This window comes from Orbicella faveolata, unplaced genomic scaffold (genome assembly GCF_042242905.1).
Source record: "Orbicella faveolata isolate gen_17 unplaced genomic scaffold, um_ofav_v1 contig_13, whole genome shotgun sequence".
Taxonomy (NCBI): Eukaryota; Metazoa; Cnidaria; class Anthozoa; order Scleractinia; family Merulinidae; genus Orbicella; species Orbicella faveolata.
In genome coordinates, this window is record NW_028301540.1 from 27471459 (window position 1) to 27615637 (window position 144179).

Here is a 144179-nt window from a genome sequence, read left to right on the forward strand (position 1 = left end):
AGCAAAGCATTAGATCAAGTCTAACAATTAAAACAAGAAAATTAAAAATTTAGATGATAAAATGGTCAAATTCCTTGTCATGTATCGAGCGCGCGCTAAGTGACAAAATGAACAATGATAGGGCCTTGTGGATTTAACGATCTTTGACGTTCGGTGACCCCTATTTTTCTCTTGATGGATCATTTTCTCTACCAATTTTCTACATTTAGCGAAGAAATAAAGAAAATCTATCGATTAGAAGTTTGAATTTTTTGAACACGTTGAACACGCTAAGTACTAACGGTGCCGCGATATATCGATTTAAACTTTAGGATCTGCTTTTTATGTCGATAAACAGCTTATGTTGTTGTTTTACAAAATGATCATGTCAGGCCAAGATTTGGGGAAAAATAAATAAGCGCCCCACTGATTAAGCGTCCCCCTCGAATAAGCGTCCCCCTCGAATAAGCGCCCCCCATCTTCTCCTAAAGTTGAAATAAGCGCCCCGGGCGCTAATTCGAGGATTTACGGCATTCGTGTAAAAGGGTTCCCGATATTTCGTTTCGCGCTTCTTTGGTCCTTTGCCCCCGGCTGTCGTCGCAGTGACCTTATTCACTATTGAACAATTGGATTATGAGCTCGAGATTTCTATTTAAGAGCATAATAACAATAACAATATAACACTATTCAACAAATACTATTTAACTCGGACTGCGCCCTCGTCAACCAATCAAGAGCTCATAATCGTACTGTTTTAGTGTAAATCTACTACTAGTTCAAAACTTTATTTTAACCCTCTTCACCGATACTTCGAAAACGGAAAGAAATGGCTGCCATTTTGTTAACAACCGTACCGCTAAGTTACTCTACACCTTTAGAATAGATAGCGAGAAGAGAAGCCAATCAGAGAACGGCTTTCGTAATATAAGGCCAGTAGAGCTTATACTTATTTCTTTTATGATGCTTTGTCCCTTGCAACTGATTTTTCTTCTCTTCTGATCGTTATTGTTTCTTTGTATTGGGCGCCTCGTGTTATTAGCTTTTCCTAGACAGGGTTATTTCTGGTAATGGTTTTAAAAGAGGGAAAGAACCCTGCGTCGAGCAGACTCAATCTCGAACGCTAGTTTAAATGGCTTTGTGGTTTATGTGGCAAATCGGAAAAAAAAAAATTAAAAAGTTTTAGGGAGAGTTACTTAATTTCCGTATATTTCTGAGTGCTTTTTGCTTTAGATGGATTTGTTATTTGCGACCCATTCGGGACCATTCAGGACCAATTGGGACCATTCGAGACCATTCGGGATCATCATTCTACTCATTCGGTTTCGGCCACTTCTCCATAACTTATTCTAGTATAGGGCGTTTGAAAGTGAGGGTTCGCGACGGGAACAAACAGCTATTAAGACAAAAATCATAAGTGCCTGGTTTTCATTAATCTCATGTCATGATGTTTTTATTATAGTATTACAAATGTGTTTAAGGGGAATTACAAAGAGTTTTCTACCCAGTTTTATACCTTTAATTACATCTTTTAAATGTAATCCGGCTATTTCATAATACATAAAAATCTTAATATCCCGAGCTCGCCATGTAGAGAGCAAGAGATAGAGAAAAATAAAAGGTAGCGGCTTTTGAATTTTCAATATCAACATATATGAGTGAATTATACCTTAAAGATGATTTCAAGTATAGTTACTACCATACGGAAAATGATAAAAAAATGTATTAAATAATGGAAAAAATATTGAAAATAAATAAATGAATAAATAGAAAAAATAATATACGGTTTTGAGTTCACGATATAGTTTACGATATATACTTAAAAACTATCGGATGTTTCATACAAACCTACAAGATCAGGTAAAATATAAAACGTTCTCCGCTTAAAGGTATGATAAAAACACAAGCTCTCGACTTTCGGGCGGGCGAAACGACATAAAGGCGCTAAAAATTCTAAAAGATGGTGTTGTATTATTTTGTACGTGTTAAGTCATTCAGAGAATTAACATACAAATTCCAAACTGTAGTATATAAAAAAAAAACTATTAACTAGGACAATAATTACAACCAGCAAATGTAGGGGAAAAAATGTCTTGATCATCACCTTTTGTGTGAGGCTCCGTCGACACCACGCCGGAGGAATTTGAACCGACGCAGCTTCATTTCAACGGTTAGGCCTACTGTCCACGCTAATCCGTCACGAAAACCGAGCTTTTCGAAAATGCACTTCAAACTGGAGAAATTCGATAACGTGGCTTTGCGTGTGGAGAGAAAACATTTTGAAAACGGAGATTTTTTGAAAACGATGACATCACGTTATTCATGATATTTCTCTGTCCGAGGTTTACTCAACCACAAATCCAAAATGGCCGGTAATTGTTGCATTTTCAAATTCCTTTGGCGTAGTGTAAACGGAAAACATTTGATGCGTTTTCAGAGTGATAACTCCGTTTTAAAATTCCTTTGTCGTAGTGTGAACGGGGCTTAAAATAAAGGCCTGCCAGGAGGATACACAAGCACACTGATCCCTTGAGAATACTCATTTTTTCTTTGTTCCCTTTCAATTAGGGGTGGCGAATGGTCCTTCAAAAACCATGGGTCTGGTACACTTGTGCTTCTTCTTCCCTCCGCTGTCTGCCTCTCTCCAACAGGTTTTACACTTAAAGACAGTCGGTGTTGGTTTTATTTTTCAGTTGAAATGAATCCTTACTTTGAGATTTGGTTTTTCTAAAGGGCTGCGTAAGGGGTCATAAAATAGCTCTAAGACGGAGAAAGAAATTTTTTGCCAAATACTGCTAGCAGTACACCAAAACAAAACCAATGCACCTTATATCTCGGCTTTATTTTAAGGAAGGCGTGGCATTCTTGGATTTTACCTTGAAAATATTTGACCACTTTAAAATTCTGTCCCGACGCGCCGGAAAAGGGAAAATTTGATGATCGATTTAGACTTTTAAGTTGTTAGAAAATGGGAGGGGCACGCCTTTGGTAACTTGACTCAGGACTCACCTGAAATAAGGTAGCTGTGGCCTAAAATGTAGATGGCAAATGAAACACCTTTGAAGCTCATTCTGGCAGCTCTTTCAGTCTGGATTTCCCCAAAACAAGTAAAGAAACCATTTATCGGTTAAGTACTTTTATCGCGGTTCTATTCCGAAAGGAAAAGCATGGTTTGAAACATGAAATAAATCGTTTCATTTTGCGTAGAGAACAGGTCCCAGGAATACGGGTCAGTCAAGGGTTTAGCAAACAGTTATCTCACCATGTAGGTAAGGTTATTTCGAAATTCTACCCGTTTTATTCGTATTTATTTTGTGATTTTCGAGGTGCTCGGTTCTTTGAACGTGCTACTCGAAACAACTCGAAAACGTCATTTAAAACTAATTTTTTTTCCCTTTGTCTGACACATTCTGAAAGCCTGAAACATTCATTTGTTTTGAAAGGATGCGATTCTCCAAATTGCTCTTGGGAGATGGCGTTCTACTGATCACTTGACCATAAAAGATATCGAAGCTGCTTTGAACGCTTGCGTATCAGTCCGCGATTGGGAAGCGTTGACTGAATCGATCCAAATTCCTGAAGTGATAGTACCAATGGCTTATGCGAGGTTGACTGAGTTGACTCTCCAAGAACTCCAGGTAAGTTTTATAGTTATTTGCTTGTTATCATTGGCTTCACCAATTTACTCCATATAATACTGTTTCTTCTCTGATCTTTGATGTTTCTTTTCCTTTAGCCCTGCGAGAACCATGAATCCGTAGATGCGGCTGCAGAAGTCATGAATCACGTAGTTGATACGGTAAGTTCAATGTGTATTAGTATGTTTAAACTTTCTTCTGATACCTTTTACTCAGCCCAGCGTACTAATCTTTATAACTTTCTCTTATTCCCGTAGATTGAAAGAATAAGTGCGTTGGAAGAAACTGATGCTGCGGTGAATTTGAGTGACGATTTGGTAAGTTTATTTTGGGTTTGTTAAACATATTTTGTAGTCTGATAACTGGAAATGGACCGCGTGGCGCTACAAAATGTAAGTCACATTTATAATTTGCTCTGCCTTGCGGCTGAATTGTATTAAACTCGTCATTGTGATCTAAACAATTATGTGACAGCTATATGTTTGGAATACAACTTTGCTAACATTAAACTTATTTTCGTTCTTTTTTCCAGAGTAATAACAATTCACCGTTACTTCTGGAAACGGTAGATGAATTATTTGACGATGTAAGTTTTGTGTCATGATCGTTTGATTTGATGAACTAGTTTCGTTGCAAAATTACTGTTATTGTTGTGTCCTTTGTCCAGTAAACTTAACTGACTTCTCTGTACTTATTTTCAGTGGTATGGTGAAGTGGATCAAATACCATCTTGGAATCCCTCGGAAACCGTGAGTGAATTTGTTTGTTTCTAGCGCCTTTCGAGTTTGTTAAAAGTGGAATGGTATCTGCTGTTCAAAAACATAAGTCCTAACTGATATTCAGTTCTATTGATCAAGAGTGTTTCATTGTTGTTGTGATCACTAATTAATTTTTTTCTTGAGTGAGCGAAACGTGATTAAATTATTCATGATAGAAATTTCAATCAAAACAAATGCTACGTTGTTTTAACTTTCGTTCTGCCCGAATCAACAAGAGAGACTATTTGTTAGTAATTTTCCCTCGACTTTTACTTTAATAATAAGGTAAATAGTTAAGGTTTATACTAAGACTAGGTAATAATTAATTATAGGCTATTGAAACGGGTGACGGGCAACCACCAACCAAGAAACAGCGCAAAGAACATCGCTGCGACATCTGTGGGAAAGCGTTCGCTCGTCTCAATCATCTAATAACTCACCAACGTATGCATACCGGTGAGAAACCTTACGAGTGCCCGCGCTGCGATAAACGGTTTGCTGATAAGTCGGTACTCAATCGCCATCTCAAGGCACACGAGAAGCGAGCCACCGAGCGCACCTTCACTTGTGCCACGTGTAGCGAAACATTTCACCACCGCGCATCTTTTAACGCTCATATTCGCACCGCACATCAACCACAACCGGCTCCCATCAATAGAAAACGTCCTGCCACCACAGAAAAATCAAAAGACGCACCAGCTGTGAAACGAAGCAAGACATCTGCTGATCCTGCTACTCCACCAACAGCCCCTCAAACCTCAGCTGCTACTGCTGGTTCTATCTGGCAAGAAGATTCAGTCCTCATTCCTTCAAACCTCATTCCCAGTAGCGAAGAAAATATAGCAGGAACATACAGGCAACACTGGCCTCAGACCCGTACCCGGTTCAGCCGAGGTAACAGACTCCAAGACTGGTATAATTTCCGCCTATCGACGATCAGTCCTGTCAGCCTCAGAGAACAGCTGAGCCGCATTTTTGCTGACCAACCAACAGTCTTCAAAGTCAACTTCTCGTTTGGATTTATCCTCCGTAATACAGAGACTGGGGCCCTCCAGTATCATCATCCATCCGCCAACAACAACCTGGTGTTGGAACAACCGTTCCTGGTTTCCAATCAAGACGATTTAGAGCGCTTGTATGAAGAAATCAACAACATTGACTTTCTCGAGTGGGTTCGACAACAGCGCCCTAATAGTAAATGGATGGTGGATCTTGTGACCAATGTAACGTGGTTTGTTTGGAAGATCAGGGATCATCCAACTTGCCGAGGAAAATACTTGCCCGGGTACATCACCGAAAACCGGGGAGTCGATGCGTCGGATCGTAACATCCAAAGAGGTAAACCTTATGAAGATCATTTGTGTTTCTTCCGCTGTCTGGCTTTGCATAACGAATGCCACACGAAGAATTCAGAGAGAGATACCAAGTACTATTATGAGCAGTACCGAGAAGCAGGTCCATCCAAGAAGAAGTTTCGTGGGGTGAAGTTGAGTGAACTAGACAACCTGGAGCTGTTGTCCAAGGTCAATATCCAAGTATACAGTCTCGCCCCCACACAAACCCACAGTGAAGACGAAGACGATGAAGAAAACACTCCTGACATTGCCGCTACACTGATCCGCCGTTCACATTGCCACTACTCCAGCACACTCTACTTAAATTTATACGAAAACCATTTTTCGTACATTAAAGATCTCGCTCGTTACAGTAAATCCTTCTGCTGTTCACGATGCGGCAAGTACTGGAAAGGACATGTGACGTCATGAAAGGGTTCTTCCAAGAACTTGAGGAAGAAGGTATTATTGTCCCAGAAGAAGCACGCTATTTTCCTCACCGCGCTACCTTCGATTTTGAAAGTTACTTTGACAAGGAAAAAGCGGAAGAATTGGCGAACACAGACAAGTTAACCTGGCAATCGGCGCATGTTCCCCTCAGTGTGAGTGTGTGCAGTAACGTGCCTCAGTATCAAGAACCGAAATGTTTCGTGTCTAACGGTGATCCAGGCCAGTTTACTACAGAGTTTATCCAGTACTTGGTCTCCATCAGTACGAAAAGTTCTTCTCTGTTACGCGAACAGTACGCACCCGTGTTTGAAGCGCTTAATCATGCAGCTGTCCCTAGCCGTGGTGAGACAAATGAAGATCAACTAGCACAAATACTCGTAGACATCCATGAGGAAGGTCAGCAAGCCGAAGATGAAGATAGTGAAGAAGAAGATGAGAGCCGGGGAATTGATTTGATGGCGAGCGACGATGAGGAGGATGAGGAAGAGATTGAGTCTGAAAACGAAGAAGATCGTGCATTTCTCGACGATGAAGTGAGTGAAAACGATCCATCGTTGTATAGAAGATTGAACGTGGAGTTGGATACTGAAGGGAGACAAGAGAGAAGACGGAGACGTGAAGATATCGCAGAATGCGATTATATGTTGTTTGGTGAAGCACAAACCAGTGATAACAAAGTTCTTAACAAACTAGCTGAAAAACTGAACGCATACATACAAGAATTGACTGTCCTTGGCTTCAATTCCGGCAAGTACGATATCAACGCTGTGAAAGAATTTTTGTTCCCGTACCTCATTAAGACTAATGCCATCAAGTTCACTGTCAAGAGAAACAATAATCATATGTGTCTGAAGACATATTTCATCAACTCCTGGACATTTCTAACTATCTCGCTCCTGGGTTCAGCTATGACCAGTTCCTGAAAGCGTACGAAAGGGAGCAAACCAAAGGTTTCTTCCCTTACGAATGGATTGATGGGCTATGCAAGTTAGAGGAAACGTCACTACCCCCTCACCAAGCGTTCTATTTGAGTTTAAAGAACCAAAACATCTCAGAAGAAGAGTAACAGTACTGTCAGCAAGTGTGGGAGCAAAACGAAATGGTCACCTTTAAAGATTTTCTCGTCTGGTACAATAATCTGGATGTGGTTCCTTTTCTCGAGGAGGTGGAGAAAATGAGCGGATTTTGGCAAGAGCGAAACATTGATATGTTTCAAGATGGTATCTCAGTTCCTGGCCTCACCCTCAAGTACCTGTTCTCGTTCTTGGATGAGCAAACTTACTTCTGTCTCTTCGATCAAGCTAACAGTGACCTGTATCACTCGATCAAAGACAACAACACTGGAGGCCCTTCAATTATCTTCCATCGCCACCATGAAGTCGGCAAAACAAAAAATAAGGGAGTCTGAGAGAGGGCAGACTGCCAAGCTGTGTGAGAAAATAGTGGGATATGATGCCAATGCCTTGTACCTTTGGGCCATCATGCAAGATAAGCCCACCTGTAGCTATACAATGCGCCTAGCAGAGAACGAGTTCAAACCGAAAAGTTCCATAAAGATGGCGATCGAGTGGTTGGAATGGCTGGGTTACAAAGAGAGAATCCATATTCGTCACCAACTCAACAACACTGAAAAACGTATTGGTGATCGAAAACTCCCCGTGGACGGGTTCAACGCCCAGACACAAACGGTCTATCAGTTTCACGGTTGTTACTGGCACGGTCACGACTGCGAACTTACCCGTGGGAAAGAATTTAACGAAAAACGAAAGAAACCCATGGCAGAGCTGTTGGAAGAAACCAGGGCCACCACCGAGTACATTAGCAACAAAGGCTATAATGTGGTGAAAATGTACGAATGTGATTAGCGCCAGATGAAAAGAACCGATCGTGACTTGCAGCAATTCATTGCTACTGAAGTTAGACGAACTCTGGATAAGGTTAAGATCATGAGCCCAGAGCGAATTTTGAGCGAGGTGCGACATGAGCGTTTGTTTGGGTGTGTGGAGGTGGATATACGAGTGCCTGACCATCTGAAAGAGAAATTCAGCGAGATGTGTCCCATCTTTAAGAACACGAACATCAACCGCGACGATATTGGGGAATATATGAATGCTTATGCAGAAGAGCGCAACATCATGGCTCAACCGCGTCGCAGCTTGATCGGGAGTATGAAAGGCGAAAAGATTCTACTGGCCACGCCTTTGCTGAAATGGTACTTGGAGCATGGTTTGGAAGTGACCAAAGTACACCAAGTGGTTGAGTTTACCCCCAAGCCTTGTTTCAAACCGTTTGGAGATGCTGTGTCTGACGCGAGAAGGGCAGGTGATGTGGACCCCAGTAAAGCTATCATAGCGGATACGATGAAGTGGTGAGTTTTTGTTTCATTCTGGGTCATAGGGTAGGGGGATTGTATGTTTGTATAGATAATACTGATAAAAAAATCTTGTTTTGCTTTTAGGTGGGAAATTCATCTTATGGAAAAACGATTACCAACCAAATGAAGCACTTAAACGTCGAACATTGCAGTGATGCAGAGACCAGTCGTAAAGTCAACACTCCGCTGTTCCGTAAGCTGGATAATATCACTGCAGACACATATGAAGTAGAGTCCTGCAAGAAAAGTATTAAGTTAAATTTACCGATTCAAGTCGGTTTTTTTGTGTACCAATATGCCAAGTTGCGCATGCTACAATTTTATTACGATTTCCTTGACAAGTATCTCGATTGCGCTGATTTTCAAATGTGTGAAATGGATACCGATTCAGCGTATGTCGCCATTGCAGGGGATAGTGTGGAGTCTTTAGTCAAACTAGAGTTGCGCGAAGAATTTCAGCAAGATAAATGTAACTGGTTTCCCCGTACCGACACGCCTGCACACAAGGCTTATGATAAGCGAACTCCAGGTCTTTTCAAGGTTGAGTGGGAGGGACAAGGGATTATCGGTTTTTGCTCAAAAACCTATTACTGTTTTGGAGCGAAAGATAAGTATTCTTGTAAAGGGGTGAACAAGAGATGCAACGAGATTAACAAAGACAAGTATCTCAATGTGTTGCTCACCAAACAGAATAGCGCTGGCGTCAATCGTGGTTTTCGTGTTGTGAACAACTCCATGTATACCTATACTCAAGTTAAGGATGCGTTCTCGCATTTTTACCCCAAACGCAAAGTGTTGGAGGATGGCGTTAGCACGTTCCCGTTAGATATTTAAAGTTTTGTAAATCGTTTTTTTTTTCGTTTTTTGATAGATTGTAAATAGATTTGTATATAGTTTTTTCCTCGAAATAGTTTTCTCATAGAATTTTGCCGAAAGATTGTACATAGTTTGTAAACAAATACACTTTGGTATGCTAAACATGACTTGTTTTCTGTCAAGCCTCGCGCGCTAGCTCCACGCGAGTTTCCACGCCTGGAGAAGAAATACAGCTAAAAAAAAAATGGCCCTTGAGGCCCTTGTGGCCCTCTTGGCCCGATAAATGTCGTGTTATAAACTGTTTTGTTCAGTTGTAATCCAGCTTTCAAACCGTGAAGATGGTGCGACGAACGTGTAAGCATTGCCCAATTCCAGGGTGTGGGTCAAAATTTTTAGTTCGTTTGGCAAATCATTTAACTTAAGTACACGGGTTAACAGAGTTAAAACGCAACTATTGGTTACAATTTGCCAAGTTACAGAAAACCAATGTGCTTCGCGTATGTGACAAAGAGACCGAACCTAAAACGATTTTTCTATAAGTCTGAGAGCATGCCGTTCAATTCGTCAGTTGTTATCATGGATCCAAGATGGAAACATCCCTTCCCTGCTCTTGTGGCAGGACCGTCCTGTTGTGGGAAAAGTCAGTTTGTTAAACGTTTACTAGAATCGGGCGAAGACATGATTGAAGGCGCCCCAGAAAACATCATTTGGTGTTATGGCATTTACCAACCCGCTTACGACAAGATGTTGAAAAGTATTCCAAACATCTCGTTTGTGGAAGGCGTCCCTGGTGATTTAGAATCCATGATAAACCCCACCATTCGGAATTTAGTGATCATTGACGATTTGATGCAAGAACTCAGTAACGACTCGCGAATTACCAATCTCTTCACCAGAGGTTATCATCATCGTAATTTAAGTGTCATTTTCATTTTACAAAACATTTTTCATCGCGGAAAAGAACTAAGAGATATGAGTTTGAACTGTCATTACTTGGTGTTGTTCAAATCTCCGAGAGATAGCAGCCAAGTCAGTCACTTAGCGAAGCAGATTTTTCCCGGTTATACCAAATACTTGCAAGAATCTTTCCAAGATGCCACTAAAAGGCCTCATGGGTACTTGTTATGCGACCTTAAACCGGAAACGCCTACCGACTTACGGTTGAGGACCAACATTTTCCCCAGGGAGACCCAGTTTGCTTACGTCAAAAAGGTATAAAAAGGCTGTACCACAGCGTTAAACGTCAGTTTAGCATGGCTCAACCTCTGAGAAGGAACCACGATTTTCTCAAGCTCCTTGCCAAGTGTACTCCAGCTCAACGCAAAGCAATTTTAAAAGCAGCCGACGACGCTTTAATGAAAACCACTTGCGAGTGTGTCTTAAACGTACTAAAAGAGACGGTGCCTGTCAGTAAACCAGCCAAAAGGAAACTTTTAGCCCACAAGAAATCACTGATTGCTCTCGCTGAAAAAAGTACTCCGCTTAAAAAGAAAAAGAAAATCTTAGTGCAACAAGGAGGAAACTTTTTAAGTGTCTTGTTACCACCGGTGCTTCGTGTGTTGAGTTCGATTCTTGTCTAAAATGATTCATTCCAAGCATATGGTTCTTGTTCCCGAAAATAATATAGAGCGCTTGCAGAAACGTCAGCAGATATTAACACCACCTGTGACACAAACTCTGAAAAACTTGGATAGTGAGATGGGAGATATTTTATCTAGTAACCAATTAGACGATGAAGAGAAAGCAAAACTTTATAACCAAGTCTTGCAGCGCTATCTGCGTATTACGATCAGCGCAAAGGCCAACCACTTCACGTGAAGTTAACAACTCCCAAGCCTGTGGAAACGCTCAAACCAGAAGAGCGTGAAGAAAATAGTCAAGAATCCACGGAAGCAGAAACTATTCCGACTTCCGCAGTAGAACAGGAAGTAATGAAAAGTGTACCCAAGCTCTACAAGGCGGGGGCAAGGCAACTGTTGGATAAAATAAAAGAACATCGAGATGTGTTGAATTGGAACGAAAAAGGAGAACTGATGTATGAAAACAAACCCATTCCAGGGTCTCACGTGGTAGATTTAGTCAATGATATGCTTCGCCACCGAAAAGGATTTGAGCCAGTTGGATGGTCAGTATTCGCCTGGCGCGAATGAACGTCCCCGAAAACTTGGTGCGCAATCCCCAGAGGCAGAGTGCTATTTGAGAGTTTAAAGTAAGAGTGAGAGAAGAGACCCCCGAGAGTCCTTCCCGTTGGCTACCTACCCCACCCGTGACAGCATCTCCCATGAGAAAGAAAAGGCGAAGAGTTGAGAGTCCGCGCCCTCAAGTTGCTCGCTGGTTACGCTTATAAATCATGACAAGAGACATTTATTTTTTCCATTGTAATCCTTTTCTTTATTTTGATCACTCAATAAAATGGGTTGGAAAGAAAGTACGTGATATCATTACTGAGCGTTGTGTTGTGCTGTTGCACTTTGTTTCTTTACATCGGTGTGATATTTCGGGAGACTAAGACGACGGAAGTGTTTCTCAATAAACCGTTTTACAAGAAAATCATTTCTCCTTTTATTACTAGAAAAACGATGTACAATCGTGCTCATACTAACTTGTCTAGAGCGAAATAAGGCCAAGTACAAACAGTAATGACCGCAAACTTTCGAGTTTACGCTTTGCAATGTCACAGTATTAAAAATCCAACTGTTAGAATTATTGCGCAAAAAACCAGTAAACGTTCTTGAATAATTGCTCGGCGGCAACCCGTAAGACTCAAAAATTTCTCCCTCGTGGTCCTTGGTGAAATAAAATGCAATCCAGTGTGATCCAGGCTTGTAACTGATATCCACATTGGCGATGAACAGGGCTGGGTAAGACGAAACACTGGCTGGTAGTTTGTCTGAAGGGTAGATTCCTTGAAACACGCCTCTGGTATATTTATCCTTTCTCAAAATGAGCGTCAGCTGAATGGTGTCCATGTTAGTTTGTGTAGTCGTAGAGAACGTTTCGGTTGGCGTCGATGTCAATCACGTTTTGAAATTCCGCGTAGATGATGAGGTTGACTGTGTTGGCGAGTGCTTGTCCAAAATGAAGCTCAACACGAAGGTTGCCTTGTTTTATAAGCTCAGTGATCACCCGAGCAGTGGTCTGGAGACAAGTCGAAACAGAAAGCTGTGTAGCCAGAGCCATAATCGCTTCTGTTTATTTGGTTGCCTGCATCCAGGCAGAGCTTTCCAGTTCCAGAAAAAAGACTTTGAAATCCGGCTATAATATTTTGACCACCAGCTTCGCCAAACTTGAGAAACAAGGGTTTTCTAGGTATCTGTTCGCCATCGACGTACACACCCACTTGGTTACGGTTGTGATGCTTAAAGTTAAACGGGTTGGAGCCATTTGTACCGTTAAAAGCTTCGGTATCCACCAGTACTAATACCAGGCGCTTTGGAATGTGACCTAAGAAAAGGTTATCTGGCGTAAAGCTACTAAAACCACCAGGCATGGAGAGAGCTTTGCAATCAACTCGCCGGATATGGTACTTGGCAGTCGTTTGCATTAGTGCAGCCGCGTGTCCCAGAGTAACAGAAGAGGCCACTTTGACTTTGCGAACATGCAGGATTGCTTCTGTGATAAAGACCTTGAAAGTAGCTCCGGGGGTTGGCGAGACTAAGCAGAAAGAATTTTTAGCTCTATTAAGCTTGAGTCTTAGTAGATTAACCCCGTTCAAAATTAAACGGTCTTGGAACAAAATATCACTGTGGATGGGGCCCATCATATCCACCGTGTTGCTGATCTTTGTAAAAGCATAGGGAGCCTTTAAGCCTAGGTTTGCATCGTCGTCATCCGCCACAGGGTTCACGACATCCATCTTTCCAGGGGTATCTTTGTAAAACAGAGCCATAGTTGACTTGCTTTGGCGTCTTCTCCATAGTTAAGCAACGTTTCAATCATGGCACGATATGGGTAGGTATTGGTCGACGGGAAAATCAGTCGCTCGTTCAAGGAAACATCCACTTGTGAAAACAGGGAATGTAGAAATAGATTCACAGGGCCGACTTGCATGTTTGGGTCTAGGTTGTCACCGTTTGCTTTGGTGATCTTCGCTTTAACAAACAGCTGGGTTTTTGCCAAGTCCATATATTCTTCTCCAGTTCCAGAGACATTAAATTCTATTGGACCAGTGTCAGTGATGTTACTGAGGGGGTGGTACTCAATCCATTGCCCCTTGGTGATAGACGTTTGTGTAGCCGGAATGGTAAAGAGATCGAGTTCTGACTTCGTGCACTCTTGAGATTCGTGGTGAACAAAAGCCATTTTACTTCAAGAAGGAAAATTTCTCTTCGGGTTTCTTGTGCTGCGGAGATGTTTTCCGTTTCTTGCCTGGAGGCGAACTGTTTTCTCTTGGTTGAGGCTTTCTTTTTATGACTTTTTTACCAACACCTGACTGCGAAGAATTCTGGGAAGGTAGGCTCAGAGCTTGTTTAGCGCGCTTTTTTGTTGCTGTTTTAAGGTTTTCTCCAGCTAGCACATCTTGTGCAACACTAACACCCGTTTGAAGAGCTTTTTTACCAAGCATTTTAGCACCCTGTTGAAGGTGGGGCACCGCCCAACGGAAAAGACCTTTGAATATAGAACCTAATCCATAACTCCGCTGAAATCGACTACCGTGAAAAGCTGGTAAATTCCCACCTTTTTGCTTGGCTTGATCTAAATAATATTGTTCGTACGACTTGTGATTAGGGGTGTAAATTTTCTTCATCATTTTAAAAGTTCACGGGTCTGCTCTGTCGAAAATGAAGCGTAAGCAAACACTCTCCCAAACTTGAATGGTACAGTTTCTCCTGTGTCCCGCTTTATATTGACTTGGATACTTTCGCACTGCCTTCTGCTGACAGGTACGTATTGCGGGCGCACGAAGGATTTGCTGACACGTTGTCCATCCTTTTCTTCTACGGGGACGATTCGAAGCAAGGGAACAAGTGCGTCCCCGACATATTGTGGTTGAATAATATCACAATAAACGTAAAGATCGTGAAAGCCGTGATCTAAGTCCGCTTCTCTTTCGGCGGTAGAGGTTTTGGAAATAACTTCTTTTGGTGAGAATCCCAGCACGTATCCAATGTCACCAAAGAGGAGTTCAACGTTGTTTTGTAAGTAAACAGTGAGCTTTCTACTTAGCGTATCGTATGAAAATCTCACGTCATCAGTGAAACGCTTCTCATTGTCGACCAATTCTTTCATCTTTGAAAGGATTGCTTCGATGGAGGAATAATGACCCGGTGGAATAATTAGTACCTCCCATACCTCGGACAATTCTTGGTTTCGAAGGTAGAATCGATTCTGAAAATTTCCTTGTACATTATTCCAGCTGTGAGGATAATGAATTTCTGTTAAAGCGACTTCCCATTCCCCTGTCAATCTAACGGTTTGAGGTAGACATACCCGGTACTCTGTTAATGTGTTATTTGGAAACTTATCGAGACTACTATTACTAGGAAGATGTAGGTAAAACTGTGTTACCTTCATGATGTCCAATGAGCAAGTGAGATTATCTATAGTGGTACCCTTACTATATAAGAAACCACGCAACCAACCATTTTATCATTAGATTTTCTTTTATTAATCACATACAAAGAAGCCCACATTATAATTTTGAGATATTACTTTCAGCGACCCAGCTATAAACTTGTCTGGGTATCCTTTCCATTTTACAAGATATTCCACTACCCCTTTGCGTTTTCGCTTACGCAAAACCTTTACAACACGATAAACATCATCCTTCTTAATTACTTTTTGTAATTCTGCCTCATAAAATGTTCCATCCAAGATTTCCCCAGCACCATCTTTCAGTTTATAAACAGGCACTTAACGCGCAAATCGTTTGTGGATCGTGAACATTTCTTCAGTAAAGTTGGGAAGGTAAGACTTTTCAAAGAGTCTCTTAACCTTACTAATCCTAACGCGATCTCCCACTTGAAATTTAAATTGCACACGCTTGTCAACATCATCGCCGTACAAAGTCTCCCACACTTTAGCTTCACTGGCTTTAGTCACCTGAGTGAGTTTCATCTTGATGCTACGATGGTAGGTGTTATTATAAGATTTTACCAATTGGAGTACTACGTCAATATAGCTCAGAGTGTTTTTAGCTGCGAAGTACTTGTACATCTTGTTCTTAAATGTACGGTTGAAACGCTCCACCACGGACGCTTTGAGCCCAGAGTTGACGGTAAAAAAGTCAATGTTCTTGATGCGTTTGAAGCTTGTTTGGTTTACGACCAGAAGATAGAATCGTCTGAAAAGCTTTGACTAGTTCTTGACCTCGTTTTGTCTTTAAAGGCACCACCCAAGCCTACTTGCTAAAGATGTCTATACAGGTCAGTAAGTATTTATATCCCGTGTTGTATCGGCTTAAATTTTGAACATCGACCAGATCTGCTTGAAATTGTGCATCAATAGCAGGAACAATGACGCGACTTCTCTTGTAGTGTCTTCGCGCAGGTTTATGAAGCGTGTAAACATCTTGCTGACTCAACCAATCTTGAACTTGTTTCCGAGAAATCTTATTCTTTATGGTTGGCCATTCGTTTCAAAATTACGACAGGGTATACGCGGGTTTTTCTGCCGCGTATACTTGTTTACATACGTTACGTATGGGCTTTAAACTCATATATACGACTGTTTAGATCGCGTATATACGCATTTTTAAAGGGCCACACATTTGCGTAAATTTAAGCGCGGGGATATGCGAAATAAATGCCCAAGTATACGAGTCCTACAAGGACCCATATATACGCGTGCTAAAATGCGCGTATACGCGGGTCTCGTAAATTACGTTTTATATGCCAGCACGAAATGTGCCTTTTTAAGAGAATGGTTGTTCGTGTATGATAGCAATGAAAATTACTTTAACTAGGAATCGTCAATATGGCGGCAGTAGCGAAATGGCTTGTTTTGCTCTATCTGCTATTTAATGTTTGTTACTACAGCTCTCCAGTGGGTGAACTTCTAGAAACAGTTATGCGTGTTTTGAATGACTGTTCAAGATTTTATCCCCACGGTAATCGTAACATGGCAGAGAACTTGATCGTTCGTCGTGAAGTCGCTGTGGATTCTGTTCACCGTTTAGGACAGAGGTGCCCAAGCGAATGCTGAGAGAACAATGCCTCTCGAGTTGTTGGTAAGACAAAATCAATATTTACTACATAGATGGGAAATGTTTGCAGTTCAGTTTTGAACTTGAGTAATCTCAAACTACACAAAGCACAAGCAGTGGAAAACAGTTTTTTAGAGAAAATTTATGTTTGGGTTAACTTTTAATCCTGGGTTAGCGTTAACCGGCTTTCGAACAACCCGGCCCTGATGATTCGAGAAATAAGACTGACGTGGGTTTTCCAATTCTGGTATCAGTATCATGCTGGGTCATTTGCCAAGTAGAAACATCTATGTTCAGCGTCAGCGTGTAAGGGAAAGTTTTTTCGAACTGACCCAGCAGGGTCTGATTTGAGGTGGTTCAATACCATCACAAGGCGTCAGGGGACCTAATTCTCTCTGGCACATTATCAGTTGGAGGTTTGTAATACATGGTGGCTTTGACAGGGCTTTAGACTTAAAGTTGTGCAACAAAAAATTCTGCTGCTACTGGGCTCGCTCTGTTCTTAGCTGCTGTGCAAAGTTATAGATTGCCCTCTAGAGTGTGTTCAGACGAAGGGGATGAAAATTCAGAGGTAGGAAGAGCTATGCTATGGCACAGGGGATTTAATAGGGGAAGCAAAATTGCTGGGTTGTCTGTACACAACCAGTGAATTGAACGTCTCTGGAGAGAAGTCTTTATTGAAGTCGGTCAGTTCTACTACACTCTGTTCTACCAGATGGAAGAAAATGGCATCCTGGAATCGACCAGCATAATCGATCTGTTCTGTTTGTATTACATATTTCTTTCCAGAATTAACAACCAGTTAAACCTCCTAGTTGAGGCATGGAATAACCATGCTTTACGTACAACCAATATGGGTGAACGCAGTGATTTTACAAGATATATGTAATACTGGAAATACTAGCTGTCAAGGACACATTTGATGATAACACCCAACCAGATGAATTATCTGGTGAAGACCCAATATGACTTACACTAAAGTCACATTCTGTTTCCTAAAACTCCCCTTGAGGTATTGATATATCATAGGCTGGACGATCCACTTTTCCATTAGAAGCTGATGCAGTTGGCAAAGCCCAAATGGGAGTACACTGAGGTGCATGAAACTGCTCTTAATGCAAACATTTTCCATCTAAGTAGCAAATATTGCATTTGTCTCACCAGCGATTCTAGAGGCCGTATCCTCTCAGCATTCGCCATGGTACCTCTGTCCAATGAGTCAACTAACGGATTAGCCTGCGTAGCTTGGCGGTTTGGCAATTTTTTAAGCAATTTGAGCGCGAGTGCACAATGCGACAAAGCTGTGAAAACGAGCAGGAATCCCCCAGGCTCCTCGTGGCTACGCCGCATTTGGCGCTCGTTATCGCGGCTTCGCCGCTTTCTTAGCGTTCAAATTGCCTAAAAACCGCCAAGCTACGCAGGCCACTAAACGATGTACAGAGTAATCCATAGCAACTTCTCGACGATTAGCGTTAGGATAAAATCTTGAACAGTCATTCAAAACACGCACAACTGTTTCTAGAAGTTCACTCACTGGAGAGCTGCAGTAACAAACATTAAATAGCAGATAGAGCAAGACAAGGCATTTTACCACTGCCGCCATATTGACGGTTCCTAGTTAAAGTAATTTTCATTGCTATCATACATGAACAACCATTCTCTTAAAAGGCACATTTCGTGCTGGCATATAAAACGTAATTTACGAGACCCGCGTATACGCGCATTTTAGCACGCGTATATATGGGTCCTTGTAGGTAAAGTCTGCATACGAGCCAAGTGGCCCATCAGGCCGGAGCTTATCCCGGCACCCATTTATAAACCTGGGTGGAGAGAGGCACTGTGAGAGTAAAGTGTCTTGCCCAAGAACACAACACAATGTCCCCGGCCAGGGCTCGAACCCGGACCGCTCGATCCGGAGACGAGCGCACTAACCATGAGGCCACCGCGCCTCCCTTGGGTCCTTGTAGGACGCGTATATTTGGGCATTTATTTGGCATATCCCCGCGCTTGAATTTACGCAAATGTGTGGCCCTTAAAAACGCGAATATACGAGATCTAAATGGTCGTATATATGAGTTTAAAGCCCATACGTAACGTATGTAAACAAGTATACGCGGCAGAAAAACCCGCGTATACCCTGTCGTAATTTTGAAACGAATGGCCAACCATAATTCTTTCCTTTTCCTTTGACCGCTCGGTACACAGCATCTAAACCACCGAAACTTGCGGTTGACTTGGGTCGAGATAACTGCTGGACAGTGTTTTCTCCATCGCAAAATTCGGAGTTTTGAACAAGCACTTGACCCCCGCAGCAAGCTAATACGCAGCGAATGCGGTTGAAAATACGCTCTAATGCCAAAGTGGGTGACGACGGCCAGCAACCCATTACAAGTGACTACTGCGAAGGTCGACACTTGACTGACTTTTCTTCCTACTGAGCATTCTTATATATCTATTCTTGCATTTGGATAAGAGTGGGAACGAGTAAATCAAATAGCTGTTCCCATTCCTCGTCAGTCAGTCCCAGTTGCTCGACAAAATTAAAAAACACTAAGAATCTCACCCAGTGAACTTTTGTAAACACCTCTGAATGAAGACGTTTTAACTTATCAAACGTAGATCCCGGTAAATTGCAAAATGTCTCCGTGAGCGAAGCACTGTCACTTGCCACAAGGCAATAAAAGTAAAATCGTACCCTAAGAACAGAAAGAGTAAGACCCATGTTAACGTAGAAAAGTCTGTCTGCATGCGAGCCAAGTGGCCCATCAGGCCGGAGCTTATCCCGGTTTCTGTAGCATGAAGCGACTAGGAGTATTTCTACTCCCTCCTGGATGGGATGCTAGTCCATCGCAGGGTTACCCCCAGCATTAAGTTCGCCGGTACCCATTTATACACCTGGGTGGAGAGAGGCACTGTGAGAGTAAAGTGTCTTGCTCAAGAACACAACACAATGTCCCCGGCCAGGGCTCGAACCCGGACCGCTCGATCCGGAGACGAGCGCACTAACCATGAGGCCACCGCGCCTCCCCCCATGTTAACGTATAGACAGATAAACACACACTGGATCAAGATCAAATCGTGTACATGCTTTATTACTTTTTACAGAAATAGCTTATTTTGAATTTCATTGATTACTAGGTCAAGGTCCATTAGTTCTTCGCCTTTTCTGACAATTGTTTCAGGACATTGAACTTCATTGAAGTCATTGTTCTCTGAATTGACTCTTTCACTGAAGTTTTTCCACTTGAGACCACTGGGACCATCATAAACAGCATGCAAACTTCGCTCTTGCAGTTGCTTCGCTTCAGCGATCTCACCAAAGCTATCCATTTGAAGGGAAGTAAGATATAGACTGGTCCAAGGCATCTTTGCGAGATCGCTCACGTACGCTTCCCATGACTTGCCTAACTTAAATCCAAGAGTATTACACACACTACCAGCGATCTTCAGGACATCGTTGAGGTTTATTTTCTCCACCGCGTCATCTCGGAAATAAAACCAAGCGTCTTCACTATCCATCATAAGGCAGAAGTGCTGTCTTTGACTGGGATGTTGAATGGCGCAGCCATTGCAGCGGGTTACTTTTTCATCTTGGATCAGTGCGTCTAGTATGGTGGCGTACGTTAGCTGAAAAACGTGGCCAATAAGACTGACTCCCCTTTGTCGATGGACTTGTTTCACTTCATCTACCGTAAAGAAAAGCGTGGTGTTTGATTCGACTTGCATGTTTAGAGCAGTGTTTTAAAGAATATGGCAGAGAGCGAAAAGTTTTGTTTTTTTTTCTCAGCAAACGAATTGCGAGAGTGATACTGGAAAACGCGCTTTTATTTTGAAAACATAATAGAGTTTGGAATACACCAATCTGTGTTAACTATTGGTGGGCAAGTTTGGGCAAGCCTTTTGTTTTCATTGTACTAGAGTGACGCTTATTGGTATGCAGGAAATCTAAATTAGTATGCAGGAAGGCAGGGGAAGGCAGGGGGAAGCAAGGAAGGCAGGGGAAGGCAAGGAAAGGCAGGGGAAGGCAGGGGAAGGCCGAAATGAGGGTTAATTCCCAACATAGTATATTACTTACTTTTTTCAACATTATCGAAAAGACCATCAACAAAAGCCCCTCCAATGCCTTTAACATCGGTCTGAACTAGGTAACTTATTAAAAGGTAGGGCTGAAAACACGGTATTGATTTAAGGGTCAGGTCTTAAATAGGATATCGAATTTTTTGAATTTATCAAAAAGAGGGTTGACAAAATCACAGATTTTGGTCTTAAATAGGGTTTTGGGAAGAGGGCCGCACACCTCTGCCAACTTTTTCTGAGAATATCCTCCGTAGTCCCTCCCCTCCCCCCCCCCCCGGGGGAAAAAATCCACACCACACTCGCTGTTTATACAAGAAAGTTAACTTTCATTCTAACCACACACTAGTAATGAAGACTCCGCGTAATGTTTCATTGCAAAGGAAACACTTTGCTCAGTAAAAATGTAGATGTAGATAACATCAAACCTTAGACGCTAATAATTCAATGTGTGTCGCTTTTTGCACAAGTTTCAAATCTCTAAGGTGAACACGTGTGATTTTGCAAACTTCTTTGTTTCGAAAACAATCAATTATTTGGAGATATGAACTGTGCCGACAGCGAGTCACGAATAGCATTAGTTTTGAATAGATTAGAAGGTAACCTGAAAATAAGAATATTTCCATTTTGATTTACTTCGAAGCTCGATAAACATACACATTGACACACTGCGTTTTGAAAGCCTGTCTCTTTGCAAAACTGATATTTCAGCGCCATTTTTCAGTTACGTGTCACAAGACCAGCCACACTGAAAGTTTTTGACTACTATTCTCTGAAGGACAAGGCTTTTCCGGCAAAATGAGCACGTCCGTTCTGCGTCAGGGAATACGTAACCAAATTTGCATAATGATGGCCCAAAAAGGGTCCGAAAGCAACTGAAAATAAAGACGTTTCAACAGAATTTATTTGCTACCTCATATACTAGTTCCTTTCTATATTTTGAAGTCCAGTGAAAAATATGCAAAGAAGAATCGTACTTTACAAAATCGGCGTCATCTTGTTTCCAAATGCAACGGGCCCTCTGGCGGTTTTTAAGTCTGTTTTAGAAGGGGTGTAATATGGAACAATATACTGTGGACCTAATGTAACTTCGGTTCTCCGAAATATATATATCTGTAGTCTGTAAACATGCGCTAGTAATTAGTGTATTTTGCCGATAAAATTTAGGAGATTTAGATTTATCGCGAAGCTCCGTCGACTGAGAATATATTCCCTGATACCTTTGCTCTTGAGATCAACTCAATTAAGGTTAATTGAAACAAAATAACGGTCTTCCCAAGTCTATCTGCAACTGAAAATTACTCAGGATATTCCAGAAGTACACATTTTACTGGTATGGTTTGTTCGCATAAGTGGTCTAAAGCTTTTTGGGAGTTTACTTTGCCGGTGTGCAAAAGACAAATCGAATATGTAACTTCGAAGTAAGTTGATGTTCAAGTCAGCGCTTGTTTTATTTTCGTTCTTTAACTAAAATACTTAAAAAAGATATTACTTCTAGTATTTTTGTGACAGTACAATAGACCGCAAAGAGACACGTGCAAACAGTCTTTAGCAATCATAATTCAAAAACAGTCATTTCTGTCTCTATTAGTATAATTTGTAGACAGGTAAAGGGACATTATATGGCAAGCTCCCTGAGCGGGCAAGATGAATCAAATCCTGCTCTGTGATTGGCTACCCGAGCGGGCAAGATGGAGCTATCTTGCCCGCTCGGGACTACCCGCCGTGTCCCGCAAGAAAAATTTCCCCGAAAGCCATATAATAAAACAATCTCGGTCTCGGTCCATAAACACGCAAAAAAAGAACTTGGCCAATATCCAGCCATCTTGACCGAACAAGCTTGGTCAATAACCCATGTATATTTTCCACAATTTCTCAGCCAGCAGTTAAGGTATCAGTATAGTCAATTTCCGATATAAAATCACATTGACACGATAATTGAGGCGTGTAAAGGAACAAACCAAAAGCCGAGGCGCAAATTTCGCTTCGTTACGTAAAATTACTGAACCTTTTATTGTATGCCGCCGTACCTTAAGATAATATTATCAGCAAATTCTAAGCCATCAGTAAATTTTTAACATCCAATACCTCAGCTATCAGTAAAAACATGAAAGGGTCATTTATCAGCTGATAATGAAAATTTAACCAGCTATTGCTTAAACGTCGTGCAATCCTTTCTGCCAAAACTATTTTCATTTTAGCGCGGTTTCGATGTCGTGAAGATATCTGAACTACAACTTCGCATGTTATCAGTTCTCGACGAGAATGACTCAACCATGCATCGTGGTAAACGAGTAATATAATAGTGGATCTCCACAAACCCGTCTACCAACATTTCACAGAAATCTGGCGTTATTAACTGGTTGGTCGCATTAAAGGGGTGCTTTAATGAAAGAATGACTCACTGAGCTTGTGTTCGGGCCTGAATAAGGTGGTCGTAATGACGAAGTAACCGTGTTAATTAAGGCGGGGCTCAATTTCTTCTGTGGATAGCTAGTTTTAGTTCCTTTGCGTTAAATCTTTAATTGTGATTTGCAAAATGCACGAGAGTGCAGCCCAAGTGAAAGTTAATAGTGTTAAGATACAACTTTGTTTTGATTTCTATTTTCTCGAGCACGCTTAGCTCTCAAACCATCACCATGGCCTCGAGACAGTGCAAAGGGTCAATCACGTTTGACAAGTGTTTGGAGGGCTGCCCAATTGCCCGCAGGGAATGTGCGTCGTTTCATTGATATAAAATCTCCCAGAGTAAATATTTTCGTCTTGTTAATAGAATAATTGACAAGCAGAGAACTCATAATAAAATAGCGGCATGGTATAAATGCCCGGTGACCTACCCTATGTGATCACCATTTCGCACAGCAGCAGTATTTATTAAGTTTAAGTGGGTATACTGTAAATTGAAACATAAAAAATCTTTTGCCGGTGGCTGTCTTCAAAACAATTGGAAGGACGGGGGAAGGAAGCAGGCAGAAACATTATTTTATTCATGTCCAGTTTATCTGAAGCCTTGCACTCCGCTGTAAGCACAACTTTGTAATCAATAATAAATGTCGTTAGCAGCATGCTTCACGCACTCTCTTTTAAATTTTTCAGCAGAGTTCATTATTTCTGTGACAATTTCCTTCTCTTCCGTAAACTGCTCTCCCCCCCCCCCCCCCCCCTCCCTCACCACCACCTTTGTTTTCATAATCTTAAAGCAGACATGTTCAGACTTCGAAAACGAAAATATTTAAGAACGAATCACGGACCTGCAAAATGAAATCATTCTGAACCTGTGCCGACAAAGGACGTGAAGGCGGAAAGCGCCCGAGCAAGGAAACAACATGCTGGGAGACATGAAACTTTACTCAGCAGCTTTTTCACTTATAGCGCTGTTGTCAATCTCAGGTAAGGAACGAAAATATGAGGAAAAAAGGCTAATGCAACTGACTAAGTTAATATAGTAGTTACATTAAAATGTTTGTGTGCATATGGAGACGGAAACCGCACAGTATAGGTTTGACCTCTAAGCAGCAGTTCTGTTTCCTTGTAGTTCCTGACCGACCGCGAAACTTGGCTAAAGCGAGGTTCTTTAAATTGTTGTTCCTTTTTCATCCGCGGTTCTAAACTAGACAACATTAATCACTCGAAATTTAGCATGATCTGATGCCAAATCCTTCTCTTTGACGGCCTGCTTCATCGAGGTCTATAGAACAAATAGAAGGCTGTTTATAATTTCAATGTTCTTTACTTTTTAGTAACACATACTAACGTCCCGCGCTAGCTTTTATATCTGTAAAATCGTTTTGATTTCCGATCGAAAAAACATTCTGATCAAATCCGTTAACATAACATCAAAACACGACGGGCAAACTGCCGATTATTATTTTTCTTTTTCACTTCTTTACAACATATGTTCATCGTTTCAATTTCCAATCGTCGTACATCCGCATTTACCTCTCGAACAGTTACACTTCATAGCGCAGAAGGCGCACACTGAACGCAAACTTAGTTCGAGCGTATGTGCTTCGGCTACAGAATAACTGCTTTTGGCCTGCGTGCAGTTCTAATGGCGAATCTTTCACGTCGCAAAACAAGGCTCGTTACGTGAAAAGAAAGTATAAAAATTTATTGAAAGCGTTTGGCGTATAGCAGGGTTGACGCCGCTGTCTGGGTCACGCCCATTGCTGTTCGGTTCGAACCACAACTTATTTGATGTGCCGTCTGAGTTTTCAAGTCGATTGTCGCCAGTAATCTCGGCGAGTCTTCGCCGCAAATACTTTCAGAACATACCGTTCTAAAACTATTAAAAAACAAATAGGGTGTGTTATTTTGATGCAGTGCCTAACAAGACGCCTTGTCGAGAAAGCTATGTCTTAGGGGTTAATTTTTCATATGCTGTTAAAATAACAACTGTTCAGTTCTTGCCCGTCTTTCTTCTGTCACTAAACCGATTTTCCGCTTTAATCAGTGTCAGGAGAGGCAACTCAGGCAGGAAGTTGGTAGATTTTAATACTCTGAGAAGTCAGTAACGGACCGACATTGCCACGCACAATTAAACAGGTGGACTTATTATCACATCATTTGCGGCATATAATGAAATTTAAGGAAGCGGCGCCGTGGTCTGGCATTTTCGAATGGCAGGTGATACGTCAATTTGATCGATAATGATTGTTGCTTTAGCACTTCCTAAGTGACCAAGGTGAAAGTTTGTTTCGTAATAACTGATATTTACATCAGAATGCAAGTATTTAAATACCTCAGTAACAGGTTAGTTGGAACGCACATAAGCGAATGTGACAGTCGTTAAAACAAGGTCATTAATTCATTCCCAAGCCACAATTCATGTACATGTTAAAATTCGGGAAATTTATTGGTTTTGTGGAAAAGTTAATATTTCACCGACTCACTTCACATTGCAAGATATCATTCGATTCGCCAATGTAAATCTTTACTAGGTATCTTTAACCTCATTGCAGAATGTAAACATCCAAGAGAAAATGTTTAAGCAATTCCAACACCAAAACTAGGTCAGACTAGAATTTTGTCATTATTCTTCAATTCTCTTCAATGATTGCTTCCAACTTAGGAAGCAATTAGTCACATAAATTTTACTATATATAGCGACAAGTGCAACGATGCTCCCACTCTTCACAAACAGGATGTCTTAAGAAGTGAAAATGTATTCATGTGACCTCTGATGTCAAGAACACTTAAACACCACGTGTAGAAAAGAAAATGATTTACTATCGAACCTATCAACTGGTCAACCGGAATTTTTTTTCCCTTCACAATTGGTCTGGCTCTTTTGTCCTCATATTCCTGAGATACCTTGAACGCATGGTTAACGTAGAGGTGGTATCATATTTAAAATGTATTTCTTTTAGGTGTTTAATTAGGTTGCTTTGTATAAGTTCCCACTGAGATAATCAGGCTTTTATATACCACTCCTTGTGAATATCACACGACTTGACGCTGACCAGTTTACTCGTGGCTGTTTTTTCCTTATTGTTTATATCGTTGTTGAAAATAGCGTGTGACATTTTCTTATATTCTTTGGCTTGTAACCTGTACTCAGCGTGTCTCAGATTCTTGTAAATAAACTCGATCATTGCTGGCGGCTCCCTCCACTATTCGCTGTATTACTTGTCTCCTCCAATTATAAGAGAAATGTTTTCTATTCGGCTGAGCGGAGCGCAATAGAATAGAACAAAGGATAGAAACAAAATTCAGTTTTCTTCAACTCTTGTCCTGTGTAAAAGGGTACAGGTAAAGTCAGCATACGAGCCAAGTGGCCCAGCAGGCTGGGGCTTATCCCGGTTTCTGTGGTGTGAAGTGACTAGGAGTATTTCTACTCCCCCCTGGATGGGATACTGGGCCATCGAAGGGTTACCCCCAGCATTAAGGTCGCCGGCTTGATAATCAAAGAGTTAAGATAGAACACCTTTCTGACAAAGATATATACCGTTTGGCATCCTAGGGTGCGAGGACGAGTTATTTGTTAATCATACTGTGATAATTGCTAAACAGTAGTTCTTGTAGATGAGAGCAAATCTCTCCCTGCAATTAAAGTATTTAATTCCAAAATTAAAACGATTCACCAGCTTGAGACAATGATCGCAAAAGCAAAATTAATAACAAATTGAAAGCTCACAATATGAAATGGGGCAAGAACAAAAACAGTTAGACTGATATAGAATCTCGTGTTGTTGCTACACTGTGCTGAGTGTCATATCTAAAAGTAGAAAAGAGTTAAGAGGAACTGATGTGTGTGTATGTAAATGTAAGATGTTCCGTGTCTGTTTGTTTATGAATTATGTGCAGTGTGTTTATATAAAATTGTAAGAAACTTAAAATCAATAGAAATTGATAAAATAAAAAAAATTAATAATAATAATAGTAATAATAATAATAATAATAATAATAATAATAATAATAATAATAATAATAATAATAATAATAATAATAAGGTCGCCGGTACCCATTTATGCACCCGGGTAGAGAAAGGCACTGTGCACGTGAGAGTAAAGTTTCTTGCCCGAAAACACAACACGATGTCCCCGACCAGGGCTCGAACTCCGCGGACTGCTCGATCCGGAGTCGAGCGCACTAACCATAAGGCAAGCGCTTCCCAACTGTTGTCCTGTGTGTTCTCGCATTATTGAAGTTTAAAGTCTTCTACCCAAATTAAGCCTTCATTGGTAACCTCATCACGACCCGCATGCGTAGGTATAAACGCACCGGTCTCCACACTTTAAAAGGCCTGAAGCAGGGACCCTGATAAAGTGCTGTTAATGGGGAATTCAGCCCCTCTCGGTGGACGTACAAAATTATACTAAAGTTTTCTTTGAAAACCCCCTTTTGTTTTTAACAGATACTAAGACCATCATTCCTGAGATGAAAGCAGTCCCCGCCAGTGTAGTAGCAAGACAAGGTTCTAATGTCACCTTAAAAGTTTAACGGCCAAATTATCAAAGAAGATACCAACAAGAATGTTAGAGTGGAGTATCACTGGCGAAAAGAAGGTAGAAAAGGGACCTTTTCTCTGCAAATTACAGGTGTTTCAGAAAAAGATGTTGGTAAATACGTCTGTAAGGCCAGTGTAAGTGACTTTGGAAAGACAAACGTTGATGAAGATTTCATAGAATTGTCACTTTACAGGAAGGGTGAGTTTCACTTACTTATGTTATTTTTATGCAAAGTTCTTTTAACTTACAGGAACAGCTTAGCAGATGGCTCATGAGTCCAGTCCTCTCAGTTGTTGTTGTTTTTTTTTTATGAACTAAAGATAGCGACAAAAATGCCTTGTTCACAATACTCGTTAAATGACGGCTCTATTCCTATTTAAAAGACACATGTTAGATTAACCTTGAATTTAAGTAAGACAAAATACCTGGTTTTTCAACCACGACAAAAAAGAAATTATAATTTACATCTCTCTCTTAAACTAGCAGACCGGTACCTAGAGCAGTCTTCCAGTGTTAAATATTTAGGACTCATTATTGATTGCTCACTGTCTTGGCACGACCATATCGATTATATAAGTAATAAAATTAGCAAAAGTGTAAATGTTATTGCAAAACTAAAACCCTATGTGACATCCCAATCCCTAACAAGTATTTATTATGCACTTATATATCCCTATTTAAATTATGGTTGCGTACTGTGGGGTAATAATTACGAGGCTCCATTGTCACAATTGGTGAGACTACAAAACAAAGCTATTAGAATAATCAACAATGTGCCACTTCGTGAACATATTACTCCCCATCATGTAAACCTTGGTCTTATTAAGCTTCCCGACATTGTTAAATTATATACCTGCCAGCTATTTTATGACCACTTGATTGGTGAAAAACCGTCTAATTACACCTTATCTCTGGTATCTGAGCAACATAACTACGTTACTCGAAGTGCATCCCTACAACACTTAAATCCCGGTTTCTCCAGAATAAATATAAGGAAATTTTGTCCTACTGTTATCGGATGTTACTATTGGAATGACCTTCCTTTATCTATACGTAACTTAGCGACTAGAAAACGTTTTAAAAAAGCACTCTTCCAGTGTTATATTGCTCAGTATTGGTTAATTCATACCTCTTCCTCTCCTATGTTAAGTTAACTTTTTTACTCTAATTATTATTGTCAATTAAACAAGGGCATCTAATTAGCTTGCTATATTTTTGTCCTTTTCCATTTCTCCTCTTACTTGTCTACTTTATATTTATCTTTGTAATTTTAGAATGGAATAAATAAATAAAATGAAATGAAAAAATGCAAATCACGGCAGGCGCCTCAAATCGCCCGAAAGTGGCCGGAAGGGATGTCGTATATAACTCTATCTTTCCTTTTTCTTCTGCTAGTGCTGAACGTTACGACCACGCAACAAAACATCACGTTACATGAAGGAGGCTCAGTAACTCTTCAGTGTCAAGTAAACTTTACGGAAGCTGACGACGTCTGGACATTTTGGCTTTTTAACGGACGACTAATGGAAACTATGCTCGTACAAAAAGCACGTGGTAACAAAACATTAAGTAACACAGTTGAAGAACATAGCTTGCCATTGACACTGAAACATGTGGGACTCGCCCAAAGTGGAACATACACTTGTGGCGCCAATTCCACTACCATTATAAGTGCACAGAACATATCAGTAAGCGTGCATGACGTACCTGGTCCAAAACTGAACCAATCTCTCTCGACTGTCGAAATTACAAACGGGAGAAACAGGACGATAAGTTGTATTGCAGTTTACCCCGAAGCTTCGTATGTCGACACCTTTTGGCTTTTTAATGGAAGTCGAAAACAAACCAACAGCAAGTATGAAGTAAACGATGAGTGGCTTGGTCGCAGTGAACGATCTATTAGTACGAAAAAGATCAGTTTAACTATATATAATGCTGGATTGAATGACAGTGGACAATATTCTTGCGTTCTTAACACTTCACATGGCTTGAGACTGAAAAACTTCAGCGTTCATGTCGTTGCTGATGCCAATGGTAAGTTTGTTTATTTATTTATTTATTTATTTATTTATTATGTCTGCCTAGTGGAATTCCATTCTCTGAAACCTTCGATTTCTCGAGCCTCCTCATCACTCGTGTCGAAAATGTCGCATTTTTGGGATTTTTTGTGCAGTCTACTACTACTGGTGTAAACTCCCAAGCGGTGATCACTTTCAGTGAAGCAACAGGGGAGATCTTATAATGAGCTCATATCTCTTCAGAGAAAACATGGGGTTTAATTGTTTTATTGCTGTTCGGCCACTGTGTCCAGCGGCAATAGCCTAGCTGGTTCTCTGTGTAGGGTTAATTTCGTGGCACTAACGCCGAGAGGGACTAGAGAGGACATGTCAGTTTACCTAATAGCAAACGTCAACAACCCAGGTCACCAGCCTGCGGCTTCGATAGAGTTCAAAGATAACTGAACTGTAAATATATTATTGCCGACTTGATGAACTTTCATAACTATATACAGTAAAAGCCCACGTGTAAGAACTTAGATGTTTTTGAAGTCTGGCAAAATAGGTTCTTGTATTTTGGAGTAGTTATTGGCAATTTAGGCTAAGTAGATTCTTTCTTAGGTTCTTAATTTCTATGAAGGAGATATAGTTGATGATTACTAAAAAATAATATAAAAACTTGGGTTTGGCCTTAAATACATAGTCTGCCAGTATTTATTTACAACTGTATTATAAATTTGCAGTCTCAAAGTCACACTCCTTGGTTAAATGTTTATCATAATTTAACTGTAACCCACATATGAGAACCTGCTTGATCTTGCTTGGCTAAACAGTTTTTTTTGGTATCAAAATAGTAAATTTCTGCCAGCAGTTTCTTAAGCCACTCGGTTTTTACTCATTTGTTTATACTGTATTCCTCTGGTCTCTCATTTGGGCAGGTGTCGATGGTATTATTCCGGTGCTCCGCCCAGTCCATCCCAACGTGATAACTAGCGGAGGTTCCAATGCGACTTTAACGTGTCTAGGTCGCGAGGTAGACCGCATCGATACCATGGTGTCATGGAAATTTAATGGCAAGGAAGTACAAGAAAATACCAACAAGAAAGTTACTGACATATTTCGGAAAAGAAGACGAGGAACTTTTTCTCTACACATTACGAACGTTTCAGAAAAAGATGTTGGTAAATACACGTGTATTGCATATGTCGCTAACTATGATAAGCTCGACGTCGCAGAAGCTATCATTGACTTGAAGTTATTCGAGAGCGGTAAGTAAACTATTTCAGCGCCCTCGATAATGCACGAATCGTATTCCAATATAGAGACCAATATGCTTGCTCTTACTTTGCGTTTTCGTTTATTCTTTTGAGTTAATGATATGATGCAAATTTTCCATGAGCCAAATGGTGGTAAAAGACCTGCAAGAGTAGCTCATTAGATAGTGTTTCGTGCCATCGCATGGCACGCAATACACGCACTCTTCCTCACAAGCGGGACGGGTAACAATAGCTCTTTTGAAGCCTAATAGCGTAACAACAAGGCGCTTAATTACGATTTTCCCAGGCGTAAGTCAGTTAGTAGTGTTTTTACTCGTGCAGGATCGAGTACCAGTTCATTGGGACGTGTCCGCTATGGGCTACCTCCATGTCTAGTGTCAATCATGACGCGTCAGTAACCCATATCCCGTGAGCCGGGGAAGGTCTTTGGTTTTGCAGTTTTCGGTGTTCATACAAAGCATCTGATTGATTCTCTTTTTGGTTTAACAAATTTAGTCGAGTGGCCGAGAGGAACATACGCTATACCCATGCCGCACAGTGGGTGTCCAGTGTCAACGGAATTCTCTTGGTCAGAGGGTCTTCTTCGACAAGACACAGAAGACTCGAGGCCATTGAACAACTGGTCCAGCTCCTTTCACTTGAACGGAGAGAAGAAAGACAGTAAGATTTCACAACATTTCTGTGTAAAGATAAACAAGACAGGGAAGACGCAATGGCCAGCGGGGAAATATTGTATTTACAAAAAAGGAAAGTGTCCTTATGGTAAGAATACGAAAAAGATTTCTACAATTTCAACATGAGTCTTTAAACAGTCCCTGTGGTCTTATGTGCCCAAAAGGGCACAAAGAGCGGGATTGAGTGAGTGAAAATGAGTCCTGGCAACGGTTGCTTCTACCTTTAAGTTTTTCGTTGCACTATTCCATAGCAAATTTAGGAAACAAAGGACTGTCTCTATTCTTAACAAACAGGCCAATCCACCTCACCCAATTCCAACCACACTAGAACTGTATTACTATTGCCCATGTGATGCTGTAGGGTAGGTTGGCTGCTGTACGAATTTTCTGTTTATACTCTCACATGGAGAGCTTCAGTGAGATTAGTAGCCTGCTCAAGACCCCGGCCTGTGTATGAACCCAGACCACACAGTCCACAATCCAGTATCTAGCAAGTATTCAGCTGTCATGGTGATCACCTTTATTTGTTTGCCAATCTCTTTCATTTTCAGTAGAATGCCTGTGAACTAGCTAGGTGTAGCTAAGCGCATCGACAGCTATAAACATGCAACATTTCTTCTTTTATTCCACGGTGTCAACAAACTCCCAATTAAGGAGAACCTATAATCATGAAGTGTTAAATATATTTCCAAAACTCCGGCCAGAAAAAAAGTACCTAGCAAATGGAAAATTACCTATTATTTGACAAACTTATGAGAATCAATTTTTTTTTTTTTACTGACAGGATTTCGTGAAGGCTGGATCAAGTGGGACGATGAGGATACGAAAAACGATAACTTTGCCAGCGGTGTCCTACCAGACGGTACTTACAGCAAGGACACTGTTATACATTTCTGCTGTCGGTCAGATGGATCAGCGGAAACACCAATCGAACTTCCCATGCGCGAACCGTTCTTCCTTTTGAAACACTCAAGCAGTTGCCAGGCAGTACTGGGCATGCGTGTTACGGAGGAGTGGATATTCTGGGACTGTGAAGACCGCGAAAACAAAAATTCATTCGATGGAGAAATTCCACAGTCTTTCATAGCAAAGGATATTAGACTTTACTTTTGCTACTACATCAAAAAGTAACCCTTCGAAATACATTTTGATTACCCCTTTTTTCACTTTTAAGACTACCAAGACCAGTACCACATTCTGATGAAATGCACCGGGTGTCGGTAGGGCAGACCTAGAACAGCACCTGAGATAACAAAACGTAAAGACAAACTTATCCTTACAGGGATGAAAGGGTGAAGACAACGTAAAGAAAAAAAAATAATTAAAGCAGTCAATATTTGGGTTGTAAAGCTTATGTTCTCAAACGTAAGGAAACATTACGTTAATGGGGTCCGAATGAGAGTGCTGTCAGTCGTTAATACCGGAAAAAACCTCGGCAATTTTGTCGGCTCACACAATTTTAGAGTTAGATTTGACTTTGAAGGTCTCGTTTCTCAGCTTTCTCTTATACTTCCTATCTCTTTCGTGAATTTTTGGTGATGGTCAGGTTTCGTTTAAAATTTCAGCCAATTTTTCAGTTCGCACATTTTAGATCTTAGCCATCAGGAACAAAACGCATCTTATCCGTCTCAGCTGACAGCTATAAAACTTTAGAAGGAGCCACCTTGAAGGGTCAGGATGGGGCAGCAGTAGTTTACAGTAGTTTACATTGAAAACAATGGTTGCCAGTTACCAGTTAAACTCATCCAGATCGTAGACCCTCACAGGTAAAGGTCTTTATATATAGTATATGAGCTAAATGTATACATTTATCAGTAACGTAAGTGATAGATGACGGAACTTGTTATCACTCCTGTAATGTAATATTTCACTGCTATTAACTAAGAAAGCTTTTTGTTACATAAATATCTTAAAGATGTACTATACTGAAATTTAGTTAGAAGTAGAAGAACCTGGTCCTGTTTTGAATTACATTAACTGCTCTTTTTGGTTGGGCTACTTGTTCATCGCAGGTATTCCTCCAACTGTTGTTTTTAGATGCCTCCCCCCCCCCCCCCTGCTCCAAACAAACAATCCACTCTTCCAAAACCTAGTTTTATTTTTTAACAAATAGTCAGGAAACCGATGTGTAGTCGGGAATCCCCAGTTATCTGATAGCCGTACATGACATATTTCGCCGGTATACGCATTTTGCTAGTGTGTTCGTAACTGAATTACGCTCAAGAACCTAATCTTCGTTTTGCGAAGGAGTATTTTATTTTAGTCGCATATGTTCCCAAAACCAGGTAGCACTCATATTAGTTACCAGAAATACTCATGAAACAAACTAATGACTTGAACCCGGCGAAAATTTCGCCGAGAAAGTGTTTCGGTCAGAAGCAGTACATCACACGCTTTTTTTCGGGGGGGGGGGGGGGGGCAAGGAAAGACTAAATATTGAAAATTTCAAAATGATACACAGCTTTGTTTTGTGTAACGCGAATCTTGAGACATCCATTGTCCTGGTCTCTCAACTTTTTTTTTTTGCAGTGATGATCTCTGGTTCGCGTCCTCTGAAAAATCTACACCTACCTTATCAATAGCATTAAATTAAAACATTCTTATCGAGTCAACCCGTTACGTTGTTTTTTGCTTTCCATTCATCAGTCGTACCTATCATGCAAATCATAATGCATCATGGGTTGGAAACATCTGCACAACTCCCCGAGGAAAGCTCTTTAGAAAGCTCTTACCACGTCGTAAGTGCAAGAAAAAAAGGTTTTCGTAAAGCAGGACAAGTTTCGTTACATAGGTAAAATGCTCTTATTTATTAAACGAAGCAAAATTTACGCAAACGAAAATTGCTCTTTTTCTTGCAACGAGAAAATATGAATTAAATGTGTCCTCAAGAGAGACTTTTTATTTTCAGTCTTATTCATATGCTATTGTGAAGATACTGCCAAGCTCTAAAGGGATAAAAAATCCCACACGAACGTTAACAGTTAATTTTAACTTACAGTTGACTCGGGACCGCCATGTTGTGTTAGTTCCTCTGTTTGTATCGTTTCGGGATAAAATCCGCTTACCAATGACGATAAATTTTTATAGAAAAATGTTGCCGAGAAGGTTTCTAAGGTTATTTTCTTAAACACTATATAAAAGTTTGGGGATAAACTGCCACGGTTCTCACGGAAATTTTTATTTTCATTATCTTTTTCTGGTCCTTATGAGGTCTAAAGCAATAGCAAGGGACATAATCAAGGAAAAATAAAACAGCGTGCCTCTTTTGTTTCTTGGCAGCATTGTCATTTCTGAAAGCCTACTCAGGAGAAATTTTAAGAAGAAAAGGCGTACATCTGGTGTTTGTTAGGTTAGTTGCTAGAAACGATGTCCAGTTTATTTAAAGTTAACTTGAGCGGCTTCAAACCAAATATAATATTTATATACCTCAAGCTCACTTTATTGACCATGCTGGTACGTAAAACTGTCTTTTTTTCAGTTCAATAGGTTACCAGGCGTCACTGCTTATCTGCTTGGTTGTTATCCAATAGAAATTCCCCTTTTTATTGACAATGCTTCACTAAAAAGCCAGGCTTTTGTTTTGCTTTTTTCAATCCAGAATCTTTTGCAAGAACAGAGTTAAACGAAGGTCGGTTTTAATAATCAAACCGTTTCGTTTCTCTCAACAGAACAAAATTATTGCTTGACAAAGGTGTGAGTAGCTAGGTACAAGCTATAGGTCGGCAAAGATTCGACGAAAATGTTTTCCTTTAATTTTTCCTCAGCTGGGTTTAAAGCTGAACAAACGACTCATTGACAAAGAAACGTAACGAAGAACTGATTGGAATCGAGAATGTAAAGATTTATATGATGATCAACTTCCATCGAGAAGACAAGCTCAAAACAGAACAGGTAAGCTTACGACGGATTTTTCAAACATTGGGCCAAAGTGATAATTGCTGCTGAAATTGTATTGAACGATATTTGCATATTCTATATATCGCACTATTTGAAGCTGTCAAAAAGCTCATTTTTTTTTATTTCAGTTCTGTTTAGATTGAAACTAAATTAAAATCTCATTTCGTTTGTAGCACTTGTAAATCTGCCTCCAACGAGGCGACAGTAAACTGTCTCGTAAACGAAATTTACAGTTAATCTTTCGTTGATGGTGATTTGCGGAAAAACACCATTTCAGGAAACTTTTCATTTCAATAATCCCGATGTTTATCATTCAGATCAGGTTGACTTTAAAAGAATTGAAAACAAGGATACCATTGTTATGTTCTAAAGAGAGTTCGAAACCATAATTGCGTTCTATTTTGGTAAAAGCTGAACAAGTAGGCGGCGTGTTAAGGTAACTATCATTTCCTTGAGGTTTGTAGAAAAAAAAAATGGGACAAAAAAAAAAAAAGTCTTTGAAGCGCTAGCGTCGACTTTTCCAAAACTCGCAGTTTTTGACCAGTGAGTGCGAAGGCGATATGTTATTTCATCAAGGTCACTCAAAATTTGTTTTCTTCGTTATTCAATTTCGGGTCTTTTCTTTTGCTCGACTCAGTAAAATCAAGCGCATTTTTTCTAAACAAACAAGAATCTTTGACTGGATGTATAACCTTACTTATAAATTAAACCAAAAATCAAAGTTAAAGAGACTTTGGAACATATTGCTCCTGAAAGCGAAATTATGGTCTTTTACAGAGGGGAAAAACGCGAGAAATTCCAGTTGAAAATGAGCAGCATCTGACCAAAACAGTTTACAACCGATGCAGTATTTTTTTAATTATTGCGCATCGAGGACTAGATAACATATAATTCACAGTTTTCAAAATTTGCACATTTTGATTAATAGAGGTCTTCTTAGTATCTACGATGACCATCGATAACAGACAAAGTGTCCTTTCTGGCTCTCTGTCTTCTCTTTCCTACCAACAGCGAGCGAAGACTGTTTCGTTTTTTTTTTTCCAGAACCATACACCAAGCTATGATAATCTTCATTTTATTCTATAATGCCTACAGGCTCAGTACCAAATATAAACCACTTGTTTTTCCCTGATTTATACCGTGGAAATTTAGAATAGGAACTCTACTATCTTTACATATGTTCGATATACTCAGTATCCCAGCAGAAAATCACTATAAAAAAGCATAGGTTATTATAAAGATTTCTTATAAAGAGTTGTCATTGAAAACTGCGAAGAATTATGTATACAACTATGTTTACATTTTCTTTATTTATTTGTACAGTTGGTGAAAGTCCGATTTGAATTCTGTTTATTTATTCGCCTTTTTTGTATCTGTTTAGAAATAAATTTCAAATATCATTCTGTTTATTTAACGAAACGTACGGGTCTGCGGTGCGCGTTTAGCTTCATTTGCGATGTTTGTATGACGTACGGCGAATGTGTCATGTACCTATTTTGGGAAAACCACATGGCCGCATCAGTTTTAGTAGTTAATAAAGCCTCACACGAAATAGGAAATAATCTTTCCATCAAAAGAGCGCCCCTGGACAGCCGTGTATAATGAAATAATTTCACTTTAGTTGACAGATATATATTACAAGTTGTTCGTCATCGTGGATCGTCTTTTTCAAAATCAGAAGGTTGAGTTCAAAGAATACTAGTTTGGCCCGCATTGGCAATGTTATGAGACACACCGTCGAGTGCAGCAGAAAGCCCTTTTGAAAAGTTTGATAACCTTCTACCGACAAAGAGCAGTATCCAACAGTAACAATGAACATCACAAGTGTATGTTTCAACATCTCCAGCAAAACTGTGAACAGAACAGGAAATGAAAGCGGCAATAAGCAAGAGATCCCATCAGGACAAGGGAACCATCTTCCTCTCGTTCTTCTGGGTGTTCTCTCCTGCCTCATCGTCTCCGCCAACTCGCTAGTGATAGCATTGGTATACAAAAATACGCAGCTGCGAACAATAACTAATTTATGTTTGGCATGCCTAGCGCTGTCCGATCTTTTATCAGGCCTTGTAGCCATTCCTTTGATATTTGCCTGCAATCTTTCGCCCATGCCAGATCGAATTGCTTCCTGCATCGCCATGGATCTTGCATCACGCTTTATCGCCATTTCGACCATATTGCATCTTCTAATTGTCACATTTGAACGCTATGTCATGATCATTTACCCCATGCATTACTACCGGATTGTGACCAAAAATAGAATGGCGGCCTCGATGGTCTTTATTTGGACCTTCTCTCTGGCTGTATCGCTCATACAGCTGATTTGGATTAGTTTTGGGTCCACCCCTGAAACTGCAAACGAACAACACAGTGACGTGATCTACATTTACAGCTGCTTTGTAGGACTCGTGGTGCTTCCTTTAATACTCCTTGCAGTCGCCTACAGTCGCATATTCTTAATTTTGCGAGTTCAACTGAAACGAATACGTCGGCAAGCGACTCATGTAAGAGTCTCAAGGGGAGCCAGGCAAAAACGGGGCCAAAAGCGCGCGGTGATCATTCTCGGGTCCATGATCCTGGCCTTTATTTTGGGTTGGTGCTCATACTTTCTGAGCTCGATTCTCTTGGACGAGAATTTACTAATGCATCTCCCGCAAGCCGTAAATGTCACTCTCCTTTTCCTGAGGTATAGCACATCTCTTTTCAATCCTCTCTTGTACACTTTGTTCAAGGAGGATTTTAGAAACGTTTTACGATCGTACGTTTTTAAAAATCCGCAGAATAGCTTAGACGAAGTTCCTTTAAGCAGCAACGCTTGTTGAGCTGCATGCAGGATTTAAGTAACGTGAAAATCTTCAACATTCATATCCAGCTCGCTAAAGCGCTCCAAACTAAGTGAAATAGGAATACAAGAAATCCATTTAAGTGTATACCAGAAAGGAGATATTTTGAGGAATAATGAAAGTTATGTAATTGGGTGTTTTTTCGTAACTAAATTGATCTGTAATGTGGTCATGGACAATTAAACTCAAGAGAGCGTTGTCTCTTGTTGAACTTTAACTTTACTTCAATTGTACAAGAACTGAGCCTATTCTACTGTCGTTACCTTTTGGTTTAGTAAGCTTTCAACCATTCCCCTGTGAGAACACTATTTAACAATTAGATTACGAGCTCGAGATTTCTATGAGGTTATAGTTGATCTAGCCGAAGGCCGTATCAACTATCGCCTCATAGAAATAGAGAGAGAATAATCTAATTTTTTTAGTAGAATTCTACATGTAACTGAAATTTCCTTCAAATTATGATTCCAATTATTTCTATCTGGTCTTAGTATAAAACTTCACCCTTTAGAGGATTCGCGTGAACTGAATTGTCAGTTTGACAGTTGCAGTTATGTAAGCGCACTTATCAGTTCCTTTCAAAATTTGCGGGCTTTTTTAATTCAAGAAACCGTAAATGTCCTCCTATTAGTCCTCTCAGGATTTTGATTATTGCATTGTTTGTAAATTTTCATTCAAAACTTTGGGGAACGAGGAAACGTTGCAATTTTGTCGGTTACACTAAGCCACCACAAAGCTGTGCAGTGACATGGAGGTATGTGCAGTGGCATAGTAGTATAGTGTGCAATGGCTCAGTCAATCAGATTGCAGCAATTGCATTAGCATACTAGTAGAATTCTACTAAAGGTAATTATAACTGTTTAGAGCCGCCTTCGATTGAGAGTCGTAAAACCAAAACCAAACAAATTACTAACCAGTCAGACTTCTCAGCCAATCTCAAACCGTAGCAGGAGTACCCGTCGGATCCGCTCTGCAAAATATCCGCTCTGCAGACTAAAGTTGAGCTGGCTGGGAATTTTAGCATTAAACAAAATCTTGCTGAGAATTTAGCTTATCGAGAGCTAGCTAGCTGGAAAATTTTTTTTGGCGTTCAAATAGCTTACATTGTGGTTTCACAAATCAGTTCCGGCTGGAAATTACATTCCGGATGCGATCACTGACTGAAGTGTGTCATTTGACACTCCGACTGCTTCACCAAAAGTTTTATTTACCAGCAAACAATAGAAGTCTGTTCTGCTGTCATTTATAGTGTGAAATTAGATCGGTTTCTTTTCCCACGTTCAGTTGCATGTTTCACCACCGTTGATCCGTTGATCCGGTCGCGGAAAATCATCGTCTGTTCTGCTTTCATGTTCTACTATGAGACAACTGGTTATCTGGTAATGACGTTTGTTGGTTCATGCAGTCTTTTCACAGTTTTGCCTGAGGCCCGGTGAGACTCCGGTAACCTCGTAATGTTTTGTAACTAAAACATTATTCCCGTATAATTTTGTGTCCAACGGTCGGTTTCAAGCGCGGTCAGATTTTGCCGACCAGTTGTTTGAGGGTTTGGCAGCCAGAGAACTCTGAGGACTCCACTGATAAATTCAAAGGTTCAGGTAAGAACTACTTTGGAGTTGAACTAGCTGAATCAGCCTATATATTTAATATTCAAAGATAATGTTTAAGCAATGTGTGCGGGAAAAGCCGGCGCAGGTTTTCAAACTGTATTCGCCACTGTATTGTATTTCAAACCCAACGGAAAGTGTAGCTTCAGTGAAGACAGTGAAAGCAAGAAAAGGCCTTATATGTCTCAGAACTTGGAAGGGTTTTCGAAATTGTCAGTGCATTCATCCACAGTGATCCTACTTCCAAGAGTAATTTCAATTCTGTAATTTTAACGACCAGTAAAATCCGATCCCGGTGCTGCAGTCGATGATGACCGCTTTTTAACGCGTCGAACGTTAAAACATGAGCTATTGAAACACATTTGCCGCGTCTTGGACAAATTGACGAGATATTGAAATGATTATTTTTTCCCGGTGTAAGAAAGTATTGTTTCCATCGGTTTCTTTACTGAAGTCCGGTCGTGTTCTTTATATAACTGAAGGCTGATTACCTATTGCTGCCTTTTGGTATCGCCGAAAATTTGCCCTGAAAGAGCTGTTGATCAACACACCTGATTGATCTAGTTCAATGCTAATTGTACTATACTTTGGAATTTAAAAAGGGAATACAAAGGCTTTCCATGTCAAAGGTCAGAAAAGACCAGAAGGCAATCATGTCATTCCAGATTTCGTTCTTTCGGTGTCGATAGCGCCAGGACAATAATGTGTAATTTAATTTCTTATGCGTTCCCATTTGTTAACGCGCGTGTTTTTCGCACATTCAGTTTCGGTTAGAGAACAAGTTATTTTGCATGCCTACGTTGTTCCCGGAAATGCAGACATTTCGCCTTATTGTCCTTCTTTTTATAATGGCACAGACAGTGATTTTGTGGTGGAACAATTATCGCGCGGTTCAGTTCATGTAGCTAAGGTAAAGCGCGAAACATGGCACACGAAAAAATAGGGGAGGGGCGTGGCACCAGTTCACGCCATTCACTAAATTCACGCTTCTGGGTTATAGTTTGATGACTTAATGAGCGGTAAAAAATTATTCCACAATTATTTTTCTTAAACAGTTAAATCCTTGCTTCTTTGACTTGCTCCAGGGAATGTAATTTTCAGCAATGTAACATCAGTTAAAATCTAAGACATTTCATTGAATTCTCTCATGAATGAGCTATTTTTGTGAACGTAGTTCTTGATCTAGATCTTACATTGAGGGGCCCGATAGTATCACCAGTTTTGTATATTATTATGTGTCCGTGGCTGTATGCGTATTTGGATGCATGTGTGTGTGTGTGGACGAGGTGAGGACGCCGGTATAAGAGGGATTGTGCAGTATGTTACATTTTCTAAAACGTATCATTTTTCAGGTGTAAAATTAATTGCGTGAACAGCTAAAGATGCTGCAAACGTTACCCGATGTCATGGACTGGTACCCAAGAAAAGATGAGCAAATTTGTCGATGAAATCACGAGATTAAGTTTGTGAATCTTTTATGCTGATCGTCCAGTGTATATTTATGACATTACATTGATCTGATTGATACATTTTGTTAACGAGTTAACGAGTAATGATGCTGTTAATAGCAATACTTTTACGATGAACGGCCTTTAACATTCCAACAATGCCGGGGTCTTTGCTGCGAACGTTTGCACTTAACTGTGTGAAACTTTTACGGTGAACGGCCTGTAACATCTCAACAATGCCGGGGTCTTTGCTGCGAAACTTTGCACTTAACTGTGTGAAACTTTTACGGTGAACGGCCTGTAACATCCCAACAATGCCGGGGTCTTTGAGGTAAACATGGTGTTACTAATCAGCACTAAACCAGGTCCCTTTGGTTGTTTTAAGGAGCTGGCATAACCCTTTATGTTTCAAAAAAATCATTAGAAATAATTGTAAACTACTAAATCGGGGTAAACATATAAAGTGTGTTGCTTTTGTTGAAATTACAATCATTATTGGGCTAGCAATGTAGAAGTAAGGCCGATATGTAGTAGTAAAGGACTTCAATATTAGTTTTTGTTCATTTCCCTTACAGCATTATATAAAAGTAATTTTGCAACAAGCATTTCTTTGGTGAAAGCAAGTTTGATCTGAATGTCTAGAAGGATTAGAGGGATCTTATTTTAAACATAAGTGTGAATCGTTTTAGATGTCAGAATGTAACGTGCCAAACTGTCACACGTATGCTGAACCTGGAAGGCATCTGAAGTATCGGAAAACAACGTGCTGGGAGACACCTTGTCCGATCCGCTTAAGACGTAAATGGTAAGTTGTATTGTTTTTAAGGGATAACATAATCAAAGTGTAGATTTTGCTCATAGCGGCAAAAATAACCACATATTGCTAATTTATCTCTAATAATAGTCAACAGACAATAGGCTGTTGAATAAAGGTCCTAAACAATGCGTTGTTTTTAATCTAGGTCAAAACGCTGGCCAGAACGTTTTTTCGCCTATAATTGCCTTGTTGGTATTAAAATGTTACCCTTTACTGCTGGCTGGCTACTTGGCTAATTGCCATTTTTCTAGCTCGGTATTCAAAATTTTCATTATGTCTGGCTGGGGGTTTTATGAAATAAAGTCGATCTTGCTAACAGTGAAGAGCGGATATTTTTTTCCCAGTAAAGTTGCTTATTAATGGTAATTGACGTGGGAGCACAGAATCAGTGCTTGGGAAGTCACATATTAAATTTCCAGTTAAAGTGTCGTTGGGTACTCCTGGCGTAGTAAAACCAAAACCAAACTACTTGCTCATATACTTTCGACACAAAACCACTCTATCAACTATCGTTTGTGTCCATAAAAGCTGAAGTTTAGAGCACAAGTAATGTGTACATGTGACTCGCAGTTTTTTTTCAGGTTCCAGTACCTTTATCGAACTGTGGATAAAAAATATATTGAAGACATCTAAAGAGAATAATCACTTTAATTTGAAATTACAGATTACAACATCTTTCGCTAGGTTTAACCTAATTTTAAATAAAGCATGTGGATATCGTTTGATGTATATGCACTAAATATATTAATATACCAAAAGTCAGTCTATTAAAAACTTTGTTGTATTTTTTAGTCTCGCGGGTAATGACTTCAGTATTACAACATTAAAACGTACTTTAGGCAAAGTACATAAATTACGTTGCATTTCAATTGTTTTCAACTTACTCCATATTTCAACCAGATCTTATTGTTATAAAATAACGTGGGTTTCCTTGAAGGATTATAAATCATTATTTATAGTCTTCAAATGTGCATAGTTAGTCACGGCCGCATTAAGCTAGCGCAGGATAAGTGACCACTTCGTTTAAAGAGAGTCGTACAGGGGGGTCTCTGGCACAGTTCACGAACGGAAAAAATAGAGGATCACGGATCACGGATATAAAAATTTCATTTTCCCGAATCACGAAAATAAGGAAGTACGGTATTCTTTTTAACAACCTGTTCTTACACTTGAAACAGTGTTTGAAGAAAGCAAAATCGCGAATGGCTAAGTTAAAGCTCTAACCATAAGAAGGACTCGCGTCTCAAAATCACGAAGAATAGAGTAGTAAAATCACGAATATCGGCTAATAATCCAGGTTCTTCACGGGTCACGCAAAACCTCCAGGTCACGAGTCACGAAGAATATAATTTCTAAATTCACGTTTCACGGAAAATAAAATTAGCTAATCAGGCATCACGAGAATACCCCTGTACGACCCTCTTTTAACTTAACAACTGTTTGGACTTAAAAAGGTAAGGTCAAAACCTGGTGGTCAGCTAGCCCGGCCCTTTTCTTCGGTTACCGTGAAAGAATGACTAGAAGCTTGCACACCCCTTTGGATAGGATGCTATTTACTCTGATACAGCAGGGAGGAGAGCGAGAGAGACATTACCTGACACGGAAGTGTCTTGTCTAAGAATACGACGCAATGATTCATTGCAGCGTTTGAACACATTCAGTGACATAATTAAGTCGCACTTACCAGTTTATCGTCAGTGATAGCTATTTTGTGCGAAACCTTTTTTGTATGGAGGAATGTCTTTTTATGCAGTAAACATGATTTTAAATCTTAAATTTGTAATTCTTGGGATGCATTCTAGCTAAAAAGTGATGACGAGGAAAGGTTGGTGGGTAAGGAAAACCAGAGAAGAAAATCAAACCAAAGTTAGTTATTCATGTTATCAAAAGCTTTTGGTTGCTCCGGTTTACTGGCCTTAAACAATTCTTTGTTTTCTGGGGACTTGGTTATAAAACAGGAGTAAGCGTTTCCAGCAAGTGAAAGCACGTAAAATTATGTACAGCAAATCCACTAATAATAAGTTAGCAAATTTGTTTATATTAATTTATGAATGTAAAATTTGTTGCGATTTCTTCATTAGAACCTGTAAACAATGGTTGAACTTCAGTGAAGATTCCAGTGGGCAATTACCTTAGAAAAATTATTTACTAGATTTAGTTTATACACTCTGCAGTCCAATCCAGGCTCCACAGTCTTTCCAATTGGAAGTCAAGGAGACCTTCCCAGTCTTAGTACTTTTGATCAGGTTCTTGAAAGGAATTGCCTGGGACCGAATCACGTGGTAATTCGGTTCTTTCATCTTTCCGCCTTCGGAGTAACGAAGAATTAATGTCTTCATCACAAATTTGTATTTGTTCATATTTGGGCTCATTGTGACATTTGACGTTGACTGCAAATTAAGAGCAAAGCGAACGGTCATAAGCGTGGAGATTATGATCCCAAACAAGTTGCGTTAACAATGGATGTGTTGTGCTCATTCATCCTCAAGGTTCTGCCGGCCATTCATACTGATGTACACATCTACGTACTCTTTCGAACATCTGGTAAAAAAGCCAATTCTTAATTGAAACTCGAACTGGAAACAGTGGGCTAACAGTCAGTCTACGGATGTGTCATTGTTCATTCCCTCTGCATTTTTAATTAGATGTTCTCAAACTCATTAATAATTCATCAAGTTTAAACAAAGAAAATCATGACCGTGGCGGTGTTTGGATATCTGATCTTAATTAGCATAGATTTTTTCGATTTCATTTCTCCGTTTTCTCCTTAGTTTTAGTTTCAATTGAGAAGTCAAATACTCAACACAGTGTTTGACCACATTCCCAAACAAGTCGAAGTTGGTCAAAAATACTCCGCTGCGCGTCGTATTTTCAACTCTCTTCTCGGTGTTTGGAAATGTGGTCAAACACGGTCTTTCGTGATTGATATGTAACTTCCACCGTTTTGAGAACTTGACTCTAGAAAACCCGGGCAATCTTGAATATGTGTACTGGCTGATATTTGTACCTGATCCCGCAACCGAGTTCAAGGTCTTGACAATAACCCGGACAACATGCTAAACTTTGAAGTCTGAGTTCATATCAAAAGCCCTTGGTTAAACTGGTGCTCATGCCCGCATGGAACCTACTTCGAACACGAACCTATATAGTTTCCCGTTAAAGAACCTAAGTTCACGTGCATTGATATGAAGAACCCCCACGTTGACTACCAAATCAAATTACAGGTGAAACAACGCTTCTTGAACATAAGCCAAAATGTAAACAAGTCGTTGAGACCACTAAGGAAAAGGCCTTTCGCGGAAAATGGTGTTAAAATAACTCAGCCTCAGAGTACATTTGACTACAAACACATCTAAAATTTACACTGTTATTTGTAATGAATCTTGAGGCAGCTTAAACTTGTATACTTGCTGTTGTCCCAATCTGACCTACATTGACGTGGTGGACGCAAGCTAAGTTCTGTTATTTCGTTGAATACTGTTTTGCCGATCAGTCTGACGCGGAACGGCATGATAGACCCAAAATGTCAGGAACTAATTCTGACGTTGTTCACCATTTTTGTGTTGAGAAAAAAATTACACTGTTTTATATTGATGAAAAACACCAATAACAATTTGCTTCAGTAAGATCGTAATAATTTAAAATCTGTAGCAATGGAGTCAACAACATGCTTACCTTCACAACTAAGCTTCCGTCTTCAACAGCCAGGATATTGTTGGGCCTTCCAGCGGGATGTATCGTGAACGGCGTGATCACTGAATCATCATGTTTGAAGATGAAGGCTATTCATAAAAATGACGCATTAGCATGGGCATATACATAAAAAGAAAAAGACACCGACAAAAATATACACACAGACCTACACCTAAACGAGGACATCTGTACAGACAAAGACAGAAAGACACAGACTGAAGTATACCTATAGACGGAGATGGGGATTGGGAGATCGAACAGGACAGAGTTATAAACTTGACAGAGAGACAGAGAGACAGAGAGACAGAGAGACAGAGAGAGACAGAGAGACAGAGGGACAGACAGAAAGACAGGCCGGCAGACATAAATACAGACGGACAGACAGATAGACAGAAGGACAAACAGTTTAGTGACCGCAACAGCGGGAAATACGCAGGAAAGCAAAGGAGGAAGCGTTTTTCCTCCTTCTTTTATCTCTCCCTGAAAAGGCTTTCACGTGCTGACACTCTAGAACCAGAAGTAACTTTCTGTTAAGTGAACAATGGTCTTGTATGGGCCAGACACTGCGAGAGCGAACCACTGACACGACTAAGCAAGGCAAAAGAAAGGTGAATATGATTTGTAAAAAATACTAGAGACAGTGTTTCACGGGGATATTCCAACACCGAGAAGAGAGTTGAAAACACGACGCGTAACGGAGTATTTTTGACGATATTCGAGGTGTTTGAATAGCCGATGAAACACTGTCTCGAGTGTTTGATATATCTTCTCAATCGAAACAAAAACTAAGGAGTAAACGGAGAAGTAAAATCGTCAAAATCTAAGCTAATAAAGATTGGGTATTCAACCGTCCTGCAAGGTTGTGCCTGATTTCTTTCTTTTAACTTGAGGAATTATTAACGAGTTGGAGAAAACTTGTTAAGACATAGAGAGGGTCGACTGAAGAAGAGATGAAAATGGCCCACATCATCTGGATCACATCTGAGAAGAAAGCACCAAACAGAGTCCGCAGGCGGAGCATTGTTGCATGACGCCCTTTGCTCCACTAGGAGCCTAAAGGATTAAGTCAGTAAGTGAACAGATTACTCACTTGTGCCAAGGTCTGTTTTAAATCCAGTAAACGAAAGGTTGAAGGCTTCCTTGTGTTCGTCCCACTCAACTTTCAGGAATCTATCCTCTTCATTCAATCTCTTAAACGATTCGAGTCTGTATGTATTTTCCTTTGCACTACACCGGAGCAAGGCGCACTGTAAGATGAGCATACGGGCCTGAAGCAAGAAAGGTGAATCAGTGTTTAAAGAATACGCAGGCGACTCTTTTTGGGACAAGCCAATCTTTAATATTCAACAAAATGTCGATTGTATAACCTATCTGACAACTTGCGAAAACTGAGAAAAAATAGGTTTATGCTTCAAATACTTCAACATGATTGTGCAACAGCTCGGGAGCAAAGGTATTTGATCACATTATGAGTCTGAGTGGAGCATGATTTTTGACAAAGTTACGCATAGTCCGTTGTGAAAAATAATATTCCTGTTTGCCTTTTTGCTGCATTTCCAAGCAAATTTTGGAACAATACAAAGTAAACTATCAATTAAAACGTCTCCAGCTCTATCACTAAACAGTAAATGGCTGATCCGTCATTGAGAAAAGTAGTAAGTGTTTCTTCATTTCACGTTTTTCTCTACTTGCCACGCGATAAGTTTTGTGACGAAACATACTCACGTTATTTCATCGTTTTTCTATCGTTTTAAACTATTACACTGTACTTTACTGAAATATTTGATTCAATCTGAAAGGAAAGAGCAGCGTCACCGATAGCGCAGCGTATCTCGAAAAAGTGTAGGTTGTATTTCTTTGTCTTTATTTTGCGATCCGATACTTCATTCTCAGACTGAGATCTAAGAGTCGTCGTAATCCGTCTCAATCCTCTCTATGTTAACCATCCGCAATTCGTTTTGGCTGAATACTGCCTGTCTGCTGTTTTTATATTCATTTAAGTTGATATTTTTGAATATGTTTTTTCCTCCTGAAAAGGCCTTCAAATGGTGTGCCGACAGCCAAGGTTCTTACAAGAAAACTCCTGCAGTTGTAGTTCAGTTGTAGAACCACTTAAAAGCCGGCAACTGAATCCGTTAAGAAACAAAAATACTGTAAAGTTCACTTTGAGACGACTATCCATAACTGTCATTTGGTGGGTACAGAATTTAAAACAACTTAATTCCTCAACAGACTTACCAATATTGATAGTCTAGCCATAATCCTCGTCGATTGCTAAGTTGAGCCACACAACTTGATTTGATGTCTTTATAGCCAAATAAAAGTGCTGAGCATTTCGAAACTGTTCAAAGGGACGTTCCCTGTTCTGAATACAGCCATTAGACGTAATCTTTCAGTCCTCAGTAAGTTTCCAATCAGCCGGGGTTTAAGGCTGCCTCGCCTTGTAAGAAGACTGATTTTGAAATGAAGCTTCCTCACAAAGTTCTATACTTTATTTAAAATTACTCAAAAGCCGGGGTGTGCCATGATATTCGTTAAGCACAATTTTATGTTGACAATTTCTATTTAGAGAGTAAATCAATTTGAAGTAAATTCACAGGTGATTTACCTTTTGGCTAGTAGGGGCTTTAAAAGTCGATTTTTAAGCACTACACACAAATTTGATTGACCCATTCGAGCCCATAATTCACCGTTTGGCGTCATTGCGCGCTCTATTTCGGGTCAGAGTATTTTGGAAATTATCCTTTTTGTTAAGATCGAAAGCGTAGATCATTGAACTCAAACCTAAGTGGACTCCTACGTAAGAATCAATTTTCAACCACAACAAACAAATTAAATTTGTCCATAAGAGCCCAACACGATTGACGTCATTGCTTGAAGATGTACCAAAGATTTTTGCAAATTGTCAGTTAAATATCTTGAGTCAATGCCAAAGAGAATCTTTCAAAGTTATTTTAAATAGGCTCTAGTAACTAAAACTTGAAGAAAATAAAATGTTTATATTGCGTGACTGAGAACTGGGCCACGAACGAACTAACTTTAAGATACACAGCTGTGAATGACCCGAATAATTGATAACCAGCCAAGCAATACTGAGAGTAAATCGAGCTCAGTCAAAAGCGACGGAAATCGGTTGTAAAACGGTCATTATCGCCGTTTAGGCTAGGATTAATATGACCGTTTAACGTTTTCAAGCGACGACAATGATATTAGTAGACCGTTTCTATTATATTACTACGAATTGGCTTATGCATTATCAAATTCTTAGTGCAATAATTACGTTGTCGAAAGTCAAACCGGAAGTTTCCGGAGAGATTTTTTATGACTCTTTTACTTAGTTTCAGAAATACCGAAAAACATCTGATATCAGCTTCTCTTATTAAACTATTGTAATAAAACTGGCTCGTTTCAGTTCTAGGTTTTGTGGCTTGTAGCAACAACATAGTGTGCATTATTTATAGTGCATTTGTCTCAGTTGACTAATGATCCGGAGAAAGAGCGCTAAGTTATTCGGTCACAGCTTTTGAAATATATGCAAGGCGATAAAATTATTTAGCGGCTGTCGTGGTGAAGCAGTGTTTACCAGAGAACTTCCTGTCTCTTTCCTCCTGGCGGTCAAGTATATTTAAGTGAACAAACATGCGATCTTTCGGTAAAGGCTCCGTTACCAGTTCACGTAACACTGATACTTAATCAGCATGTAAAAAGGCTTTGGATCATATCTTTTTAATAGGCCCTTTGCAGCTGGGGTCACGTGACCAAATTTTTCCTAAAAAATTTTTGTATTATGGGCTATAACTAAAAGAATGCCAGAAATGGAAAGAGCGCATCGAAAATACCAAAATGGCCAAGTTTGAGGCCCCAGGAAAAAACGAGTAAGTTTATACCATAGTTTGAATTTTCGGAAAATTTAGAGGATTCCTATGGAAAATGTTGCTGGAGAGCAAGGTCTTGCTCTCCAGCAACATTTTTCCATACAAATCTTCTTATTCTTTCAAAAATTCAGACCATCATAAAATCTCATTCTCTGATGATGGGGGCCTCAAACTTGGCCATTTTGATATTTTCGACATGCTTTTTCCGTTTCTGGCATTCGTTAAGTTATAGGCCATAATTTTATGAAAAGTAGGTCACGTGATGGCTTAGCTGCAAAGGGCCTATTCAAACATCACGGCCAAGCCGCAAAGAGGGTTCTTCCGCATCCGGTGTCAAGCCGGATAAAGCAATCGGCTGTGCATACTTTGTGTGTACACTATTTGTGTATACTGCTAATTAATCGCCCTCCAAGATACTACGGTATGTATGCCTATGATTTTGAGAGTTTGTTCAATTTCTAAGCGGGACATGATGACTGAACGTACAATAAGCAAGCAACCTGTCAGTATCCTCCATCAGTTCTATTTTGAATAGGCAATGAACCTAGTATGAGATGCCTCACCTCATGGCAAGGAAACAGCTAAGAAAAACACTCAGTTTGAGTTCACTTAGAAGTCGGGCTGGGCGTTAAACGAATGCGCTGCCTTCTCGTGTCTGCGAAATGTTTTTTCATCTTTTTTTGTTTAAATGCTTTTTTACTCCTTGCAGGCTTTTACGAATTCACGGACAATCTGAGACATTTTGCTGAGTTGCACTTTTACCTCGCTCGGGGATAACCCGGTTGTCAGTGATATAACATCCTGTCCCGTCACTCAGCTAATAAAGGCAGGGGTTTTCACCGCGGAAAACGCCGATCTTATGTAAAAAAACGTTTGACAAAATTCCGGCACGCTCAATTTATCGGCGAGAATAGTGTTAATTTCTCACCATTTGACTTGATCAGGCTTTGAGATGGTTAGTATCTCTAGGCAAAATGTTTACCCTGTAAACCAAACGGTTCTCTGTATATTTGTTCAGAACATTAAGTGCAAAAAAAGTGTGAGATGAAGAGAATACTTAAGAATGGCTGACTGTAAGGATCGAGAAACGCCGGTCAACGTCCCATTTGGCAAATCGCTCATATTTTGCCCAAAGATACCCTAAAGTGACCTAATTCTAAAAATCATATTTAAAGGTTCCAGCGAATTTTTATTTTTCAGAAATTCGCGAAAATTTGAAAGCGCGGTCAAAGTGCGGTTTTTGGTGTAATAAAATGACCGAAACAAGGTGCGAGGACGAAGCGCTGCTAAAGTCTTAAAATAATTTCAATTGACTTCAAACTTCACACAAATGTGGAACAACCACTCTAATTTATTCCTCGTTTTAAACTAATCTCAGAGATGTCGATATAGTGGTTTTCCGAATCATTTTAAAAACACCTATGAAGCGTGTGAAAAATAACGGCAAAATATAGGTCATGTTTAACAGCATCAAAATGCATCTGGTACCTCACTTTCCGATTATTTTACTTTACAGCCTTAAAATATCATTATTAAGCATATACTATGCCAAGTTTCATGCTCGAACTCGCAGTAGTTCCCTTTGAGAAAAACGAAAATCTATGTCAATGTGTTGGGCGCAAATAACACAATCATTATACACGAACAAGAGACAAATCAATTTCAACGGTGAAAGTAAAAGGCTGTCATTAATTAAAATCCCGTCAATTCACTGCTATCAGTAGAAACATAATGTCCACTACATAAACACTGTTTTTAGACGTTTTAGGAACATTGCGCGTTAACTTTCTTTGATTTCCTGTCCGCCGTCATGTCTAGTTTGTCATCGCGTGTATTTCGTGTAAACAGCACTCTGAATGGTTGTCATAACAAACGCAAGAGATTTCCTGGAACATTAATGTTTTCGATTCAGCAAAACGCTTTAAGTTCGTTAAGACACAATAATGGGCCAACTTGGAATGCTGTTTAGCATTAAGGACGTTAAAGGACTGTAAATTAATCGAGTTGAAATATCTTGAAGCAAATCAAAATCAAGCCCTTATTCTAATTTGGTAAACAGCCGATCTCTGTTCAAGTTCAAGAAGTCGAGAGGTTAATCCGGCAATGTATCACCGGTGCAACAACAAAATCAAACCGAGGTCATCAAAAGTGTAAGTTTAAAAGTGTAGTGGCAAGTTTCAAATAAATTTCGCCTATACAAATTGGAAGCAAGAAGTGAAACGGTCTGACCCGAAACAAATAAACAAAGTATTAATACGACTAATTTAATCCGAAAATGTTACAGAAAACATACCTAAAAGCCGTCGATACCCCTCAATACCACTCCACATTGCCTTAAAGAGCCCAAGCTTTCTGCTGTAAGAATCATGGGCCTCATGAATCTGTTTTTACTATATCGGCAACCATGCTTCGGGGCTGATATTCGAGACTTAGTAAAAGTTGTCACACAACCGTACGAGCAGCCCAATCACGCTTTCACTGCTCTTGCGCAAATGTTCAACATTTCGCGATTTACATAAACGGATTACAAGTTTAAAGTAGTGACAGTAGATTGAAATGTGCTTTTTAAAGCTGTCCTACCCAGGAGCAATTATTTGTTGTTCTTGAATGGCTCTTAGGTGTACCTACAGTCCGGCGGAGAGGGGGGAGGGGGTACTCCGGGAAAGGTCGGATATCAGTATGCCGTGGAAGATTAAGTGGTCTCCAACTCTTAACGCCAACACTGAAACACCAGATGATTCTCGAAGTATCACAGGGATCACTAAGCTAAATAATTTTGAGTTTAGCTCCGCTGAGTCAATTACCTGTTGGCGAGCATATTGCATTGACCGTGGACAGGTGGGAAAACAGTTCAAGCGGAAAAGCCCGTTGCACATTGTAATTTAGCGTTGTCCAACACGCAATCGGTCTGGTTGTAATGCTAGTCGTATCTGATAAAATCTCAAGGTTTCTTTCGACACGTGCTGGGGTGACGTACTACTAGATGGGCGTGGCAGGGAGCCACGAGTCAAGTCAGTCAACTCCCAAAGCTTAACAGAAGAGTGATAGTGAACCACTGGTGGAGGGACTGCAGATTGTCCCCACGCTTTACCCTGATAGGCCTCTGTGTTATTCTAATGAACTGATGCTGTTACAATGATACTATGTAGCTTTATGAACACGCTAATGGTCAAGGGTTTCTTTTTCAGTGTAAAAGAATCATAAATCAGTAGTTCTTTGTGAAAAGCTATTTTAAGGAAAGGAGGCTGTTCGCAATATCTATGTTTTCCAATGTTCTAGAATGATTAGTTTGTTAACGCACTGTTGCGCTGCGTCTGCACGCAGTGTCGGAAACAAACTACATTAGATCATTTGTTTTTAAGTTGATAAAGGTAAATTAACCGCTTCAGCGAATTTGGAAAGGGTGACGATTCCAACCTCATTCCCAGAGAGGTTGAGACGATTCGGCCGTTAGTTTTTCCTCTAAAGGGTCTTCCTCCTCTACTCCCGCTCCCGCCCTACAAAAATTTAACGATCCTCCTCCCCCCCCCCCCACCCCCCCGCCGCAAGAGATGTTGCTAAATATCGAAGAAACCAAACACCGACAGTTCCTAAGAATACTTCCGGCAAGTGCAGTTGTTAGTAAAATACTTCAGAAGCGCCGAGGATGGAGTTTTTCCGCGCACGAGTGAGAGAGGTATATCTAGTTCCATGTCTTCGCAACCGCACCGTAGCAAAGGCAGTTTCAGGTTCTTTAGGCCAATGCGGAATTTTGCTATAAGATACGATTTCTGCTGGTCACTGACTGTCCTGAAAGCCTAACCCTCTTTTAGAGCAACAATGACTTCTTGGTGACCTATTGTGGCTTTGAGTTAAGCGCCAACGCTTGCTCCAAGCAGGGTTTGTAGCACATTTTGGCTATGGTCATAAGGGAATGTCTCTCCACGGACTGAGTACATTTCTCCAGAGACAAGTGCCTCTCTAAAGTAGACAGCATATGAAAGACACGAATGCAGCCGCCTTGAAGACATTAATACATCCCTGCCGTACATAGTTTCTATCCTCTATCCAGGGAAACATCAGCAGACGCTTCCTCGGTCACACCCGTTGACAATGGCACTGATGTTAAGGTTGCAGTGTTCGTACCTTTTTAGAAAATGACCTTAAGTCTCCTTCAGAGAACGATGCTTTCAGCAGAAATACAGAAAGAGCGATGTCTGACTAAATAGCAAAAGAAACCTTAACCATTAGCATGATCATAAAGCTACATCATGATAGTATCATTATAACAGCATCAGTTCATTAGAATAACACAGAGGCCTATCAGGGTAAAGCGTGGGGACAATCTGCAGTCCCTCCACCAGTGGTTCACTATCACTCTTCTGTTAAGCTTTGGGAGTTGACTGACTTGACTCGTGGCTCCCTGCCACGCCCATCTAGTAGTATGCCACCCCAGTATGTGTCGAAAGAAAACTTGAGATTTTATCAAATACGATTAGCATTACAACCAGACCGATTGCGTGTTGGACAACGCTAAATTACAATGTGCAACGGGCTTTTCCGTGTGAACTGTTTTCCCACCTGTCCACGGTCAATGCAATATGCTCGCCAACAGGTAATTGACTCAGCGGAGCTAAACTCAAAATTATTTAGCTTAGTGATCCCTGTGATACTTCGAGAATCATCTGGTGTTTCAGTGTTGGCGTTAAGAGTTGGAGACCACTTAATCTTCCACGGCATACTGATATCCGACCTTTCCCGGAGTACCCCCCTCCCCCCTCTCCGCCGGACTGTAGGTACACCTAAGAGCCATTCAAGAACAACAAATAATTGCTCCTGGGTAGGACAGCTTTAAAAAGCACATTTCAATCTACTGTCACTACTTTAAACTTGTAATCCGTTTATGTAAATCGCGAAATGTTGAACATTTGCGCAAGAGCAGTGAAAGCGTGATTGGGCTGCTCGTACGGTTGTGTGACAACTTTTACTAAGTCTCGAATATCAGCCCCGAAGCATGGTTGCCGATATAGTAAAAACAGATTCATGAGGCCCATGATTCTTACAGCAGAAAGCTTGGGCTCTTTAAGGCAATGTGGAGTGGTATTGAGGGGTATCGACGGCTTTTAGGTATGTTTTCTGTAACATTTTCGGATTAAATTAGTCGTATTAATACTTTGTTTATTTGTTTCGGGTCAGACCGTTTCACTTCTTGCTTCCAATTTGTATAGGCGAAATTTATTTGAAACTTGCCACTACACTTTTAAACTTACACTTTTGATGACCTCGGTTTGATTTTGTTGTTGCACCGGTGATACATTGCCGGATTAACCTCTCGACTTCTTGAACTTGAACAGAGATCGGCTGTTTACCAAATTAGAATAAGGGCTTGATTTTGATTTGCTTCAAGATATTTCAACTCGATTAATTTACAGTCCTTTAACGTCCTTAATGCTAAACAGCATTCCAAGTTGGCCCATTATTGTGTCTTAACGAACTTAAAGCGTTTTGCTGAATCGAAAACATTAATGTTCCAGGAAATCTCTTGCGTTTGTTATGACAACCATTCAGAGTGCTGTTTACACGAAATACACGCGATGACAAACTAGACATGACGGCGGACAGGAAATCAAAGAAAGTTAACGCGCAATGTTCCTAAAACGTCTAAAAACAGTGTTTATGTAGTGGACATTATGTTTCTACTGATAGCAGTGAATTGACGGGATTTTAATTAATGACAGCCTTTTACTTTCACCGTTGAAATTGATTTGTCTCTTGTTCGTGTATAATGATTGTGTTATTTGCGCCCAACACATTGACATAGATTTTCGTTTTTCTCAAAGGGAACTACTGCGAGTTCGAGCATGAAACTTGGCATAGTATATGCTTAATAATGATATTTTAAGGCTGTAAAGTAAAATAATCGGAAAGTGAGGTACCAGATGCATTTTGATGCTGTTAAACATGACCTATATTTTGCCGTTATTTTTCACACGCTTCATAGGTGTTTTTAAAATGATTCGGAAAACCACTATATCGACATCTCTGAGATTAGTTTAAAACGAGGAATAAATTAGAGTGGTTGTTCCACATTTGTGTGAAGTTTGAAGTCAATTGAAATTATTTTAAGACTTTAGCAGCGCTTCGTCCTCGCACCTTGTTTCGGTCATTTTATTACACCAAAAACCGCACTTTGACCGCGCTTTCAAATTTTCGCGAATTTCTGAAAAATAAAAATTCGCTGGAACCTTTAAATATGATTTTTAGAATTAGGTCACTTTAGGGTATCTTTGGGCAAAATATGAGCGATTTGCCAAATGGGACGTTGACCGGCGTTTCTCGATCCTAACAGTCAGCCATTCTTAAGGACGTTCGGGCTAATTTCTTCTGCCCATCCTTATTGCGTACGCAAATTCACACGCCACGTCATAATAATAATAATAATAATAATAATAATAATAATAATGACAATAATAATAATAATGACAATAATAATAATAATAATAATAATAATAATAATTAACTTTATTTATTGAGGGTAGCACGCAACAGTAATCACTGAAAAACCAGTGGCCCTTATGTAAATATTTACAGAATAAAAAGATGACGTGTTAAAAATTAAAAATATAGAAAGATTCACAAATATGCAACGATAATATAAAAAAAAACTAAGATATGAGAAGCACTAAAATCTAACAATTAAAACAAGAAAATTAAAAATTTAGATGATAAAATGATCTAATTCCTTGTCATGCATGAAGCGCGCGCCAAGTGACAAAATGCAGAATGATAGGGCCTGGATTTAACGATCTTTGTCGTTCGGTGACCTCTATTTTTCTCTTGATGGATCATTTTCTCTACCAATTTTCTACGTTTAGCGAAAAAATGAGGAAAATCTATCGATTAGAAGTTTGACTTTTTTGCAAAATGCACCACCGAGTTCCGTTCTTTTTAACATTTCATGTAAACGTTGGCAACATTTGGAATTATTAACACAAAGGATTCACTTATACAAAATATTGCCAGGATAGTTTGTCTCCGTTGATTCATCTTTGATATTTTGATCTTAAAACACTGGAGACCATGTTGATTTACGCTTGCCAATTTTTCAAAATCAGACTAGTTTTCAACACGCTTTATCTCTGAAACGAAGCCCGTAATCCCCAATGGTTTTGTCATTTCTGAAGCAAGTAATTCATTACCTGTCCGCAGTAGAAGTTTGAAGAAAATCTATCGAGTAAAACATTTTCGTGTGAACGTCATTAATTAAGTTCTCGAAAGTATCGATAAACGTTGGTGTTCGCTGACAATTCCGAAGTACCAATAATTCGGAAGAGAGCCGTAATGGCAACGTGATTGTCTTTTGGGTACTAAAATACTTTTTTCAAAAAAGTTCTGTTCAAGTAAACATACCTTGCGCTTTATGTTGCAGTCTGGTTTTTATGGCCGACAAATACTCAGTAGGTAGGTTTACATTTACGTGTAACTTACGTTCATCTTACGAGCCTACTCGTCTGTTTGGGTTTGATGGGAGACGCTGTGGGGCCCAGAGCAAAGCACAGAGCAAGCCAACAGCTTTTGGCGAAAAGAACGGGATCTTAATGATTCACTCCGACTACCCAAATAGGCTGTTTAGTTACGCTCCTAGCTCTGGATACAGAGGGGATGTAGCCAGAAGCATTTCACTATTCTCACTCCCCCTCTCTCTCGCCTCTCTCTATTCCCGTGCATCAACAGCCCATGGGAGTGGGTTCGTTATGCAAATTATGTACTGGTTGGATACATGCAGGTTGATTTTATTGGGTTTGTTCTTCAACCGTAAATCCTCGAATTGGCGCCCTCCCTCGAATAAGCGTCCCACTTATCGGCCAAAATTTAAAATAAATAAGTGCCCCACTGATTAAGCGACCCCCTCGAATAAGCGCCCCCCATCTTCTCCTAAAGTTGAAATAAGCGTCCTGGGCGCTAATTCGAGGATTTACGGCATTCGTGTAAAAGAGTTCCCGATATTTTGTTTCGCGCTTCTTTGGTCCTTTGCCCCCCGCTGTCGTCGCAGTGACCCACCATTGAACAATTGGACTATGACCTCGAGATTTCTATTTAAGAGTATAAATAATGTCATGATGTTTTTTCATCATAGTATTACAAATGTGTTTGAGGGGAATTACAAAGAGTTTTCTACCCATTTTTATACCTTTAATTACATCTTTTAAATGTAATACGATTGTTTTATAATACATAAAAATCTTGATATCCCGAGCTGGCCATGTAGAGAGCAAGACATGGAGAAAAATAAAAGGTAGCGGATTTTGAATTTTCAATATCAACATATGTGAGTGAATTATACCTTAAAGATGATTTCAAGTATAGAGTTACTACCATACGGAAAATGATAAAAAATATATTAAATAATGGCAAAAATATTGAAAATAAATAAATGACACTGGGCGAAAAATTAGATTTGATTCGAGATGAATGTTGTGTAAATATGATTCAAATATGACATTTGTCATATTTGTCCATATTTGATTGAGAGACAAATATGGTATTTATCCTCAAGATAAATAGGATAATGATGCATTTGCTCCAAAGACAAATATGAACAAAGGTGGTGTAAATCCAAGACAAATATCACATTTGTTCCGTTTAAATACAGACAAACGTGTTTAAAGATGACATTTGATGTTGGCAAATGTGGATCTTATGTCATCTTCAACTAGGGGAATATATATTTGGGTTTGCCTGAATTTTTTTCCCCAAAAATTCTGCAATGTCTTGATTCTGCATGTAGCTCAGCTTTCAGTAAGGTATTTAACTTATCAAAATTATGTTTTATCCATATTAATAATTGTATATGCATGATGAGTAGCAGATTTGAAAGGCAAGTCAAACAGAAATTCCACTCATGAATGTACAAGGTTGAGAAACGTTTTATTAAAAATCCTGCATTTCTTTTTTACAATACTTTAAAAATGTTGCTTCAAAATATTTTTTACCTAACACTTAGAGTTCCTAAAAGTGTTGTAAACTATAATAAATTAAAATTTCAGCTCAACTTTAACTCTAACTAGTTTAAAAATGTGGAAAACATGAATTCAGTAAAGGAAAGTGGTTTTACCTGCCACTTGAAGCCACAAAAGTTAACTAGAACTCTAATGATGAAACCTTACTTGATTTAACACACATTTCAACTAATTTTCTTTCAGTAACCAAGTCTTTCCTTTCTCTTTTTCAAAATTGAATAAATAGAAAAAATAATATACGGTTTTGAGTTCACGATATAGTTTACGATATATACTTAAAAACTATCGGATATTTCATATAAACCTACAAGATCAGGTAAAATATAAAACGTTCTCCGCTTAACGGTATTATAAAAACACAAGCTTTCGACTTTCGGGCGGGCGAAACGATATGAAGGCGCTAAAAATTCTAAAAGATGGTGTTGTGTTATTTTGTATGTGTTAAGTCATTCAGAGAATTAACATACAAATTCCAAACTGTAGTATAAAAAAACTATAAACTAGGACAATAATTACAACCAGCAAATGTAGGGGAAAAAAAATGTCTTGATCATCACATTTTGTGTAAAGCTCCGTCGATACCACGCCGGAGGAACTTGAACCGACGCAGCTTTATTTCAACGGTTAGGCCTACTGTCCACGCTAATCCGTCACGAAAAAAAGAGCTTTTCGAAAACGCTCTTCAAACTGGAGAAATTTGAAAACGTGGCTTTGCGTGTGGACAGAAAACGTTTTGAAAACGGAGATTTTTTGAAAACGATGACAGCACGTTATTCATGATATTTCTCTGTCCGAGGTTTACTCAACCACAAATCCAAAATGACCGGTGATTGTTGCATTTTCAAATTCCTTCGGCGTGGTGTAAACGAAAACATTCGATGCGTTTTCAGAGTGATAACTCCGTTTTAAAATTCCTTCGTTGTAATGTGAACGGGGCCTACAATGAAGGCCTGCCAGGGGGATACACAGTTTCCATTGGTCCCTTAAAAAGAATCCCCATTTTTTTCTTTGTTCCCTTTTAATTAGTTCATGAATTGTTTAGTAAAATGTTTTGTCAACTTTCCAGTTTATAGTAGAAATATCTCTTGGTTTCTCAAATTAATCCAAACGCTATCCCTCATTCTTTGTGAAATAACTATCGTTCCCCCCTTGGAATGGCGGCCTTGCAACGGTCAGTTGATAGCTGTCATTTTGACCCAGGCCTTCCAGTCTTGTTTCCAGCTCTTCCTCTTGCCTAAATACACGCCACCAGAACAGCTGCATCTCATTACCTTGTGACTGGTTCCAAAAATCAGCATTTCGTAATGCTCAGTGGTTTTGTTGTGATCTATGATGTACTTTAGCTTGATGGTTTTCTTCTCGAACTCGTATGTATTGTCAACGGGATCCACAGCTGATGAATTCTGTAATTGAACAATAAGGCCTGGTTTTTGCTACGACATAAGCACAAACACAAGCACAAGCATTGTTACAACAGTCCTGAGGACGAGCACAACACAAGCACATGCAGAACAAACATTTTTGTTCTTCTTGTGCTTGCACTTATTGTTATGTCAACGCGCTGCTTTAAGCATAAGCATAAGCATAAACATAAACATCGCCCGCCATCTTTTTTTACGTATCGAAGAGAAATGGAACTTAAGATTAAGGCAATTATCCATTCTGCTCATGCGTACTTTCTCATGTTGGCGTCCTCACTAAGGTTATGCTTACGCTTGTGCTTGTGCTTGTGCTTGTGCTTGTGTTGGGCTTAAGAATTTAAGAACTCAGAACTCACAACTTATTGTCTAAAACATGCAGGGTATCACTTAAAATACTTGGATGACCGCGACATGCAGAGGCTCCGGCTGGCGCAATTCTAGTTGCCCAGCAACGCTTCAGACATGTGGCATCAGTCGCGCGACAACCAAAGACACGTCTGGGAAGAAAATTAAATTAAGTTCTGTCACGGTATTAAAAATCATGCTGCTGTAGTAGAAACCCTCTTAAATTCAAAGATTACAGTACTATTCTACTAAAAGGAAACCTCTACTTCTGCGGTAAACTGCTATTGAAACTGGTGAAATATTTTAATAATACGAATTTAATAGGAAAAGCATTTTAAGTGTTAATTTTTAAGTTGCCATTTTCGATCAAAATTGCCACAATTCAAAACACCTGCCCATTCTTCCTCGCAAAGAAGTAAAAGCCTTACCCGCGGGAAAATTCAACACTTAATCAGTTAAATTTGTATCAAATATTTTCGTAACACTGGAACGATAGAATAGTTTTCCTTTATTTTATGAAATCTCCAATTTGAATATTTTTTTAAGCAGGAATTAAATAAAACTAATAACGACATTTTGTTTCGGCAGTGAAGGATTTCTTTACAGTGTAATTTAGTCAGCCTGTCTATGTTTTAACGAGCTTTTGGTGGCTCTCTCCATCACTGGCTATGCTTTGCCCCAAGAGTCACTCTTCTTAGATTTCACGGTAAATAAAAGGTATTTACTTTGTGAGGGCTTCGGGGATGACTGTGGTTTTGTAGAAAACCGCAAACAAACAAACAAACAAACAAACAAACAAACAAACAAGGAAAACAAGGAAACAACAACAAAAACCAGAACAAGGACTAAAAAGAAACGACAGCAACAGCAACAAGATTAAGATGGTGACATTTGAAATTTTTATCGAAAGCGGGGTGATATGCAGTATGAACCGACAAAGATTACGTAAAATCTTTGCAAGTATTCGAGAGGCTTACCTTCACCAGGAGCTTTCTCTGACCCTCAGCCAGGATGTGATCAGGCATTCCGGCGGGACGTAAACTGAAGTGAAAGTTATCTCCTGTCTTTTTTCTTTGCAAGATAAATTCTGTGTACAAAGATTAACGTAAACGTTGAAAAAACGGTAGGAAACTGCAGAAACCCAGTGCAAAACAAAGTCCCGGAGGTGAAACGGTTGGGACGGGGTGAGGTCTGCCACACGCAAGCGGAAAGGATGTTTGTCGAAAACTGCGCAGAAATACCATTAATTACTACTTGGTAGCAAATATTATTTTCAGTAGCATGCATATGATTGAGCTCATTACTACTCTTTGAAGATACTAATCGGGAATCTTTTATTGAGTCATTGGCTCAGTCGGTCGATCGGTCACTTATTCAATCAGTCAGTCAGTCAGTCAGTCAGTCAGTCAGTCAGTCAGTCAGTCAATCAGTCAGTCAATGAGTAAGCAAGGGAAGAAATGGGTGAGTGAATTTATGAGTAATTGAATAAATGTTTGATTTTCGAAGACGTGAGGGTTGATTAACATCTTAAAGTTACTTTTAATTGAAATATATAGAAAGCCTTGTTGCACTTTGAACGGCACCCGAGATTGCTCTCCGAATGCACTGGGTTGGTCGGGCAATGGGAAACAAAATATTTCATGGTGATGGCCATATGTCGAACAAGACTGGCTTAGAGAGTTTATCTTCCTCTCGGGCACCACTCTGCAATTACACACAAATGCAAAATGTTCTGCGGTACGTACTTGTGCCCTGTTCCTCTTGCCTCCCGGTAAATGACAATCTGAATTCGTTGCCATTCTCAGTAACCAAAAGGAATCGCCTGGATCTGTTTCGCCGCGCAAACGGTTCTAAAGTAACTGTCCATGTCATTGGTTTGCATGATACATTGCACCACGTAAAGAACTGGAAACTCACAGTCAGCAGAAGCTGTTCAGGATGAAGAAGAAAACATAAAGTTCGGACGAGCATTTCATTCCCAAGCCAACATTTCCAAATTTCAGTTCGATCCTGAAATGCACGAGCATTCCTGAACGAGTTCTTGAGAACTCCTTGGCGCTTCTTGGGTAAACAAATAACATATTTAAATATTTACATATTTACATTTTATTGTATCATCCTATCCACCCCACCCGTCACGCATTTCACCTTTACTCTCCCCTCGCTCTCCACTTAAGCCAAGCATTTGTCATTACCTAACATCAGGCGCCTGATGAATCAGATGAGACTGACGTGTCTCCAGAGCCACCGTTTTCCTCGTACCAGCGCCCCACCGGCTTAGAGGGACAGGCGCCTTTGGGAGCAAGAATGGCTTTCAATTGCCAATGCTCTAGTTTTATTAAAAGGGCCCAGACTGCTAACCACTTAAGCTGGTCTCGTACTCTAAGTTACATTTTATCCTGGAAAAAGGATTTCAAGTTCACGTCTGCTTATTGGCTCAATATGGGTCATCTCTCACGAGTAACGTAATGTAGGTGGTGAAAGATAGTTGGCTTAAATGGAGATGGAGGGGAGAGTGAGGGTAAAATGCGTGAAATACATTAAAAACCTATCGCTGCAATATTTCCTAGGAAACGAAACTGTAAAGTGTGGTCACACGTATTCGTTTTTTGCGTGACAAGTGTCACGCCTACAATGCCATGTGTTATTTTATTTATTTATTTTTTAAAATACGGTTAAAATTGAACTTTGCAGTCTTGAAGGTCTTCATCCAAAACCTATGGGTTGTTTCGAAACTTCTAGATCTGCGCGGTTTAGTAAGTCATTTCTGAGTTGCTTTTTACCTCTGTTTCAAAACGAGTTCTGGTGCAATTCCCTTCATACGGAAACGAGATTTTCTTTGTTCAAGATTTCATATGAAAGGAAGTGAACCATGTCATGACACGTTTTGAAACAGAATTAAAAAGTAACTCGGAAATGGCCTATTCAAGTTTGGGAGGGAGCTCTTAAACATCCAGACTACCCATCTTAAAAGTGACACGAGTGATTATTTTCCAAGCCGGCACTATCTAGGGTTAGATAAATTATGCTCGAAAATTTGAGCATTATACTTTTGAGCGTCACTCCTATAATCATTGCTTCATGCTCGAAATTATGCTCGTGCCCTAGCATTATGATCAAAGATAAAGGGTGAATTTTGCGCAAAAAAAAAGGACAAAATAGGGGCTAACATATTATTTAATGTCCTTGTTTTAAATAACAACAACGCCTTTGAAATAAGAATGCTCTCATACGGAGCAACAAGAGCTAAATGTCAGCAGTCTCTTCAGTTCGGTTCATGACAAGTGAAAACTGCCTGGGGAGCCAGGCATAAAGTAAGGTAGCCAGGCCTTCAAACAGAAAACTAGGCCTTCAACAAAGCCAAATAAGTGCATAAAGCAGCCAAAAGCCCACAATTGACATTTTTAAACACATTAGTTTGACGCTTTTATTAGCAGGATAATTTTATCAACTTTTACGCTCCCAAACATGGCTATTATGTCGGCATTATGCTCGATGCTCGCACCATAGTATTATACGCGAAATTATGCCAGATAATTTATCTAACCCCAGTGCTACCGCAAAGTTCAAAGAAAATTGACAGGCTATGGCGTGTAAAGGCCTAATCGTCTTCTTGTTTACTGCCAATATGTCATTTGGTGTTATTCAAGAGCTTGGCTCGGAGTAGGTACTGAATATTTACGTCAGTTGTGAAATAGCAACTTGTCTAGATCTGCAAAATAACTACACCTTACCTAGCCAAAATGAAGATGATTCATGACGGAAATTCCCCTCATAATTTCGGGAATTTCCCTTCACGGTGAGTCTTTTGTAAGGTTCAATTTTCTTTTTTCTGGAATAATTCGCTTTAAATTATTGTTACAATTACGATATCTTGGACGCATGCAGAACTCTTCGCTGAATTTTTCTCTAGTTGCAATAAACAAATTCATTATATGACTGAGAAAATAACTTCAAATAACTTCATGGAGATTGGTTGAGAGTGTTTCAATTTACGGTTAATTTTTAATTTGCACTACAGTCCAAATTAACGCGCTCGCGTTCGTACTATTCTCAGTCATATTATAAATGAGTAATCGTATTAATCTCGGGCAATTACGCCACTACTCGTGATATTTGTAAATTCATTTTGAAATGTCATTTTGAGGAATTTTAAAACAACACTCGCTAATTGCACTCGCGCAGGCATTTACCTATACAAATAAATAAACAACTAAGTATCGATGTATTAGCACTGCTTAACTAATGACGGATACCGCAGACTTAGAAACAAACATAACAATGTACAGGCAAATCACAGAACGCAAATATTTTGTTTGCAATTGTCCTGCATTGCTCAACCCTTTGATACAAAATTTTATGACGAATTTGTATTATTTATAAAGGAAAAGAAACCTACCCCGACCAGCCGTATGGTATCCATGTTTTGGTGAATACACAGAATTGTCGTAGAACCAAATCAGTGAGTTGTTGGCCCGAAGGATAGTACCAAATCAAAATCGAAAATGAAATTGAAGTAAAGATAGTGATGATGGGTATTTGATATACTTTAACATGCTTAAATGCACATGGGAAAAGTTAAGTTAATTAAATTCGTATTCATTTGCCTATTTTGACTTTATTTACGTCATTTGGTTTTCGAATGTGCATTTTGGCATATTAAAGATATCAAACTATTTTCGCGGTAAATTCCCCGTTTATTAAAATGAAACTGAAAGTGGATGTTAAGAGAAAACTGACTTATATTGGATTTTACTGGTTGTTAATAGAAATCTAATGACAGTGAATACAATTTTAGGCAGATTTATTTCTACGCCGTGAAGCATTCCCTCCACACTAATCTCTCGTTCGTGGTTTATTTACTTTTAGATAATTGATAATATTTATGCTGTATACTAAACTCTGAGAAACGATTTAGCTGGATATATTATACAAACACGTATTTCTTCCATGTTTATTGAAGTTTACTTAAATCTGTGAATCAGGACAAACAACAAAACTTCAACGAACCCTATTTCCGTTGGCATTTACGTTGCTTTCATTTAGGAAACAATCACTAGCTAACATTACATCCGAAAACGTGATTTTAGCTGGCGTGCCTCCTGAGAAGCAATATCCTTAAAGGTAAAAATTTACTTTAGGTTGTATCGAGGTCACACATTTAGGCACAATGAGGAGTTTTCGGAAACTTATTGAAATCTTGCTGACCTTTACATTTCTAACACCTTCAAGGTCCTTTGTTCTCAATCCGTGAGTTTAAATTAAAATTCCTTCCCTGAATGACTTTGGGTCCGGGCCTGAGATGTATGATAACACAGGATGTTCACTGTATCCTCAAATTTGGAGACAACTGAGAATTCCTAAGTGGATTGACTACATTTTCACCACGGTAACTAGCACAAAGCAATCTTAGGCACTTTCGTGGGAGCCCATGGCTATCTAGGAAGCAAGTATAAGTGTACAGGGAACAGTTCTAAGCGGTTAATTAGATGGCAGAGGCATCTTCGAAGATTCAGGTTTCTTTTTACAGTGCGTTTCCTATACGAAAAATTTATGCAGTAGACACATGTCAATTTAGTATTTTGCGCAGTATGTTAAACGTTTTTTATTGTTGCGTTTATGCCTGAGGTACTTTTCTTTCTTCACCTAGGATAATTAAGAAATTTGTATCTGTCCACAGACTCTTCATGGAGCCCACGCCATTCCGAACTTTTTGCGTTGGAATCAGTTCCGGTCCCGGGATCATTTGCGGCACAATTTGGGATCATTTGCGGTTCGGGGATCATTTGCGGGCCTGTACATATACCGGAATATGTGTGCACGTTTGTAAAATGAGTGTTTAGAAGACGTGATTTATTTCTGATAACTAACACATGAGTAAAAAATTTACCCCGTCGATTAGTGGGGTCACGAAAGTGTATCTCACTTGATTATAGTACTGGCTGGGAACCAGAATTCCATTACTGATGTTATGGGTACATGTCTGTGATCGAGTAAATATATTCCAGAGATAAATGAGTGAACATATGCACGGAACTCATTTTGGTTGCAAACTGCACTCTCCGTCACTGAAATCCGAAATAATTCTAGGCTGGAATTACCACACATCTTAATAAATTTAGCGCTGAATAAGGTCATTCAATTAATGAGTTGAGGAATACCAATTTATTTGAACGCCTGGATGATAAGTATCTCTCACAAGCACGAGTGTTGTTTACATCCGGTGACTTGTGGAGACTTTGATATTGCAACTGGGAGTAGAGATGGCGCTTCCCTGGTCCCAGAGGTTTTTCTTGATTTTTCTTCTTTTCGCGAAACGGCGAACACGAGTCGCGAAGCGGCGAGAAAGAAAAACCTCTGGTTACCTTGGACTTGAATCTCACTTTCATGCAGACGCCAGCTGTCAAACGCGTCAAATTGATAATTACAAAAGGGACCAATGGCAACTTAGCAATCACGTGCTTATCAGCCGCTAATGATTTCCACTCGGGTGGTGGAGAGTAGTATCACTTGACCTACTTGGCCGGGGTCAACGCGCGTGTTTGCAGGAATTGATGTTTTCATCCGCAACGATCGCGAAGGTTCTGTCTTGTTAAACATTACTACGGAGCATGTTTCTCCACTTACTCGTTTTGTAAGAAGGACTCGGGACTTCCAAATGGAAAGGCCTAAGCTTCTTGTTTTCGCTGCTCAAACTGGCCACTGAAATGCCACGGTTTTGCAGTTCGCGGATATGAGAGTACACGAGAGACTTAGAGGACACACAATCAATATTGTGGCAAGATGAGGGTATGAATAACCTGACGGGTACAGGTATTTGCAGACATCAGGGAGCAACTGAAATATAATTGATTTTCCATGTCCGGTTGGCAGTATGGCAAACAACACATCCTTGCGATTTATGACTGCGAGCAAGGATTTCTTTTGATGTTCGGTGAGACTTTCAATCTCTGGAAAACGCTCCTCGAGTACCGAAGTCAAAATTTCTTCGAAGACACTGTCAGAAACATAATCCATGTCGAACACAGGCGAATCTTGAACGTGTATAAACTGAGAACTGAAGTATTTTGCAAACAAATTCCTTCCCTGGTAGAGAGGCAAAATTTACCTCAAGAAGTGCAATGACAGATATCCCCACCGTCCCCTCGGTATTACCAATCAAACGAACCAATCGTATTGATTTGCGTGCTTGTAAAAATATCAACCAATCCAAGCGCGAAGGTCAGATCCTGACCCTGGCGTCTGCATGAAAGTGAGACTCAAGTCCAAAGTAACCAGAGGTTTTTCTTTCTCGCCGCTTCGCGACTCGTGTTTTCACCGCTTCGCGGCTCTCTCGCAGCTCTCTCATGCGGAGAAAAATCAAGAAAAACCTCTGGGACCAGGGTAAGATGGCGCTTTTGTCAGAGCACTCGCTTCCCACCAATAGCTACCAATGTGACCCGGGTTCGATTCCCAGGCCCAGCGTCATATGTGGGCTGAGTTTGTGGTTGATTCTCGTCCTTGCTTCGAGAGTTTTTTCAGCGGGTTCTCCGGTTTTACTCCCTCCACAAGAAAAAAAGAAAAAACACTTCTAAATTCCAATTTGATCGGGAATCCGAGGGCCAACAAGAACAAATAATGTGGCTGAAATCAAACATCCGGTGACAATTCTCAGAGACTACCTCCTATGTACCCATTGTTTGATTGTACAATTTATACATGCTACATATTTCAATTGTAGATACATTTTTGTTACTATTCCTTATTTGTAAATAATTTTAATTTTTTTTGGTGTTGTTGTTGTGCCCCCAGTTAGTTGTGAAAACTAAATACACTGCCACATTAATAAAGCTTTTACTTACTTCACTTACTTTACTTGTGGGACTTTGGAAATATACAATAACTGTAAAGTTAATATTTTTAAATATTTCTATTGATATCGATACATGCTTTCAAAAGTTTGTAAAATGAGCGCACGACAGCCGTAAGAAACAAATTTTACCGTGACAAATTGACGGGCTTATCCAAGTGTATCTCATTTGGTTATAGTACTGGCTGGGAACCAGGCCCGGGTTGTTCGAAAGCCGGTTAACGGTAACCCAGGATTAAATGTTCACTGAAGTGTTATTTTTTCTTGTTTAAAAATGTTTTTCACCTCTAACGTTTGGTTTAGTTTGAGATTACTACAGATCAAAACTGTAGGGCAAACGATATAAACAGAACACCTCACCAAAAAGTTACAAAACTGAAATCAAAATTCTCGCTAATCCTGGGTGAGCTTAATCGGGCTTTGAACAACCCATTTATTTACTGACGTCGCCTGATTAGAGTTATTTATGGATACCTCCTGTATTTGGCATACAGTGCAGTAATTAGCATTCCTCAACACGTTACTTACTTCATTCAACAAACCTCAAGAAATGCATATGCTCCCAATGTTACATGTATTTTAAAAGATCCCAGCCTACAATTTCTTTTGGATTTCAGTGGCATGGGGTGTAGTTTGCAACCAAAACAAGTTCCAACCCTTTTTTCACTCACTGAGGTGTTCAATTCCGAATCCATCTATTGGCCGGTGCCCACTACATCTATGGTACATGTTTTCGTTTCTCGCCCGCAGATCTAAAAAGCACATCAGTAATACGTTTTTGCTCATGTGAAATATTGGCTATTGGGAGAGCAAACTTTGTGGGTCCTTCAAACCGAGTCAAACCACCAAATTCATCTGACAATCTCCTATAACTACATTTAAAGTTTTCTTCTAATATAGTGGTTTTGGTCAGCAGCAAACGGTAGTGTAGTACAGCCCACAAGTAAACAACTGTTGTAGGAAGCCATTGGAACGTGTTCATGAGAACAACATCAGTCTCAGAGTCGTAAAGGAAAATTTCAAATCCACTTCTAAAGACTTGGATTATGGGGAACAGAGTCCTTTGATAACTGTAATGGTGCTTATAAGCAAAGAAAAATGTTATAGCAGTAGCAATGGCTTGGGAAAATCCTAATCCCATGTCACTTGAATCCTGCTTCCCTTCAATCAATGAACAACCTACAAAATGAATACAAACAAAAATGTCTGAAACTGGTCGGCTTAAGTGTTTTGCTTTCTTTTTCCTTGAGTGGCTGGTGATGGCTGATGTTAAGGAACAAGTTTAGATATATTTCTAGCTTCTAGAATTCACGGCTATATAGTCGTAAAGAAAGTCAGCACGATAATTTGAAAAAATTTCAAGATACTACAATGCAAGCCATGTATTTTGCTACATCAACCTAAAGATTAATCTAGGGGGTACTCTGGATGTTTTTCGGTAGGGGTGTGCCGCTGTAAATCTGATACCCTTAGCCTATACCAGACTGTGGTCAGCTACGACCCTATTCTAGACTAGTTGCGAAAAATTCCCACCCTATCCCACACTTGCTAGTCTCCAGGAGGTTACCCCTTGAGCTACAAAGTCTTTTCGCTTCAAGTTGTTTCAATACAACTCGAAGTTGATACTTATTTTTGATTACTTCTTGATGTGAAACCCACGCGCAATGTTCAAGCTCTTACTAATTGAACCCTACCCTTCACAGCGGCACATACCTATATACCTTAAATATGGGAGTATCCTCCCCCTCCCCCCCCCCCCCTCGATTAAACAAAGTGGCTATGAACCACGAGGCCACTGAACTGAGTTTCATTTTATACATTGCCCACTATCATTAGGTATCACAGACGTGAGTGTTGCAAGGATGTTTAGGATATATGTTGAGCCAAGAGAAAAGAGTATATAAAGGCCACAAATTTTCCAGCAGCCAATGACTTTCACAAAATTAATGCTCAAAACCCAACCCCCTCCAGGACTTTTGACCAGTCCCTGATCATTTATTTATCTTTGGAGGATAGATTTGTGCAAAAATGTCGACTTGTTCTACAAATGGCAGTGGTATGGCCGTATTTATTTGGATGTACACAGGAACATGTCATCGATTCACATACAATATGGATCAATGTTGCAGTTTGTGAACTGGACATGAAGTATCAACTTCATCTCCTTAACTTCGGAGCCATTAGAATGCATGTATATGTGTCACTCATTCATTGAGGAGAGTGGAGAAATTGGAATGTGAACGTAACCTTAACTTAAAGTGCTTTCAAAACCTTGAAACAGGAAATACAAGGGATGTTGAGATTCCCATATTTTGTCATTTTTTCATGAAAGCAAACACTTTTCCTAATGTTGATAATATCCACCAATGCATGCACTACCTATTTTGGAACATACAAGGTACTAGTTCATTTGTATGTAATAAATGAATAATGATAATAATAATGATGATGATGATGATGATGATGATGATGATGATGACGATGAAAAAAATAAAGAGTTTATTACAGCGCATCCACTGGGTGTCTCTTCGCCTGTAAACTCTAAATTACAATTTATCTAATACTAGAAATTATATAAAAAGCGTAAGTTACAATTATGCCTAATGATAACTGTTTTTATCCTTACCAGCATCAAGCATGTCTTTGTCCTGGTCAAAAACAGGTTGAGCAAGAACAGCTGAAAAAAAAAAAAAAATCAAAGGCTCTTAGAGCTAAGTGGCCTAAACCATTACATGAAATACGTTAAGCTGCATGATGCAAGACGCAACACAATGACAATTTAATCAAATCTAGAACGTGCAAGCAATCCCCTGCCCTTGCGTTACAGTTATAATCTTACAGTCAAAAAAATGAAGAGTTGATTAACTTCTCACAACAAAGATCATGAGTGAAAATGTGCCCCCGCCAGGAGTCAAGCTCAGATCTTCTAATCACCAGAGCTTAAAACTAGGCCACTGAGACAACCACACTAAGATGGCTTTGATTTTGGCTTTATAGTGGAAAGCTCACATGAAGACACCTAGTGACACATTTTATGCAGTTACGATCAAATAACTTTACCCATTCATTCAGTGATTCACAGTCCACTCCCCTGAACACTGATCATAATTAACTGGCATAATTAATTTTGATGTGAAGTGTATATGAAATAATTCACATTTAAACTGCAGTCGTAGATAAAAGTGAAGAATGATCATCGCAGTAAATTTTCCAATTTAAGCAGCTGGAAAGAAGAAGCCTGAAAAAAAAATGAAAAAAAAAAATTAGGGCTTTAATGGGATTCAAACCCGTGACCTCCGCGATACCGGTGTGACGCTCTACCAACTGAGCTATGAAGCCACACATTGGGAGCGAGGTCAATTAATTGAGTTCATGTCTTCCCGTGAGGAGTGAAATGATGTGAAGTATATATGAAATAATTCATATTTGAACTGTGGTTGTAGATGAAAGTGAAGAATGATCATCGCAGTAAATTTTCCAATTTAAGCAATTAGAAAGAAGAAGCCTGAAAATGTGTGGCTTCATAGCTCAGTTGGTAGAGCATCGCACTGGTATCGCGGAGGTCATGGGTTCGAATCCCACTGGAGCCCCGATTTTTTTCAGGCTTCTTCCTTCCAACTGCTTAAATTGGAAAATTTACTGTGATGATCATTCTTCACTTTCATAATTAATTTTGTGCAGCACAAAGTTAATTGCTGGGTAGTCTGTGTAAGCATCTGTGTAAGCATCTGTAAAATTGTACCTTATAGTAACACTACATATGACTTATAAACCTGGTGAAGGGAATTCACTTACCAGTTACTCCTGATGATGCTGAAAAAAAAATTAAAAAGTATTATTTATAAGATTTGGAAGCTCAAGGGCATATTTCTTCTGTTACGATTATCTTCAAACTGTACAAAATGAAGAAACATGTATGTCCAAAATATCAATCTCTTGCACTTTTCAATTTAGCGAAACTCACTTGCATTATTTGGAACTACCATCATGTCCATCTCTCCATGCCAAGCACAAGGGTGACCTACATGTCAATAAAATTAATGTTCTCATTAGCAGAGAGGTATCACAAACCTGGGTTTAAAACAAACACCTACTATGTACATATTACTGTAAAGAACAGGCAATATGGGTCAAATGGGAATGAACCACCAAGCTGCTATAACTTAGATTGGGTGGGCCGGGTCTTTTTGTACAATAATTTAAGGGCCCATGGACAGACATTTTTGGATTCATTGCTAAGGACACCTGCGGCTATTTGATTTTAATAATTTTTCTCCTTTAGGTACAGTCGAATCTTTTGCTCAGTCCAAAAAGCAAAAGTGAAATCACTGAGTCATGTGTGCCCATAACCACACAGCAAATAATGAAAAAGTCTAAAATTTTCAATATTACATAATTATGTTATCAGAAAATCATCCATGGTTTCTTTATCTTTGTCCATTGTTGCATCTTAGTAAACACGGGTGTCATTTCATTATGAAAATATACTTTTTTGGAGAGATTTAAAATATTCATTTCTCCATAACATTTTTTAAAATCTTAAAAATGATTCAAACAAATGCATACTTAGTTACTGATATATTTCCCCCCCAAGGGGGGGAGGGAGGTGGTGTACTCCCAGAAAAATTTGGTGGGGTTGTGCGGCATGCTTCCCAAAACCCTTACCCTATTAATGACCAAAATCTGCGATTTTCCCTACCCTACTTATGGCCAGGCCAAAAATTGGATACCCTATTTATGACTGTTGTGGCTGACACAGTTCCCCTAAACATAATTTTTGAAGGGGTTTTGTTTATGGTCTCATTAATAATGATGAAAAAGTAGCTTCTCCTAAACAACATACCCAATTCAAGACTAGAGTATGAAGACCATACCCTATTTAAGACCAAAATGGGTAAAATTGTTACCCTGTTTATGACCAAAACAGCTGAAAAACCATACCCTTCGGGGCTGCACATACCTGTTGTTGAAAAACAGGAAATCAAATTAGAGACCACTTGGTATAGGACTTTCTGCAAACTGGAAGACAATTTTGTTAATGGATATGCAATTCAGCTAACGAGAGATCTGTGCTGCGGCAACCGCTTGAATGTGCTAGATGTACATGCACGATTATGAGTAATTTTGCATAAGAAACTGCTTCCCTTGGAGTCAAGTAATCTAGCAGGTTAATTTATCAGATAAGAATTCAAATGTGTCAGGTTCATGTAATTTTTTTTTCTTTAATCAAATTTTATAGTTTCCTTTTTTCACCTTATTTTACAAGTCTAAGAAAGTGCTTGAAGGGATAATCTTTGCACATCTTATCTGTACTTGTAAGTAAGTAGGCACTCATGAATTTTTGGTTTTTTGAGTGGTGCTTAAGGTGATTCCTCACACTTGCATTACGCATCCTTACTGCGCATAATTTATGGCGTCATTCGCGCACGCTTGTGCACGTGCACATTGAAAACATGGTGGATTTGCCTTGATATTGAGTTCTGTCAGTTGAAAAATGACTATAGCTCACTAACGAGCTCGGGCACCCCAAATTTTTTTTCCAGTCATTTTAATCAACTAATCATTAGCTTTGCGTGAGAAAAGACTGATCTGATTTGTGTTGTTGAAAATTGAATAAATAGGGAAAATAGCAGCTGCACTGTAGTCTTTTCTATTTTGCAGTTTGATAGCAGTGGCAAGCAATTTGGTTCCAATATTTTAACAAGGGTTCAGCTGTCTGTGTCCAACACAAGACTAGTATTGACTGTAGTTTGAGGCCTGTTTTTATGAGTCTGGGCTCACAAAGAGTTAACAATAACTTGGAATGCATTCTTGTAATAAGCATTAAATAATGCTAAAATGGGACATTTTCAATGCATCACTGCTCCTTAACGAGCATGGGCACCCCCTCTTTTTTATTTTATAATTAAAGTTCTCATATGATAAATATTCAGTGGACAAAGTTTGAACAAAAATCTATTGACAGTTTTATTTCAGGGAAATTACCTTAAGTGGACCCTTTGCATGACATTTTCAGGTCACCATGTCAATCAAGTCAAGTGTCGAACTGAAGTGCTACTGCAGTCTGCAGTCCCACAGTCGATGAATAAGAAATGAACTAAGTGTTGAACTGAAGTACTACTGCAGTCTGCAGTCTCGCAGTCGATGAATAAGAAATGAACTAAGTGTTGAACTGAAGTACTACTGCAGTCTGCAGTCTTGCAGTCGATGAATAAGAAATGAACTAAGTGTAGAGCTGAAGTGCTACTGCAGTCTGCAGTCTCGCAGTCGATGAATAAGAAATGAACTAAGTGTTGAACTGAAGTACTACTGCAGTCTGCAGTCTCGCAGTTGATGAATAAGAAATGAACTAAGTGTTGAACTGAGGTACTACTACAGTCTGCAGTCTCGCAGTCGATGAATAAGAAATGAACTAAGTGTTGAACTGAAGTGCTACTGCAGTCTGCAGTCCCACAGTCAATGAATAAGAAATGAACTAAGTGTTGAACTGAAGTACTACTGCAGTCTGCAGTCTTGCAGTCGATGAATAAGAAATGAACTAAGTGTAGAGCTGAAGTACTACTGCAGTCTGCAGTCTCGCAGTCGATGAATAAGAAATGAACTAAGTGTTGAACTGAAGTACTACTGCAGTCTGCAGTCTCGCAGTCGATGAATAAGAAATGAACTAAGTGTTGAACTGAGGTACTACTACAGTCTGCAGTCTCGCAGTCGATGAATAAGAAATGAACTAAGTGTTGAACTGAAGTGCTACTGCAGTCTGCAGTCCCACAGTCAATGAATAAGAAATGAACTAAGTGTTGAACTGAAGTGCTACTGCAGTCTGCAGTCCCACAGTCAATGAATAAGAAATGAAAATGAAATGTGTAATTTGCACTGGTGTTACACTTTTTGCACTGGTATTACACTTGAACTGCACTGCTCTCAGCCAATCAGAATTGAGTAATTTTTTCATGTATACTATTAAGCTTATTATTCTTCTTGATAGATGTCGATCTATGTGCTAATTAAGTTTATATTTAATGGGGAAACGACGAAAAATAACTCAACATGTTCATGACACATAGCGTATAGTAATTTCCTTCAACACAGCATCCGTAACACAGCGTAACAAGATGTTTAGCTATGTTTGCGACCCTGATAAACTCAGTAAGCTTGTTTGCAGTTTAGTATAAGTTTTGAGCTGCCAGCGTTAACCCACCGAATCCAAAACATACCCGGTCTGTGAACCACCTATATCTGAACACAACTTCGCTCACTGGAATTGACGTAGGACAGCAACCTTCTATTTTCGTGAGGTAAAGTTTTTCAATACCAAGCCATTTACTCACGACTCCCACGGGCTCCATCACTGCCATCCACCGTTCGACGCCACAGATGGCCACCACTATGTGGCCACAGATGTAGAGTGTCACTTCCAAAAAAGAGCGCGATCCGTATAAACAGAAGCATATCACCCATCAAAGAGCAACCTCGTCCCCAAGGACTTCTCCACTTTTTAAAATGGTCTCCCGACGAGCCGCCATTTTGAAAATCGTCGAGGAAAGCACCCTGGGGACGAGGTTGCAGTACGGAAATGGACGAAGTCGTTTTCAACAGAGCGGAACATGACGTGACAGTGAGAATATAAGAGAGGGTCTCCCAGGGGGGTCTTTGTTCCCTTGTTCCGTTCAAAAATTACCCTATGTTCCCATATTTCCACACATTTTCGTTATTTGTTCCCCTTTGTAATTTTTCGAGTTTTGTTCCCCTGTTCCCAAAAAATGGCTAACGTTCCCTTGTTCCCTTCGATATTTTGCCAATGTTCCCTTGTTCCCCAAAACCCCTGGGAGACCCTCATAAGAGACTAGTCTGCAATGCAGGCGTTTTTCACGAGGGAACACAAAATAATCAATGCAGTTAGAGTGTTTGAACGAGGCCGGAAAGAGGCGGGGGAGCGAGAAAAAACAAAACAAACGTATTTTCCCTTCTCTTCCCCTCTTTCAGAGTGTCATCCCCTCCCTCCCATGGCCGCTTTTAACTCGCTCCAGCCCTCTCGCGCTTTCTCATCCAAGATGTTGTGGGAACTGTTTTGGGTGGATTTAGGCACAACCATTCCCCAAAGCCTTCACGTGTGGTCAAGAAAGCCCGCTTGATTAACTGAAAGTGCCCTCGTGTTTTCCCCACAGTACAAAGTCAACAGTCGCCATTACTACAGATGGGTCTTGCGTTTTTCTCCTATATCCAGGACCAGGACCCAAGCTGCTGGGGTGTGCCGTGGAAAAATTTCCATTTTCACAATAACTGTCCAATTTCTCGCGCACTGATTGGCTCATTTTTATCATCAATAAGAGTATAGACGGGTGAAATTTTAATTCATGCAAGCTTTCACGTTCAATTTTCAGCTGTCAAACCGTCAACTCTTTAACCAATGAGATTTTAGGGACTTTTTAAAGTAGCCAATCAAAAAGCGAGAAAAGCTATTGACGATGTTCGCGTCATTTTGGTTAATGCGGAACCACTCGCCGCACAGCCACTTTGACAATGTTTTGACGCAATTTATCATCAATAAGAGGACAGACGCATAAAAAACTGACGTCAATTTGTTAAATAACCCCATACATTTATTACGCACGCAGAATGATTAACTATGCATGCGCTCTATTGTCTTTGAAGACAATAGCATCTCCCTAAGGTATTGAATATATACATTGATAATTACTACTTACTGTATGAATAAAAGAAGATTTTATTGCGCGCTGTAGTTCCATTCTTCTCTCTTTTTCTCCCCCATATTACCCACGCTCCTTACGCATTTTTTCCCCCTTTTTTTTTTCTTGTGCCCCCGCCGGTCTCGAACCACTTACCTTTCGCATACCTCTCGCTTACCAGTCTCTCATCTATACCACTACACTACGAGGAAAATCATTTTTATTTTACTTGACTCGTTAACATTCCAAGAAATTTAAATTACAAATTTACATTCACTTAATCATCTGTTTAAGCATATTTCACGCTGCACGAAAACATGCATTGGTTTTTTTTTAATCAACTGGGTCCCTGGTGAATTTCTTCTTCCTAGCGTTCACTTGAAAACTTACTCGATGCTACACTTGAAGAGTAGGCTCACGGTATCGTTTACGTCAAAGCCCTTTTCACCCTGCAAAGACGTCTTCGTAATCTCGGCGATTGTTGAATGCTCTATCTCTAAAGTCTACGACGTCTTAAAGACTCTTTGCCCTCGTCCTGTGCCAGTGGGGATGCCTGCCTTTACTTTATACCAGCTGTTCACGAAAGGAATTCAGTCGATAGATACTGATGCAGCGAACATTGAACCTGCTCGCTTTTTCTGTAACATGGGGTCGAGAAGGATGGATACAACAAACTTCAGGACATGATTTCATCGCTAGATGACTGTTCGTGTTCCCTCAGCGTTGAAAGAAACAAAACTCAAATGTAAGGCTACGGCTCGCTGACCTTAACAACATGTTATGGCTAACCGCAAGCTGCCTTTGCTTAGGCCTAAATCACGATTTTTAAAGCATTTTTAAACTGGCGCATAGGCCTAATTCGATGTTTTTAAAAGCAGTTTAAGCTTACGCTCAATTTAAAAATACTGTAAATGCGCCAAAAAAAAGAGGTGATATTTCGCATTTGTTTTTCCGATGATTTAGTCCAGCAGCAAGTCAGAATGTCTCTATGCTTTGCTTTGTCGGAAATTATGCCATTTCTGAGAACTCGAACGCCATGCATGCTTTCCGGGAACCCAGTTTCTACATCCATTGAAACCTACCTTTTTCCGTTGACAAAAGTTTTATTGGCGAAAAAAGAATCGATGAAAAATTAATTTTCACGCACACTTCTTAGCATTTACTAATACGGTTACTACCTTACACTACTTACGATACATTACTATACACTTAATTACTGGTCCCATGGAAACATTTAGTTTTGTTTTCCCGTAAATATCGATCGATGTTTCCCGGAGACGAATAGTGGTCCCTTGGGAAACATTTAGTTTTGTTTACCCGGCTGATCTCGATGTTCGGCCCTCGACTTCGTCCCGGGAAACATCGATACTGTCGGGAAAACAAAACTTACTGTTTCCCAATGGACCAGTAATTTTAGTGTTTTTGTTATATGTTTGTTTGGTTTACCAGCGGATCAGTCTAACTGTAAAATGTAAAATGAACGAAAACAAAGATGTTGTTGTTGTTATATAGCTGGAGTTTAGTGTAAAGTAATAAGTCAAGAAGAAGTGAAAGAAATCTCTGCTTAGTTGGAGAGCAATTTGGTAATTTTTGCCCATCCGGGTGACATTGCCACGTGACCATAAATCAAACAACGCTCAAGGGCGTGCGTTAGATTCAGCTTAACTCCAGCTATATAAGAAAGCTACTTACACTACTTACAATACAATACAGCTACTTACACTACTTACAATACAATACAGCCACTTACACTACTTACAATACAATACAGCTACTTATACTTCCTGCTATATTAATATAGCACTCACACTACTTACAATTACACCAATACAGTTAATTTCACTACTATTAATACAATACGATTACTCACAATACGCTACTTACAAATTAAACAGTTAGTTACCTTACTTTAAATTACTTGTTTGCTTACTTTCTTACTCTCTTACAGTGTAGAACGTTCGCGCCCACATACAGATTTTTGTTAAAATCTCGCCATGAATTAAGGTAAAGATCAACTTTGGACAAAACAAATGGGGGTCGCCGTGCTCGTTTTTGAGGTAAGGTGCATTAAATTCTATTAGGTAAACTTAAGCTTTTCCAACTGATGTCGTTCTTTGAGGTAAAGCAGGCCTTAAAAAGAATACATACTACTAGTCTTGCCTGCCCACAGGAAATGAAGTGATCTATGAAAAGAAAAGAGTGGATCACCGACCACTTAAGAGAGTAAACTGCGGATGAAGTTAACGGAACCTGTACCAAGCACTAAGCTTTCTTATATTTCTTCCTTCGCGCGAGCGCTTGATGTATGACGTGGCGTGATGTTACGACCTGAATTAAAGAGCATGCATGCACTGCCTCTCAGAGCGGTTTTCATCTCAGGCCCCATCCACCCGTATCCAGATACTTTTGAATCCGCAACTTTTTCTTTCCGGATTCAAAAATTTTCCCGTCCACAAGTAGCAAAAATACCCGGATTCGCTGCCGAATTCGCCAGATGCGTGTGGACGGAAGCCGTATCCGGAAAGAAAAAGTTGCGGATTCAAAAATATCCGGCTACGTGTGGGCGGGGCCTGAGTGTCGAAAAGTAATTGGTTTTGCACTTTCCACGAAACACGATTGGCTTAAAAACTTGCGCCATTTTTTCATCCAATCAGAAGTGAAACCAAAACCAATGGTGAAGCGTGCGCACACGTTTTCCCGCGCTTTGTGTCAGCTTCATGTAATTACTTCGAGTTTGACTGGTTCGCTGTACTGTCTATGTCCTTTGTAATTGGCTAGAGTGATAACTTTGGTTTTGGTTTTACGACACTCAATTGAAAACCGCTCTAAAAAGCGCAGTTACAGTACCAATAAAAGTCCAACCTCCGAAACGATCAAGAATTGCCCTCATATGACCTTACCAAAAAAAGAAGTGTTCAAATGTTGTCATTTACAGTGGTCAATGCGATTAGCTACACCTCGCTAGTTCACAAGCATGCTACTTAAACTGAATGAAACAAATATATCAACTGAACATAACAGGCTTAAAAATCGCTGGCGGGAGGCACACCAGTTGGCTACTTACAGGCATGACCGATTAGTTGAACTAGGGTCTACCTAGTAACAAGTTCAACTTAGTGGTCAGAGCGGGACTTGGACTCGCAACCTCCGGATTTCAAGTCCAGCGCATTAACCACTCGGCCACTCCTTACCGTCACCATTCAAACAAATTGTTACAAGGAATTGAAAGAATGCTGCGTCACCGATGATGTTTATAACTGCGCACGTCACGCGATTCACTGTTGCGCCGTTTTTAATAGAGAAATTGTCCCAGGGGTAGGGGGGGGGGGTGGTGGAAACTCCCATATAAAAAGGTCGGGGAAGCTCGTCGTCTCGTTTAGAAGGATAAATCAAGGATTCTGGTCTCACTAAGGGTATTTATCACGAAACGCCACTACTTTTAGCTCTCAAAGTATCTTAAGGGCGCACTAGAAAAAATAATAATTAAAACGGTCTTTTTTTCCGTTTTGAGGCTCGATTTCCGGCGGTCTTTCCCTGCCTGAACAGTGGCTGGCGATCGAACCCGTTCCGTTTTAAGTGGCACCTTTTAGGGCCTTCAAGGAGTTAAATAAAGCTCGAACCGCGCGCGCCCAGATTGTTCTCCTGTAGGGGTTTAATTCAAATTTTCCGACGAGCATCTCCGACCTTTTGATATGGTATTCCTCTTCCCGGGGAATCTGTAATGCTGATCCAGGCTTGCGAGTCTTTCCAGTTCTTCCACTTGTCCAAACTCACTTTCCCGGATCTGCTGGTTTTGACTACCGCGCGAGGCCTGGACTGAAACACCAGTATTTCATAAAATTCTTCAATGACATTTGAGTTGTCGCTGTATTGTAGTGTGACCTTTCTCTTCTCCAACTTGCAGTTATCCTCAACCACATCCGCCCTTGATGAATTCTGTGAATAAACGATAAGATTCTGAGAACATTCACACAAATCAGGTTATGCCCACGCTCTGGTCTCCATTATTTTTAATGAGCTATTTTTAGGAAGTGAAGTGCGAAATAAAGGCGGCGACTTTTGAGAGCTTTGGAAATAAAGAAAGACGGTAAATGTTTAAATACTTCAAAGACGCGTGAATGAAACATAGACCCTTTGCATAAATGACCCCCAAACTTGAATAACAATACTTTATACACCTTAGCGTCGTACTGATGTTTCCAGACAAAGGATTTTTCGCATGAATGTGAGGTTTAGGATGTATAAGTTTGTTAATCAAATTTAGACGCCATTTATGCGAAGAGTCTATGAAGCAATTTTTTTCAAACTCATTAATAGTTCATCAGGTTTAAACAAAAGAAAATGACAATCTTGACCATTATATCAAGAGACTAAACTAAATTCATCTTTTTGTTTGTTTTTCCACTTTAAGAATAATGTTAAATATTTGAAAGCATTCCAGAAGTTTACCTTAATCACTAACTTTCCATCATCCGCACACAGGATGTAGTTTGGAATTCCAGCCGAGTGTAAAGTGAATTCCACGTTAGAGACTGTACGTTTCTTCCTCCAGATAAATTCTGTACGGAAAAACATACAGAGGCGTTAAAACCGTACGCAAATTTTCCCATTGAGGGGGAACACAGTTGGGATTCAAACCTGTGAAAATGATGGGGGCTCCTTGAAATTTGAAAAGGACAACTCTAAAGGGTAACGGAATCCATTTTTCGGGCGTGGCTAGAAGTTCATCTTTCGCCCGTTTATCAATGCGGAATTTTTAATTTTATGCTCTGGTTAAGAACATGAAGAAAAAGCATGTCATTTCGCGCCAAAGAATACTTAAGGAATGAGAGCTACTTGGAGGAGCGAGGTGAAATGCTATATTACTTACAAAAAATTTCGAAAGTTAAAATTGCCGACGTCTTATTCCGGACGTTTAATTCTCGGACACTTATCTCATTTCAGACAAATTTCGGATAAAAATTTCGGACAAAAATTTTGGACACTTTGCTGAAACATGCAGCCGGACGTGTCACAAAATCCCCGGTTTAGACTGCCTGCGATGCAAGCTACTGAAATATAGCTAAAGTAAATTTACGCCTGCAAAACACTAATTAGACTGAAACAACATTAATGAAAATGAAGGTTTTACTGCACCCTCAAGGTTTTACAAATACACCGACGAGAAAATAACACAAATTCTATCAAGCCGTTGCGTACGTCACGTTATGCAGTGTTCCAAATAGGGCTCGCTCTATTAAGCCCAGCATAAAGGTATCTAAGCTAGAGATTTGGAGCTACCTCAAAGTTTTATACGTAATATATCAAACACGAAAGACCGTGTTTGACCACATTTCCAAACACCGAGAAGAGAGTTGAAAATACGACGCGCAGCAGAGTATTTTTGACGAACTTCGAGGTGTTTGGAAATGTGGTCAAGCACTGTCTTAGAGTGTTTCATATATCTTCTCAATCGAAACTAAAACTAAGGAGAAAACGGAGAAATAAAATCGTAAAAATCTATGCTGATTAAGATCAGATTTCCAAACACTGTCACGGTCATGACTTCCTTTGTTTAAACGTAATGAATTATTAATGAGTTTGAGAATGTACTGTAAATATTTCTTAAATTTTCGGACTCTAAGAATTCCGGACGGTTTTATTTTCGGACACTTTTTTTTGTCCGACATTAAAATAGTCTTAATTGTTTTTTCTTATAATGCATTATTGTTATCAGATTACAACAGAAACGAAGTTGTTATCCTTGCTATAGGAAAATCTTTGTTTGTTTACAATATTTGCCTTATTAACTTAGGGTGATTCCTTACATTTGCATTGCGCATCCTTACTGCGATTAATTGTCCTAAGGAATTTGAGCCCGATGAATTGAATAATTTTGGGTGACGCGGGTTTAACCCATTGACTCCTGGAGCTTTTTGCCAAAAACGCATTTTTAGGACATTTTGGAGATTTTCAGGCTGGATATGGGCCAAGTAGCTCCAATCTACTCAAAAAGGCATTTGCAACATGACAGCATGCCTTTCTTTCCACTAGCATAACGTTTTACGGCATTTCCGCACAGGCATGCGCAGAAATCAAAATTTTGAAAAAGTGACCTACGTCTTCAGGCTTTTCGATTTTTTTTTTTTTTCACCTTTCCTTTTTCCCCTTTTCTTTTCTTTTTGCTGCAGTGATTGACCTTCTACTGGGCTTGCTTCCAGTTTAAAACATTCTGAGAAAGCATCATCGAGACAGGGAATTTTTGCCATGGAGTAGCCACGTGTAGGGGCAGGAAATTTTGCTCTGAGTTTTTCACTCAACTTTTTGAGCATTTTTGTGCATATCTCAGGCTCCATTGGACCGATCACTCTGATCTGGGTATCATTGGAAAGATCTTTTCCTTCTGCAGAAGTTGAGCATAGATGATGCCAATTTTGGCCAAGGGTGATGACGTCAGAAGTGGAAGAAAGGCCAAGGCTCGTCACGGCCGGATACGGCCGGCACAGGAGTCAATGGGTTAAAACTCAAAAGTTTACATAGAATATATGAGCTCAGCGATTTTGCCATCCAGAAACTTTGCAGTTTTTGAAAGCCAATTTCTCCCTAAATATTACACCCAAGAGCCAAAAATTACACCAACTACTAACTTTCACAAGTTCTTTAATTGTTTGTTGTCAATTCGTGTCTAGCGTGATGGCTTCTCTGCGCAAAGTCGTATGTTAATGAGGAAAAATGAAAACAGCAAAGACTTCCTATAGCTACACGACAAAAGTCAGCTACCGCTATGCTTACTTGTACCCAGTTCACCCTGCCGTCCAGTGAATGACAGACTGAATCTGTTGTTCCCTTCCTCGGTCATCTGGAGAAATCGTCTGCCTCTGTTTTGGCGCGCAAAGGATTCCAAAGTAACGTCAACAGTGTTCTGTTTGCTTGATGCATTTAAATCGCACCAAGCGAAACAATGTAGGCCCACGGTGAAAAAAAGAAGCTGCCAAAGACAACAAAAGGAGAGTAGGAGAAGAGTATTAATCGTCAGTAACACCGAGAACAAGACCGAAGTTAAATTGAGTTATCAGCCGACGCTGGAGGCTGTTAGCTGTTAGCTGCTACCTGACGGATCTGTGAACACGTGATTTTCTGTGGCGGAGGTGCCATTTTATTCGCCAGCGAAGGAATTTAGTCGACTCGTCACCAAATCCCTCGCGGCTTCGCCACTCGCGTTCATGGCTTCTCCACCAAAACAAAAGCAACTGCGCGCTATGACATCCCCGGCTCCAGTTACGCAGGGGGAGGCTGCAAATTTTAGATCTTCGCCAAGATCCCAAGATCCCATTTTAAGCTTTCCCATGTCAAGTTTTCATTCTTCGCTACCCTGGTTATAATCTTTTCTCCATGTTCATGGAAAGACCAAAAAACCGGGTCGTTATCATTCTAGGGACATTTCAGTGACACGCTTTTATCAGTTCCCAATGGCAGCACCCGTGCCTTCAGCATATTTGTTACCTGTAGGTCTTATAAAAACTGCGGGCTCAGGTTCAGTTTTGAGGTCCCTCTTGTTATATCCCTGAGGCGGTCAGATGTTTCCATGGTAACTACATAAATCAGTGTTGACCTGTGTGTTGTAATGTTTGGATCTATGGGGGCTCCCCTAGTTGACCCTGATAATTTATGCGAGCCACCCCAGTAGACGCTCGGCCAAGTGCCATTCGGCAGAAACTTGTCTTTATGTGACTGGACTAGTTCAAGTTTATCGTTGAGTTTATTGTAGTTCGTTGCTGTAGCTTACAACACTGTGCAAATGTTCAAGACATTTTCACGATTCTCGATCGTCGTGAGGCTGTTAAAGCCAAAAGTGAAATGAGTACATCCTAACAACAGCTCAACGCATTACCTTACCTTCCGGAAATGTTCCACTTGACTGAACCTGAAAGTCCACTCTTATTTACTGCTCAACCGGAATTTCCGGATTTGTTTTGTAAATGGAAAACAACATCTGCCAAAATAACCAAAAAAGGAACTCCTACGATATGTTACAAACGTTGCTGAATTTGAGTGAACTTTCTGGATATTTCGATGCTTAGATATTTTCGGATATTTTGTGGTAGAGATATTCTAGAAAAATCGGAAGGACTTGTATCAGCTTCCCGGAATCATCAGAAAGCCGAATTATTTAACGGTATGGAAGGGAATTTTCAAGTTGCTAAGGAAGTGTGGATGTCCGAAACTAAACCATTATTTCCTACGAAAGATTGCACTGTCGAACTCATTCCCTTAGAAAACGCCAGTTAGTTGATAATAACTCGGTTTTCTTGTGAACTCCTTAGTCAACGATCACGGTCTAAGAAACTCCGTCCCGGAAGTCATTCGGATTAGCGATTCCGCCGTTCGTGAACAGTATGCATTTAATTTCAGATTGAATAATATGCGAATGTAAGCACCGCTACCACGGCCGAGCTAGACTAAAATTCTAACCGAGGTAATATCACAAAAAAATTGTTACCTTAATATTATTTGTTTATCTTTCAATGCATAACCTGTGACGGAAACTTGGAAAAAATTCCAAATTTTTACCGAGTGAAGTGCAAGTGCATCGGTTCACTTGTTACTAGCTGTGGCCCAAATGACTGCAAAATAATCTTGCATGCAAGGCATTTCAACTGGAGTGTTAGAATCTGCATTTCAATCACAGAACAAGAAATTATGTCTGCATTTACAGGCCTTCATTTCGGTCGTGAACTCATTGAAGCGTTGCAGAAGTTAAACGTTTAGCTGGGCTGAGAATGGAGCAACGAATTCTAAATCACCTCTATCCGCGCAAATTTTAGATATGGGAGACCTAGTAAAGGTGTGCATCTTGAAGTATCTTGAGCGTTTCAATAATAAAAACGTTGCTCATGAACAGTGAGTTGCACGCACGCAGTGAGTAAAGACCAAATGGGTTAAACCGCTGTCAAATGCAACTCTCCGTGCTAACTGCGGTGGAATAGTCTTCCAGAGTAGTTCACACAGGCAGAGCAGTCGAATGTACCTACACCTGATTGCGGTACGGAAAACTTTTGTCAAAAATTGTCCTCCATTCGTCACATGCATGGTCAATCTATTCATCAATCTGAACCAACTCACCGCAAGCCCGAAGGTATCCATATTTTAAAGACTTCGTCGATTCTGAAAAACGATGGCAGGCATCAACCAAGTTACTTGCCACTGGAGTGAAATGTACTTTGTTGATCAAGTGAGAAACGGTGGCTCAGCAACGGCCATGAGGGAAAACCCTCTTACTTCTGAACAAAACGATTCGCCAACTCGTCAAACTTGAAAATGCCTTTCATCTGACAGGTCGCTGAAGTTAAGTTTGACGTCACAAGCCATACACAATTAACATGTCTTTTATTCATCTTAGTTCTCCGCGTGGAATGAAAACAGTGATGAAAGGAAAACGGAAATTAATTCAGTAACTTTTTGTAGCTTGATTCAAACAGCCGTGCGATCGGAGGAGAGTGCTAAAGACAGTTGAAGAGATCAGCTATGTACTGCTTGCTTTAACAACGTTTGTCTTGAGCTGTGATTTGATTATACCCTCATTGGCTCAGTGTTTAAAAATGTAACTGTGATTATTTGTAGACACTACAAACTAATCACCAAACAAATACTGTTTTCCGCACAATCCCATCTCGTGGGAGGTAGGCTTCTTCCGTATAAGGCTCTAAATCCAGAAGATCGATTTGTTCAGACGTCTTACTGTAAATTCAAAACAAAGTCTAGGTGCATGTGTCACGAGACACACAATGAGCTGTTTTTTTTCCGGAAACTGGAAATTTCCTTGTGGAATATACATGAAAACAAGTAGGACCTCGCAAGAAATTATAAAAAGGAGATGTAACGGAACTGGAAAAAGCGGAGTTATCAAATTGATAGAGGAAATGTAGGGAGTCAGTTTATTCTAATAAAGGAGCAATTATGAAAATTTCGTTCGGCGTGAATTAGTAATATTTGTTTATGCCCGAGTTGAATGGCAGCTTGCTAGTAAAACCATGCGATACTTTTATTAGGTGAATCTCGATAAAATTAAGCTCCCGCTGTGTCCGGTTAGATTTCTGTAGAAGTACATACTCCTCCAAATTGTTGTACGTCGTAATAAATACCGAAAACAAAGGCTTAAAATGTTGAAATGACCTTGTCAACGTTATGCATCGGGAGAACCCATACAGACTTATTTGCTGTCTAAGAAGCACAATACATTCAGATAATAAAGCCCGCAAATCTTGTTCCATATATTTTTAGTCAAAGTGGCAACAAAACCTCACGGAAATGAAGAAAAGCTCTATTTTCATCATTTCGATTGTCTAGTAGAAATTTGTGCATCTTTATAAAATTCATTCAAACACGCCTAATTTTTGACTTTTATGCATTGACCATCGAGGTAGGTTTGTTGGTTGTTTCCGGCTGTTCTCGCGAAAAATTATTCTGAGCAAAAACAATGGACTCCACCAATTCAATTGTTTTACAGATCATTGCACACTATCAGTACAAGCCCTTATCAGGTCATAACCATGAAATAACACTACAGTTGATAATTAATTTTTGAAACATTAGAACCAGCTAACATATATGGAGCTAAGGAGTCACATATCTAAATAAATATATGGATAAAAACTGGCGTGTGTCTTTATTTGTGCTACGCCTCAAGCAATGTTCATCTGTTAAAATTGCTCAGCAGTCTGCAGCAGTCGTAAACGGAGCGTTTAACACTTCATTTCCGACTGATGAAGGGTTTTTTTTCCCGAAACGCCTGTAAAAGTACCGTTAAGCACTTTTTGTAAACTCATAAACGAAAGCAATTTTATTCAATTCAAGGTGCTACACAGCAACAACTTGTTTTTATTTCTAAATGTAATATTCATCTGTTATTGCTTTTATTACTAACCTTTTGGCAGCTGACTGTGTCGGCAATGCCCGATTTTGCGGTATTTTTGTGAAAATAGCTTTGCCACTTTTACCTCAGTTAAAAAGTTATTAATGTCTGTCGGCGAAACAAACGGTGACGCCTTCTGGTTTTTCTGGCTCACGCGACTTATGTTAAAAGCCGCGGTGCTTTTTACCAAATACCTTTCTTTCTCTTTTAGCTCAGCAAGCTGAACTGCAGCGGCAGAAGAGTGCGGCGCAATTCAAAACTGCGGGCTTGGTTTTTGAAATTTGTAATTTCTTGTCGTCAAAAGGTTTAATATATGAGCTTAGATCTGACTTTCATTTATATATCAGAAGAAAGTTTCAACCACACGAAAAATAATATTCAGTTGAAGAAGTTTAAGCAGAGAGAAGCCATAATGCATTTAATAAGTAAAACAAGAGTCATATTGATTCCAGGATAGTAGACAGCGCTCCAAACAGCTGCTCTCAAAGGTCTTGTTGATCTCAAGCCACTTATCCGCTCTCACTTGCCCCATTTAGTCTCGTCAATTTATTGAATTTTGACCACGGCATGAACGTGGTCGAAAATTTTCATTTACGGTTTGACGGTGAGAGTACGTCGAGACTCAAGAGTGAAATTCCTTTAACCGCAGGTTGAGGCAAGTTTGAGGAAAATTATCCTCAAGCTCTCATATCTCAGTTTTTGTCGATCCTTGTTCTCGTTTTATCAGCAGTTATATTTACTGAAATTAACTTGAAAATATAACAACCCTTACCATGTGATACACCGCCATTGTTCTTGTTTTGAGCAGCTTCAATTCCAATTTTAGGATCGGAATACGTCAAAGCAGGGAAGTCCCGAAAAATCGTCGATGCTGAAAGCTTTGGTCAAACTTTGCTCTCTTCAGTAGCGCGTCTACCACTGAGTTAAATCTTCAAAAAAAGCTAGATTTAACCCCTAGAAGCGTTTTGTTGATCTTGTTTTCAGGTTCTTATCAACAAAGAAAACTTTTCTCACTATTTGGACATGTTACACGCTCGTTGCAAATTAAACAGTGTATGACATCAGATTTCCCCCTTCCAAGCGTCTTATGGAGACTGCTGCATTCAGTTATTAATACATTATTTAACATTTCGGCATCTGATATCGACAACGTTTGTGAATCACTACAATCTCGGATCAAACTGATTTCAGCTAATCAAAGTCAAGGAAAATGAGTAATATGACTATATATCTTCTTTCCATGCAAATTGGTTTGAGCTGAGCATTTCCTCAACGCCTGGCATCAGCCAACGCTTTTATTTTATTGATATCCCATGTCTACAAATTAGACACTAATTACGTATATGTTTAATTAAAATCCTTTTGGGTTAACCCATTAAATTTCCGCATCACCCTGCACAATCTCCTCTCTGGGCCCAATTATTCCACACTACGCCGAAGAAATTTGAAACCGGTGTTTTCACCATGAAAACGCTTCCAATATATTTTTGATCAATACTGTGGCGGAGAAATTTGAAAACGCAACAATCACCGCTCATTTTGGATTTTGCGTTTGAGGAAAACTCGGACAGGAAAATCCATGACTATCGATTTCGAACGTCGTTTTCGAAAAGCTCTGTTTTCAAAATGTTTTCCATAAACACTAAAACGAAAAGCCGGCGTTTTCAATTCCATCCGGTTTGAGGAGCGTTTTCGGAAAACTTCGCTTTGATGACGGATTACTGTTGACGGTAGGCCTAACCGGATAAATAAAGCTGCGTTTTCAAATTCCTCCAGCGTAGTGTAGACGCACGGGGCCTATAAAAGGTGCACCAAAGAGAGTTTGAATACAAAGAAGGGCAATTGCTGCGTGCGTTATGGTCGGTTCTTTTGATGCCCCCAGTTGCACTTGTCTGTATATTTAACTTAAAAAATTACCAGTCAATTAATCGATTGCTGAGACAGGAAAAGCATTTTAAGATGGAGATGAAACTAAACCGAAATTATCACTTCAAGGCAGCCAATGCAATTAGGATGTCCATGTGAGAATGAAACGATTTTTAGAACATAGAATGTTGAAAAGCTCGATCGATTTAATTGTTAATCTGATCCACCGTCAGCAGCCATCTAAAAAGAGTGAAATATGACTCTAAACATTTTTTCTTGTAAACCTGTTGCTTAAAATAGCACAAACTGGGATGCACAAGTTATTTTAAAACGAGCTTATGATAGAAGTTTAAACCGTACCAAGCAATTATGCTGCAAAACCTATCTTTAACATTTAACCAAACTGAAGTCCCTTCTGAAGAAAGAGATGAAATGGCTGCCTCAATGGAAAATGTCCCTTTGATGATCAGTTACATGATACTGAGTCTCGTTGGCGTCGTCGGAAATTCGCTCGTGATAACATTAGTGCGGAGAAACCGCAATTTGCGTTCGACCACGAACATTCTTCTTGCATTTGTGGCAGTAGCAGATTTGATCTCGCTGATTTGTTTCGTTCCTTTCGCGTTCTTCCTCGTGTTCCCGCTTCCTGGAGGGGTTCTCGGTTCCGTGTTTTGCTGGTTTTTCGCTCGAGGAAACGTACCGAGCGTAACCATCGCTGTCTCCATCACTACACTCGCCTTATTGGCTATCGAGCGATTCCATGCTCTTGTGAAACCATTGAACAACAAGCTGCGTATAGCTAGGGAAAACATTATCTACTGGGTCTTTGGCATTTCGATTTACGCGGTCGCTCTGATCATTCCACTTTTCATCTTCACTGTCTTCGACAAACGGAAGAAAACTTGCTTTCATGACTTTGGAAAAAATGGCCGGCGCATCTACTTTTCAGTATTTGGGTTCGGAGTGGCTTTAGCCCTGGCAGTGATATGCTTCTGTTATTGCCAGATTATTAAAGGATTTTACTTCGGCTGTCAGAAAATTTGCGTCAGCGAAGAGCTGCAGCGCAAGCGGAAGGTAGTCAGGTTACTGCTTATCGTGACATTAGCTTTCATCGTTTGCTTCACTCCTCGAGCAATTTATTTCTTGTTTTACCACTCCAACAAGGGTTTGCTGCACAAGACATCTCTATTTCTGTTACACTGCAACTCAGCCATGAATCCTGTTATTCTTGGATTTCAAAGTGAGAGATATCGTTGTGGGTTCAAGGAAATAATTGCAGAATTCATGGCTAAAACTAAAAGACTCGTATGTTGATTATAACTTTTTAGTTTTTGCTATTGTGAAGTACGTATACCCTCATATCAGTAGGTATGTGATTTGTATGTGTATATGTATGTGTTATATTGAACTGTATGTTACTGTGGAATATTCGGTCAAAGCATCATTGAAAAGGAACCTTATATTAGATTCTCGAAAGCTAAAATGTAGTTAAATAATTTTATTTTACTGACTTAAACAAAGAGAACGATTCGCATTTGCAATAGATTGTCCGTAAGGCACGTTTTAAATTACAGATAAACAGCATTAATGGAGGGGCAGCTGCTTCGAACGCTGAATTACTTTCACTTTCGCTAAACAAGCCTTTGGTTAGAACACAGCGCGACGTGAGTTATAGTCTGCAGTACGTAGCTAACTAGCTTGTAATAAAAGATGGTAAGCGAAATAAAGAGATTTTAGATTTGATTCTGGATCTTAAGGAAGGGTTTCATGTTTTTTTTTTCCGGTAGAGAATTAATTGATGACGACAATGCAAACCTAAGTGATCGATATCACATGTAAATGATGCTTGAAATTGGACGCGGAATTGCTCCTGGTTAACTTGAACTTTAATTAAAAGCGCTGATGTGCGGGATAGAATGAAGTGGAAGGATTCGATTACTGACCCCCGGAGTGGATACATAGTAATTATTCAACGCATTCGAATGGTAAACCATAAAATATCTCACTTTTCACTAGTATTTTCTCGGTATACACATGGTCCAGTTCAGACGTCGTGCTTCTGCCGTGCCGAACTCAATTGCAATTTGGTTCGAGTATGACACGGCAGAAAAACAACTCTGATTCAGACGTCGTGCCAGAGTCGAATCAAATTTAGAATTTACTGATGCCTCGCAAAATTCTCCTCCTAACTCTCCGTGGGAGCGCAATCCCGCCAAAATATATTAATATAATTTATGAATTTTGTTTGGCGCGACAGAGGCACGACGTTTGAATCGCTGCCGTGCCAGAGTTAGAGACCTTAAGCAAACACTTGAGGCGGTAAGGTGGAGGCGGCGATGGCCGCGCGGGAGTTGGGTTGAGACCGCCTCCTCTTGACGCGAAATTAGAATATTAAGCTTTCGTAGAAGCGGCGGCGAGCAACGGCTGTTTTGCTTTCTTTTTCAGTGGTCCAATTTGACTTTGTTCGTGGATTTTACGAGCATAATGGCAACTTTTCGAGAAGTCCGAGACCTTCTAGCTGTTACATGCTTTGAGGACATCATAGACGAGGATGAATTTCTGTTGCTGAGGGATCTACACACGTCGAAAAATCTTTACTTTCCTTACGAAGACTGAATCAGCCTTTTCTTTAGTAGTGCAACCAAGGTCACTGGCCTCTGCCTCCTCCCATTTTTCTGATATTACTTCCATCAGAATATCCATCTCGCTATCTTCGATGTCAACTCCACTCAGTTTCGCCTGATGTTTTCGTTTCGCCTTGAATTTGTCCAGTAGTAGTTTGAAATGTTCCTGTATGTTTTTCCGCTTCACCTGAGACTTCTGAGAAATCTTTTATTATTATTTTTTTAAAATACATTACAGTTATTTGTTCTCGAAAATCCTCCATGTGCGAGCCAAGCATATACGCGTAATTAAATTACGCTTATATTCACTGGAGATAAAATAACTAATTTTAATTATATTTTGAAAGAAAACATTTTATGACCTTCGTTTGTGCCATCTCTATTTTCTTTTCACTTTGTCCCAGGTACTAAACAACGACTGCTGGGTTTTTTGCTTCATTTTCAGAGGAAAAACTGAGCTTTAACTTAACCCCGGATGTCAAATATTTTCAGTGCTGCTGTCACGTTCCGTTGACGACGCAAAGCTGGGTCATTTCATGTTGTTATTTTGCAGAGGACGGCAAAGAAATGTGCAAAGATTTATAACGCACGTGCACAGCTACTGTTTTGCTCATTAAACCTTTTGTTTAGTGACATTGTCGTTGCTGTCGTCGTCGTGGTTTGCTTAAGCTCCCTATTATATGTTCCTCGAAGCTCAGAGTTTTCCTCGAGCTGCGCTCTCGGAAAACTGTTTGCTTCGCGCGCAACAAATAATGTCCGCGGTCAAATATTCGAGCAGTTTCGAGCTAGATGGAGGCTATTGTTTATATAAAGCAAAGTTCCCTATTTAACTTCATTACAGATGACACTGCATTGAACTTAGTCAGTGGTAATCTACACCAGTCAGATACCTGTATCGAGCAACGTTCACATCTCGCCGCCATGAATAATTCGCAAGGCCTGTTGGGAAGATATTGCGTTTTGTATGTCGTGGCTTTGAGTTATTCCTTCAATCGCTTCCTCTGAACTGAAATAAACAAAGAAAACTAACTTGTATACATTGCCAAAAACATATGTAGTCATGACTGAAATTGTTCAATTTCACGCTAAATTCGACTCTCTCAGAATCAGACTCTCAGAACAGAGACTAAAATAATATCTTACTGACCGTATCTTTTTCCACCAATAGTTCTTCTTGTGATTCTAGACACAGAGGTCCAGCTTTAGCCTTGGTTCTGCCGTCAAAAAACATAAAGTTCTTGGTGTTTTATCGTTCAAAAAATTAATTTGCCAACGGTTTCGTCCCTTCACAGATCTTCACATGTACAATTTGAATGACTAATTTAAGCTGGATCCCCGATTTTCTTACCGCACGTTTTTCGACCCAAAGAAGAGATGTGATTGGCTGACGCACCTGAGAAGTGGAACATCGTAGACTCAGAAAGTTCTTTTACCTGCTACACTGCCACATTGAAAGAACTATGTCGTCTAATGAATTATCTAGGTATGACGACTGTCAGAGAATTACATGTTAACCCAGACAGTCCTCTTTGCTTTCCAATGCCAGTTTTAATAACATTTTGAACTAGCATTATTGTGATACCGAAGTTAAGATTCTTACCAGTGTTTTGCAAATAATTGTGAATATTTCACGGTTTTGTCATTCAGGAAAACATCAGCATTAAAATAGTGTAATTTTTTTTATTGCAGTTTGGATGAAGCAGAAAGTACGTCCTTCAGTGTGGAGTTGGGAGATTTAATTGTCTTGGCCATTGATGGCCTGTTCGATAATGTTTCCACTGAACGAATACTTTTAAAAGGAACACGGGAAGTGAAGTGGGAAGTGATATACAGTAGAATCACAAGTTCTCAAACCCTCGATTGTTTGAGCATCCCGATAACTGAAACTGTCGAACACTGTAATTTTTCCCCCGATTTCTCGAACTACCCAATTTCAAAAGATTATGATAAAACCTGTACCCCTATTCGCGTCCCTTCAAGATTCGAAAAATCAGGATTTCCCTGAATGAATACGTCCCTGTGTAGATACATTTCGTTTGCCTTTTGGAAAACTTCATCCCCTCAGTGCTATGTACCCAGGAAAACATCAAATTGTGCCCGAGTGAGCTCTGGGACCAATGTAATAAGGATAAAGAAAGGTGGCGGAAACTGGTTACATTTCAACTCGCTTTAATGATCTGAAGAGTGTGTTACGCTAACTGTGCAAGCTCACATTACAAACGCGAAGTTTAAAACATTCTCTGATTTTGTAAGTCAAAAATCCATAATTTCGTCTAAAATGCTACTCAAAACCATTTACATTAGCTAGCACTGAAGGAATAGTGCTTAAATCTGTAACATGGTGGACGAAATCTTTTCTAATATCAAGTCAAAAATCAGCCTTGGTCATCAAGTCAAGTTGGAATGATTTAAACTTCACAATTAAAGAATCTTTATAAAAGCTAAAAACAAACCAGGGCAGAAGAACGTAAATTAAAGTACAAGAGAAATTCAGCAACTTTACTAACTTAAAGTTTTTTTTCTTTGGTTTTGTTTATTTTCAAAATCTTGGGCCCGAGATTGAAGCGGAAAATGTCATTCATTGCACCTGGTTAGAAAAAAGCGATTTTCATCATTTCTTGACGATTTTAAAGCAGTATTTTTCACTTCAACCCGAAAGAGTCAAACGATAATTTAAAAAAAATATTGATAAACATGTGAATTGAAAGCAAATGTTCGTTTCTCAACGAGTCTTTAAATAAACCTATCTTAGTTAAAAATTGAAAAAAAAAAAAACGCCTTCCAAAAACCTTAACAGAAATTCTCTTTTCAGAATCATATAGAGAGTTGTATAAAAACGTTTATAGATCAATTTAAAACACTTCTGGCCAAAATGTCGAGAGGGTGGATAACGCTATCCACCGAATAAACCGCAATCTAATAGACAACGTAGTTTGTTTTGTCAACGCACCTATCCGCTGGATAGTGGTTTGTCGGGTAGATAGCGTGACCCGCCCTTTTAACAACTGAGCCTTGTTGATTAAAAATCAATCATGATAATAAGTAAATCGAGTTTTGCGTTAACTCTCAACGTGCCATCACCGAGACATAAATAACCGCTCTTGAGTCTTGGGGTGAGAAAGAAACGCAGACGTTTTCTTTGTCTCCGCAAGAAACTGCTGGAGGTGATTACGATATATACAAAGCTAGGCAATAGTTGTTTCTAAAATGAATGTCAGTGGATACGCTTTCTATTTATTTTTGTTATATAGACATGAGTGTTTTGCTCCACTCAAAAAATTCATGCAAAACCACATCCGGGACCCGAGTGGCGTATTTTCCATATCCTCAATAGTGAGGATGTTGATGACGTCATTTCTTGCATTTTCACGGTTGTTTATGCAAAAAGTCAGTGTGTTTATTTAACAGAAGGAAATTACACGGTGGCTTGAAGACATGAATTTTTTTTTTCTCGCGCTAAAAACGATGTTTTACTCACTTGCTGTGCTCCTTTGTAAACATTTTTCGTTTACCACTGGAAAATGAAATTCAAATCTTTGCACCGTCGTGTAATAATCCCCTATATAGAAGATTACAGAAGGTATGTACAAGTTAGGAGTTAATTCCGCTGATTAATAATATATCTACATTATGCTTATGTTGGGAAATTAATCACTTATTAGAAAATAGACAATCGATTAGTCAATCAGTCAGCAGCCAGTGAGTCAGTGAGTCAGCCGGTGAGTCAGTGAGTCAGTCAGTGAGTCAGTCAGTGAGTCAGTCAGTGAGTCAGTCAGTGAGTCAGTCAGTCAGTCAGTCAGTCAGTCAGTCAGTCAGTCCGCCAGTGAGTCAGTTAGTCAGTCAGTCAGTCAGTCAGTCAGTTAGTCAGTCAGTCAGTCAGTCTGTGAGTCAGTCAGTCAGAAACGTTTCATGACTGGTCAGCTACGTATCGTGGTGGCGACTGTGGCATTTGGTCTCGATGAGTCAGATGTACGAGCTATAATCCATCACAACTTACCACACAGTTTTGAAAGCTAGGTGCAGGAGATTGGTCGAGCGGGACGGCACGGGCGTCCCTCGCACTGTCACTTCTTTCTGGACCCCGAGGTGAGAGAACATTAGGGATATCTTTGCTGACCTCATTGGAAAAATTCAGTTTTCAAAGTAGTCAGATAAATGTTCATGTCAAATGTAGGAAGCTCTAAATAACTCACCGGTTTTTTAACAAGGATTTGACTTTAAAAGCGAAATGAAATGAAAAGAATACTTATCTTGTGAAAAAGTTTCGTAAATTAAAAGTTAAGTCGTTTTCTGAACAAATTTAAAATGACTAACAACGTGATTTTGTTTGTTTGTCCAACAAACTGAAATCAACGTTCACCTGCAGGTTATGTCCTAACCTTTTTCTTTGAGACACTCAAACATCTTACACTGCTTGGTCTAGTTCGCTCGGTTACACAACTATCACATACTAAAACAGGACACTTTAGGTATCTACTATCCATCTACTTTGCCTTTGATCGTGACTTTGCTTAGACGCAACTAAAAGCTCCCGAGCCAGTACTGAGTTGTGGAACTCGGCGAGGAGGTACAGCGAAAAGCCGGGTTCTGCGTGAGGTAATAACCGAAGTTATCTTCGTTAGGTATTCCGCCACCGAAATCACAACCAGAAGAGGGACCTTCGTAGCTGTCCATATGGAGAGAAAACGCCGAGCTGTGAAAAATCAAGACGGTGCAGTTGAAGCATTCGTGTCCACGGACATTGACAAACTCGGTCAGTAGACAGAACCCACTCTCTGTCGGTTCTTGAAGCAGATTCAGGTTTTTCAATGACACGCGTATGTAATCTCGATAGTCAACGCCATCCGTGGAAAAATTGCAAGTGGCCCGCCAGTGAGTTGAAACATCTTGGATAGACTCCATACGGGACATCGACAGGCGGTAGTTGTTCCACTCAGGGACATTTTGGTTTCTCGGCATGTCGTGTAGGTAGAACGCTTTTCTTTTGAAATCATCGTTGTTGTTCAGTGAGTGAGACTGGATCAGAGTCCATGCGGTACCAGGCTCGGGACCAAAGCCGCAGTAGACTGGGAATGATTTGTTGTGTTGGTCTGAAATGTTGTACACGCCACTAACATTGACTCTGTCGATCATCAGGATGTCTTTGCATGATCGCCGTGGTGGGATTTGACACTTGTGCCCCGTGAATCCCGGAGGACATGAGCATAGGTATCTTCTTTCGTTGACATCGCATATTTCACTGCACGTACCACCGTTTTGACAGGGGGTAGATTTACAGCACTTGTTATGGCAGGTTGAGCCAGAGCAGGTCTGCTGAGCAACACCGACCTAGAAAAGAAGACAGTAATTATTAGTTTTTATTTTTGCCGCTCGTGGGAGGCACGGTAGCCTCACGGTTAGTGCGCTCGTCTTCGAATCGAGCGTTCCTGGTTACAGCCCTGGCCGGGAACATTGTGTTGTGTTTTTGGGCAAGACACTTTACTCTCTCAGTGCCTCTCTCTACCCAGGTGTATAAATCGCTACCGGCGAACTTAATGCTAGGGGGTAACCCTGCAGTGGACTCGCATCCCATCCAGGGGAAGCTGAAATATTCCTAGTAGTTCATGCTATAGTTACTTTCAATACAGCTTGATTTGCTACTTTCCGGAAACAATTCTGACCTGGGCTAAGGAGGTCATTTCAAAAGCGCCCCCAGGCAGTACAAGCCATTCGAGTGGAACGTTTGCATGGAAAAATCGTCGAGATCGATGGGATCCAGTTTTTTGACCTTTGTTGAAGAAAAAATACTTCAACTTTGCGCCCTTGTAAGATCAACAATTTTTATCGTAGGCTTTTCAAACTTTTGATTTGGGTATTTCCAATATAACGTGATGATTTTAAGTTATGTCGAGAAATGTGTTTTCCTTCATAAGCAATTTAAACAAAGTACATAAACAAATTAAGGGAATACAAAAGTTATTGAAGAAACTACCCCGGACGACAATGATGTTACTTAATACAAGAAGAGATGACCAAAAAACCTACAAAATTATTAACTTTGGCCAACAACTAATTTTAGGAACGATTCGGGAACATTTTTACCCTCGGGCTCTCGGTATCAGCCTTGCATATTTTAAAAATCCATTAGGAAACTTAAGTTTTGTGCATGAGTTGCCAATCTTTTAAAACGTCTCGAATTCAAATTTCTATTTCAGTCCAGCTTGTAGCAGGTGTTTCGTGAACAGCGGTCGGGATGATTATTTGCAGACAAAAAAAATAAACATTTTTTTATTACTTCTGTACTCACATTCTGCTCTCATATTTTTAACAGCTTTAACAAATTTTCACCGCAAACTCACATGTCCCCCTCGGTGTGGGGCAAGGAGTACAGTAAAATAAATAGCAAGGTCGAGGAATTAGGAAATCGCTATTGTTTTGAATTGACTCTTCCGTGCCAATTTGCAACAGGTTCGAGAACTTCACCCGTCATAATCTCTCTCAAAATGTTAATAGTTTGGTTTAATAAAAAGCATTTTGCCTGGGCGATATCCACATACGTACTATATCTTTATTCGGGTAGCGATCAATAATTAATTTCTCTGCCTCGGACTGTGCAACTGAAAATAAGTTAAATTGTCGTAGATAGTAAATATTGATGACAACTCTTAGCTTCTTTTTGAAAGGGCGGCAGAAGTACTAATTAGAAAGTACGTGAAATATTTTAACTGGGCCACAGTCACTATATTTTCGTTGCGCTGTTATTGAGAGCATCTTGCTCTAACGGTCACCTATACCTATGCAGGATAGAAAAATTCCATTTCTTCAAACTTTGTCAGGAAGAAGGTTTTTACTAACTTGTTTCAAAATTGTAATTTTGAGTTTGTTTGGAGTTTTATATTTTCTTGTCGAGATGGGCTTGCTTATTTCACCCCGAAAAGAGCAAAGCTCGACCGTAAAAATAAACTTTTTACGAACGTCAGCGAGCCAAAATAAAAGCATGAGTGGAAAATTGCTAACCCATATTACAAAAGATTTATTCTTCGTAAACGTTCGCGCCGAAGGTAAGCATTTGTTTACGTTTCTCACGTCCCTTTTGTGAGGCATTTAACTGAAATTGTCCTCCAAACATAAAGGTTGAAAGAAGTTCAATGAATTTAAAACGGACGGAAAACATTTTGAAAAGGGAGATTTTCGCAAACGATGACGTCACGATAATCATGAGACTCGTGACCAAGTTTTCCTCGAAAACAAATCCAAAATGATCGCGTTTATAAACTCCTCCGGTGAAGTGTGGAAGAGAAAACTTATATGATGCGTTTTCAGAGTGGAACCTCCGTTTTCAAATCCTCCGGGGCGGTGTGGACAATGTATTAGTTCAACACTGGTGTTTCTGTAGCAAGTTAGGCTGTCTGACAGGTGTTGAATCTCTGACGCCAGGTAAATTTTCCGTAATTACAGCCGAGTAATTAAGTATTTATTACTCAATGCATATTACATTTATCTAGTCCCAAAATTCCGAGAAATATGTAGATATCCATATTGAAGAAATATTGGTCGAGATTTTTTTTTTTCCCCACAGGTTTATTGACCAAGCGGCCGACAAGGTCTATTACTCTGCAAGAAATTGAACGAGGCCAATATTCTCCAATACCGACCTAAAGAACTAGTTCAATAAAATGTTCACGATAACGGTTTTTTAGCTTTTTAATCGGCTGATCCAATCTAGCTTGACAAACGCGCGCGCGAAAAGTAACCAGTTATTTACTTTTCTCACGTCGCTTTGGTAAGACATTTAACTGAAATTGTCCGCAAAACATGAAGGAAAGAAGAAATTCTGCTTAACAACAACAGAAACAAACTGTTTATTTTGTGCAATTAATTCGTGAGCAATGATCCATCCTTATGGTCTGCAATGCAAAATTCGGACCGCTAAGGGAATTCTCCTTTTCATCGCATACCAGTTCTGCTGCATGACAAAAACTTTCTTACCTTCACATCGTAGTAATTCCTGACAAGTTCGTAATAGTTCACCCCTTCCTTTTCTCTCAGTGCTTCTGGTTCCACTTCAGTGCTGGCATCGTTCAGCTCACAGTTTTCAGTTGTGTTGACCTCGTTAAAGTTGAACGAGAGACACTGACAATTCTTCAAACAGACGTTGAAACATTGTTTCCAGTTCCGAAGTGAGCTCAGCTTCTGAAAAACATAACCAACAAGAGAAAAATTCTTTTTCACGTTGGTATTAAGAGAGAGGGAAACTTTCTCGCACGCGCCACTTGTACAGTGACTGTTTGAAGTGTTAATCTTGAGCAGTAGTAAGAAAAAAAGCAAGAAGAAACCGCGAATTATTTCCATTCCGTGCTCAAGGTGTACCAGCTTCTGAAAGTACGCCCGGCAAATGGTAAAATTATTTTTAGTAAAGTGCATTTTAACTGGGTGACAGACACTATATCTACGCTGGGCGGTTATCAATAATTAATGTGTGTCTTTTAGCAAACTGGGCAACTATTATTAGACCTTAAAGTGCCTATGAGGTAAAAAGTATTAGCGTTTTTCTGTAGCTTGGTATGTCTACTTCTGATTTTTCTCTCTGTAACATTATCTGTTCGCTTTACGCAGTTTCGAAAAGCAGACATAACAAGCGACAGATAAACGCAAAAAAAAATTTCACTTTATAGGCACTTTAAAGAGCGTGTTAAATTATCGAGGAAAGTTTCTAAACCAAGAAGAGTGGTTTCTAGTTACCAGAAAACCAACAGTACCTAGAATTTTCTTTTCAGAGTGTACTAATTAAAAAACGCGTCAAATATTGCCATTAAAAGTGTTACGAGATTATTACAAAGCGCAACAATTATAATTATAAGTGTGCGACAGAACCTGTTGGACAATCACCCTTGGCAATACACTGCGAGCAGTCTTTCTTTTGCTCTAAATTTCGCGGGAAAGAACGCAAAAACTGAGTGAACGAGCACGACTACGAGCTTTTCTCGAAGTGCGAGTAGAGCGGGAGTCGGGAATGGCGTCTGCCCTGCACTCGCGACTCGCGGGTTCGCCCTTGGAATATCGCGCTCTCTCGCTCAGTTTCTGCGTGTGCTTCCGCAACAATTTTAGCCCAAAAGAAAGACTACTCTCAGTCTAGTATTACTATTTAAACTTTAACGTTTTAACCATTTCGTGACATATTCCTCCGTACACGATGGGCGTCATACATCTCAGATGTATGACACCCACCGTGTTCGGTGCAAGTTAAGTTGTTTTAATATACCACCTTAATACTTAATGCAACGCGACAAAATAGTGCGGCTTAAAATAATTTTAACCCCGAGCCTTCTTTCCTCTTGTATGTGCCCGGTTGATCAAGTTCCGAATGAACTTTTCACTTCAGCTTTGAATTTTTTTTAAATTCGATTCTCTGTTTTTATTTTTTGTTATTCATTTTATCTTTGTCTCTTACTTTGAGACTACAGTCGAACCCAATATTAAGAAGGCACCCTGGGGAAATGGCCGTAATGCAACTGGCTGCTTAATAGGTGCTCGTCAGGAATTAGAATGAGAATTAGTAGAGTCGTCAATTTATTCATCAATCAAGAGAAGAGAATAATTAACGCATGTCTGACCGATTTTATCATTAGTCCGGATTGTCCGTAAGTCAGGTTTTAAATTACAGATAAACAGCATTAATGGAGGGGCCGCTGCTTCGAACATTGAATTACTTTCACATATATTCGCTAAACAAGCCTTCTTTGGCTAGCACACAGTGAGACGTGAGTTATAGTCTGCAGTACCGTGACGTAGCTAACTAGCTTATAGTAAAAGATGGTAAGCGAAATAAAGAGATTTTAGATTTGATTTTGGATCTAAGGGGAGGTTTACATGTTTTATTCCTGTAGAGATTTGATGACGAAAATGCAAACCAAAGTGATCAATATCATATGTAAATGATGCTTTACATCGGACGTTGAATTGCGCTTGGTTTACTTAAACTTTAATTAAAAGCGCTAATGTGCGGGATAGAATGAAATGGAAGGATTCGATTACTGACCCCGGGAGAGGGCCCACGTAGTAATTATTCAACGCAATCGAGTGGTAGACCATAAAAGATCTCACTTTTCACTTGTATTTTCTCGGTATACATACGGTTTTTAGGCAAGTGTGTGTACTATGAAAATACAACTGACAAGTGGGATATTCAGTAAAAAACTGGATCACTCGGGATAGTGCAATTCAAGAGTTTTTATTCTAAGAGCGTGCGTTGGATATGAGTTGGCTATAATCATATCATATCCAACAAGCGCGAGTAGAATAATCGTATTATTAAAAACGCCCCCAAAATATAGAAACCTAGAATAATAAGTCACCGCGTATAATGATGTAACCACCGCATATAATGAAAAACCACCATAAATAATGTAAATAAATATCATAAGGCAGGTATGGCGTTCCATATGCATATTTCGTCGAAACGTTTTATTATTTATTTTTTTTCTCAAGCATCTGAGCGGGCCGGATTCCTAAATCCTCGAATTTGATTGGCTAATCATACGCACGTGACCGGTCCAACTTTTTACGATACGGCCAACGGGCCGGATTTTTTCTTCGCAGCAGCTTAAATTTCGCTCCTAAAAGTTGGAGGTAATCGTCAATCTTTTGCCTTTTTCACACGTCCATCGACGATTAGTCAACGCATGTATCTCTGTTCACTTTAAAATGGCAAGGAAAGTCACTGTAAGTAAATTCAATTGAGTGGTTTGAAGTTGTGAGAATACACTTAACGAATTTCCTCGCTTTCTGCTATTCAATTTACGGTAGAAAAGCGGTTTAATTTCAAGTGATTTTAAAAGCAACGACTGACAGAAATTGTTTTTGTAGTAAAACTTCAAACTTCGCACGAAATTTCACACCGCAAAAACAATTTTGGAGAACTTAACTGGTGAAATAAATGCAACTAACATAAAGTAGTTTAAAAAAAAAACTCTGTTCTTTCATACATCTTTCTTTGTCTCCTATCTGAGTTACTCTCTCGTTGCCGAGATTTTTTACAAATCGTTAGTAGACCGCGCGGAACAGAACAAAAAACAGACTGCAAAGACCAAAAATTCCTAACAGAGTCAGCTTTCGCACATCGAATACGAGACCTAACGTCATGCTTAATTAAATCAATTGTTTGTTGAGAACTTAAGGTTGAATTGTGGAAGGTAGCTAGATTTTTGAGATGTCCAAATCCGGTATAAAATAGTTACAATTAGAAAGTTCGAAAGGGTGAGGGTTGAGAATCGGAGAGAGGGTAAAACACAGGGGGGGGGGGGGGGGGCAGATACAACGAAGGGAGAATTTAAAAAACGAGACAGGTGGGCGGAAAAGTAATCCCACACTTTGACTACTCTAGGACAAGCAAGGAAACAATGCTCAATATTCTTGATCCTGCCACAAACTGCACACTTATCATTATCGATATAACCCCAAGATTTAAGGGAATATCGCACGCGTACAGCGCGGTGTAGAATAAGCCATAATAAATAATTCTTTTTGTTTTCATTTAGCTTTAGGCGAGGCTTCCGCCAAACCGAGGCCCACCGGTTAATGGGACGGATCAGCAGCAGCATCCCAGAAACCAGCACACCTCGGCGCATCTCTTGGCATACTGAGAAGAAGAAGATAAATATTCTTACAGGATAGATCATCAGGTAAGTGCTTATAGGTGTTAAACAAGTAAATAAGTTTATCTAAACATAACCAATAATAATTAGATGGCATCGAACTAGACGGAATATTATTAGACTAAAAATTAAACCTATTATCATACTAAAATAAACGACGCCCTAGAAAGTAACGAGCTAAGAAATGCCACTTTTCAGAGCCAAAGGGATCTCTAAGACTAAGGAAATTAGATAAGCGAAGGGAAGTACATTTTACAGAGAAATCAACAATATTTAAACCACCTTTAGAAACTGGAGCACATAACCTCTCGCGGCTGATACATTTCATTTTACCTCTCCAAATGAAAGACCAAGTAATTTTCTTATAGGAATCAACTACCCAGGTAGGGGGGGGGGGGGGGGGGAGGGGGGGCAAGAACTTTGGCAATGTGCCAGAAACGGCTCGCACCCAAAATGTTTAAGATCATTGCTCTACCGATAAAAGACAGCTTTCTCCTGCTCTAGCTTGTGGTACAAAAATCTACGTGGAGTTTTCTCTGTCTTTGTTTGTGACAAAGTTTTAGTTTGTTTAAAAACATTCCCAGCTTGTGAAACGACTCTGAAACCGTGCAGGTACTCTTTTTTTTTCTAGTGGAGTTGAGGTTAGGTGACGCGAAGGATTGAGAGTTGCGCGAAAGTGGTGGATCAAAGTTAGATTTTTAAACACTATTTCGTGATTTTGTTTTGTTGTAATGTCAGTATACATGGGAAGTGATTATCTTAATACAAGAGATTATCAAGGTAAGAGAGCGAATCCCCCATACAGGTCCTCTAACTAAGGTAATCCCTCTTAAGTTATTAGGGACTTTAAGCAAAGACAACGCGGACGGCGACGGGAACGCCATGAGATCAGGGAAAAGCCAAAAGGTCCACTGCGCATGACTAGCGGGAAACAAGTTGACGTTCTGCGTTCGGGCCCGACGTGAGTGAAGCACATTTCGCGTTGTCTGAAAACGTGAGTTTTCGCTTTCGTTTCCTCTGCTGTGTCAACGCTAAATAACCCGTGTTACTAATTTCGAGGAACTTTAATGCTTGTCTTCTCTTGTTATGTGACATATTTCATTTTAAAGAAACGTTGAGAAATCTGAATTCAACTCAAGCCGGTCGGCGAACATGTGAGTACCGTGAAATATCTTTTTGAAAGCTTATGTAAATAAAGACAACTTACACGAATTTCAATCGAAATTTTTCCTTTCAAGAAGTACTCAAATGTCAAATGGCTCATTATGGTGAAATTCTAACACATTTAAAAGGGTAGACACCATTAAAACTTGCGTAGCTGTTTCCATTTTCAGTCGTAAGATCAGTGGTTTACCTAGATCTTTATCAGTCGCGTCGGCACACTGATCTGTCGCGCCAGTCTGATTAAACATCTGCTGATAATAAGTTCATTTACTTCATTGTACAGCTCAGCGAGAAGGAGCAAGTTGCGTTTGTGGAAGCGAAATTCGGACCGGCAATCGTCTTCAAACCATCGAAGTTAAAATCAGGAAAGGAATCAAAAGGTTGGTCGAGATCATTCGACCGGTTTAAATCGTACAAGAGTAGAAGTTCGTCATCGTTTAACACACCTTCATCGTGATTATCAAGAGTTGATTGCGAACTTCTTTCAATGAAGTCATCCTAGTTCATCCTGATAAACAGAGGACGAATAATGTCAATAAGCTTGACAGTGCGGAAACCGCGGTTTCGAACGGTGCTGCTTAATGTTTGTGAATTCCTTCCACAACGGCCTTCTCTCCCCAGCCTTCTCACAGGTTTCGGCGTCCCCGTTGCCGTCCGCGTTCCCGCTGCTTAAAGTCCCTATTTTTAAACGTGGCACCCAGTTCTTCCGAGGATGCTACTTGTGCGATGCGTGGACAGCCGAAGCTCCTTTCTCGAAACTTGGCGGGAACGCCATTTTATATGTTTTGATTTCGTTTCATAGCAGAGATGTTTTCTGCACTCTCAGCTGTCTTTTTGTTCGGCCGGCCTTTCGTTTGTTTTGTGCTCGTTTAGCTGTTCATTATTTCGCCGTTTTTTCGGTTTTTGGGAGTTTAATTATGCAAACTTCAGCGGCAACGGCAACTAATACAATGGCTGTGTAAGCGTGCGTTATAATTCTTTGTTCATTTCTTTGCCGTTGTTTACAAAAAGGTCACAAAACAACAACGTGAAGTAGCCACATTCTGCATATTTGAGAGAACGTGAACTATACGACGGTCAATTTTTAAAATTTCTTTTTCGAACTTTGACGCTTTCTTACTCGTTCTGTTTAGGATATTTCTAGGATATTTTGTGGAGGCAGCGAGGCCGAGTGGTTAGGGCGCCGGACTTGAAATCCGGAGGTCGCAAGTTCAAGTCCCGCTCTGACCACTAAGCTAGAGTTGTTTCCTAGTAGACCCTAGTTCAACTCCTCGGTCATGCTTGTAAATAACCAACTGGTCTGCCTCCCGCCGGTTGGGATTTTTAAGCCTATTACGTTTAGTTGATATATTTGTTTCTTTCATTTAAAGTGGCATGCTTGTGAACTAGCTATGTGTAACTAAGCGCATTGACCACTATAAACAACATTTGAACATTTGAACATAGACAAACTGGATGAATCTAAATTCTCGCGAGATTCGTAGGTTGGATATTTAGTTGTTTTTTAATCGATGTTGCCTTTGGCGTTGCTGCCGTTGCTGCTTAAACTGCTTTTGCTACTTGGGCAGCCGGCGTCTTCCTGCACTTTCGACCATCTGTTTGTTCGGTTGCCAAGCTTGTGTTTGGGCGTTTGTCTGCTTTGTACTGTCTCGTTTGTCGGCTCATTTCTCTGCCCTTCATTCAGTTGTAATTGTTTGTGTAGGGGACATCCGTCTCGTATTTAAACTCCTATCAAAGTTTCAAAATGTGTTACAGCATACCGAGAGCCGAAGCTCCTTTGCTTGTAATCAAAATATCAAAGAATACAACCCCACAGCGTTGGAGGTTTTCCTTTGCTTTGAAACGAAACGAAACGAAACGAAACATAAACAGATCCTCCGCGAAAACATCCACGCAACGCGCGAGTAAAATCCGTGGAAGAACTGGGTACAATTTCTAAAAATAACTTAACAGCGATTGCCTAAGTTAGAGGACCTATATGGGGGATTCACTCTCTTACCTTGATAATCTCTTGCTTAATACCATTGCATTTATCACGCATTCTAATTCACATTTAAAGTACAAGCACCAATATAACTTCCAATAAAGAAGCCTTCACATATGAACTCAGTTATATGACCTTGCTCTCCATGAGTTCTCGTAGTTCAGTGGATAGAGCGCCCTCTCGTTGTTCGGGCCTGTTTTTCTTTGTCCCACGCTCGTGTCATGTTCATCAGTTCACTTTTCACAAAGCTAATATCTGTTCTATTTTTTGTAGTTTGGTGTCATGCATTTGGTAATATAAAATGGAAAAATTGGAATTAGACAAAAACTGTCGCTACTGATCGCCCGGACACTGTCCCTTTATATAAATAAAATAACGAACTGGTAGGGATGAGCTGAAGGCTGAAAGCAGTTGGAAGATTTGCATCAGAAAAAACCCATTAAGACATATTCATTTCATCAATAAACGGATTGTTTCTACATACTAGTAGAGAGCAAAAATGCTAAATTCTCATTACCAAGACAGAGGTCATTTATTTCGTAATTGTCTATCATAGACAATTACGAAATAAATGACCTCTGTGATATCTTCTGTGATATCCTTTACGTAAAGAAATCACACCAAAACCATGCTATACATCTAAAATCTCATTTAGACTATCAGATAGTCTAAATCTGTGCTATTTGGAATGTATATTTATGTGGTACGAACATGTACGAACGTGTATGTAGGTGGTACGAAAATGGGTGGTACGAAAAGACGTTGGTACGAAAAACCCGGATACATGTAATGGCCTATGGTAAAAATCGGATGCAAATATCCATTACAAGTCCAACGCTTGAAATAGCCAGCTTGAAATACGCGATATCGGAAACAATAGAATAAAGAATAACTTTCGAGGCCTTTGTTTCTTAGCCCCGCCTTGACAAGTTAATGAGCTAAGGCAGTATTCCCTTCGGAGGAAAGCGTACGTGATCTTTGACCAATCAGAGCGTCCCTGTTTACGCTTCGCTGCTAATATTACAGACCTATAATTTTTATTCGACTGCAAGTAAATGTCCCGAGAACAATAGGCATTCTACGCGATGTTCTACTGGGGGCTTAATTTACTTGAAAATGATTGTTTGTTTAGATCTCCGTTGGCTACAATAGGAACCTTATGCAATGACGACGGCGACGTCAGGGACGAAGCCTAGTAAAACACAGATTTCTATTTTGCCTTCGACTTTCGTGGCTATCGCAATCTGTTCAGCATGCCAATATCTAAAACGAAGAAGAACGTAGTAAATATGAGATTTTCCTTGTATAGATCCACTGTAACTAAGGGTACAATAACCATTGTTCTGCTCATTAAACCTTTTGTTAGATGACGTTTTCATCCTTTTTCATCCGTTCACAGTTTTCCTCGAGCTACACTCTCGGAAAACTCTTTGCCTCGCGGAACAGATAATGTCCACGGTCAAATATCTGAGCAGTTTCGTGCTAAATGTAGGCTATTGTTTATATAAAACAAAGTTGCCTATTTAACTTTATTACAGATGACATTGCATTGAACTTAGTCTGTGGTAATCTACACGAGACAGATACATCGAGCAACGTTTTCGCATCTCGCTGCCATGAATAATTCGCAAGGCTTGTTTGGAAGATATTGCGTTTTGTATGTCGTGCCTTTGAGTTATTCCTCCAATCGCTTCCTCTGAACTGAAATAAACAAAGAAAACTAACTTGTATACATTGCCAAAAACATATGTAGTCATGACTGAAATTGTTCAATTTCACGCTAAATTCGACTCTCTCAGAATCAGACTCTCAGAACAGAGACAAAAATAATATCTTACTGACCGTATCTTTCTCCACTAATAGTTCTTCTTGTGATTCTAGACACAGAGGTCCAGCTTTAGCCTTGGTTCCGCCGTCACAAAAACATAAAGTTCTTGGTGTTTTATCGTTCAAAAAAATTAATTTGCCAACGGTTTCGTCCCTTCACAGATCTTCACATGTACAATTTGAATGACTAACTTAAGCTGGGTCCCCGATTGTCTTACCGCACGTTTTTCGATCGAAAGAAGAGATGCGATTGGCTGACGCACCTGAGAAGTGGAACATCGTAGAGTAACAGAGACTCAGAAAGCTCTTTTGCCTGCTGCACTGCCACATTGAAAGAATTCTGCTGCACCGTGAATGAGCTGCTATATATATATGTAGTCTGATAAATTCTCTAGGTATGACGACTGTCAGAGAATTACACGTTAACACAAACAGTCCTCTTTGCTTTCCAATGCCAGTTTTAATAACATTTTGAACTAGCATTATTGTGATACCAAAGTTAAGATTCTTACTAGTGTTTTGCGAATAACTGTGAATAATTCACGGTTTTGTCATTCAGGAAAACATCAGCATTAAAATAGTGTAATTTTTCTTATTGCAGTTTGGATGAAGCAGAAAGTACGTCCTTCAGTGTGGAGCTGGGAGATTTAATTGTCTTGGCTACTGATGGCCTGTTCGATAATGTTTCCACTCAACAAATACTTACGGAACACGGGAAGTGAAGTGGGAAGTGATATACAATAGAATCACGATTTCTCAAGCCCTCGATTGTTTGAACATCCCGATGACTGAAACTGTCGAACACTGTAATTTTCCCCCCGATTTCTCGAACTACCCAATTTCAAAGATTATGATAAAACCTGTCACCTTTCCGCGTCCCCTCGAGATTCGAAAAATCAGGATTTCCCTGAATGAATACGTCGCTGTGTAGATACCTTTTGTTTGCCTTTTGGAAAACTTCATCCCTTCAGTGCTATGTACCCAGGAAAACATCAAATTGTGCCCGAGTGAGCTCTGGGACCAATGTAATAAGGATAAAGAAAGATGGCGGAAACTGGTTACATTTCAACTCGCTTTAATGATCTGAAGAGTGTGTTACGCTAACCGTACAAGCTCACATTACAAACGCGAAGTTTTAAACATTCTCTAATTTTGTAAGTCAAAAATCCATAATTGCGACTAAAATGCCACTCAAAACCATTTATAATAGCTAACACTGAAGGAATAGTGCTCAAATCTGTAACATGGTGAACGAAATCTTTTCTAATATCAAGTCAAAATTCAGCCTTGGCCATTAAGTCAAGTTGGAATGATTTAAATTTCACAATTAAAGAATCTTTATGAAAGCTGCAAACAAACCAGGGCAGAAGAACGTAAATTAAAGTACAAGGGAAATTTAGCAACTTTACTAACTTAAAGTTTTCTTCCTTTGCTTTTGTTTATTCTCAAAATCTTGTGCCCGAGATTGAAGCGGAAAATGTCAGTCATTGCTAACCGCTAGGCTTGATTATTCTTGCACCTGGTTAGAAAAAAGCGATTCTCATCATTTCTTGACGATTTTAAAGCAGTATTTTTCACTTCAACCTGAAAGAGTCAAACGATAATTAAAAAAATATTGATAAGCATGTGAATTGAAAGCAAATGTTTGTTTCTCAACGAGTTTTTAAATAAACCTATCTTAGTTAAAAATTGAAAAAAAAAAAACGCCTTCCAAAAACCTTAACAGAAATTCTCTTTTCAGAATCATATAGCGAGTTGTATAAAAACGTTTATAGATCAATTTAAAACACTTCTGGCCAAAATGTTGAAAGGGTGGATAACGCTATCCACCGAATAAACTGCTATCTAGTAGACAACGTAGTTTGTTTTGTCAACACACTTATCCGCTAGATAGTGGTTTGTCGGGTAGATAGCGTGACCCGCCCTTTTAACAACTGAGCCTTGTTGATTAAAAATCAGTCACGATAATAAGTAAATCGAGTTTTGCGTTAACTCTCAACGTGCCATCACCGAGACATAAATAACCGCTCTTGAGTCTTGGGGTGAGAAAGAAACGCAGACGTTTTCTTTGTCTCCGCAAGAAGCTGCTGGAGGTGATTACGATATATACAAAGCTAGGCAATAGTTGTTTCTAAATTGAATGTCAGTCGAAACGCGTTCTATCAATTATTGTTATATAGACATGAGTGTTTTACTCCACTCAAAAGACTCATGCAAAACCACATCCGGGACCCGAGTGGCGTATTTTCCATATCCTCAACAGTGAGGATATTGATGACGTCATTTCTTGCATTTTCACGGTTGTTTATGCAAAAAGTCAGTGTGTTTATTTAACAGAAGGAAATTACACGGTGGCTTGAAGACATGAATTTTTTTTTTTTTCTCTCGCGCTAAAAACGATGTTTTACTCATCTGCTGTGCTCCTTTGTAAACATTTTACGTTTACCACTGGAAAATGAAATTCAAATCTTTGCGCCGTCGTGTAATATCCCCTATATAGAAGATTACCGAAGGTATGTACAAGTTAGGGGTTAATTCCGCTGATTAATAATATATCTATATTATGCTTATGTTGGGAAATTAATCACTTATTAGAAAATAGACAATCGATTAGTCAATCAGCCAGCAGCCAGTCAGTGAGTGAGTCAGCCAGTGAGTCAGTGAGTCAGTCAGTGAGTCAGTCAGTGAGTCAGTCAGTGAGTCAGTCAGTCAGTGAGTCAGTCAGTTAGTCAGTCAGTCTGTGAGCCGGTCAGTCAGAAGCGTTTCATGACTGGTCAGCTACGTACCGTGGTGGCGACTGTGGCATTTGATCTCGATGAATCAGATGTACGAGCTATAATCCATTACAACTTACCACGCAGTTTTGAACGCTATGTGCGGGAGATTGGTCGAGCGGGACGGGACGGGCGTCCCTCGCACTGTCACTTCTTTCTGGACCCCGAGGTGAGAGAACATTAGGGATATCTTTGCTGACCTCATTGGAAAAATTCAGTTTTCAAAGTAGTCAGATAAATGTTCATGTCAAATGTAGGAAGCTCTAAATAACTCACCGGTTTTTTTTTTTTTTTTAACAAGGATTTGACAAAGAAAAACTCAAGCAAAATGAAATGAAATGCGTATTAAAGAATACTTATCTTGTGAAAAAGTTTCGTAAATTAAAAGTTAAGTCGTTTCCAGAACAAATTTAAAATGACTAACAACGTTATTTTGTTTGTTTATCCAAAAACTGAAATCAACGTTCACCTGCAGGTTATGTCCTAACCTTTTTCTTTGAGACACTCAAACATCTTACACTGCTTGGTCTAGTTCGCTCGGTTACACAACTATCACATACTAAAACAGGACACTTTAGATATCTACTATCCATCTACTTTGCCTAGGCCTTTGATCGTGACTTTGCTTAGACCCAACTAAAAGCTCCCGAGCCAGTACTGAGTTGTGGAACTCGGCGAGGAGGTACAGCGAAAAGCCCGGTTCTGCTCAAGGTACGCGCCAAAGTTATCTTCGCTAGGTATTGCGTCTTCACCGAAATCACAACCCTTAACGCGACCATAGTAGCTGTCCATATGGAGAGAATACGCCGAGTTGTAACCAATCAAGACGGTGCAGTTGAAGCATGCGTGTCCACGGACATTGACAAACTCGGTCAGAAGACAGAACTCACTCTCAGTCGGTTTTTGAAGCAGATTCAGGTTTTTCAATGACACGCGTATGTAATCTCGATAGTCAATGCCATCCGTGGGAAAATTGCAAGTGGCCCGCCAGTGAGTTGAAACATCTTGGATAGACTCCATACGGGACATCGACAGGCGGTAGTTGTTCCACTCAGGGACATTTTGGTTTCTCGGCATGTCGTGTAGGTAGAACGCTTTTCTTTTGAAATCATCGTTGTTGTTCAGTGAGTGAGACTGGATCAGAGTCCATGCGGTACCAGGCTCGGGACCAAAGCCGCAGTAGACTGGGAATGATTTGTTGTGTTGGTCTGAAATGTTGTACACGCCACTAACATTGACTCTGTCGATCATCAGGATGTCTTTGCATGATCGCCGTGGTGGGATTTGACACTTGTGCCCCGTGAATCCCGGAGGACATGAGCATAGGTATCTTCTTTCGTTGACATCGCATATTTCACTGCACGTGCCACCGTTTTGACAGGGGGCAGATATACAGCACTTGTTATGGCAGGTTGAACCAGAGCAGGTCTGTTGAGCAACACCGGCCTAGAAAAGAAGACAGTAATTATTTGTTATTTTTGCCGCTCGTGGGAAGTACGGTGGCCTCACGCTTAGTGCCCTCGTCTCCGAATCGAGCGTTCCTGGTTAGAGCCCTGACCGGGGACATTGTGTTCACGGTGTTTTTGGGCAAGACACTTTACTCTCTCAGTGCCTCTCTCTACCCAGGTGTATAAATCGATACCGGCGAACTTAATGCTGGGGGGCAACCCTGCAATGAACTAGCATCCCATCAAGGGGAAGTTGAAATACTCCTAGTCGTTCATACTATAGTTACTTTCATTACAGCTTATTTTAGCAGCATACACACTACTCTTTAGTTTGAGTTATGTACTCAAACTGATTTGCTACTTTGCGGGAGTCAATTCTGACCTGGGCTAAGGAGGTCATTTCACGAGCGCCCTCAGGCAGTACAAGCCATTCGAGTGGAAGGTTTGTATGGAAAAATCGTCGAGATCGATGACATAAAACATACACTGAGTTATGGTGATGGGACGAGCAATGTACATTTATCCCCAAGCTCCAACATTCTCTCTCTCCATCTCTCTCTCTTTCCCAGAGTAATATATTCAACTCCAAGAACGAGATTTTCTTAATGCGTAACAAAAAAAACAAAACTGACATTGAGCAAAAAATCAGGCTTACAACTGAAAACTAAATTACTGCAATACATGACACTAATCTTACAAAACCTGGTTGAAACTACTTAAAGTGCCTATGAAGCCAAACTTTTCCGACAGAATTTAAAAGTGCACAGTTTCAAATGCTCAATTCCTAAATGTGAGAAGCCCACGATAAAAACTGTCGATTTTACAAGTGCGCACATCTGAGCTATTTTACCCTCAAAAATGGAATTCGAGTCGCGCGGCCAATAGGTCGTGGTCAATAGGTCATGTGGCATCAACGAAAACTATAAAAACGATAAAACGATAATTTTTTTTTGTTAGCGAGTCCCTTAGCGACCGAAAATCGAATGGCGTAAACAAACCTGAACACACAAACTGACGTCACACTCTGGAAGTTCATAAATAAATTGGGATCCAGTTTACTGACCTTTGTTGAAGAAAAAATACTTCAACTTTGCGCTCAAGTAAGATCAACAATTTTTATCGTAGGTGACGTGATGTTTTTAAGTTATGTCGAGAAATGTGTTTCCTTTCATAAGCAATGCAAATAAAGTAAATAACCAAATTAAGAGAAAACAAAAATTATTCAAGAAACTACCTCGCACGACAATATTGTTACTTATTACAAGAGGCGATGACCAAAACAAGACACAAAATTATTAACCTTGGCCAACAGCTAGTTTTAGGAACGATTCGGGAACATTTTTACTCTCGGGCTCTCTGTATTAGCCTTGCATATTTTAATAATCCATCAGAAATAAATGTCGACTTGAGTTTGCAGCTGGAGCTCAAGCAAAATGTCAATCAAATATTGGCATCTCTTACCTTAATGTTTTAGTGGTTCGTGGGAAAAAACTTGAGTTTTGTACATGAGCTGCCAATCTTTCAAAACGTCTTAATTTAAAATTTCTATTTCAGTCCAACTTGTAGCCGGTGTTTCGTGAAGAGCGGTCGGGATGACAGTTTGAAGGCAGGAAAAAAAAAAAAAACATTTTTATTACTTTTGTATTCGCATTCTGCTCTCACATTTTCAACAGCTCTAACAAATTTTCAGTACTATTTCGAAAACAGGACCAAAAAATTAAGATCCTAATGCATGTATTTATTTATGTCATTCTAACATGCTTAGTCTCAAACACTTTGAATATAAAAACGCTTTCTTACTTTGTGGTCAAAATAACTCCTGACAGGTTCGCAATAGATGACTCCTTCCTTTTCTTTCAGTGCTTCTGGTTCCACTTTAGTGTTGGCATCGTTCAGCTCACAGTTTTCTGTTGTGTTGACCTCGTTGAAGTTGAACGAGAGGCATTGGCAATTCTGTAAACATCTCTTGAAACATTCCTTCCAGTCCCAAATGGAGCTTAAAGTCTCCAAAACATTCCCGACAAGAGCAAAATTCTTTTTCGTCGTGTCAGAGGCGAGACTAAAAGAGATTTTCTCACACATGCCATTTGTGCAGTGGCTTTGTGCAGTGTGAATGACGAGCACCGTTAGGAATAATAACGATAAAACGCCACGAAAATCCATTTTACGTTTTTTTTTTTTGCCAAGGGCTATTAGATTAGCAAATATCAGTATTTATTGCCTTTAGATGCCTGGGTTGTCCCCGCGACCAGACTTTTAGTTTGTTAGATTAGGCTGATTGGATCTAACTCCTGATCACGTGACAAAAGAACCTGATCTAATAGCCCTTACTTCTAACATGACTCCGAGGCTTTATGACCTAAATTTGTTTCATCTGCGAGGAAAACATTATTGCCTTGTCTGCAGGGGTGAGCTACTATACCGGTCAAATGTACTTTGACAGTCATTGGATGATTACGATGAACTCTGCAATACCGCCAAAAATAAATAAATAAATAAATAAATAACGAACATCACGACAAGAAAAGTCGACGAAACACCGTCACCGCAACAATTTATTTAGGCCCATGATTTTAACGTTTACACTTGACATAATACTTTTATACCTCAACAATTTCCACGCAACAAAAACATGACAACGCTTGTCATTGCCTACGGGTCAATACTGCTGATGCCTGTAATGATCGAAAACAGCTTCGGAGTGGCAGCTGGAGCGTATTGAAGCCATACAAATGTGAATTAGCACAGAGTAACGAAGTTTACATGCTAAATTTAGGTCTGAGAAAGGGCAAACAAGAAATTCGAAACACATCACACACCGTAGGTTTTAAGATCACCGCAACGACGCAAGGTGGGATTTTATTCACTGCATCATCACATTAGAAAAGCAGTCAACCCCGCAACACCGCAAATTCACATGTACCCCTCGGTGTGGGCCAAGCAGTAGCAAAATAAATAACAAGGTCGAGGAATTAGGAAACCGCTATTGTTTTGACTTGACTCTTCCGTGCCAATTTGCATCAGTCTCGAGAAGTTCGTCCGTCAAAATGCCAAAGATCATGATTCTCTTGCAAAATGTTAATAGCTTGTTTTAATAAATAAAGAGCATTTTGTCTTGGCGACATCCAAGTACGTTCTATATCTGTTATATCTTTATTCGGGTAGTTATCAATAATTAATTCTCGGCCTTTAAACAAACTGTGTTACTGAAAATAAGTTAAATTGCCGCAGATAGTAAATATTAATGACAAATACTAGCTTCCTTTTCAAAGGGCGGCAGTAGTGTTAATTAGAAAGTACGTCAAGTATTTTAACTGGGCCACAGTCACTATATTTTCGTTGCGTTGTCACTAAGAGCACCTTGTTCTAACGGTCACCTATACCTATGCAGGATAGAATAATTTGCTTTTCTCAAACTTTGTCAGGAAAAAGGTTTTTGGGAACTTGTTTCAAAATTGTAACTTTGAGGTTGTTTGGATTTTTATATTTTCTTGTCAAAACGGGCTTACGTATTTCGCCCCGAAAAGAGCAAAGCTCGTCCGTAAAAATATACTTTTTACGAACGCCAGCAAGCCAAAATAAAAAGCATGACTGGAAAAGCTAACCCATATTACAAAAACTTCATTCTTCGTAAACGCTCGCGCCAAAGGTAAGCATTTATTTACGTTTCCCACCTTCCTTTTGTGAGGCATTTGACTGAAATTGTCCTTCAAACGTAGGGGTTGAAAGAAGTTCAACTTAACAAAAAGAGCTGTTTAGCTATTTTGTGCTATTTTGTGCAATGAAAAAGCAATTCGCCGAATTTAGTTCTTAAGCAATCCATCTTAGCAGTTCGCGATGCAAAATTCCGACCGCTAATAGGCTATTTCCAAGTTCCCTTGTGCCTCTGTTTCAGCAGGAGTCTACGTGCGACACCATTCTTACTTTGATCTGCATGAAAATGAACCTGTAGGCGAAACTCATTTTCATATGAATGCTTTCGCACTTACAGTCGTTTTGACAGAGAGGCAGAAGGCAACTCGGGAATGGCCTATTTCGGACAATTTTGTAGTTTTTGCCCGAAATTGCCCCGCATCCACGTTGGATTACACGACGACATTCATGAGGTTCTGAAATAGCTGCCCCTACTGACTTTGCGCTAGTGAATAGCGAAAAGTCAGGAGGGGGTCTAGTTTTAATCCAAGCCAACTTAACCGCAGGGTAAAAATAATTTGATGCCTCTTGACAAGAAACGTCTTAAAGGCGGCATCTAGCTATCAACGGAATCACTCCCAAAACAAAATCAAGGTAATTTAAAAACTTCTCAGTTTTCTGGAAACATTTATAGCGCCAATCCCCAACACTCAGACTTATATATAAAGCAATGGTACTCGCGATAGTTTTTTCACTGTCAAAACGGGAAAACAGTCGGGTTTTTCGCTTTCAACTGAGCCGTGTTGTTTTTTTGCCCGAAATGTTTCCGTTTATAAATTAACGCCTAACAAAGCGGGGAAAACACTGCTACGGTTCAGTCCCACTTCAAATCACCAGATTTTCGTATCCCATTGAAATTTGGTTAAAACCGAAAATCGAAGTAGTTAACTTTCTTTCAAAATTATGCGTGGCATCTTTGAAAATACCTCTGGTATCTAACAAACACGGATCGGAAAGCGCTCTCTGTATTCAACGGCTGCTTGCTCGTTGTAAATTTCGATACAGCTAACATAATCATTTAGTCTCAAACGAAACACGGTACAGTCGACTCTTGATAACTTTGTGATAACTCGAACCCTCACTTATTCGAACCTCGTTCTAATTCGAACCAAAATTGATTTCCCCAGGGGTTTCCGTCATACATTTACTGCAATTTTACCCCTGCGATAACTATGTAACTGGAACCTTCTGCTAACTTGACAGAGTTAATTTTCGTTCCCTTCCAGTTTTTTTTCTATATCATTTAACCTTCATTCACTCGAACAATGTTGGTCAACATGTGACAGCTCAAAACAGTCAGTATTGTAGTCCCGCCAAAACATTGAAAGTACTAATCGCATGAAGTCCATGAACTCTTTAGCAGTAGCCCGACGTTGTTCCTTTTGAAACCTGCAAAGTTCGCCGTAAATGGACTTCCGATCTCCTGTAGCTTTGCTTCGTTCTGTTTCACGTTACGTCTATAATTAAATTTCTTTAAAATAAACACCGTATGAATAGTAGTAATACCACTGTATGAAAAGTAGAAATATGGTAAAGACCGTTTTTTCCTTATTTTCGGTCCTTTGTTCTCAACCCCTGTAACTTGACTCCAAATAACTCGAACCTTTTCCCATTTTCCTTGGAGGTTCGAGATATCGGGAGCCGACTGTACATCGCCCGAGTGACCAGTCACTGACAAAGTCAATAGTTTTTCTCATCGAAATGACTAAAACGTAGTTTTTCTTGTGAAAATTGTTTTAAAGAAACCCCGACTCCTCAAACCTAATATAAATTATGTCATAAATTTTTCTTGAATATTGTGCCAAGGTCCATTTCAACACCAGTTTCAAAATATATTGTTAACAGGATCCTCAAACTACAAAGTCAAAATATACATGCTTAGTCATGAATACATAAGTGGAAAAGTGGAAGAGGCATTTTCCATATCCATGATTATCTTTTACTGCTTGTTTTAAGATAAGCAATTAACATAAGCTAACATAAATATTTGTCTCCAAGGAACACCCATTTTCCCAAGTGTGATCCTTTTTTCCAAGTGTGACGTATTTCTCCAAGAGTGACCCAATTCTCAAAGTGTGACCCATTTTCCAAGTGTCACCGTCTTTCTTCCAAGTGTGATCCATTTTTCCAAGTGTGACCCATTTTTCAAAACGTTTGACCCATCTTTTCAAGTGTGGCCCATTTTTCAAAGGGTCAGTCATTTTTCCAAGTGTGACCTATTTTTCCAAGTTTGACTCTTTTTTCCAAGTGTGACCCACTTTTCCGAATGCCACCCATTTTTCCAAGTGTGACCTTTTCTCCGAGTGTGACCAATTTTTCGAAATGTGACCCATTTTTCCAAGTTTGACGCATTTTTCCAAGTGTGACCCATTTTTCCAAGTGTTACCCGTTGTTCCAAGTGTGACCCATTTTTTTCAAGAATTACCCATTTTTCCACGTGTGACCCACTTTTCCAAGTGTGACCCATTTTTTGAAGTTCAACTCTTCTTTTCCAAATGTGACCCTTTTTTCCAAGTGTGACTCCTTTTTCCAAATGTGACCAATTTTTCGAAATGTGACCCATTTTTCTAAGTTTCACGCATTTTTCCAAGTGTGACCCATTTTTCCAAGTGTTACCCGTTGTTCCAAGTGTGACCCCTTTATCCAAGTGTGACCCGTTGTTCTAAGGGTGACCCCTTTTCCCAAGTGTGACCCATTTTTCTCAGTGTGACCCTTTTTTTTTTTCAAGTGTGACCCATTTTTACAAAAGTGACCCATTTTTGCAAGTGTGACCTTTTTTTAGTCGTGGATACACGAAGTGTAGAAACGACTATTGTGATGGGGCAGAATATGCAAATGAGTCACTCACTAAGATATAAACTTTTGGCCGGTAACATTGAGAGCCTGGGTACGAGTTGCTCGAAGACCTCCAAATTCCCTAGTTATTATCTGTCAAGTGATCGCTTACGGAAGGTTAAAAACAAAACACAATGTCAAACTTTTAGCTCTGAACGTTTTCGCAGTCGCTTACGAGAGGTGGTTGCAACCGGAGGTTCCACTGTATTCTCAGAAGCTTAAAACGCATTTTTGGTATATACAGTCGAACCCACCTCTCGTAAGCGATAACCTCCAAAGCGACCAGTTTTCCAAAATACCAAAAGTTTTCAAGTCAAATCAATATATTTGGAACCTCTTGTAAGCGACCACCTCTCGTCAGTGACCGCGACCACTTTTAGGGCTAAAAGTTTGAAATTTTCTTTTGTCTTTGCCCTCCTACAAGCGACCACGCGACAGATACTAAGAGAACGTAAATTGGATAATAAGGTGTTGTGGCCATATCGCAGTCCTGGGTAGTACAGGAGACGGGAATTTCTCAATGGGAAGTACAGGATTTTTTTCTCGAGATTAACTTTTGGCATGAACAAAACAGTTAAAACATGGGGTAAGTCTCTACAGTCACCATATGTTAATGAGGCAAAATTTTAACCAAATATGGTCTTTGCTCTCGTAAGCGACCACCTCCCGTAAGCGCTTGCGGGAAGTTCGACTGTATGTCCGATATGAAGTCGAAATGAACATTGTGAGGAAAAAAATCGGTCCTTAGAGTATAACATGAAATCAAAAATCTGGGCTGTTAAATTATTGCGCCGCGTCAACAATAACGTTTCGATGGGTCATTATTTCTTCGCAGTACACTCAAACGTACTCTCGTACCCCTACCTCACACCGTTTGACGCTGTTGAAGATCCGGGTTCCAGAGTAACGTACGGTAGGTCAGTGCAGGCTCCACTACTTATTCTACTTCGGGAATTTTAAAACTTGCATTTCCTGTCATGTGCATAGGCCATCCAAGCTTATGTTGGAACAAGGAGTCAGCTCAATTTAAGCTAGTTTAGACTAACGATAGTACCACGACAAATTGCCACCTCACCTCCGTGCCTGGGTGAGAGAAAACCCGGAATGCGACACCAGCTACATTTTAATTATCACTGTGTCACTATTTATACACAAAGGAAAGTTTAAGGATGCCTGCTGTCGAGCAGGACTGAAACAGGCAAGAGCAATAAATATTCAGAAGCGAACTTCACGTTGCTATATCAGTCCTGATGTAAAAAAGAAATTGTTTTAGCTAGACATAGGCTCCATTACCAGCTGCTGCTGGTGAGAGAAGCTCGAGCTCCTCTCCCGGGGTGGAACGAAGACAAGAGTCGAGAGAGTGTCGTAAATAGAGTCTAGTCTAAACCACCCATCCAACATCTTTCCTTCGTCTATAGTTCGAAACCTCTCCTGCTCTCCGATTGATTTATTTGTTCTAAAAGTAGTTCACGTACCAAAAACAATGCGGGTAAACAGGCCAATTATTATTATTTTACGGTTTTTTTTCTCCCAAAGCGCCACGCGCCGGATCGCTTTTGCCACTATTTTGACATCTTTCTGTTCGTTTTCTTGGATTCTCAGACAATTTAAAAAGGATCAACCGCACGAACAACTCTTGACATTTCAATCTTAGTTTTCCAACCTTGATTGCTAAGTAGTATAGGTGATCGTGCGTATGCGAGTCCAATTAAGGATTTAGGCTAGGAGCACTTGATATTTGAGAATTCTCTCCAAAAATATTGCAGGCGAGTGTAAATATGAAAGAATTCTCAAATATCTCGAGTACTGCGCGTAAATCCTTTTACAATTGCTCGACCTTTTATACCATTACGAACAAGGGCGCATTAATTTGCACTGCAGTGCAAACGAAAGTTAACGATAAATTAGCTTACTCACAGCCAAACAATGAAGTAATTTTATCAGTCGTATAATAAACGAACTAACAATCATGCGTAAAACGTTTTGATATCTGTTTGATGGATTTTCAATCTGCTTAGCCAATTACAGACGCATAAACTAGGTTATTCCTTCACTTTTGAACTGTACGCCTCTTGTCTACATTAACTTACAATAATTGATCTGGGTTTTGACCGGCGAAGCCGCGAACAAAAAGCAACAACAAGATAATAATTTCAACCCATAGTTTAGTTTATCTCTACTAAATCATAGCTCCTAGTGTCAATCAAAATATGTAAAGGTACTTGTATTAAACGGTTTCGTAAATCCTTCTATAAATAGTTGCATAACAATCTTATTTATGTATTAGTGGTCTAATATAAATATGTACGTGGCCCGCCTAGATTAGCCTTGGCTACCTGCGGGTTCGCGCTGTTGCTATTGCCAAGTTTTTTAACTTAATGTGTATATATTTCTATAAAATTGTAAATACGTGAGTCATGATAAAGTTGCTGTTGTTGTTAATAATGTACCGTTTTGGAGAAGCAAGGCGGCAAACGAAGCTAAACATTCTCAAGGAGTCCTTCAGTTGACAATCAAAACGACTACATCCCCCGACCGTCACTTGAATACCCTGGTTGTAACGAATACATGTTTCCCTTGAAAGAGAGCTCTAGAGGCTCAGCTTTGTTATATTACAGTAACATTTTCACAATATTATAACTGCTGTGTAGTTAACTAAATGGCAACTTGGACGGCGACATTTTTGGAGAACCGATTTCGCCAATGTTAGAGGAGGCATTCGCTTGAATTTCTTGAATGGTGTTTTGGAATCTGGACCATTCATCAGCTCTTGGGACAGCTAGTTGCTGGAAAGAAAGAGACAGAAAAAAGATAGGCATGACCCTAAAGGCGTTACGTCACGGTTTGCTCATATTGAAAAGTTTAGCCTCAATTTTTCAAATTCGTCGTTTGTAATCCGTGTCAATCTTCTCCATCCTTAGCCATCCTTGTTCCTTTATGGTTTATCATTACCTCTTTGGTGTTTTTCTGTCTTATTAACTGTTATTTTCAGGTTTCCTACCATTAAAAGGTAATTTTGTATGTGGCCAAAATAACTCAAAATACCGTAACTGAGCTCCTTTAAATAATTGAATTTATCACTAATTTTTACTTCCTTCTAAGGTTGTACTTACCTCGCCGACGTAATAAATAATAATAATTATTAAATTCTCAACCTCGAATAATGCAATTCTAGCTTTCTTATTGGTTCACTGGATCTCATTTACCAGCCATTATACCTGCGTTTGACCTTATATGGAAATGAATGCGGTAAATGTCGCTCGGCATAAACGTTTTCGCGGGAAGCCAAGTTTCGTCGAGAAAAACATGGACGAAAAAAACCAGATTCGGTGAGCTATCTACAGAAGAAATACAGGAAATTATGGACAATGCCGTCCCAGTAACAACAAAAAAGCCGCAAATTTCGAGATTAGATTATTTAACGGTACGCATACGTTAAGTTTCCTCGAAAAGTTGCAAAATTAAAATATGACAGTCGAGATTTTACGCACTCATGAAGATTATGTAACAAAAACAATGTTTACCTTAACAGAATGGCTTGCTAGTCCTGGTGGCACCAAATTTCCGAAACCGATATAAGCAATGTCAAAAGAAGAACTGAATGTTTGTTTGAAGTGTTTTTACACGTCTACGAGGAAGAAAGATGGCACGTATTGCAAAAGTTTATCGATTAAATCCATAAGGAGAGCCGCCATTGATCATTTCCTTCGTACGCCGCCGCACAACAAACCGTTTTCCATTATCTCTGACCAGGCAAATAAATTATTAGAGCATTTGTAAAAGGCCTCAGGAAAACAGGCATCATTGCTGTCCTTGCGAAAAACACCTCAAGGAGTTGAGTGTTTTGAGCTGAACCGAATTAAGCCCGGTTCTTTAGCAGCCACGAAAAACCATCAGGGTGGCCTCGGAGATTCTGAAGATGAATCTGACGCTAAGATAGTTTCTGTCTCTGACTCTGAGTCTGGCCAACAATGAGCTCCACACATACAGCTCGAAATGCCATGGCTTTCAAAGCAAGGGAACTCCGAAAGAGGTCTTGTCGAGCATAATTTTGGCACAACGTCTGTGTCACATGGCGATCAAAGTTTTCCGCAGCGTTATTTCAACGGCAATGTGCGAGTACACAATTATTCGGCTCTTCTCCATGACTCGAACTTGAACGCTTTTCAAACTTTCTGAACAAGTTTACATCTCCTTAATTTGATATACGTTCCTTGAATTCTACTTGATTGTAAATTCATTCAGCAAATTCGCTTGCTTCGCTTTCAAATTTTTCATTCAACTAATTTTACAAACGGCGCGCATGTCATGTGATTTCCCACTTGTTGTTGTTTTCGCCACATCGATGTCCGGTCGCTTTGTAAAATTAAAACCCAATAAAATTAAGCTATAATTTCCAAGTATCCAAACGCACCGAATTTAATAAAACAATTATTCCATTCGCGCTTGTTGGATATGAGATTGGTTATAGCCAACTCGGCCTTACGGGCCTCGTTAGCTATTTACCATCTCATATCCAACGCGCGCTCATGGAATAATTGTTAAATAAACACATGACCATATGGGAAGAGGAAAGAGTTCCAGAGGACTGGTGCAGAGGTCTCATCGCCAAACTTCCCAAGAAAGGGGATCTAACGACCTGCGGAAACTGGAGAGGTATCACCCTCATGTCTACTATAGCCAAGGTGATGGGTAGAATTCTGATCATGAGGATTGCTGCCGGGACAGATGCAGAATTGAGAAAGGAACAAGCTGGATTTAGAGAGGGAAGGAGCACAACAGAGCAGATCTTTGTGCTCAGGAACATTGTTGAGCAGGTAGTTGAATGGAACTCTAGCCTTTACCTGTGCTTCGTGGCTTTTGATAGCATACACGGAAGTACTCTCTGGAAGATCATGAGGTGCTACGGAATACCACCTAAGATCGTGAGAATGGTGCAGGTGATGTACACTAACTGCACAAGTGCAGTGGTTGATGGTGACGGAAGGACAGAATGGTTCGAGGTGAAGTCGGGTGTCAAGCAGGGATGCAATATGTCTGGGTTTTTGTTCCTCTTGGTGATAGACTGGGTGATAAGGAGAACAGTTGCCCATGCAGGGACAGGCATTAGGTGGAAGATGACAACTATGCTAGAGGACTTAGACTTCGCAGACGACCTGGCTCTCATCTCAAGCACATACACACAGATTCAGAAGAAGGTCGACCACCTGAATAAGAACGGGAAGGGAACGGGCTTGAAAATTAGCATCACGAAAACCAAACTCATGAGGATAAATGCAAACAACAACAATGCAGTCGTAGTTGATGGACAGCAGGTAGAGGATGTGGACAGCTTTGACTACCTAGGAACAAGAATAACCAAGCACGGAGGGGCTGAGGGCGACATCAAGAGCCGCCTAGGTAAAGCTAGGGGAGCATTCAACAAGCTGGCTAAGATCTGGAGGAGTAGGCAATTAAACAAAAACACCAAGATAGGAATCTTCAAGTCCAACGTCATAGCAATGCTTCTCTACGGGTGTGAAACCTGGAGAATGACCAAGAGGGATGAGGCAAAACTAGACACATTTCTACGCAAATGTCTACGGAGGATACTTAGAATATACTGGCCAATGAGGGTGTCAAATGAAGAGGTTAGGAGACGGGCTAGGACTTGCACCATCAGTGAACAGATAAGGAGGCGAAGGTGTCGCTGGATAGGGCATGTACTGCGCATGGACCACCATCAGAATCCGCGCATTGCTTTAACCTGGGCAACAGAGGGAAAGAGGAGCAGAGGGCGACCTAAAGAGACATGGAGGAGAACTGTGGAGGGAGAAAGACAGAAGATGGGTTTTGCCACCTGGACGGAAGCTGTCACTGTGGCGAGAAACAGAGTAGAATGGAGGAAACAAGTCAATGGCCCTATTCTCCCAGAGGAGAACTAGGAATTAGTAGTAGTAGTAAACACATGACCATCGTCATGGCCCGCGGCGATCTGGTGACCAGAATGCGTCCACCTCAAACGGTTTAGTGACGTCACTGATTCTGAACTCGTGGTTGCTGTGGGCACCTACAAAGAGGACAAACAGGCTTGGGGCTACGGAAATATTCATTCCTCGAAAGTGACATGTTGGCAGTATCTGTGCGAGGCTTTTTGATAGGTTGAAAAATATCCTCGTACCCAGGGCCACCTGTCCGTCTTAGATTGCGGAGTTTTGGCACGCGGAAAAGGTGGGTCTTTAAACACATCCTTGCATAGGGCGACTGCGCCCGCAATACAAGCGGCAGTCAAAAGCAATGTGTCCTACCGAAACGACACGATCGTAGTCTTTTTCTTGGAAGCTAAGAAAAATAAAGACAATGCTAAAGTTGCTTTGGCCTTTTCTAATACTTAACTCGAGATTTCTGGGTATAATTTGACGAGGAACATTCATATTTTGTTCAAAATCAAACAAGGGTTTTCCTACCTGGTGACACTGGACGAGGTACGAGTAAATTGCCGGACGCGGGCGACCCATTTTTGGCGCCAAAGTAAAAACTTTCTCGAAACTACCTTGGCGGGAACGCCATTTTATATATTTTGCTTTCGTTTCATAGCAGAGATGTTTTCTGCACTCTCGGCGGTCTTTTTGTTCGGCCGGCCTTTCGTTTGTTTTGTGCTCGTTTAGCGGTTCATTATTTCGCCGTTTATTCGGTTTTTGGGAGTTTAATTATGCAAACTTAAGCGGCAGCGGAAGCAGTCAGCGGTAGTCAAAACAGCTCATGAGCAACTGCTGATCTTATAAAGGCTGGATTTTTGAATGCGTGTCTACGTGCGTGGGAATAACGGAACTCGCGAAGGCTTTTACATGAAAACAAGCCCGGTGACCCCTTCTTTTTATTGTTTAATATAATATCATTATTGAGTAAAACGTCAGAAAACAGATAAAAAAATTCGACGGACGGAAATTTGCACTTTGTGCAAATTGTCGTTTTTCCAAATAGGTAATGTTAGTATTGTAAGAAGTCTTAGTAGTGTCAGTAATGTTAGTATTGTATGCATTAGTGAACAAAAAATGTTTATAAAAAAAAAAAAAAGAAAAAGAAAAGAAATCGGTTCCGTAAAATCATTTTAAAATTGTTGTCCATTTTCATTTTCAGATGCTAAAAGCTATTGATTAAAAAGAAAATCGGGGTCACTGAGTTAAGTTTTTAAGTTATTAGTGACATAAGCGAAAAATCAGGTCTGGAAAATCCTTTTGGAATGTTGCCATGGTAACTGCTGACGACAAAATAACAGCTGTTTTAGGTCAAGTATAAATTATATAATCAGAACCTACAAAAATATTACAGTGGCCCTGGTCTGCCTTTTTCTACTATTCTTACAAAGTTATGAACAGTCAAAAACCTGAAAACTGGTACGAGCCAGTTAGAGGTTTAGAGGGTTTACCTAAGTTAGAGGACCTATATGGGGGATTCACTCTCTTACCTTGATAATCTCTTACTTAATACCAATGCATTTATCACGCATTCTAATTCCCATTCAAAGCACAAGCACCAATAAGTTCCAATAAAAAAGCCTTCACATATGAACTCAGTTAAATGACCTTGCTCTCCATGAGTTCTCGTAGTTCAGTGGATAGAGCGCCCTTTCGGTGTTCGCGCGTGTTTTTCTTTGTCCCACGCTCGTGTCATGTTGATCAGTTCACTTTTCAAAAGCTAATACTTGTTCCATTTTTTGTAGTTTGGTGGCATGCATTTGGTAATATAAAATGGAAAAATGGGAATTAAACAAAAACTGTCGCTTCTGATCGACAGGGACACTGTCCCTTTATATAAATAAAATAAAGAACTGGCAGGGATGAGCTGAAGGCTGAAAGCAGTTGAAAAGATTTGCATCAGAAAAAACCCTTAAAGACATATTCATTTCACCAATAAACGGATTGTTTCTACATACTGTAGAGAGCAAAAATTCCAAATTCTCATTTCCAAGACAGAGGTCATTCATTTCGTAATTGTCTATTCTACGGGGGCTTAATTTACTTGAAAATGATTGTTTTTTTTTTTTAGATCTCCGTTGGCTACAATAGGAACCTTATGGAATGACGACGGCGACGCCAGGGACGAAGCCTAGTAAAACACAGATTTCTATTTTGCCTTCGACTTTCGTGGCTATCGCAATCTGTTCAGCATGCCAATATCTAAAACGAACAAGAACGTAATAAATATGAGATTTTCCTTGTATAGATCCTCTGTAATTAAGGGTACAATAACCATTGTTCTGCTCATTAAACCTTTTGTTAGATGACGTTTTCATCCTTTTTCATCCGTTCACAGTTTTCCTCGAGCTACACTCTCGAAAAACTCTTTGCCTCTCGGAACAGATAATGTCCGCGGTCAAATATCCGAGAAGTTTCGTGCTAAATGTAGGCTATTGTTTATATAAAACAAAGTTTCCTATTTAACTTTATTACAGATGACACTGCATTGAGCTTAGTCAGTGGTAATCTACACGAGACAGATACATGCATCCAGCAACGTTTTCGCATCTCGCTGCCATGAACAATTCGCAAGGCTTGTTGGGAAGATATTGCGTTTTGTATGTCGTGGCTTTGAGTTATTCCTTCAATCGCCTCCTCTGAATTGAAATAAAGAAAACTAATTTGTATACATTGCCAAAAACATATGTAATTATGACTGAAATTGTTCAATTCAACGCTGAATTCGACTCTCTCAGAATCAGACTCTCAGAACAGAGACTAAAATAATATCTTACTGACCGTTTCTTTCTCCACTAATAGTTCTTCTTGTGATTCTAGACACAGAGGTTCAGCTTTAGCCTTGGTTCTACCGTCAAAAGAAACATAAAGTTCTTGGTGTTTTATAGTTCAAAGCATTAATTTGCCACGGTTTCGTCCATTCACAGATCTTCACATGTACAATTTGAATGACTAATTTAAGCTGGGCGAACGATTTTCTTACTGCATGTTTTTCGACCGAAAGAAGAGATGTGATTGGCTGACGCACCTGAGAAGTAGAACATCTTAGAGTAACAGAGACTCAGAAAGCTCTTTTGCCTGCTACACTGCCACATTGAAAGAACTCTGCTGCACCGTGAATAAGCTGCTATGTGTAGTCTGATAAATTCTCTAGGTATCACGACTGTCAGAGAATTACATGTTAACCCAGACAGTCCTCTTTGCTTTCCAATGCCAGTTTTAATAACATTTTGAACTAGCATTATTGTGATACCGAAATTAAGATTCTTACCAGTGTTTTGCAAATAATTGTGAATAATTCACGGTTTTGTCATTCAGGAAAACATCAGCATTAAAATAGTGTAATGTTTTTTATTGCAGTTTGGATGAAGCAGAAAGTACATCCTTCAGTGTGGAGCTGGGAGATTTAATTGTCTTGGCCACTGATGGCCTGTTCGATAATGTTTCCACTGAACGAATACTTTTAAAAGGAACACGGGAAGTGAAGTGGGAAGTGATATACAGTAGAATCACAAGTTCTCAAACCCTCGATTGTTTGAACATCCTGATAACTGAAACTGTCGAACACTGTAATTTTTCCCCCGATTTCTCGAACTACCCAATTTCAAAAGATTATGATAAAACCTGTACCCCTTTTCGCGTCCCTTCAAGATTCGAAAAATCAGGATTTCCCAGAATGAATACGTCCCTGTGTAGATACATTTCGTTTGCCTTTTGGAAAACTTCATCCCTTCAGTGCTATGTACCCAGGGAAACATCAAATTGCGCCCGAGTGAGCTCTGGGACCAATGTAATAAGGATAAAGAAAGATGGCGGAAACTGGTTACATTTCAACTCGCTTTAATGATCTGAAGAGTGTGTTACGCTAACTATGCAAGTTCACATTACAAACGCGAAGTTTAAAACATTCTCTGATTTTGTAAGTCAAAAATCCATAATTTCGTCTAAAATGCCACTCAAAACCATTTACATTAGCTAGCACTGAAGGAATAGTGCTTAAATCTGTAACATGGTGAACGAAATCTTTTCTAATATCAAGTCAAAAATCACCCTTGGCCATCAAGTCAAGTTGGAATGATTTAAACTTCACAATTAAAGAATCTTTATGAAAGCTGCAAACAAACCAGGGCAGAAGAACGTAAATTAAAGTACAAGGGAAATTTAGCAACTTTACTAACTTAAAGTTTTTTTCCTTTGCTTTTGTTTATTCTCAAAATCTTGTGCCCGAGATTGAAGCGGAAAATGTCAGTCATTGCTAACCGCTAGGCTTGATTATTCTTGCACCTGGTTAGAAAAAAGCGATTCTCATCATTTCTTGACGATTTTAAAGCAGTATTTTTCACTTCAACCTGAAAGAGTCAAACGATAATTTAAAAAATATTGATAAGCATGTGAATTGAAAGCAAATGTTTGTTTCTCAACGAGTTTTTAAATAAACCTATCTTAGTTAAAAATTGAAAAAAAAAACGCCTTCCAAAAACCTTAACAGAAATTCTCTTTTCAGAATCATATAGCGAGTTGTATAAAAACGTTTATAGATCAATTTAAAACACTTCTGGCCAAAATGTTGAAAGGGTGGATAACGCTATCCACCGAATAAACTGCTATCTAGTAGACAACGTAGTTTGTTTTGTCAACACACTTATCCGCTAGATAGTGGTTTGTCGGGTAGATAGCGTGACCCGCCCTTTTAACAACTGAGCCTTGTTGATTAAAAATCAATCATGATAATAAGTAAATCGAGTTTTGCGTTAACTCTCAACGTGCCATCACCGAGACATAAATAACCGCTCTTGAGTCTTGGGGTGAGAAAGAAACGCAGACGTTTTCTTTGTCTCCGCAAGAAACTGCTGGAGGTGATTACGATATATACAAAGCTAGACAAAAGTTGTTTCTAAAATGAATGTCAGTGGATACGCGTTCTATTTATTTTTGTTATATAGACATGAGTGTTTTGCTCCACTCAAAAAATTCATGCAAAACCACATCCGGGACCCGAGTGGCGTATTTTCCATATCCTCAATAGTGAGGATGTTGATGACGTCATTTCTTGCATTTTCACGGTTGTTTATGCAAAAAGTCAGTGTGTTTATTTAACAGAAGGAAATTACACGGTGGCTTGAAGACATGAATTTTTTTTTTCTCGCGCTAAAAACGATGTTTTACTCACTTGCTGTGCTCCTTTGTAAACATTTTTCGTTTACCACTGGAAAATGAAATTCAAATCTTTGCGCCGTCGTGTAATAATCCCCTATATAGAAGATTACAGAAGGTATGTACAAGTTAGGAGTTAATTCCGCTGATTAATAATATATCTACATTGTGCTTATGTTGGGAAATTAATCACTTATTAGAAAATAGACAATCGATTAGTCAATCAGTCAGCAGCCAGTGAGTCAGTGAGTCAGTCAGTCAGTCAGTCAGTCCGCCAGTTAGTCAGTTAGTCAGTCAGTCAGTCAGTCAGTCAGTCAGTCAGTCTGTGAGTCAGTCAGTCAGTCAGAAGCGTTTCATGATTGGTCAGCTACGTATCGTGGTGGCGACTGTGGCATTTGGTCTCGATGAATCAGATGTTCGAGCTATAATCAATCACAACTTACCACACAGTTTTGAAAGCTAGGTGCAGGAGATTAGTAGAGCGGGACGGGACGGGCGTCCCTCGCATTGTCTCTTGTTTCTGGACCCCCAAGTGAGAGAACATTAGGGACATCTTTGGTGAACTCATTGGAAAAATTCAGTTTTCAAAGTAGTCAGATAAATGTTCATGTCAAATGTAGGAAGCTCTAAATAACTCACCGGTTTTTTTTTTTTTTTTAACACGGATTTGACAGCAAAAACCTTTAACGAAATGAAATGAAATGCGTATTAAACAGTACTTATCTTGTAAAAAAGTTTCGTAAAAGTTAAGTCGTTTTGTGAGCAAATTTAAAATGACTAACCACGTTATTTTGTTTGTTTGTCCAACAAACTGAAAACAACGTTCACCTGCAGGTTATGTCTTAACCTTTTTCTTTGAGACACTCAAACATCTTACACTACTTCGTCTAGTTCGCTCGGTTACGCAACTATCACATACTAAAACAGGACACTTTAGGCCTCTACTATCCATCTACTTTGCCTTTGATCGTGACTTTGCTTACACGCAACTAAAAGCTCCCGAGCCAGTACTGAGTTGTGGAACTCGGCGAGGAGGTACAGCGAAAAGCCGGGTTTTGCGTGGAGTACTGGCCGAAGTTATCCTCGTCACGTATTCCTCCATCGAAATCACAACCCTTAGCGGGACCATAGTAGCTGTCTATATGGAGAGAAAGCACCGAGCTGTAACCAATCAAGACGGTGCAGTTGAAGCATGCGTGTCCACGGACATTGACAAACTCGGTCAGAAGACAGAACTCACTCTCAGTCGGTTCTTGAAGCAGATTCAGGTTTTTCAATGACACGCGTATGTAATCCCGATAGTCAACGCCATCCGTGGGAAAATTGCAAGTGGCCCGCCAGTGAGTTGAAACATCTTGGATAGACTCCATACGGGACATCGACAGGCGGTAGTTGTTCCACTCAGGGACATTTTGGTTTCTCGGCATGTCGTGTAGGTAGAACGCTTTGCTTTTGAAATCATCGTTGTTGTTCAGTGAGTGAGACTGGATCAGAGTCCATGCGGTACCAGGCTCGGGACCAAAGCTGCAGTAGACTGGGAATGATTTGTTGTGTTGGTCTGAAATGTTGTACACGCCACTAACATTGACTTTGTCGATCATCAGGATGTCTTTGCATGATCGCCGTGGTGGGATTTGACACTTGTGCCCCGTGAATCCCGGAGGACAGGAGCATAGGTATCTTCTTTCGTTGACATCGCATATTTCACTGCACGTGCCACCGTTTTGACAGGGGGCAGATATACAGCACTTGTTATGGCAGGTTGAACCAGAGCAGGTCTGTTGAGCAACACCGGCCTAGAAAAGAAGACAGTAATTATTTGTTATTTTTGCCGCTCGTGGGAAGCACGGGAGCCTCACGCTTAGTGCCCTCGTCTCCGAATCGAGCGTTCCTGGTTAGAGCCCTGAGCGGGGACATTGTGTTCACAGTGTTTTTGGGCAAGACACTTTACTCTCTGAGTGCCTCTCTCTACCCAGGTGTATAAATCGATACCGGCTAACTTAATGCTGGGGGGCAACCCTGCAATGAACTAGCATCCCATCAAGGGGAAGTTGAAATACTCCTAGTCGTTCATACTATAGTTACTTTTATTACAGCTTATTTTAGCAGCATACACACTACTCGTTAGTTTGAGTTATTTACTCAAACTGATTTGCTACTTTGCGGGAGTCAATTCTGACCTGGGCTAAGGAGGTCATTTCACGAGCGCCCTCAGGCAGTACAAGCCATTCGAGTGGAAGGTTTGTATGGAAAAATCGTCGAGATCGATGACATAAAACATACACTGAGTTATGGTGATGGGACGAGAAATGTACATTTATCCCCAAGCTCCAACATTCTCTCTCTCCATCTCTCTCTCTTTCCCAGAGTAATATATTCAACTCCAAGAACGAGATTTTCTTAATGCGTAACAAAAAAAACAAAACTGACATTGAGCAAAAAATCAGGCTTACAACTGAAAACTAAATTACTGCAATTAATGACACTAATCTTACAAAACCTGGTTGAAACTACTTAAAGTGCCTATGAAGCCAAACTTTTCCGACAGAATTTAAAAGTGCACAGTTTCAAATGCTCAGTTCCTAAATGTGAGAAGCCCACGATAAAAACTGTCGATTTTACAAGTGCGCACATCTGAGCTATTTTACCCTCAAAAATGGAATTCGAGTCGCGCGGCCAATAGGTCGTGGTCAATAGGTCATGTGGCATCAACGAAAACTATAAAAACGATAAAACGATAATTTTTTTTTGTTAGCGAGTCCCTTAGCGACCGAAAATCGAATGGCGTAAACAAACCTGAACACACAAACTGACGTCACACTCTGGAAGTTCATAAATAAATTGGGATCCAGTTTACTGACCTTTGTTGAAGAAAAAATACTTCAACTTTGCGCTCAAGTAAGATCAACAATTTTTATCGTAGGTGACGTGATGTTTTTAAGTTATGTCGAGAAATGTGTTTCCTTTCATAAGCAATGCAAATAAAGTAAATAACCAAATTAAGAGAAAACAAAAATTATTCAAGAAACTACCTCGCACGACAATATTGTTACTTATTACAAGAGGCGATGACCAAAACAAGACACAAAATTATTAACCTTGGCCAACAGCTAGTTTTAGGAACGATTCGGGAACATTTTTACTCTCGGGCTCTCTGTATTAGCCTTGCATATTTTAATAATCCATCAGAAATAAATGTCGACTTGAGTTTGCAGCTGGAGCTCAAGCAAAATGTCAATCAAATATTGGCATCTCTTACCTTAATGTTTTAGTGGTTCGTGGGAAAAAACTTGAGTTTTGTACATGAGCTGCCAATCTTTCAAAACGTCTTAATTTAAAATTTCTATTTCAGTCCAACTTGTAGCCGGTGTTTCGTGAAGAGCGGTCGGGATGACAGTTTGAAGGCAGGAAAAAAAAAAAAAACATTTTTATTACTTTTGTATTCGCATTCTGCTCTCACATTTTCAACAGCTCTAACAAATTTTCAGTACTATTTCGAAAACAGGACCAAAAAATTAAGATCCTAATGCATGTATTTATTTATGTCATTCTAACATGCTTAGTCTCAAACACTTTGAATATAAAAACGCTTTCTTACTTTGTGGTCAAAATAACTCCTGACAGGTTCGCAATAGATGACTCCTTCCTTTTCTTTCAGTGCTTCTGGTTCCACTTTAGTGTTGGCATCGTTCAGCTCACAGTTTTCTGTTGTGTTGACCTCGTTGAAGTTGAACGAGAGGCATTGGCAATTCTGTAAACATCTCTTGAAACATTCCTTCCAGTCCCAAATGGAGCTTAAAGTCTCCAAAACATTCCCGACAAGAGCAAAATTCTTTTTCGTCGTGTCAGAGGCGAGACTAAAAGAGATTTTCTCACACATGCCATTTGTGCAGTGGCTTTGTGCGGTGTGAATGACGAGCACCGTTAGGAATAATAACGATAAAACGCCACGAAAATCCATTTTACGTTTTTTTGCCAAGGTTTATTAGACTAGCAAATATCAGTATTTATTGCCTTTAGATGCCTGGGTTGTCCCCGCGACCAGACTTTTAGTTTGTTGGATTAGGCTGATTGGATCTAACTCGTGATCACGTGACAAAAGAACCTGATCTAATAGGCCATATTTCTAATATGACTCCGAGGCTTTCTGACCTAAATTTGTTTTATTTGCGAGGAAAACCTTATTGCCTTGCCTGCAGGGGTGAGCTATTATACCTGTCAAATGCACTTTGACAGTCACTGGATGATCACAATGATCTCTGCAACACCGCCAAAAAAATAAATAAATAAATAACGAACATCACAGCAAGAAAAGTCGACGAAACACCGTCACCGCAACAATTTATTTAGGCCCATGATTTTAGCGTTTATACTTGACATAACACTTTATTCCTCAACAATTTCCACGCAATAAAAACATGACAACGCTTGTCATTGAATACGGGTCAATACTGCTGATGTCTGTAATGATCGAAAACAGCTCGTTTACATGCTAAATTTAGGTCTGAGAAAGGGCAAACAAGAAATTCGAAACACATCACACACCGTAGGTTTTAAGATCACCGCAACGACGCAAGGTGGGATTTTATTCACTGCATCACCACATTAGAAAAGCAGTCAACCCCGCAACACCGCAAACTCACATGTCCCCCTCGGTGTGGGCCAAGCAGTAGTAAAATAAATAAATAGCAAGATCGAGGAATAAGGAAACCGCTACTGTTTTGAGTTGACTCTTCCGTGCCAATTTGCATCAGCTTCGAGAAGTTCGTCCGTCAAAATGCAAAAGATCATGATTCTCTTGGAAAATCAGTTTTAACAGCTTGTTTTAATAAATAAAGAGCATTTTGTCTGGGCGACATCCAAGTACGTTCTATATCTGTTATATCTTTATTCGGGTAGTTATCAATAATTAATTCTGGGCCTTTTAACAAACTGAAAATAAGTTAAATTGTCGGAGAGATTGAATATTAATGACAAATACTAGCTTCCTTTTCAAAGGGCGGCATTAGTATTAATTAGAAAGTACGTCAAGTATTTTAACTGGGCCACAGTCACTATATTTTCGTTGTGTTGTTATTAAGAGCACCTTGCTCTAACGGTCACCTATACCTATGCAGGATAGAATAATTTGCTTTTCTCAAACTTTGTCAGGAAGAAGGTATTTACGAACTTGTTTCAAAACTGTAACTTTCAGGTTGTTTGGATTTTTATATTTTCTTGTCGAAACGGGCTTACGTATTTCACCCCGAAAAGAGCAAAGCTCGTCCGTAAAAATATACTTTTTACGAACGCCAGCAAGCCAAAATAAAAGCATGACTGGAAAAGCTAACCCATATTACAAAAACTTCATTCTTCGTAAACGCTCGCGCCAAAGGTAAGCGTTTATTTACGTTTCTCACCTTCCTTTTGTGAGGAATTTGACTGAAATTGTCCTTCAAACCTAGGGGTTGAAAGAAGTTCAACTTAACCAAAAGAGCTGTTTAGCTATTTTGTGCAATGAATTTAAAAAGCAATTCGCCGAATTTAGTTCTTAAGCAATCCATCTTAGCAGTTCGCGATGCAAAATTCCGACCGCTAATAGGCTATTTCCAAGTTCCGTTGTGCCTCTGCTTCAGCAGGAGTCTACGTGCGACACCATTCTTACTTTGATCTGCATGAAAATGAACCTGTAGGCGAAACTCATTTTCATATGAATGCTTTCGCACTTACAGTCGTTTTGACAGAGAGGCAGAAGGCAACTCGGGAATGGCCTATTTCGGACAATTTTGTAGTTTTTGCCCGAAATTGCCCCGCATCCACGTTGGATTACACGACGACATTCATGAGGTTCTGAAATAGCTGCCCCTACTGACTTTGCGCTAGTGAATAGCGAAAAGTCAGGAGGGGGTCTAGTTTTAATCCAAGCCAACTTAACCGCAGGGTAAAAATAATTTGATGCCTCTTGACAAGAAACGTCTTAAAGGCGGCATCTAGCTATCAACGGAATCACTCCCAAAACAAAATCAAGGTAATTTAAAAACTTCTCAGTTTTCTGGAAACATTTATAGCGCCAATCCCCAACACTCAGACTTATATATAAAGCAATGGTACTCGCGATAGTTTTTTCACTGTCAAAACGGGAAAACAGTCGGGTTTTTCGCTTTCAACTGAACCGTGTTGTTTTTTTGCCCGAAATGTTTCCGTTTATAAATTAACGCCTAACAAAGCGGGGAAAACACTGCTACGGTTCAGTCCCACTTCAAATCACCAGATTTTCGTATCCCATTGAAATTTGGTTAAAACCGAAAATCGAAGTAGTTAACTTTCTTTCAAAATTATGCGTGGCATCTTTGAAAATACCTCTGGTATCTAACAAACACGGATCGGAGAGCGCTCTCTGTATTCAACGGCTGCTTGCTCGTTGTAAATTTCGATACAGCTAACATAATCATTTAGTCTCAAACGAAACACGGTACAGTCGACTCTTGACAACTTTGTGATAACTCGAACCCTCACTTATTCGAACCTCGTTCTAATTCGAACCAAAATTGATTTCCCCAGGGGTTTCCGTCATACATTTACTGCAATTTTACTCCTGCGATAACTATGTAACTGGAACTTTCTGCTAACTTGACAGAGTTAATTTTCGTTCCCTTCCGGTTTTTTTTCTATATCATTTAACCTTCATTCACTCGAACAACGTTGGTCAACATGTGACAGCTCAAAACAGTCAGTACTGTAGTCCCGGCAAAACATTGAAAGTACTAATCGCATGAAGTCCATGAACTCTTTAGCAGTAGCCCGACGTTGTTCCTTTTGAAACTTGCAAAGTTCGCAGTAAATGGACTTCCGATCTCCTGTAGCTTTGCTTCGTTCTGTTTCACGTTACGTCTATAATTGAATTTCTTTAAAATGAACACTGTATGAATAGTAGTAATACCACTGTATGAAAAGTAGAAATATGGTAAGGACCGTTTTTTCCTTATTTTCGGTCCTTTGTTCTCAACCCCTGATAACTTGAACTCAAAATAACTCGAGCCTTTTCCCATTTTCCTTGAAGGTTCGAGATATCGGGAGCCGACTGTACATCGCCCGAGTGACCAGTCACTGGCAAAGTGGATAGTTTTTCTTATCGAAATGACTAAAACTTAGTTTTTCTTGTAAGTGCAATAAAACCCGACTCCTCAAACCTAATATAAATTAATCATGTCATGAATTTTTCTTGAATATTGTGCCAAGGTCCATGTGAACACCAGTTTCAAAATATATTATGAACAGGATCCTCAAACTACAAAGTCAAAATATACATGCATTAATTATGGATACATAACCACGGGGAAGAGGCATTTTCCATATCCATGATTAGCTTTTACTGCTGTTTTTAAGATAAGCAATTAACATAGGCTAACATAAATATTTGTCTTCAAGGAACACCCCTTTTCCTAAGTGTGATTCTTTATTCCAAGTGTGACGCATTTTTCCAAGAGTGACCCAATTCTCAAAGTGTGACCCATTTTCAAAGTGTCACCCTGTTTCTTCCAAGTGTGATCCATTTTTCCAAGTGTGACCCATTTTTCAAAACGTGTGACCCATCTTTCCAAGTGTGGCCCATTTTTCAAAGGGTCAGCCATTTTTCCAAGTGTGACCTATTTTTCCAAGTTTGACACTTTTTTCTAAGTGTGACCCACTTTTCCGAATGCCACCCACTTTTCCAAGTGTGACCCATTTTTCCAAGTGTGACCCTTTTTTCCGAGTGTGACCCATTTTTCCAAGTGTGACCTTTCTCCAAGCGTGACCCATTTTTACAAGTGTGACCCATTTTTACAAGTGTGACCTTTTTTTAAAGCTTGACCCTTTTTTCCACGTGAGACCCCATTTTTCCAAGTGTGACCCATTTTTACCAAGTGTGAGCAATTTTTTCAAGTGCGACCCTTTAATGCAAGTGCAACCCCCTCTTTTCCAAGTGTGACCCCGTTTTTCTTCCAGTGTGACCCATTTTTTCAAATGTAACCCATTTTTGTAAGAGTGAGCAGCTTTTTTCCAAGTATGACCCATTTTTGAAAGTAGGACCGATTTTTCCAAGTGTTACCTCCTATTTCTAAGTATGACCCTCTTTCCGAAGTGTGACGCTTTTTCCAAAGTCTCTTCCCTTTTTTAAAAGTGTGACCCATCTTCCCAAGTGTGACCCTTTTTTAGTAGTGTAACCCATTTCGCAAAGTGTGACCCATTTTTCCAAGTGTGAACCACTTTCCTCCAAGAGTGATCCATTTCTCCAAGCTTGACACCCTTTTCTCACGTGTGACCAATTTTTCAAGTCTGACCATTTTTTCCAAGTGTGACCCATTTTTCCAAGTGTAAACCATTTTGGAATAGAAGTAACAACTAAATTTAAATTAGGCCCGGTTCATACGTCGCACTTTTGCCGTGTCGAATTCAATTCAATTAAGTGCGGCATAAATGCGCCTGTCGATTCATACGTCGCACTTGTGTCGAATTTCATTCAGAATTAATACTGTCGGGTATGTCGGTCAGCAGAAAATGTTTTAAACGTAGAGTATTCAATATGGCGGACGGAGACACTGAGGGACGAAGGACTTAAGTTTGGGAAAAATTGTCCGCCAATGGAACGAGAAGGAGAAGGTTGACAATGCAGCAAATCGTTTTGCAATATTTTCAGGTTGCATGGGACGAGAATGGCCAAGTTTCTTCTTTCTCTTTGGCGGGACAAAATTTACGCATGCTCAATACATTAACATAATGTATGAATCAGATTCGACACGGCAGAAATTCGACGTTTAAATCGGTGTCGCACAATGCGACAAGACCAGTCGAACGCGAGGCAGAAATGCGGCAGCCGATTCAGACTTCGAATTTCTATCGAATTTAAGGTTATTCCCCAGTATAAGTTCTGAGTGCTGTTGACGTCTCTGAGGATAATTCCCTGTAACATATCCGGTACTGATCCCAGCAGCCAGAGACGTTCCTCAGTTTTTACAGAAGTGCTTTCCCAGGCCAAAAACTATATTATCACAGTAACTTGTTTTTACAAGTTTGACCAACTTTTCTAAGTTTGACCCGGTACTTCGAAATATGACCCATTTTTCCAGCTGTGACCCATTTTTACAAGTGTAACCCATTTTTCCAAATTTAACCCTTTTTCGACCCTTTTTTTTCCTTTTTAGTGACCCATTTATCCAAGTGTGACCTTTTTCCGATTCCAAGTATGTCCCATTTTCAAAAGTATCGACCCATTTTTACAAGTGCGACTCTTTCTTCCAAGTTTGACCGATTTTTCCGACTGTGACCCATCTTTTCAAGTGTGACCCATTGTTCAGAGTGTGGCCCTTTCCAACTATGACTCTTTTTTCCAAGTTTGACCCGATTTTCTAAGTGTGACCCATTTTTCCAAGTGTGATCCATTTTTTCCAAGTATGACCCATTTTTCCAAAAGTGACCGATTTTCTCAAGTGTGACCTAGTTTTTCAACTGGTTCTCACCTTTGTTTCAAGTGTTACAAGTTTTTACAAGCTTGATCCACTTTTCTAAGCTTGACCTAGTTTTTGAAATGTGACCCATTTTTCCAAGTGTGACCAACTTTTCCAAGTTTGTGCCCCTTTTATGGAAATGTGACCCATTTTTCCAAGTTTGACCCATTTTTCAGTGTCACCCTTTTTTTCCAAGTGTAACGCATTTTTCCATATGAGACCCTTTTTCGCAATTAAGGTTGACTAATTTTTACACTGCGACACCGTTTTACAAGTGTGACCCAGTTTTCCAAGTGTGACCCATTTTATGTGATTGACCCATTTTTTCAAATTTGACCACTTTTTTCACGTGTGACCCATTTTTCCAAGCGTAGCCCATTTTTCCAAATGTAACCTTTTTCTTCAATTGTGTCACTTTTTTTTCCAAGTGTGACCCGTTTGACAAGTTTTGACCCACTTTTCGAAATATAACCTACCTTTTCAAGTGTGTGATTTTTATCGAAATGTGACTCATTTTTTTAAATGTGACCCATTTTTCCAAGTGTAACCCTTTTTCCCATGTGAAAGCCATTTTTCCAAGTTGACCCATTTTTCCAAGTTTGACCGTTTTTTTCCAAGTGTGTCTCATTTTTCCAAGTTTGGCCCTTTTTCTCAAAAGCGTCCCATTTTAATAAGATTGACCTATTTTAAAAACGGCGACCCTTTCTTCCAAGAGTGACTCAATTTTCCAAGGGTGATCCATTTTTCCAAGTGTAACCCATTTTTCCAAGTTTAGCTTTTTCTCCCAAGTTTGACCCATTTTTCTTAGTGTGACCCATTTTTTCAAGTGTGGCCCTTTTTTCCAAGTCTGACCAATGTTTCGAAATGTGACCCATTTTTCAACGTGTGACGCATTTTTCCAAGTGTGACCCATTTTCCTAAGTGTTACCTGTTATTCCAAGTGTGACCCCTTTTTCCAAGTGTGACCCATTTCTTCAAGAATTACCCATTTTCCAAGTGCGACCCATTTTTCCACGTGTGACCCACTTTTCCAGGTGTGACCCATTTTTTGAAGTTCAACTCTTCTTTTCCAAATGTAACCCTTTTTCCAAGTGACTCGTTTTTCCAAGTGTGACAAATTTTTCGAAATGTAACCCATTTTTCTAAGTTTGACGCATTTTTCCAAGTGTGACCCATTTTTCCAAGTGTTACCCGTTGTTCTAAGTGTGACACGTTGTTCTAAGTGTGACCCCTATTTCCAAGTGTGACCCGTTGTTCTAAGTGTGACCCCTTTTCCCAAGTATGCCCCATTTTCTAATTGTGACCCATTTTTTTTAAGTGTGACCCATTTTTACCAAAGTGACCCATTTTTGCAAGTGTGACCCATTTTTACAAAAGTGACCCATTTTTGCAAGTGGACCCTTTTTTAGTAGTGGATACACGAAGCGTAGGAACGACTATTGTGATGGGGCAGAATATGCAAATGAGTCACTCACTAAGATGTAAACTTTTGGCCGATAACATTGAGAGCCTGGGTACGAGTTGCTTGAAGACCTCCAAATTTCCTAGTTATTATCTGTCAAGTGGTCGCTTACGGGAGGTTAAAAACAAACCATAATGTCAAACTTTTAACTCTGAAAGTTTTCGCAGTCGCTTACGAGAGGTGGTTGCAACCGGAGGTTCCACTGTATTCTCAGAAGCTTAAAACGCATTTTTGGTATATACAGTCGAACCCACCTCTCGTAAGCGACAACCTCCAGAGCGACCAGTTTTCCAAAATACCAAAAGTTTTCAAGTCAAATCAATATATTTGGAACCTCTTGCAAGCGACCACCTCTCGTCAGTGACCGCGACCACTTTTAGGGCTTAAAGTTTGAAATTTTCTTTTGTCTTTGCCCTCCTACAAGCGACCACGCGACAGATAAGAGAACGTAAATTGGATAATAAGGTGTTGTGGCCATATCGCAGTCCTGGGTAGTACAGGAGACGGGAATTTCTAAATGGGAAGTACAGGATTTTTTTCTCGAGATTAACTTTTGGCATGAACAAAACAGTTAAAACATGGGGTAAGTCTCTACAGTCACCATATGTTAATGACGCAAAATTTTAACCAAATATGGTCTTCGCTCTCGTAACCACTTCCCGTAAGCGCTTGCGGGAGGTTCGACTGTATGTCCGATATGAAGTCGAAATGAACATTGTGAGGAAAAAAAAATGGTCCTTAGAGTATAACATGAAATCAAAAATCTGGGCTGTTAAATTATTGCGCCGCGTCAACAATAACGTTTCGATAGGTCATTATTTCTTCGCAGTACACTCAAACGTACTCTCGTACCGATACCTCACACTGTTTGACGCTGTTGAAGATCCGGGTTCCAGAGTAACGTACGGTAGGTCAGTGCAGGCTCCACTACTCATTCTACTTCGGGAATTTTAAAAATTGCATTTCCTGTCATGAGCACAGGCCATCCAAGCTATATTGAAACGAGGAGTCAGCTCAATTTAAACTAGTTTAGACTAACGATGGTACCACGACAAATTGCCACCTCACCTCTGTGCCTAGATGAGAGAAAACCCGGAATGCGACACCAGCTACACTTTATTTATCAATATGTCACTATTTATACACAAAGCAAAGTTTAAGGATGCCTGCGGTCGAGCCGGACTGAAACAGGCAAGAGCAATAAACATTCCTGAGAAGCGAACTTCAAGTTGCTATATCAGTCCTGATGTAAAAAAGGGAATTGTTTGAGCTAGACATAGGCTCCATTACCAGCTGCTGTTGGTGAGAGGATCTTGAGCTCCTCTCCCAGGGTGGAACGAAGACAAGACTCGAAAGAATGTCGGAAATCGAGCCTAGTCTAAACCACCCATCCAATATCTTTCCTTCATCTATAGTTCGAAACCTCTCCTGCTTTCCGATTGATTTATTTGTTCTAAAAGTAGTTCACGTACCAACAAAAAAAAAAAAAGCGCGGGTAAACAGGCCAGTCACAATGAACTCCCTATTAAGCGGACACCCTCGGGACCTTCTCAAGCGTCCGCTTAATACATGGTGTCCGCTTAATAAAGGTTTACAACAGTTGCGCTATGTTTGTTAACAATTAACGTTCAACGTTCCTCTGTACTGTAATAAAGTTCCAGGTTGTTAACGAAGCTATCCAGAGTTCAAATTCATCAGCTTTCATTACCAACTTTAATTTGTTTGTAATACATTTAATCAATCAATGCCACATGGTCAATTCAGTCCGGTTTTTAACAATAGAAATTAGTCAAATACAATTTATTTTAGTGTCCGTGTCCGCTTAATAAAGGTGTCCGCTGAACAGGGGTTCGCTATAAAGGGAAATATGACACGTTAATTTCGGGAGTCCGCTTAATTGGAGGTCCACTTAATAGAGATTTCACTGTATTATTATTTTAAGGCTTTTTTCCCTTCAAGCGCCACGCGCCGACTAACTTATGCCACTATTCGACAAAAAATTTAACACACTTGTCGGTTAGTGTGCGGTGAATTCAGACAAGTCTGCGACAAGATCGGGGCATGTCGGGCGATATCTGACAGTGCTAGATCTCAAAATGTCTTGTTGGGCCTTGCCGGCTAGTTTGCGGTAGACCAGGACCATTTGTCGGGGCTCGCGCGCGCCTCGACCGACACCGCGGAAATACGTTTTTTGACGTCACCGTAACTGGTCAGTGGTCATCACCATCAGGCTGTGCTGTCCTTCGATCGATCAGTTCTCCGAGATCAGTATTTTGGTTCGTTTTAAGGTCGAAAATATCCTTGATACTTCTCGTTATTGGCGAGGTTGACGTCCTTAAATGGGTTTTTAATACTCAAACAATGTTCCGGTAATGAATAGGGGTACAGGGGAGTCATTTTGTGTGGAGTAATGTGTAGTTTGCTGACTCGAGCCTGGATCGTGTTGCTTCAGTCGCCCTCGCCTCA

General features: G+C 39.8%; 10 protein-coding genes and 3 pseudogenes across 11 annotated transcripts in view; 6 read left to right on the top strand and 7 right to left on the bottom strand.

The window, feature by feature from the left end:
- The window catches only part of LOC149115854 (uncharacterized), a 1781-nt gene extending 1760 nt beyond the window's left edge, over window positions 1-21 (top strand). The window contains exon 2 of the mRNA XM_089285723.1: window positions 1-21. This exon is cut by the window's left edge and continues 611 nt beyond it. The gene's annotated coding sequence lies outside the window, so the exon portion shown is untranslated.
- A 4721-nt stretch (window positions 22-4742) lies between these two features.
- Window positions 4743-9508, top strand: LOC149115855 (uncharacterized; annotated as a pseudogene).
- Window positions 9509-12272: 2764 nt separating this feature from the next.
- Window positions 12273-13648, bottom strand: LOC149115856 (uncharacterized protein F54H12.2-like; annotated as a pseudogene).
- Window positions 13649-16648: 3000 nt separating this feature from the next.
- On the top strand, window positions 16649-17450 carry LOC149115857 (uncharacterized; annotated as a pseudogene).
- Window positions 17451-27498: 10048 nt separating this feature from the next.
- On the top strand, window positions 27499-34074 carry LOC149115858 (polymeric immunoglobulin receptor-like; the record flags this gene model as incomplete). Its single annotated transcript, XM_089285724.1, has 5 exons — window positions 27499-27712; window positions 28910-29548; window positions 30450-30779; window positions 31284-31550; window positions 32247-34074. Coding segments are annotated over 5 exons (1797 nt in total), but the record flags the coding sequence as incomplete, so codon positions are not given.
- Window positions 34075-35053: 979 nt separating this feature from the next.
- On the top strand, window positions 35054-38421 carry LOC110064882 (histamine H2 receptor-like). Its single transcript, XM_089283862.1, has 2 exons — window positions 35054-35353; window positions 36981-38421. The coding sequence occupies exon 2, from the start codon at window positions 37171-37173 to the stop codon at window positions 38176-38178; it is 1008 nt and encodes a 335-aa protein (XP_089139988.1). The 5' UTR covers window positions 35054-35353; window positions 36981-37170; the 3' UTR covers window positions 38179-38421.
- A 20103-nt stretch (window positions 38422-58524) lies between these two features.
- Window positions 58525-64972, bottom strand: LOC110040490 (uncharacterized). The gene is made up of 4 exons (XM_089285266.1): window positions 64801-64972; window positions 62147-62330; window positions 61379-61488; window positions 58525-60038 (listed from the first exon to the last, which is right to left on the bottom strand). The coding sequence occupies exons 1-4, from the start codon at window positions 64822-64824 to the stop codon at window positions 59808-59810; spliced, it is 549 nt and encodes a 182-aa protein (XP_089141392.1). The 5' UTR covers window positions 64825-64972; the 3' UTR covers window positions 58525-59807.
- Window positions 64973-68218: 3246 nt separating this feature from the next.
- LOC110041753 (uncharacterized) lies at window positions 68219-75700 on the bottom strand. The gene is made up of 4 exons (XM_089285267.1): window positions 75449-75700; window positions 72215-72271; window positions 70877-70927; window positions 68219-69429 (listed from the first exon to the last, which is right to left on the bottom strand). The coding sequence occupies exons 1-4, from the start codon at window positions 75603-75605 to the stop codon at window positions 68969-68971; spliced, it is 726 nt and encodes a 241-aa protein (XP_089141393.1). The 5' UTR covers window positions 75606-75700; the 3' UTR covers window positions 68219-68968.
- A 2320-nt stretch (window positions 75701-78020) lies between these two features.
- Window positions 78021-88914, bottom strand: LOC110041508 (uncharacterized). Of its 2 annotated transcripts, none has more exons than XM_020746808.2 (4): window positions 88601-88914; window positions 83709-83904; window positions 81387-81496; window positions 78021-80873 (listed from the first exon to the last, which is right to left on the bottom strand). In XM_020746808.2, the coding sequence occupies exons 1-4, from the start codon at window positions 88616-88618 to the stop codon at window positions 80595-80597; spliced, it is 603 nt and encodes a 200-aa protein (XP_020602467.1). In that variant the 5' UTR covers window positions 88619-88914; the 3' UTR covers window positions 78021-80594. The 2 variants fall into 2 exon arrangements, with proteins under 2 accessions (XP_020602467.1, XP_020602460.1); XM_020746801.2 differs by lacking the exon at window positions 88601-88914 and adding an exon at window positions 86040-86285.
- An 837-nt stretch (window positions 88915-89751) lies between these two features.
- Window positions 89752-91450, top strand: LOC110041499 (galanin receptor type 1-like). The gene has a single exon (XM_020746792.2). It carries the CDS (start codon window positions 90064-90066, stop codon window positions 91006-91008), a length of 945 nt encoding a protein of 314 aa, XP_020602451.2. The 5' UTR covers window positions 89752-90063; the 3' UTR covers window positions 91009-91450.
- Window positions 91451-94470: 3020 nt separating this feature from the next.
- Window positions 94471-100697, bottom strand: LOC149115859 (uncharacterized). Its single transcript, XM_089285268.1, has 2 exons — window positions 100287-100697; window positions 94471-97646 (listed from the first exon to the last, which is right to left on the bottom strand). Exons 1-2 carry the CDS (start codon window positions 100647-100649, stop codon window positions 96840-96842), a joined length of 1170 nt encoding a protein of 389 aa, XP_089141394.1. The 5' UTR covers window positions 100650-100697; the 3' UTR covers window positions 94471-96839.
- Window positions 100698-109984: 9287 nt separating this feature from the next.
- LOC149115860 (uncharacterized) lies at window positions 109985-115629 on the bottom strand. The gene is made up of 2 exons (XM_089285269.1): window positions 114949-115629; window positions 109985-113146 (listed from the first exon to the last, which is right to left on the bottom strand). Exons 1-2 carry the CDS (start codon window positions 115309-115311, stop codon window positions 112337-112339), a joined length of 1173 nt encoding a protein of 390 aa, XP_089141395.1. The 5' UTR covers window positions 115312-115629; the 3' UTR covers window positions 109985-112336.
- A 13827-nt stretch (window positions 115630-129456) lies between these two features.
- On the bottom strand, window positions 129457-135007 carry LOC149115861 (uncharacterized). Its single transcript, XM_089285270.1, has 2 exons — window positions 134386-135007; window positions 129457-132583 (listed from the first exon to the last, which is right to left on the bottom strand). Exons 1-2 carry the CDS (start codon window positions 134746-134748, stop codon window positions 131777-131779), a joined length of 1170 nt encoding a protein of 389 aa, XP_089141396.1. The 5' UTR covers window positions 134749-135007; the 3' UTR covers window positions 129457-131776.
- Between the last annotated feature and the right edge of the window lie 9172 nt (window positions 135008-144179).

Coding starts and splice junctions, on each gene's coding strand:
- LOC110064882 (XM_089283862.1), top strand. CDS start 37,171: ATGAACATCACAAGTGTATGTTTCAACATCTCCAGCAAAACTGTGAAC.
- LOC110040490 (XM_089285266.1), bottom strand. CDS start 64,824: ATGGATACCATACGGCTGGTCGGG. Junction 61,489..62,146: donor GCAAGAGGAACAGGGCACAA/GTACGTACCGCA, acceptor CTTTGTACACAG/AATTTATCTTGCAAAGAAAA. Junction 60,039..61,378: donor AGAGAAAGCTCCTGGTGAAG/GTAAGCCTCTCG, acceptor GTTCAATTACAG/AATTCATCAGCTGTGGATCC.
- LOC110041753 (XM_089285267.1), bottom strand. CDS start 75,605: ATGGCAGTGATGGAGCCCGTGGGAGTCGTGAGTAAATGGCTTGGTATT. Junction 72,272..75,448: donor CCGGGTATGTTTTGGATTCG/GTGGGTTAACGC, acceptor ATTGACATGTAG/GTCACCCTTGTGCTTGGCAT. Junction 70,928..72,214: donor GGTAGTTCCAAATAATGCAA/GTGAGTTTCGCT, acceptor TTTTTTTTTCAG/CTGTTCTTGCTCAACCTGTT.
- LOC110041508 (XM_020746801.2), bottom strand. CDS start 86,060: ATGGATACCTTCGGGCTTGCG. Junction 81,497..83,708: donor GCAGGGTGAACTGGGTACAA/GTAAGCATAGCG, acceptor TTTTCCGTACAG/AATTTATCTGGAGGAAGAAA. Junction 80,874..81,386: donor ATGGAAAGTTAGTGATTAAG/GTAAACTTCTGG, acceptor GTTTATTCACAG/AATTCATCAAGGGCGGATGT.
- LOC110041499 (XM_020746792.2), top strand. CDS start 90,064: ATGCTGCAAAACCTATCTTTAACATTTAACCAAACTGAAGTCCCTTCT.
- LOC149115859 (XM_089285268.1), bottom strand. CDS start 100,649: ATGGAAATAATTCGCGGTTTCTTCTTGCTTTTTTTCTTACTACTGCTC. Junction 97,647..100,286: donor GGAATTACTACGATGTGAAG/GTAAGAAAGTTT, acceptor CTTCTTTTCTAG/GTCGGTGTTGCTCAGCAGAC.
- LOC149115860 (XM_089285269.1), bottom strand. CDS start 115,311: ATGGATTTTCGTGGCGTTTTATCGTTATTATTCCTAACGGTGCTCGTC. Junction 113,147..114,948: donor GGAGTTATTTTGACCACAAA/GTAAGAAAGCGT, acceptor CTTCTTTTCTAG/GCCGGTGTTGCTCAACAGAC.
- LOC149115861 (XM_089285270.1), bottom strand. CDS start 134,748: ATGGATTTTCGTGGCGTTTTATCGTTATTATTCCTAACGGTGCTCGTC. Junction 132,584..134,385: donor GGAGTTATTTTGACCACAAA/GTAAGAAAGCGT, acceptor CTTCTTTTCTAG/GCCGGTGTTGCTCAACAGAC.